Genomic DNA, 126,636 nt, shown 5'->3' on the forward strand with positions numbered 1-126,636 from the left:
ACAGGGACATCACACTGCTCGGCGTGAGCNCTTCACTGTATTATAAACTTTTGTGTCATCGGCATACATCTGTCTCTTATACACATCTAGATGTGTATAAGAGACAGAGTTTAGATTCTATGAACAAGGCACGAAATGGAAAAGAATCGGCGACAGGCCACATCAGGCCTACACTTCAGAGCCGACATCACTATGTTATGTTATGTCAAGTAGACTTGCTGAAAATGAGTTCATCGGCTGAAGATTAATCAGAATCGTCTTTACAGCCATCATCAGGTACGTTTAATCAGTTATAAAAATGTTAAATGTGGACCTTACAACAGCGAGCCAAGCTCCAATTTTCCTCTTAATGTGAGAGTTGTCTACTCATTTTAGCATTATTTTAGCTCAATAATTTTAGTCGCCTAATAGCGATGTGTTTGAAGTATGTTATGCATTATTTTTCTATTGCTCGGCTTATGTTCGTTTCAAATGAACTGAGACTAATTTGTATGATCTTTTGTTAACTATTGCAAATTGTTATTTCTTTGCTATAGTTTTACCTGAATGCACGTAAATGGCGGTGAATTCACCATCGTAGTTGAGGGTAATATTTGCATGTTGAAGACTCCACTTAATGAATATCGCAGACCAAATATCTTTTGTAGTTTACAAATTTAAATAAACTTTATTTTGATTCCGCAGATTCTGGCAAAATTGAAGTAAAAGAGGAAGATGCTTCACAGGCCAATTTACAAGACCCCTCACTGCTTACCGCAGGTTCGTTTGTTAATAGTAAATTAGATTATGAGCGGCTGAGTAGCAATCAAGTATCTGAAGTGAGAAGATGAAATGGGCTGCATCCAAAAGTCCTATGTACGTTCATATTTCTTTGGTATAATTGACATATGGTGAAAAATGATTTACTATATGATTTATTTATTTACAGCGATACATGCGCGCAGCGCAAATGGGTGACGAATGAATTCTTCTTCCGCTCATTATATCAGGATAAAAGTATCATGCGACACGTTACTAACACGGACGATTTCTTCATGCTCTTAACTAAGAGAACATTTACAAGCGAGTGAATCCTAGAGGGCGAGGAACTATAGTAATGCAAATTTTTAACAAAATGGCAAGTGCTCATTTTTTACTCTAAAATTGCACCTCTTTCTAGGCGATATGGGCTTACCCAGTTGCAGCTAACAAATTTACCGTAGATAAATGAAGCCATTCGTATTATTTTAAATCATTTGAAAGCTATTTGTAAGCATTTTAGTACTTCATGGTTCCGCTATATTGCACACTCTGAACATATGCATCCATATTTAAGATGCGCGACAAGTAGAGATGGTAAGAACAAACAAATCTAATTACACGAGGAAGTATTCATGATAACATGGCATGACACACAACATATTCAAATTAACAATGTCTTATTTCAATTATCCTTCAATACTCAATATTTTTTCTATTTTCAAACAAGAGTCAGAAAATTCAGCATGTTCTCAAAAAATGAATTGATTAAGCTCGTGCATGAGACGCCCGATGATCTGTGTCTAAGGAATTGACTAAAAAAATCCGAAAACAAAAGTGAGAGCATCTCGAATGACTAAACTGGGTTTGGCTTCTTACATTGCAAGGAACAAGGCTATTACGTTCGTGCAATCCTTAATTGGAAACGTTCATTGTTGTTGGATTGATGAACAAAAAAAACTGTGTTGACCTCTTCCCTACACCGCAATGTATTTGCAAAGCTCACAAAAATTGCTGCCACATCATAGTCGTAAAAATCGCTCTAAATGACAAAACAATAATTAACGAAAAATGCCCTTCGCAACTCAGTAAAGTACTTAGAAGAAATGAAAAATACAGATTTGGAAGGAAAGGGCCTTCGCCAAAATTAGTTACAGAAATGGAAAATATACTATAAAATTATTCCTTACTACTATAATACTATACGCCAAAATTAGTTGAGAAATGGAAAATATACTAAATTCGTGTTCTCTCAAAAGAAAGAAACGTTCGCCTGATCTCGCCCATGGATCGAAAAACTTCACAAGCGCAGCAGCGTGAGATGGAATAGCAAAAGAAGTGCTTCTTGAGGGAAATGAACAGAGTGATTCTTCTCTCAGTTCGTTGATCCTATCTCCAGACATACTCGAAAATATAGAACAATCAGCCCCTTCAAACACAAAGGAAATGAAGTCTGACCAAAAACTTGAAGAAGAGCAGCAGTACACAGAAAAAGAAAATGTATCTCATCACATAGGCCCATACGTTCCTGACGATCACGATTTCAAGAGTCTGGAAGCCAGGTCGTGGATCAACGATAACATCGTTGATGCTTTCATTTGCTCACGAGTGTCGCTCTGTTAAGAAAGTGCATCTTCAGAACAAGCAAGCATGTTCCATATGGGCACTAAAATTGTAGAAAGCCTGAAGAAACATGGCATCACTGACCGAATCTTAAGTTACGGACTCAGAGAAAAACTTTCAGAAAAAGACGTGATAATATGTCCTGTGAACGTTGATGGAAGCCACTGGATTTTGTTCTTATATAGTTTGCCCAAATCTTACTGTAATAGCATGTCTGGACAGCCTTCATCGAGTAAATAGGCTGATCTTTGATATGAAGTCGCAGTTTTTGGGAGTGCTCACGTGGGTCTAACCAATAACTTCCAAAAAATCCAAAAAATTCGAATGGACCTTCAATGCACCTCTGGACATCGAGCGTCATAAGAACAGGTTTGACTTTGGAGTGTACGTCTGCTTTTGGGCAGAATAAGTCTGTGGGATCATGTAACTCTAAAATCTTCTGATGAAAAAAGAGAATACATTTTGAATGAGTGTAAAAAAGTACAAAGTTGAACAATCATGCGACGTTATTACGAAACAAATTTAGGATATATCGGCAAGGTCTGAAAAAATTCCTATCTCAATCAAAGTTCCACTTGGCTTGTCATCCACTGCTGATTTCTTGGCGGAAATAAGATCCAAAAAATTTGTGGTGAGATTTCAGCGCGGTTTTCTAGGAGTTTCGTGCAAAAAAACAACTGACACAACAATGGTGTTTTGTGAGGGTGAACGGTGTTATGACTGGTACCTCGTAGACTGCATTTCAAACCGTAGGAGGCTACCTAAGGGTAAATACTTGAGTCCCTTGTGCGCGAAATCAGAATAATATGCACATTGTTTAACGTAAAAATGGTAAAGTAATATTAATTTTCTTTCTAGTTGAAAACATTTCACCCAGCAAGGAAATCAAGTGGAACTTATTTTAACGGAAAGGGATCATGAGATTGTAACGAGATCTTTGCTTTTAGTCAGCTATCGTGAAATGCAACTATGAACAAAAATCATGTAGCTTGCAAATTTAAGAACAATGAAATTAATGAAAATTTTGCTGATTCCACATTTTTTAACCATAGAAGCACCCCTATGAGTGGGTGAATTGAAGACGCTAAGATTTGCTGCCTAGTGCAGAGAGGTCATCACTCGATCCGCACTGTTTGGGTTCAATATTTTCCGAGATATAAGCGTTGAACTAGTTAGACCGTAGGTGGTGATAGATGTTTCTACTCTATTGGCGAGTGCTAAATGTTATGGTCGAGTGCAGTGTGGTAATTTGCTTTAAATAAGTGATTCATTCAAGTTATTTCATCACTCCGCACTCTCTGGGATTAATATTTTCCGACATATAAGCGTTGAACTAGTTAAACCGTATGAGGTTTTTGCTTTAAGCACTATAGGCGAATGCTTAATGTTATGGTCGAGTGCGGAGTGGTGATATACATTGAACAAGTGATTGATTCACCTTATTTTACCACTTCGCACTCTATGGGTCTGATATTTTCTGAGATATAGACGTTTAACTAGTTAAACCGTATGAACTCGTCTTGCTTTAAACACTATAAGCGAGTGCTAAATATTATATTTATTTATATTTATTTATATTTATATATATTATATTATAAATATCCAGCTTTGAAGCTGGACTGCTGGAGGACGGGCACAAATACAACATCAACGGATCAACAACGTTGGCACATGGCGAGCAAAATATTACTCGAACGGTGCGGAGAATCTAGAGATTCCGAAATTTGAAAATGACAGGTTTGAATGAATGTTGATGAAAAAATGTGCAGCAGAGCTACGCACTCGGTTCAACATTAAACGGGGATAACCAACATCACGGGGGTAACCAAAACCACTGAGTAACTAGCACCACGGGGGTAACCAGCTCCACGGAGGTAACCAGCACCACGGGTGTAACCAGCACCACGGGTGTAACCAGCACCACGGGGGTAACCAGCACCACGGGGGTAACCAGCTCCACGGGTGTAACCAGCACCACGGGGGTAACCAGCTCCACGGAGGTAACCAGCACCACGGGGGTAACCAGCTCCACGGAGGTAACCAGCACCACGGGGGTGACCAGCACCATGGGGGCGACCAGCACCATGCAGTTGCATTCACTACAGGCGCTTGCAGGTGTTGCGAACAGTTGTGACTCGCTAATTGGTAATTAAAAATTTCCTAATTAGTGTGAAAGACACTTGTGCTATAATTAATTTAAATGAGATGAGACGGCAGTAAGATTTTTATAGACCAGCTCAGAGTTTCAAGTTGAACGACTACAGAAATTTGAACGCAATTACTGTTGTGGATCGCTACCCTCTGCCTCTACTTCACTCTGTATCTCCGAAATTGCACAACCAGAAAATTTTCTCCAAGATTGATTTACTAAGAGCATACCATCAAATCCCCATGAACCCTCCGGACATAGAAAAAACTGCCGTATGCACTCCGTTCGGACTTTTCGAATATTTATACATGCCGTTCGGACTCAAAAACGCTGGCGCCACATTTCAACGCTTCATCGACAACATCTTCAGAGGAACTGATTGCATCTTCGCCTACTTGGACGACATCCTGGTATTTTCAGAAACCGAAGAACAGCACTACAAAGATTTGGATAAAGTAATGCAAATTCTAACGGACAACAATCTCAAAATTTCTCTTTCCAAATGTGAATTCGCCACCACCACTATAGACTTCTTGGGCTANAGATATTGGAGGCTCAGTTCACTGTGAAAAGGATAACCAGCTCAACTACAAAATTTTGCACGGCCTTGACGAAGTTGACTCCAACCCTGCTAGCCAGATTACCAGCTGCAATAATTGACACAAATACCTACGTGGAACTAAGAGCAGCAGTGCTGTGTCAGTACGAAGCCACGAAGTCGGAAATTTTTGAAAAGCTGATTAAGACCACAACTTTCGGGGGCAGGCCATCCATTTAACTCAAGGAAATTCAGTCCCTCGCCGATCAAGTTGGAGTAGGAGAAGAGCTGGTTCGTCATAAGTTTGCCCAATCCCTCCCGCCCAATATTGCACCTATCATCGATTCGCAGAAACAAACTCCACTATGAGAGCTAGGTACGCTGGCAGACCAATTGATGCCTTTTTCTGACCAACAAGTGCAGACACTGGTCAATGCCGTTGCTCAGCCGCAGAGCAAGCCACAAGATTACGCGCCACGACGCCAACGGGAGAACAATTCTTTTCAACCTCTTGGTCTGCAGCCGTTTTCTCCTCGTCAGCGCCCGAAAGTCTGCCGCGCACATTTGTACTTTGCAGAGGCTGCTCGTACGTGCAAACCATGGTGCAAGTGGCCAAACAAAAATAACTGCCGTATCTTAGCAAACTCTCGCCCATCTTCACCTTGTCAGTCTCCATGCCAATCTCCCACACGTCAATCTCCTCGTCGTTCATCTCAGTCGGAAAACTAGTTGCTCGGGTCGACCTCGCTTCTGGAGTCGACCCACCGCTACTTGGATCACTGCAACTTTCGGTACTACGAAACTGGTCTTCCTAGTAGACAGTGGAGCAGCTATCTCACTAATCCCCCATCGGTACGCTTCAGGAATAACCCTCTGTCCTACCGCTGTTTTGTGACCTCGGCAACGGGACAGCCCATTAAGTGCCAGGGGGAAGCATCCATTGAAATAGCATTTCCTAAATTGAGAAGAGCCTTAAGATGGACTTTCGTCATCGCAGACATCTCCCACGCTCTGCTAGGTGCAGACTTCTGGCGACCTTCTGATTTCTTGTCGACTGCAAAAACAGGCTATTGTTGGACTCTTCTACACAGCGCTCAATGCCCGCATTTGCAGTAACTTACTCAAATTTTCCTACGCCCATTGCACCACTGTTGAAAACACACAAATCCTTAACTCTACCATCGGTGTTGTCTCGGAATAATATCTCTAAGCCTAGAGTTCATCACTCTATTGAACTTACTTCGGACAAACCACTAACCAGTATTTGCTAGAGTACGTCATCTGTCAGAAGCCAAATTGAAGATCGCTAAACAGGAATTCAAGACATTGCTCGATGCTGGAGTCGTACAACCTTCCAAATCACCATTTTCATCGCCAATTCACATGGTTCCCGAAAGCAAACGTGGAGAGTTTGTGGCGACTACAGAAATTTTAACGCAATTACTGTTGTGGATCGCTACCCTCTGCCTCTACTATTCTGTATCTCCGAAATTGCACAACCAGAAAATTTTCTCCAAGATTGATTTACTCAGAGCATATCACCAAATCCCCATGAGTCCTCCCGACATAAAAAAAACTGTCGTATGCACTCCGTTCGGACTCTTCGAATATTTATACGTGCCGTTCGGACTCAAAAACGCTGGCGCCACATTTCAACGCTTCATCGACAACATCTTCAGAGGAACCGATTGCATCTTCGCCTACTTGGACGACATCCTGGTATTTTCCGAAACCGAAGAACAGCACTACAAAGATTTGGATAAAGTAATGCAAATTCTAACGGACAACAATCTCAAAATTTCTCTTTCCAAATGTGAATTCGCCACCACCACTATAGACTTCTTATTAAAATCACTTGGCTGCTTAAGTCGCAAATTTACCAGGAATTTAAAAGTAAAGAAAATAGCCAAAAAGTTCACCATTTCTTATAAGCGAAAACGTTTCGGAGTCCAGCTCCATCGTCAGTTCAAAACCTAGAACACAGGTAACCCGCGTCCTTATGTTCCTTCAGCAGCACGACGTTCCATCTTCGAAAGCCTGCATAACATCAGCCATCCCAGCATTAAAGCAACAGTGAAGCTGGTTAAAGAGCGATATTTCTGGCCTGAAATGGATAAAAACATTAGAGAATGGTCACGCAACTGCCTTGCGTGCCAGCAATCAAAGATCCATCGCCACACCAAAGGTCAAATTGTGGATTTCAATTTATCATCGGACAGATTTGAGACAGTGCACCTAGATATTGTAGGTCCGCTGCCGATGGTCAAAGTTGCCGGAGATCCGTATTTCAAACCACAACGATATTTACTCACCTGTATCGACAGATCCACCAGATGGATTGAGGCCACTCCTTTACCTGACATCACCGCCACAACCATTGCTTCCGCCTTCATCGAAACTTGGATTTCCCGTTTTGGAGTACCTCTCCGTGTAGTCACGGACAGGGGTGCCCAGTTCGAAGCAGAACTCTTCGCTGAACTGGCAAAACTTGTAGGTTTCCATCGTCTCAGAACAACAGCTTATCACCCTCAAGCTAATGGGATGATTGAACGGGCGCACCGAACCATCAAAACAGCAATAATGGCCCGTAAAGAAGCTTGGCTTCAAGCACTACCAATCGTCCTACTGGGAATACGCAGCTTGCCAAACGAGTCTGGATTCTCTCCTTTTACCGCAGTTACAGGAGCTAACCTCCTGCTACCACGTCCACTAATAACAGAAACCAACGAGGACTGCTCCAAAGAAACGACAACCAAACTCCAAGAATTGATGAGATCAATCGATTTTCAGAGTTTATCTGAAGGTCGTAGTCACACCTCTACAAAATCATACATCCCCAAAGATCTGCAAACCTGCACACACGTGTGGCTGCGCATAGATCGAGTAAGGAAGCCCCTCGAAGCACCATACACCGGACCTCACCTTGTAGTGAAGAGAACTCCCAAATATTTTATCATTAAAACGGGCTCACTTGAACAAACGGTATCCATAGACCGACTCAAACCAGCGTATTGTCAAGCACCTCAAGATTCAAAGCTGAAACAAAACCCTTCAGTTGACCTGCCGAAGAAAACGGAGCAACCATCAGCCTACCACCCGCCAGTGACCGATACAGCTTCAGAACCAGAAAACAAGGAGCAACCCACTCCAGGGACCACTGCAGCTGACCCACCACAGCGAACAACTCGCTCAGGTCGTCGAGTCAACTTCCGCCCTAAAGCCGATTTTATATATTATTGATCATTATGTCTCCGACATCTGGCGGGGTACTACTGTAGTGTTAAGACATTTTGCGACTTTTATTTTGTAATAAAATTATGATTTACCTTTACCTTGGCAACACCGGTAGGAAGTTAACGTCGCGCACAGAATTTTCTCGTTAGTCATTATTGTTCGGCTGATCCCCGCTGCAGGTTAGTTTAAGCTCTAATAGGTTCCTTTTTATTGTCTGAATAATTGTTATATTGTATTATTTCTCTTCATTCATCTTCAACAACGATCACTTATTAGATTCAATCTTCAACAGATACGCACGTTGCCAAGGGTATTATTCTTTACACTATTTTCTTAATACTTATATTCAAAGCCCACCTTTTGTGAATTTGCCTTGCAGTAAAATCTCAGTTCCAGTCTCTTTCATTTCCATTCTTGTTTTACTGTGTGGGTAATGACTGGCACTTACCCCACATATTCGCACTCACTCCCGCCTTGCATCCCCTCGTGCCAATCTTCCTCAAACACTTGTACATGTCTCCCACTTTGCCTGTCGCACACACTTCCTCCCATTCCCTTATCTTATTCTCCCACCACTCTCGGGAAAACCACCTCAACCGTCTTCGCAAAGCTCTCCTCGCCTGCTTCACCTCCTCTCTCGCTCCAGCCACCTCTCTCTCCATCCGCTCCATCAGTCTGCCATCTCTCCTCTGCCTCAGCCTTCTCCTGTTACCCGCCAGTTGCACCTTTTCATTTCTCAAACGCACCGCCGCACTCACTCTCTCATTCAACGCATTTAGCTCATCTTCATACCCAATTGTCCAGGGATTTTGAACCCTCTTCTCACATACTCCACATACTTCTTTCGCAACCTCAGTCATCACCTCCGCAAGCGCCTTCCATTTATTACCTTCATTTATTCTCTCATTTGCCTCAGTACTCCTCTCATTTGTTTTCACTTTGTATTCTTCCCTCGGCTTCCGTTCTTTCAACATCTCCCACTATGTCCTTGGCGCTCTCCTCGTATTCCCTCCTGGCACTCTCCATCTTCTCCCCTTCACTCTTACAGTCATAACTACTGGCTTGTGATCCGACAACTCGTATTCCCCATCTGTCCTCATCTTTTTTACCATCCACCTCCTATCAATCTTCCGCATCACAAAACCATCCAACTCGTACCATCTGCCATACCTCACATTAAACCACGTCCCTCTCCTTTTATACATCATGTAGCTATTCACATACTCCAACTCATGCTCCCCACACAAATCAATCAGTTCCCTTCCTGCCTCATTTACAGTATATTCCCAATGCCATATCTTCCACACACCCCTTCCCTTTCATTCCCTCTGCCCACATTCGAGTTAAAATCTCCCCCTATAATCAAATTCTCATTTTCACCACAAGCAACTCAACCGCTCTTCTGTACCCCTCCATACCGTCATCATTCGTTCCACACACAGGCTGATACACTGATACCAGGCGCAACCCTCCCAACACCACAATAGTCACTCTCTCCTCAAACTATCTTTTCTGTCCATCTCTCACCCACACCTCTAAAGCCTCACCTCTCAAAATCACAGCTGACTTCTTCCTATGTACCACCACCACTCTTTCCTCTTTCTCTCCCAGCCACAACACACCCTCATCATCCGCACTAATCTTACTCAACAAAACAATCTCCCATCCTTTCCTAACAATCTTCTCTAGCACTCTCCTCAAACGCCTCCTATTAGGCTCTGTCATTGACAATCTCTGCACATTTCACGTCACAATCACTCTCTCACTCCTTTGTCTCCCATCCACACCTCCATTCACAGCCTCAGCCTCTCTCTCTCTCGATCTCTCCTCCTCCTCCGACCCTCGTGGCGCCTTTCCCTCCTCTCTGCTCTTCGTCTCTCTCCTACTCCCCTCCGTCCTCTCCAGTTCCTCGGCCCGGGGTGCGGGTGAATGGGCAGGAGTCCAATCTCTAAGGGCTGCTGCCAGCCTGTCCAAACGGCTCGCCACCGTCCGGCAGGCACCGATGCGGGCACCTTGAGGCACTCGCCTTGAAAGTTATTGAGGGCGAGTCCCCCTTGTGCCACAGGAGGCCAACCACCGAGCAAGGGCTTCACCACCATCATCTATCATTCATCCGCATCATCTTCATCCACTATCGCGCTGGTCTAGCAACCATACAACTCCACATGACCCTTCAAAGCCCCGGTGGGTTTCTAATACCTCGACCCAGAGAAAAACCCATGGACATACCGTCAAACCGAATTTTGCGCTAAGCGCATTTTTGCCTTCTACTATCGTTTCCATTTCCTCTTTTCCTTTCTGGCCACCCTGAGGCCTTCTCCTTTCTGGCCTCTTGATTTTTTCCCACATTTCCCAGTGGCACCTCCACCACCACCACCACCACCGAGAGAAAGAATATCTTAAAAATTTTCTTGAGAGCCACTTTCTAGAGTAACCGGTTAAAACATATTTTCTATCTAGCTTTTACACATCATTCTAAATTTATTGTGATGAACATGACTACAGTGAACAGAAATTGTAAATATTTCCTCTTAACAAAGTATTCTTAGCCCCAAAAGCCCTAGTTCCGTAGAACAACAAATTTTGCTTGAATAGAAGTGAATTCCTCTAAACTCCAATAAAAGTTCCATGCTCGATCATTAATATCACGCCTATCGCCTAATTTCATAGACAGTACATCGAGCCGATCGAGGAAGTCAGGCAAAATAGAGACAACAGATTGTTTAATACATTTTGAGATAAATTATGTTGTACGACTTTCATGTTTTTTTTTCTGGTATGTTTTCACATTCATATAACATCACCGACCTCATCTAGAAATCACATATCCCTCAAAATAGAACAGACCCTCTTCTGAGAGTCTAATAATAGACCCTCTTCTCAGAGTCTAATAGGTAGAAGGACTCCTTAGCAAAAGTGGAGTTGCTAACAACTCACCGTTTGCGAGTAGAAAATATTACGACCCCTACAATCTGACAGGAGCATTAAATCTTCGTTTCTAGAGACGGAGAATTCAACCAATCACGAATAGTTACATAGATATTAAATACCCTTAGGGCTCATGCAATAATAAGTCTTAGCCATTTTTTGGACAATACAAATGCAACCTTAATAAATGTACCGACACAGTTTTCTATTTTCAACGTCACTGATATAAATCGACGTTAAGCTACGTTAAAAATAAATGAGAATGCCATAACTGACAACAGAGCTACACAACAACAAAAAGTAATAATTTTGAACAAAGTTGATCGAGAAGAAATAAGTGTAAATTACCACCTTTCAACTGCTGTAGACGACACAACAAGACGGCAGACTTTTGTAAAAAATGCTCCGCTGCTCAAAATAAATGTTTTATTCAAATTGCGATATCAAATCGCACCCGAGGAGAGATATTTCGCTTTCAAATGACAGTTAAAATTTTCAATCTATTTCTTTTAATCTACGTTATTCCATCGTATTTGTATGAAGACCGAATGAGAAAATGAAAGTATTACCATTACATTATCATCATGTTTGATTACACTGTGCAACAAAATTTTTGCTACTCATATGAAATTACCTGTATCTGATTTTGTATCTGTGTTTTTTACGCTGATTCCATGTATGCCCTTGAAATTTCTCTAGCACGTCAGGTTTTCGAGTTATGTTTGTGAAAGTATTTTATGCATATAAACTTCAGGGTCAGCCTCTAAAAGTGAAAGTACATTCAAAATAAGGATTGCCTGGTAAAAGTGTGTTGTGTATTGTTGGTTTCAAATGCACTTTTATTGTATAATAATGGCTGAGTAAAAATTTAAAAGCAAAGAATAGTCCACAAAAATTCATATCTTTATAGAAAACGTTTCGGAGTCCAGCTCCATCGTCAGTTCGTAGAATCTAGAACATACATAGAAAGTCACAAGTTAATACAATTGAAAACACAGAACACAATTAGAACCTAAATTTACAAGTAATAGGGCATAAAAACCTATCTATTCACAATTTCAAGGGGATAGGAGCTCACAGCTGAANTCTTACACCTGTCTCTTATACACATCTAGATGTGTATAAGAGACAGGTATTAACTTGTGACTTTCTATGTATGTTCTAGATTCTACGAACTGACGATGGAGCTGGACTCCGAAACGTTTTCTATAAAGATATGAATTTTTGTGGACTATTCTTTGCTTTTAATTTTTTAGTCATTTTGCGATTTAAGCAAATAAGTGACATTAATACTATAATGGCTGAGATAATATTTTTAAGTGTTTTTCTATTGCTATTGAATTTTCTGAAACTTTTTCACAATTTAATTCCAGAAAAGTTTGGTCGTGATAAATCTAGGCTATTAATTAATCTGAAGTAAGCACCAATTTGATTTTTTAAATTTTAGTTAAGCAGTAATTGTTTGAAATGAATCGTCGAAATTGAAACAACAACCCTGGCAATTTCTGTTACATTTGTGGCAAATTTACCCCAAAAGATCAGAGAAAAAATCTGGCCTCCAAGGTGAAGATAGCATACAGGCACTATTTTGGCTGTCAAGTTGGGGAACAGGATACAAATTGGCCACCTCATATCTGCTGTTCTAACTGCTATGTCAGTTTAACACAATGGTCAAGCTCAAAAAGAAAGAGTATGCCATTTGCTGTTCCAATGTTCTGGATTTTTCCCTTGCTTTTTCCCACTTGGGAAATGCTTTTTTCCCACTTGGATTTTTTCCCTGAAAACCTTGGGGATATAAGTGATGAGCATGGTGAGCGTTTTCACCAAGATATTGCGCTTTTGGAGAGTCGGTATCAAGGTCGATTTAATTTAAATATGATGGGAGACTATTGTTGATTGCTATCATATCATATATCATAGCAATTAGGTAAGATTTCTTTCCAAACTGTCTTGATTACCATTTTTAGCGCATTTTCCCATTTATGAAAAAAATGCACCATTGTGCTCGCCATGTCCGTCTGTCCGTCTGTCTGTCCGTCCGTGACTTCACGTTTTTGTCGACGAGAAAATGCGCTCTCTGTCACTCACTGCAGTGAGTACTGAGTTATATTTTTTTATATTTTGATTACATAAATACGATGTTTGAAATGTATAATCCAATATTATTTAATCATGTTCAGTTTACCAAATGTTGCATTTTTATGAATTTCATCAAAATTATTTTTTTAATATCTCGAAAACTATACGTGCTAGAGTACTTCTGTTTGCAGATTTGAAATCAGCGACCTCGATTCCTTAAGAGCTATTTTGGTTTGAGCTATGAAAGAAATTTTTTTTCGTTGCACAGTGTTATGTGTATAGATGCGAGCCAAAACAGCTCGCCGAATGCGTTAATATAATTCGCTAAGCGCAGCCAAATGAGTAGTTATGATACAAGTGTTCGACTCACGACGGACAAGCGTCATATTCTCTGCTTGAAAATTGCAGATAAAAACTTTCAAAATTAGATACCGAAAAATCCAAATTATTTAAAAGAAATGCTAAGGAATGTAGCTTATATACCGAAGAAACATAAGATTCGAACGAGCTGTCGCCCATGATTTCAGTCCTGCGCTACGAAGGTTAACGATGACAAAATTCGGCAAGCAGTATTCGACGTTAGCATTAGCAGTACTCCTCTGCTTGATAATTATTCAACAATCAGAACCAAGGAGTCCAAACGGCAAGGTGCGGATTGAGGATGCTTAAGCATAGTCGGCAGAACACCTGAAGAGATGGGCAGCAACTTACGACGGTTAAAGCTTGGCCCGAAATAGCGATTAAGTGTAAAAATCGATCGATCTCTCTCGCGCAAACGATATTCAACTTCAACGTATGGACAATTCTGACCGCCGCAAGAAGCTGATTTCCCGTTTCGACGACGTTGACAACGTGAAAAAACTTATTGATGAAATGAAATTGAAATACCGTTCAACAGTACCGCCAAGCTAGGAATTGGGAAGAAACGAAGACTATTACCACACCAAGGAAGAGTACGATCACTTGTGCAGGATGTTAGACTATAAATAATTCAACTCCTATAAAGATCTTGAAGACTGGTTAAAATGTTTATCAATCATCTTCAGGCCATATGCATCTCTGCGCGTCATTGGGACCACGCATGAAAATCGATCTATTTACGTGATGGTCGTCAACCCACAAGGCCCCACCACGAATGCTATGTGGATCGACGGAGGCATGCATGCAAGAGAATGGCTCTCGACAGCTGTCGCTCTGGTAGTGCTATAAACACTGATTATTAAGTGCACTTAAAATGACGAAAACACCTTGAAAAATAAATGGTTCGTGGCACCTTTAGTTAACCCTGATGGATATGAATTCTCTAGAACTCATGACAGATTGTGGAGGAAGAACCGATCACCAAAAATAAATGACGACCGTAGAGAGATTTGCACTGGAGTTGATTTAAATAGGAATTTTGGATTCCATTGGGGAGAAGTGAGTAAAGGAAAATTGCCATGTACCGAGGATTATCATGGAGAAAAAGCTTTTTCGGAACCGGAAACTCGAGCAATATCTTAGTTTTTGACGGAACATAAAAACTAAATTCGTGCAGTTGTGAGCCTGCACACTTACGGATAGATGATAATCTATCCCTGGGATTACACAGGAGAACGACGAGAAACGTATCGGTGTGTTAACAGTCTTGCATATCAAATGTCTATGTATATGAAGTTGGCTAACCAGCGCGACTATCGATACGGACAAACCCACGAAATTTTGTACCCAGCTTCAGGGACGTTTACTGATTGGGTTGTTGGAAGTTTGGGCATAAATTTGGCTTACGTTATCGAGCTCCCTGGCGAAGGTGGCAGAGGGTTTTTGGCTTCCCCGACCGACATCATGCCTACTGCTAAAGAAGTGCTTTTTGCTTTGAAACCTCTATAGGTGGCAATGTATGTGTCACCCTGTGATCCCTCAAGATTTGATTTTTAAAGAAATAATAGAAGAACGTGGACCTACGACGTATTTAAACCAAAGGAAACGGCCGAAAATTCATGGCATGGCTTGGGTGACACCGAAATGATAATGGAAGATGCAGTTGATGGTTTGATGTCTAGGGACAGAAAATTACGTTTACACGACAAACCAGTGACCATACGAGAGAGCTTTTCAAGAAATAATCCGTCGGTCCATAATATTCAAATTGTTACCGAAACCCCACATGGAAGATACAAAATGAGAAACTTTACTTCTAAACTTGGTAACCATATTTTGATTTGCTTCAACTGCACCAATTTTATTGACAATAGTCACGACGGTGCAACTTATTCACAATAAAGATCGCATGACGTTCCATCTAATGAAAAACCTAATATAAATAAAAAAGGCGTGAAAAAGACGGAAGAAAAGAAAGTTTCGCAGTACAAATTTTAAAAGGAGGAAGTTACTACGAAAGTGACAAAACGCAAGGAGCCAGTCAAAGAAAAATTCTCCAATCACACAAAGGAACCTGTTAAAGGAGCCGGTCATACTGAATTGCACTCAAGTTCGGTTTCGCAGTCAAAGATGCCGAATGAGAAACCGGGCTAAGAAACACCAAAATATCACAACGGTGAAAATCCATTGAAATCTGAAGGATAGAATAAAGAACCTGACAATGACGAACATCGAAGGCTGCAAAATAGTCAAGTCGGTGCGCATGAAACAAGACAAGGAAATGAACCCTCTAACTCCGGACGTAATAAACTTAAAACGTACCATAACACAACGTAGAAATATAGTTACGAAAAGGAAACGAGAGCAACAGAAATTCACGCAAAATCTCCCGGTGGTCATGGCCATCCGTTCAACACAAGTTCGAACGTAGCTGCGAGAAATGGTGGTCACCGACATCGACACCGAAGGAGGCCAGGCCGAAAATGGAAGTGTATGAAATGGAAACGTCGGCACAATCATACAAATGTTGACAAAACTTCTCAGTAGTAAAGTAAAGAGAATGGCGCCGATGACCCATTCATGCAAAATGGCTAATTTTAACCTGAAAAAACGGACCAAACAACCGATATTCCCGATTTAAATTCGCCTGCTCACGAAAAGAGGAAGCAATATCATGCGACGAACTCGAAGAAAAATTCTGCAACAAATTTCGGGACGTAATCCTAAAAGATTAGAAACGAGAAGTAAAAGCATAGATTCAGGAAGCATAAGTTACACAGGAGTTCTAATGAAGAACCTGAAACCATGTCAAAGCAGCACGAAAAAAGCACAAGGCATCACTGGTCAGACAGAAGATCGTTTCATCAGAACTCACTTCGTTGATCGGATTTGAGTTACATCGTTTGTAGTGTCTGATATGCCTTATTTGAGTTAGAAGTTTTTTATAGTAAGCGAAATCTCAACACCCCTTGGATTACATTATGAACAGCCGAGAAATTGCATCACTGAGAAAAGGAACTGTTGATTATGATTTTTCGTTAGCTGTATGAAATTTTTTGAAAGATGGAAAACGTGCCTAGTGTTTGTTGCGTAAATTAGGAATTAACTTTGTTTATAATATAAATACTCTCGTTGAAATTAGCAGCACATAAGGAGGATAATCTTTCAAAAACGGAGATATACATATATTCTGTTAGTTTAACTGTGTTATATTCTGTTAGTTGGTAGTGAAATTATTATTATCTTTCTCAAATGATTACATACTACCATGAGTATGTTTCTGTTTTACTGACCTCTCATTAAAATAATTAACTGTCATCAACGTTTTTCCAGTCCAGTCCCGCAGCGGGTGTGGTTCACAAGCATTGCGATGTTTATATTCATTTTCCGTAGTTCCGATCGAGCCATTTGTCTGTACGAGTTTGGTTCTGAATGCATTCTGAATCAAGCATTGAAAGTCAGAGATAGAGGCCATTCGGTCGTCCAGTGGTCCATTGCAATAGGAATTGACGGAGTGCGACAGCTGATTGGCGCTCTCACGTCTCCGAGCGCGTCGCAACGTCCGTTAGATACGACAGAAATTCGCGCGAACGGAGAGGCCCGAGAAAGAATTTCTGAAAAACTTTTTTTGTAGGAATTTCTCAAGCTTCAGAAACACAATTTTTCAGTGTGACATGTGTTTTTTAGCTTAATTTTTTATACAGTATGTTATGTAAGATTTAAAAGATTGGCCTCTCAACGTACTTCTCGATGATTGCTCTGAAAATGAAGATGCTTTGAAAATAAAGAACAATAATTAGAATGGCCCACTTCGTTAATGAAAAATAATCACTATAATCATGTTAGTTTGAAATTTTTGTTTTGAAAGCAGGAATAGTTTTAATTATACAAATTTTTAGTTTGCACTGGCAGTGCAACTACTCAGAATTAAATAATTCTAAGAAATTTCGTGTCTGCTTATGGTTTAGTGAAGAAATTGTTGAGAATTAGGATCTACGGCCAGATTAATAACTCAAAGCCTACTTATGTTACTTAGGAATCCTTTGCAAAACGAATAGCATATTACAGCAATTCCAGGTAAGCAATGCCACAAACGCTGTAATAAATCTACAGCTAAGAACTCATCTCTATACATTTCGATGCAGACGCTAAAATGCTTAGAGTGCAACATAACCGTCCAACATTTTTCCGCAGACCTTCCTTATGAGAATCTTAAGTGAACTCGATGCCGGCGAGTAAATCGGGGAGCTCTAAGTTTGCTTGGCTTTGGGCTTTGCCTTCAGATTTATAGGAGCATAGAACTTATGGCGAACATACTGTGCGTTTCGCTTAAGCGTTCAAGATGCAACCAAGTGCTTTGGCCGAATCATATTAAACCTTTACATTTACCGCAATGAAGTATGACAATTTATGAATTGGCCCGTTAAATAAGGGGCATGAAAAATATTTGACATGCTCCGTTTAAAATTGGCCATTCCTGAATATTTTGGTCGCTGCAGTTTGCTCCTACTCAATTCTATTGTAATCTAAATTTGGTCTTTTCTGTTATTGCTTTTTAGCTTCTTTTATAAAAACCGAATTCAGTCTGAACCACTATGTATAACTGAAGTACGTAACAGTCAAACTAGAAATAATAACATAAATAAATTATATTGTTCTCAAAATTTTCTGTCGGGTGATTTGAATGAGAAAATAAACTTTATGGATAAGAATTTTTGATATCTTGTCCGATTTTCTCAGTTAGTTACTATATGTTATAAATTCATTCACTAATTTGCACAGGATTCTTTGAATGATTAGTTTAAATTATAACAATCCATCAATGAAACGAGCGTATTGTCCCTCTTAATCGGTATCATGATCTTCATCAAGACACAATTAACGTAGAGTGGGTTTCATTTTACTCGTTCACTAGCTTACTGATTATAACATAAATGATAAATGCATTCTCGTAAACACGCAGAAATCCATTCCAAAAATATCTTTACTTGCGACATTTATAGCTTTGGACGGTAGCACCTGAGCCCGGTCTGCAGACAGGCGGGTTTAGCAACGCCCTTTCAAGGGTCGGCTTTAGGCTCGATCAGGGAAATCCTTCAAAGTCGAGGGAGCGTTCCAATTCGTTTGGTCCACCCGGCGAAACCCTAGTCACGTGATCCCGTTTGAGAGCCATGGCTTCTGTGCTACCAGGAGAATACATAAAAAGAGGAAGGCACTTAAAAGTTGGAAAGAGTAAAGAGGAAAATAATAGAACAAAATGAATAAAAGCGTTAAGTAAATAAATAACTTACTGGTGTTGCTTAGGGATGGGTTAGGTTAGGATCTGTTTCGAAGAGCGAGAGAACCCGCGTGGGCTTTGCATGGGTTGCTCGCCGAGCATGCAGGGGTTGGTTATAGTGTTCATTTTACACAATAAAAGTACGCTGAGTAAATTTATTATTCTACTCTAGCTGTTACATACTCTCATCTTTTTTATGTACTTTTTATATTTTCGATTTTCTTCGACTTTTCCAACTCAATAATCTTAGTTTCAGTTATAATTCTCATTGTTTCAGTTTAAATTTTGTGAAATTTATAGAGGGTATGATAACGATGCTGTAGGGATATGAGTCACGCGAGACTCGGAGGTAAAATTTGGGGTTGGGGGGTGGAATTCACTGGGATTGCCAGTCGTTTTTAATGTACGTCGCTCTCAGTTATTACGTCAGCGTATTTAATGTAAATGCACCTGAACGCGTCTTTGCTGATACCGCCATATACTGTACAGCAGCACCTTCGTGTAGCTCTGTAGGTATAGTGGAGGGTTGTTCACAGTCGTCGACGAAAAAAAAATATTAAATAAAAAAGGTGTTGAAAAAATCCGCTTGTTTGGAATGTTATACGCAGTCAGAGCATTTTTAGCGCATTTTCTCATTTATGGAAAAAGGTGCTATTGTGCTCGTCATGTCCGTCTGTCTGCCTGTCCGTTTGTCCGTGACTTCACGTTTTCGTCGACGAGAAAATGCGCTCTCTGTCACTCACTGCAGTGACTAGTGAGTTATATTTTTTTGTGATGGTGATCGGCCAAAAAGTATTTTGACTGAATAGTTCGGGGCAATTAGATTTCATGGGATGCATGCTAGAGGCCAGCACAGCCTTTGCCTTAATTCAATATCTATTCCTTTCCGAGCGTAATCACGCTAGAGGGCACTGTGGAGTGAGGCAGCTGTGAGTTAAAGTTGGTGTGGTGAGATGACTTGTTAACTACAGCTTCTTAGGTGCGAGGCTGAGTATTAGACTCCTGCGTCTCGAAATAATTTTCTCGAAATGAACCGGGACAGACGAAACGAGACGAGAAAATTCCGGGAAAAAAATAACGGGACAGAGGGTAAAATTTGTCCCGGAATAAACGTATGAACCGAGACAAGACTTCTGTCCCGGACTTTAAAACTTGTGTATAGAGCATGTAGCGGTAGCGGCCGCTACTTTTCAAAGTAACGCTGCCCAGCTCTGTATAAATGTATGATGATAAGCCAAAGTTTACACCACATCAATAATTAATTTGTCTCGTTAAAATAGCTATAAATTCCGGGAAATTTTAAGGTATCTATTTTAACCAGGACGTCTCGTCTCGTCTCGGTATCGTCCCGGAATTCTTACGGAGGGCTGAAAATTGTCCCGGTTTTTATTGCAAACCGGGACAGAGCCTGTCGTCTCGTCTCGTCTCGGATAAAAAAAAATACCAAACGCAGGAGTCTACTGAGTATAGTTATTGCATTATGAGGGTAGGCGTTGGTGCTAGGGCTTGTTTATGAGTTAAATTTTTGGTCCGCGGCTGCGCTCCCGATTTCATCGTGGATTAATTCTTGAACCTGTTGGTTTTGAACTGTGCTGAAGGCAGGAAAGACGCGTTGTGGGGGAACTATTTATCAAAATGTAAATTTAGACCCTGATTTTATTTTGCATTTATTGTATTTCGGTTATAGATTGAATAATAGAGTATGATTAGGCGTTTGGAAGTAGTTGGGGTACATGAAACATCATCTGATAAACATTAAGAACCGTGTGAGTTTAGTTTTGGTTAGGCGGTGAAAACGATTCAGATATTTGCTGTGAATTGACATGGGACTGAATTGTTTCCATTGTTTTGCTGTAAATTGGCAATTTCGCGACTCAAGAGTGACGAAATTCAGACTCAAAACTTCACCAGTCTTCACGGAAGTGAAGAGAGTATTTTCTAAGAATATACCTTATATTTAATGCATGGTTTATGTTAATAATGAGATTATTTAAATTTTGGTAATAAATTTTCACTTGCCATTTGTTTTCTTATGTGTTTATGAGCCAATAACTCAGCGCACCATTGCGTCTAGCGTTCCGCTGTTATTTGGTATGTCATTGGAAAGACAATGCAGTCTGTATTGGATACTCATAGTGGGACGGCAGGGGATGAGGTGAGGCAAATTGAACTGTGTGCATTTAAAGCGGGGGACAAATGATATTGCTCATTCTAATGGACGTCGTTCCGTCTAGAAAGTGATTCAGGAGTGTTCTTGTGGAGGAAAGATGGACGTTGACTTGCATGACTTCACATCCGCTATAAGTTTTTGGATGCTTGTATTACATCGCTGAAGATACAATATGCATCGAACACGTCTAAGGCTGTCTGTGTGTGACTCTAATTTCATATAACCTTTTTGACATTGTGTTGAAGATCATAATAGTGTTTTTGAATGCTTGGAAAAGAGGTTCGATTTTGGATTTTCATGTTATCACAAGAACTTGACGCTTTTTGCTGCGTGCGCTAGTGTCCTCTTATTTCTTCCGTCTTTTTCTGGAGTCTGTTGAGTGGAAACGTTTGTCATTTGTTCCTGCATGGTTTCGATGCATTCCGTGTCAAAATCTTTATTTTCTTCTTCGTTTTGTGTGAAACTTTATTGTCTGCTTGTGTGTTGTCTGCTTGTTGGAGGAGCAGTCAAGGTTTTGCCACGAGAAATCACATAACAAACGCATTTATACTCTATGAATAACTGTCATAAAGTTAACTAGGCGGTTATCCCATCTTTGTATACAAAACTTTTAATTTATTGATTAAAAAATGGCAATAAAACAGCGCGTTGAGTTTATTGGTAAGACATTGACCAAACAATGTGTGATTCCTTCAAATTTTATCATCATCACCCTGCTCTAATTCTTGGAGTCTACAACAATGAGCTAACCCACTCCTGCTTATTAAATTCTAAGTTAAATCAAAGCTGCATATGCCGTCGCTCGTGGTCGTCTTAATGACCATTAACATGATCATGAGACGAACGGCGACAAACAGCTGCTGATGAAAATTTATTTTTTCTATTCGTGACAAGCTGAATTAACACGCTGAAAGGGTTTACTTTTTTTCCTTCTAATAGAAAAATAATATTTTATCAGCATTGACGGTGAAACTTTCAATAGTAGTGAAAACTGATTTAATGTTAAAGTTATTGTCTGGCATTGAAGTGCGCAATAATCGTATCTTATTGTTTGCACTTAGGATTGAAATGCTAGCACAAAGGCAGTCTACTTCACGCTTGTTTTCTCAGTTGATCCTTTGTCTAAGTTTCTTTTTGGGAACTTTCGTATTTCCATATAATTAAAACTTTGGAGATTGGAACGCTATCTCGGACGGCAGAACATTGTGGTCAAGTCTGCAAAACGGAATGCTTTTCTTGGCAAAGCTAATCAAGTTGACGTTGCACAACGTCGCCAACAGAATTAAACTGGGCCGAAGTTTCAAGATTGTAATACTTATCGATTCGAATGTTCAAATAAAGTTCTCAATTGCAGATGGCCCCTTCACTGCATTTGGGATAAACAAATATTCAACAGCAGAGTAGAATCCATGTTGATGCAAAATCCGTATTCACCAAGAAAAAAGTGACCACGACTGAGAAGATTTTACTTGAAAATCGAGCAGAGGTGACACTGAAATTAACAGATTAATAGTAATATGATACTGAACGAGAAGTGATATGGGAAGTTGTATATTTCATTTGAAATACTAATCATAATTACACATTAGTTGATATTAGTTCTCTGTAAGAAATGATATTATTTTCGATGGCATTAAAGATGTACAATGAGTCAAGTGCAATAATTTCACCGTTTTTAACGTAAGGAGTTGTTTATTATGTTTATCGTGAATCTATTGACTTCATTCTGAGTTCTGTGTCAACACAGTCTCCTGCTTAAGCTTCATATGAACGTCAGGAGTCAACAAACCTCATATTGGGAAACTTGTGCCAAGAGATTCGCTCTACGACTAATTTCCATTTTACCGGCGTGACAACGGCAAAACTTTGGCAAAAGGACTATGAGTGAAAACTAAAATAACTCGCAAGGAATAGTTGCCAACGGATAGGACGAGACTCAATAATGAAACTTCACATAGGTATTTTTTCCGGATTATGTCCCGTAATTTCACTATTTTCTTTTCACAGCAGCAGTACTCAGTCAAGTTCAATATTAATAGTTTATAAAATTTACTCTAGCATTGTTACAATACTTGCTTGGATGATTAACCAAATTTTGAAATTTATACCTGATGGCACATCCTCGCATTTAATACTTAGTCTTCATTTTAATGTCCGTGCACGGATATCTCTTCGTCCGCCTATTTAACATCCGTTAAATTCATCCGTCTACGTTATATTTCGATCTAAAGCCAGTTCCCTGCATGAATTGCCATAAATTCTCTCAGGCCTCGATTCTTAACAAACAATCTCGTCTCGCACATTATATGCTCTTTCGATATTTCTCATTCACGCATTTTTCATTTTTCCAGCAAATTCTTTCTCTCATACTCATTTCTCATACTAAAAAAAAATAATTTCTTGCATCATCTCTTCATTTGAGTATTTAAAACTTCTATTCTTCGGATACAATCTCTCATTCTTCTGAAAGGTTCTTTCTCTCTTTACGTATTCATTCCTTGCAACATTTCTTCATTTCAGAGTTTAAAACTTCGATTCTTAGGACGAAATCTCTCTTTCTTCTGAAAGATTCTTTCTTTTTCGTACTCTTTTATTGCATCGTCCCTTTATTTCAGAGTTTAAAACTTCGATTCTTAGAGCACAATGTCTCACTCTTCTGAAAGGTTCTTTCTCTCTTTCGTACTCATTCCTTGCATCATCTCTTCATTTCAAAGTTTAAAACTTCGATTCTTAGGACACAATCTCTCTTTCTTCTGAAAAGTTCTCTCTCTTTCGTACTCATTCCTTGATTATTGCATCATATCTTCATTTCAGAGTTTAAAACTTTGATTCATATGACACAATCTCTCTTATGAAAGGCTCACTCTCTCTTTCACATTCATTCCTTGGAACATTTCGTATTTCAGAGTTTAAAACATCGATTTTTAGGACACAAACTCTCATTCTTCTGAAATGTTCTCTCTCTTTCGTACTCATTCCTAGCACCGTCCCTTTATTTTCCAGATCCATCCCTCTATATTGCTCGCATCCTCTCCATGTTCGATGTGATGTTCACTCCTGGACTGATGCTGGCCGAGGACGACGAGTCTGGCCGTGCGTCTCTCTATGCAAAGGAGCTCATCAGTGCGCCGCGCTGGCCCCACACACTCATGCCACCCAAAAATATTTGCTCGAGGCTCACAGTTTTTGCTTTCGTGACACGCCTCGAGGAAAATCAAGCAAATTTCATTCGCTACTCCGGAGCTTCTTTCCCTGATTTATTTGAACGAAGATTTCAAATTGAGAGTTTAAATGTTTCTCTAATTAGGGAAACTTTCGCAAACATTTGCTGGATTAATGAAAGAAAATATGGTTCTCATTCGAAGCGACGCTCAGAGAGGCGGAGTCTGTTGGGATGTGAAGCGAAATAGTAGAATAAGAATTTGTGAATAGAACTCGTAAATATTGTTTACGATGAGTTATGATTATTTTGTTTTCTTTCATATATGCTAATAAATCTTATCTGTTTTTTTATTCTTTTAGGAAAGCTTCAAGACTTTAGTTTAAGTCTGAATGCCCAGATCGCCAGAGAAGACGAAACTTGACAATTATTGAATGTATGAAGCAATTAGTTTTCAACCAATAGCTCATCAACGCAAGTGTTATTCATTTGTTTACTATACGAAAACACAATAAAGTTTTTAAGGTGTGGTTTATTAGTAAGGCACATGAAAATATTTACGAGGCTTTAAACTCAGTTGAAGCGTTCTTATAATCCCAACGAATTCATAATACGTTCAAAATGTAATTCAGTTAGAATTAGTTCGTTTGGAATATGAATCAAGGAACATTTTTGAGTTATGGGACATTTCAAACTACCCGGGGACAATAATTGTATAAACATCTACTTCTATGTCCTTATCTTAATTTCGTTAAATCATTTAAGCCAAAAATTTGACGATGATGCCCATGTGCGATATAAATGATAATATTGCACAATATTACAAGTCATATAATATGAATAATATTGCATAATACCAGGAGCGAATAAGGTAGACATTGATTTTTATATACGAATGATATTGTTTTCTTAGGTTATGTTAATATATTAGTGTAATTAGATTTGATTTTAAATAATTTAAAAATTAGATAAAATTTTAAATTTAAATTTAAATCAAATGCTCACCGCGATTACAACGATATGATTATTACGTGTGATGTTTATGCTTTCATTTCCCTATTTTCACCTGCACCATATATTTTATTCACACATAGTATGGGCTTGTGTAACATTAAACTCATCACACTATGAGGTACAGTACTGGCTTTAACTGCAGCAATACAATGCACAGATACGGATTCTTGCTCCGGCAGTGTTTGCCTCTCCTGCTTCGACAGCTGACGGCGATTCATTTGCATTAATAGTCTGGTCCAAAGCTTGTTTAAAAACAGCGATAAATCTGACACATTTTTCCATCTGGTACAATAGGCGTCAAATTTTTCGTCGAGGTGTTCAGCAACTTTGCATTGAAATTGGTTAGTTGAATTAATGGAAGGGGAGCGCGGGATCGCGCGTTCGAGAGGCCATCCTTTAGGCTCAGCTAAATGAATAGCACCAGCGGGACGGATCAATTATCAACTCCATGGCTGCATGAATTGCGTTTATTGGATAAAGGAAATTTTTAATTGCGGGTGTAATATCCATCTTCAGGCGTTGAATGGTATCATCAGGACGAGAAATAAAATAAAACCTTGATGCTTTCATCTGACAATTCATTTGAAGCTAAATTGACAACGTTCAAATATTTTGTATCACCGGAAAGTGCTTGCTAATTTGCTTTATTTTTTATGCAATTTTCAGCAAACAAAGTAGTGAAAACAAAATATTGATTAAAACGAATTTATGATGTTCGTGAATTTAATTTTCAATTGTAGTAACAATGATTCGATAAATTTTTGTAAGTGCATTGAAATTTTTGTAAGTGCAATATTGAACGCATTAATTTTTTATTACAGAATATTTGGATGCAATTTTTGCGTTTACGCAAACGCTTCTTGTTATGGTCTCTTATTAACCTCAAATATCCGTGATAAAACCAATGAGCAGCCATCACATGCCGAGCCGCCGGTTCATCGAGTAAACGCGTTATTCAAATTTGTACAGCAAACGAAGCCTGCAAGCTCGGAACAAGGAAAAGATTTTTTAGGGAGCGTGCAAGCAGGCTGAGCTAGACGGTCACAAAATTTTGTAGGGGACGTTATTCATCAGAGTTTGTCGGTCTGCTAAGCAGATTTATTGCTCCCCCTAAGCCGTTCAACTGTTATTTATGGCACCGGATAACAGATAAGAGGACCAAATGCGATTCTTCATATTTCTATTTAGCAAATTCTGGGGCTCTTTTTGAATCGTGGAAAGTCGACACTGAATTATGATCGAATACTTGAGGGTAGTACGTGTATGTTAAATGATGTATATTGTAGAGGTAAAGTGATACGAGTTACTCATAGTAAACTTAGTCAGTAAAACTTTCAGGTAAACATTTTTGGTTAATTATAATGCTAATCCTGCGAGTTTCATGCGAAATCAGCACTCAGTACGTGGACGCATATGATACCATTTAGGTTCATTATAATTTAAACCATAGTTTAATATTAAAGCGTGGAATTAGCACTAATTTCTTAGATTTAATGGAAGGAGGACGCTGAGTTCACGAATTTTTTTACAAAAATGTCGCAAGGAATATAGTTCACGTGTAAGAGGTTTCAGGCAAACTATACGTACGTGAACCATGTGGGTCTCAATGCTTTTTTCTTAGAGGAATGAAAATACGTGAATTCATCAAGGGTGGAAAAATTTAAACTCAACAAAAAACAATTAGGAACTTGGTATTTTCGGTGAATTCAACACAAGGCTGTAACTACACAGTACACAAAGCAAATGTTTGAAATACACGAATTTGAAATCAATACAGAATTATTCACAAATTATCATAGAATTGATGAAAAGACCAACTTGGTTAGTTTAAGATCGAGTCGTTTAAATCAAATACGAGGTAATCTCCGAATCTTCGCAACTTGCAGTAGCATTCCGACAATTAGAGGCAATACTTCACAAACATCATTAATTTTACTTGCAGTCGATATTTCTGGATAACAGATACGCATGATAATAGTTAATAAATGAGCATTTTTGAGTAAATTAAGCACCTAAAGACTTCTTCCTAATGCAGGAACAAACAGTATCGGTAAAATGTATACATAACGATGGCTTCAAAGTATATAGAATAGAATAGAATAGAAGTGTCGGCGTTGAAGAAATAGGCCCATGGCCTGTTGCCGATTCTTGAACTTTTCGTGACTTGATTCACAAGGGATCCGGCCTTTGGAACCCGATACTAATACTAATATCGTAATTTACCGTACCGTTGCTAATACTAATATTTACCTAATTTGATCATGTTATACGATGCTCGATAAATTTCAAGTGTACACATAATGACTTCTTTTAAATGTATGTACATAAGTGATCAGGTGGGAGATAAAAATTATGATGCTTACAAATTCTTGGTCGAGAACAATCGGCTTCATTATACAAGCTTTGATGGCTTTCATATGGAGGTTGTGCGAATATGTACATCGATATTCATGTGATCAGAATTTACGGACTAAAAACATGTCATTAAATGCCTCGGGGGATTCGACACTATCCTAATCGTTTTCCATGTTAAAAAAATTGTCACTTAGGTATTAAAAATAAACTGGAGCATTATTGAAGGTCACCTGAGTGCTGAAGGCAGTAATTACCACAGTAAACTTCAGCGAGAACTTGCCTCACACAGCCGTTAGCACGATCGGTCGACCTACATTGGACGATACCTCAAACTTTAACGACGTTTTAACCCGAGTTTAATTAGAAGTTTGATGAGACTTTAACTCAGTTGTAATTGCCAATCACCTTGACAAAGTTCAATTTTCTTGATTTTATGCATTTTGATAGAGCATGGGGCTGGTAGCGAACTGACTTTCCGACGCTCCGGAATCTGTTCACGTCGTTTCGAGAGCGTCAACAGGCACATTGCAAATTCGATCTTTTGATTTGAAGTTGAATCTTATTTCGAATGGCAGTAAAACTACAACGTCTCGAGAGTCACAAACTTTGCCCCGTTTAAAATGAGTAATGTATCTACCTAGTTACGCTATTCCCAGTCGAGAAGATATGCATCAGTCCGCTAACAAAATGTATAGTTGAGATTAATTCATGGCGTGCGGGGAGAAGATAATTTCGTTGATTTTAATTACCAGAGTCAAGCGTTAAATAAGTATTTTTCTTCAAGGAAGATCATAACAATTATTCATGATTCGCAAAAACTACTGGAAAATAATAAAAATAAATCGCTGAGCAATTATTTTTTAGGCTGGATATCCAGCTTAAAATAACGCCGGTTTACACGTCTGCCATTAGTTGCCTTGACAAATACTCATGAGGCTCATATCACCATTCAAATTTAATTATTTACCCTTACAATGTTTCTCCATCATGCCCTAATGGCCACATTAATAGGATTTTGCAGGATGTAACAAATGCATAACCTGTATGAAGAGTCATTAGGTATGTGACCATGATATCATAATATCGATTTTACCGAAAGAAAATACGCATCAGCTGCATGAAATTGACCGATCAAATTTTATGATAGTCTATGTTGCAAACATTTTCTTCATTCTTCAAACTTTGGCACAAAAAACGTCACACAGCAAAGGTAGACTCATTCAAAGCCATAATCTCTATTACAAAAAAAAAAAAATGCCGATCTTACTAGCCACGAACCGAGGCACGTAAGATTAGAAAGATCTTTATCTTGCGTGTATAAGCACTGCCAAAAAGGCCGCGGTCACATACGTTTATAAAACAAACACCGCAGAACCGCAGTAAGGAACTTCTATTTTCTGCTACTAATTATTGTTACGATAGTATCTGAAAATATGCGATGAGAGTATATTGTTGGATAAGATCATAAGATACGAATCAATAGACTTGATCTTAATGATAAACGAGGAATGGCCTGAGCGTAATCTATGCTAATTTGAAACAAATCAAATCGTCCTTTATTTCCGTGGAAATAAAACAAATGCTCTTCTAATAAATAATATTTATGTAAAGCTACGGTGTTTAACTATTTATTATTTGATTTAGAATATTCGCATGTTTGAGTGAAAATGTGAAAATTAGTTTGATGCCTGGCACTGCGTAGAGAGGAGCTATTTTATTGTGTAAACATAATATATATCGGGTCAATATATTACCTGGATTTAAAATGTCATTTATAAAAATGAAATCATAAGGCATAGCAAAACAGGAAGGAAGGAGCTTTGGTTTTGCACATTTTTCATACCTTCAATACAGTACATTTGAATTTTCTTCAGAAAATATTAATTTGAACTGTCGTACAAATTTCATTAAACAAGAGTTATATATGCTCCGTCGCTTGAAATGGATCTTACTCTATTCAAGGTAAATCAATTTCAACATTATTAAGTTAGTCCGGAGCACAAAATTGTTACAATCGTACGGGACTGTCCATACCAAGCAATCCTGTATTAAGCTGCTAGCTTGTAGACCATATTCAATTCGTTGTCCACATCTGGAACGAAGAGTGTCTAGTATAATACAACTTTATTACAGCCGAAACAATCCATCAAAAAATGTTATTTTAACAATTAATTTTGATTGGAGTAAGCTTCCTTCATTAGATTTCAAGATTACTAGTTTCTCTCAAGCTCTTGGATTCATTCGTGTATTTAATATTCGGCGAAGCACCCATTTAAAGTCTAGCCGAGCGCTGCAATGCTTTTTTTAAATGAATATCGAAATTCATGTATGAGGGAATCAAATTTTTAATCATTCAAGATCTCCGTTGATATCATCAAAACTAGTTAATAGTGACTGAGTGACTGGAAGTAGTGTGTCACTTGATACAATTGAACGTATACGTACGGTGTGACTTGTGCCACTAAGTTTATTGTGTAACTTTGTACCACTAAGTTCACTTTGTAACTTGGTACAACTTAGCGTAAATTGCGTAACTTGGTACCAGTAAGTTCAATGTGTAACTTGGTACAACTAAGCGTAAACTGCGCAACAAGGTGTAGCTAAGCTTACTGTGTAACTAGGTACAACTAAGCGTATACTGCGCAACATGGTGTAGCTAAGCTTACTGTGTAACTAGGTACAACTAAGCGTATACTGCGCAACATGGTGTAGCTAAGCTTACTGTGTAACTTGGTGCAACTAAGACTACTGTGTAAATTTAATGCGTAACTTTAATGTGTAACTTTATGTGTAACTGAATATTGTTTACCCCCAACCCGCAAAAATATATCTCCATGTTTTTTTTTATCTCAGTTACAGTAAAATTGAATCTGAGTGAATGAATGTCACACTAATATACAGTATGCATAACTCATTTTAATAATGCAAGTCGGTTATTCTAATCTAAACGCTGAAACAATGTTTCACTAATTTTTCATATTAAAATTCATTTCAGTGCTGAAATTTATCTTTCAATATATTGAATGCCTATTCTTTATTTTCAGACGACTTCTTGGTGAATCAATTAGTGATCATAGAAAAATCTTTAAAAAGATAGTTTTCGGTCGGATACAATACAGTCATTTTTCATTGTTTGAGGTCTCTTTTGTAGCTGCAAAGAAGCACATACTCCTAGGGTCAAATCTAGCGGCCCATCTAATAGTTGTTTACTTACGACCCGTCATTTTTTTATAAAGAATAAAACATACAACATGTGTTTTTTCCATCCCTCTCAGTTCAACTATTACCTTAAAATTCTTGATGTACCAGAATCTCTTCAGTGGTGTGTCCTTTCCATACAAACACCAAAAATATCATCACATGTACACTCTGACTCTTTATGAAGAAAAACCACCCCGTAGAATTATATTACCGATCAAATAAGCCGGTTCTCGGGGTAAATCCTCCAACTCACCGAACAATCCCATGCACCACACTTACAATTAACATTATCAGAAATTGCCCTTGAATAAATCCGCCATCTTATCACACTGTTTCAGCACCGCGTTTACAATAATCAATCCTTCAAACAAAACACTTGAGATCTTCAGAAACCAAATAAACCTGAACATCACTGAAACACAATGAGAGGCACCCTAGCTACGGCCCAGCAGGCGAGAAACTGCACCACGTGTAACATCAGAGCAGTAACAGCTCTGCTGCTTGCCGGTACATGCATTAATGATATTATTCAAATGTCGAATCAATATATTTTCTTATATCAATTCTCAAGTGCAAATAATATTCCTGTTACTACAAGGTACAGTAACATTGTTAATACGTAGAAAATACTACAAAAAAAAATAAAAAACGCTCCACTAAGATTGGGAGTCTGTTTTAGAGGAAGCACTGGTGGCAACCATTTGCCTGCCTCGCGATGGCGTGACTTATGAGTATTTCGACGCCACTGTTTGAACAGGTAAGCCATGCTCCGGGCGATAAAATTAAATTTTATTAACATGTTTTATATTTAATACTCTGTGAAATTTGTTTATATATTGAGTTAAATAAATATGTTGGGATGTTTATCAAGCTGAAAGTAATTTCCTTGATGAACTCTATACAGCGACACAGTTGGAATTAAAATTTTCATAACTTTCCTTATTATAAACGCCTCAGTAGCCTCATTTTAATACTGCATTTATTGATTTTACTGTTTAATACTGTAATACTGTATTACAGATCAGTTATTTTCGGCGGAAGCATGCGTTCGTACTGAGTTTTTAATTTAACGCCCGATGAGTCTGAACATGTCCCAGTCTACCTCCCAGATAGTGACCGGAAAGGACATGATATAACGCTCATAATATATATATATATATAAATAACGCTCATGTGCATCAATTATATTTATAAAAATATAATTGATGCATTGTAATCCATTCTTGATACCGTCTTTTGATATTTGTTATAATTTCGTGTCTGCATTCTACCGATCAAAGTTGCAGGTTTTGGATCATCCTTAAAGAACAACAATCTTTCACCACGTGTTGGAACAGAATAATTTGCCTAAAATTATAATTATTGAAGTGCCCAAACCTATTTCAGTGAAAAAGTTTTTTTTCGTTTAAGAAAATTAATGGAAGTGTTTTCATTTCACTATGTGCTCGAATAATATGCAGTATAATATCTTATAGAAATTTCGTACTGTGAATTGTGAGTGAATTTTGTGTGAATTTATAAATTCGGTTTATCAGTAAGAAAATACATGAAATTTCATGTCGGAGTACTGATCAGAAATCGCTATTGGGCTTTTGTGTGTGGTGTAAATAAAATATTGTCCCACAATATCTATAAACTCAGTACGAACGCATGCTTCCGCCGAAAATAACTGATCTGTACTGTGCAGAGTTGATTTGTGAGCTAAATTAATAAACAAAACATTAATAGGAATCAAAGTCTTTTAAGTTCTACATCCATGAGAAATATCTTTAATAGATCTCTGTGCTCACCTTATTCTATCGCTTCACGACCGTAAACAGATTAAACAAAACGCATCTAATGGGCCAGATTCAATCTTAACCTCAGGATTCTATATTTGATGACCGATCAGTAACCGATGCTTATCGCGAACCAAGAACGCCCGATGAGTCTGAACGTGTCCCAGTCTACCTTTCAGATAGTGACCGGAAAGGACATGAAATAACGCTCTTAAACTTTTAAAAACAAATACAATATTTTCGAAGAGCTCGTCAGATGCCTTCGAACGATGAAGCTTACCTGTACTTAGCTCTAATATAATGAGCGTAATTAAACCTCATCTGCAACTTGTCAGGTTTAATGAAACCTGTACCGGTGCACATAATTAAGAACATACTATTTGGCTAAGTTGGCCCAAGTTCTCCTATGTCGCCGATCTTATGCAAGTATCGGCCAACCACGAGATGAATTGCATCCATCCTACAGGGTCTGAGTTAACGTTTCTTGCAGTTTGGAGAATCGGTCGTTTGGTGAATCGACGCGTTTGGAGAATCGATCACAGCTGACTGCATCGACGGCACCTGGAGTTAAGAACAAATTTTCGTCTCAATGGGCTCTCGCAATGGAATTTTTGGCAATAACGGCTTCGCAGAGTCCTTCATCCCTCTTGGAATGGTGAGATAACCGAATTTTTCCTTTCGTCAATTTTCTATGTTACATTTGATATAATCTTACCTACACCACAACTATCATAATAAACAACCTGATAAATTACTTTTATTTTTTATTTTCAGATGCAAGAAGCCGAAAATCCAGCATATTACACGGACGATTACGCAGTCTTGCTTCCCGGTATAGAGGAAGAAGCGAGGGTGCATCCAACTATGAAATTAATAAGCGAATTAGTTCCCGCCCTGAGTACCATCGTCCTGAGAGAAAACACAGGGGAACTTATGGTTCATGCGTCTGTCCAGAATTCAAATTTACCACTCATCGTCAGCTGGGTTGTGAATATAGTAAGACTCGTCAGTCTAGCCTACCAAAACAACAGCCTCGTGAACCAAGATAACCTAAACGACATCGAAACACTTTGTGAGTATTTCGAGGCGCTGACGTCAACCCAGGCCTTCAAAGACAATTACCAAAGTGAAGAAATGGCTGTGACAGCCGCGCGTGAACATATGAATGTAATTGAAGCGCTCCAGAGGAAAATATTTATTTCTGCCTTTGGTGAAACGACGCTGCAAGAAGCACTGGGACGTGCCATTTTGGAGAATGATTGTTCAGTTTGTTGGTCCATTGCTGATCAAGATTATGCCGTCCTCACTGCATGCAGCCACACATTCTGCATACCGTGCGCTCACCAATGGCTCACTTCCTAGTAAGAACCGACTTTAGAAACTAAATATTACTTAATTATACTAATTGCTCGATAGTTTATATGCATAAAAACTCAGGGATTTCTTGCCAAATCCAGGCATGATAAATGAAAATCAATCAATGCCTATTTTAAATTGTCAATATTGTCAATCAAGCTAATTTTTTTATCTCTGGAATAGTTAAAATCGGGTAACCGTATTACGGCAAACTTCCTCAATAAATCACCTTTGCTAAACTGCCGCTAATCAATTTGTAATTGATTAGAATTTGATTAGAAATCAATTTCACTAATCAATTTCTTTTTCTTTGTTGCAGCTCTTCATGCCCCTTGTGTCGGGCAATGCCGTGCATGGCGGTGAAAAAATCAAAGGTGGCAAGATTTGTGCATGCATCGGCTGCTGCCAGCAGCAACAGCCTCTAATGAGAATACAAGTAAATTCTTTTGGTGTTTTAATAGAAAAAATCAATTATACAGCAAAAAATATGTGAAAATCTATGAACTCTGAATTTCAAATAATGCCAAATGCGGTGATAAAATCGAAATTCATTGTAATGAATCTGATTTATTATAGTTATCCTGTATATAATTCATAATCCATATATTGTGTGATACGATGTAAGTCATCTGTTGTTCTTTTAGGATGATAGTGATAGTAGTAGCAATGATCCAGACCAGGCTACAGAACAAGCTTGGCGGTGGAAACAGCGCTGAGTCCAAGTGATGTTTGGCCCATGGCTGCCCTGCCATGTTATACGCGTGGCCTTTGTGCGAGCTATTTTGACCACTACAGTGCAAAATGTGTTGTGTTTTAGGTCCAGCATTCCAATAGAAAAAATGTCAAGCTCAAATCTTAGAATAGGATCGACGAACCGTTTAGAATGTTATAGTGTTTCTTTGTTCAAGGAATGATTAACAGCTGAACTTGATAATACAATTATTCATTGAAATATGACTCTTAATTTGTTGACATTGAGGACACGGACTTACAAAGACATGGCCAAAATTGAAATTAATGAATGCGTACTCTATCCCTGCCACGTTCCAAAACCGGGAGCACCTACGACCCAAAACTCCATATTGCTGTAATATCTTATGTCATTAGGAACTAAAATTTTCTCGATTCTCTTTGTTATTATAAAACTAAATTGCATGCCTAAAATAATTCATAATTTAGGTCTAGAAGGTGAGATTTATACATATTAGCTCCTGGAGATTAAATAATAGGATACTTATAGGGCTCCTTCATCTAACCTAAAATTGGTTGGTATTAACCACCGCCAGCGATGAATCATCACCATTGGGTGGTGAAATCCTGACCCTAGGACATACGATATAATGTGCGATTTTTTCTCCAGCACTGCCAGCTTGAGCAAGACACCGTGTCAAACTGCATAATTTTATAACGCTATAATGGTGCCGAATTTAGGTACAGTTGCATCGCTGTGCAATCCAAAAAGAGTTTAATGGCACACCAATTATTTTAGGAATCTATGAATATATATATATTCTTTATGGTTGACATGGACTTCTTCAACCCCAAGTAACAAAAGCTGATATGAGTGCAGAAGTTGGCGTCGATGACATTACTTAAGTGATCTGTGAAAACTTTTGAGGTCATGACAGCCTTTTAGTTACTTATTTTTACCCTGAAAAATAAAGTTTACTTCCTGATGCAAGATTTTCTGTCGACGACTTGCCACAACAGCAGCACGTTGCTCGCCTGTTCGCAACACGTCTGAATATTCTATCAGATCGCGCACTCACTCCTACTATCAGCTCGAGCTTTTCCTCCTTACGCCATCTTGTACTTTATTTTCTAAAGAACTAAAGTATATTTATGTGCTCGTGCTATTTCGGAAAAAATCTTACTTAGAAAAAATTGAATTGAATTTTTTTACATGCAAAATATTAGCTTAAAATCGTTCAATGAACGACCGATATAGAGACCGCTTCTGAAAATTGCGGTGAAATCGATTCATGCAAATTTGTGGCCTATTGAAATAAAATTATCAACAATTTCGCCGGAAGAAAGTTGTAGCTTACAATTTATACAATTTACTCTTGAAATGCATTTTTTGAGTGTTTTATTGTGCTTATATATGTTCTTTTTTTATTGACATTCGAGAATTGATACACCAGAATTATTTGGCACCTGTTACATGATGTTATTGGACGGTACCTATAGCTAGCTGAATCAGGTTTAAAAATAATAAAAGAGTTGTACCTTCTTCTAGCCACTCTATGAGTGGAAAATAGCAAGCAGCCTAGCATAAGTATCCGCATGATGTTTTTGATAATAGTTGGAATATTTTAATATGTGATATAATATGAATTTGTTAAAATATCCTTGTACTTGTTCGTTACTTCCATTCGTCTATATTAGTACAGGCAATAACAATAAGTTCATCCAAAATATTCATTTCAGCCTTAAAACTCGAAAATATTTAACAATTAATGGATACACACGCAATCATATTAGAGGAAGCGGCTATAAATAATCTGTAATATAACACATGACATATTTACAAATTGTAAAAAATAAGCTACCGTCCTACCTCTCAGCCCAGGTGACAATTCTAACAGCCATATTATTCATGAAGCACCTGAACTTTGAAAATGTCACGCAGAATTTTACGTCTCGTTTTTCCACACATCATTGGTTCTTCCATAGAAATTTCTATTTCTATAACGTTTTATTTTAGCTCAAATAGAGAGAAAGTATATGATTTCACAAAATCGAGTTGAGGGAGAGAGACTAGTTTAGCTTTTCTTGCAGTGCTGGAATCCGAGGCGTAACTAATTGATACTAATATTCACCTTATTGATATATTTCTAAATTTATCAACATTTAGTTTATTAGAAGCTTCCGATGCTCATGCATAAACATCCTGAAAATATTGCAATCACTTGGTTTAACTGTTAATTCTTCCCTAATGCAAATTCCATCTTTTATTTTGAAATATCGCAAAAGTATCGTGACAACTGTAAATGTTGGTCATTGAAGAATCGGTACAAAGTCGATGCAAAATCTTTGTTCATCAAGCAGTATCAATTGCATATATTTTTTAAGTTATTGATCATTAGTAACTGTTCATGGTGGGAACGTTCCGACAGGCATACAATGTCATCACACATATGTTTTGCTCTTATCAACTTCAATGAGAAATATCTTTGCAAACTATTTTCGCACTTGCTATATAATGGCTCATATTTTATCTAGGTGATACCGAGCAATTGAACAGTGATCAATCATTATCATCAGCAGTTGACTAACAATTAGTAGTTAGTATACTCTCGGGCATGGCAGTCACAAGAGTTGCGTGTTATGCAATACATGCTGGGTCCAGCCTTAGAACTCCTCTGACCATGAGAATCTGGATAAGGAAGTATTGTTAGGCACCACGCTGAGTTGTTGGAAAAATGAAGTCTTGGTAAAAAATTGTTATTGAATAACTGAAAAAATCAACGTACAATCATTTCATACCTGACAGCATGCAACTAGCTTCCGATCGACCGCTTATTTAATATAAAAACTATTTATATATTATATAAATATATATAAATATTAATTTATAAACTATTTAATATAAAAACTAAATATAAAAACTATTTCAGTCTGGAGGTAACTCTGAAATTTGCAATTGCTACTAAATTTTCATACAAAGAATTTGGCGTGATTTAGAGGATAAATTGTGTAAAAATTTTTGGTTTCCCAAAAGACTCTTTTGGGGAAACCAAAAGGAGTCTTTTTCCCTCCTACCTTTGGCCAAAGTAATAAATAATCAAGGCTCGAACCAGAAAACGTAAAAAGGGTTATAAAAATCAAGAAACATAGTTACAATAGTGATTTAATTCAACGATGATGATTTGATTTATAGCAAGTGCATGGATGGATCAAGAGACATATGTTATTTGCAGCACCGCCGGGCCGATGCATCTCTACGCCAAGGGCACTATAAGCTGCGGTCATATATAGCATGGCATGGCGAGTGCCGTCCTTCCTATATCTGCTGCGGTGGGAATACCTCGTTCAGCAACTTCGGCAAACGCTGATGATCAGTCGCAGTTTATCCGACGCGCGGAGAGGTAGAGTGAAGAGGCGCGCTTGGTCGACGTTAATTACACTATTTTTAAACGGGTACTTAGGTTGCCCATTAATTTAATGCAGTACAACTTGCTCATGACCTGCTAATCGAGAGTGTGCGATGTGGCTTCTGGTGTGACAATCTTTTCCGGATTAATTACTGCGAAACCAAACACGGAAAATATGATGTGCATCCAGAAACGTACTCTCCTTCTTTTTGCTCTCTACTTCCAGTGCTGTAAGTATTTCCTATAGAAAGACTATGAAATCGTTTATGGTTAATTTCAACCCTTGTGCGTAGGACAGTTGAATTGTGTAATTTTAGAAGGGTAGCGTTGATGTACTAATTATTTGACATATGACTGACTTGCCCGAAAAGAATAAATCACTGACCGTGAACATTGAATAGTATGTTTGTAAGAAATAGTATACATATGTTTAAATTGTAGGTTATCTTAAAGAATTTTAGCGGCCTAAAAAGATAATGAATATAAATTTGTTTCCTCTTCGCCTAGCGTGATATGTTGAAGCGCGTTGCCATTGGAGAATGTAAACTGGTTTGAGCAGTGACAACTGGATGTTGTGCAACCAAAGACCTCATTTTATTGCATTCAACTTGTGTTCTTGATTGGCCTTGAATATTGGGTGCTGTTCATTGCCACGATTAGGGAGCGGGTTGCTGAAACTGTAAGAAAATTACGCAAACATAACCGTTTTACTTAGTTTTATAGGGAACCCATCGTACGTTCTCCGAATGCGCAAAAAAATCTTGGAGGCTAAGTTCAAATTCAGCGCTGAAATGAAGAATGATCGGTATTACTGTAAAGAAAAGTTATGAGCTGGTAAATTTTGTAAGTTAACAATTACATTACATATTTCCAATTTGAACGGCAACAGAAACGAACACAGTAATATCCCGAGTCGTATCTCGAAACCTGACACAACAGGAGCTGACAAATATCGAAATAAGACAGGATACAAGCCGGGTAGGCAGCAAGTATATCCATGGCAAGACGCGCACACAGGAAGCGTAATCATACTGAAAGTGATAAGTGCCAGCTGTTCGAATTCATTCCAGAGTGTTAGCTGCATTTAAGATCAATATACCTATTCAATTTAATTTAATGATTTATTGACCAAATACACACCTAAAATATTATTGTATAGTATGTATTTAGAAGTGTCCTAACGGCCTTTAATTAAGTGACGATTTATGAAGTTCAAGTTAATAAACTAAGGTCGGCCAAACCTTGAGCAAATTGTGATTAATAAGAGAGCCAGTTGACGGACTTATTAAAATCTCAAGATAAAACAGTAACCCGAATATTAGAATCTTGACAGATGGAATAGCAGGCTGGTTCGCGTATCAGAGAAGATCCTTACGGCTAAATTAAACACGTCCTCAGGCTATAATGTGTTGGGCGGGAGCAAGAGATGAAATTAAATGCATTAAGTACTCAGAGGTGGGCAGTGGCACGCTACATGTAGCGGTAGCGGTAGCGGCGCTACATTTAAGCAATTATAGCGGTAGCGGTAGTGCCCGCTACATTTAGAGCATGTAGCGGTAGTGGTAGATGCTGATACATTTCAAAGTATCGCTGCCCAGCTCTGTAGGTACTCAGCATGAGCCCTTTGCATGCGAGAATTCAACGGGGTTAGCAGAGACCTATCAGCAACAAGACCCCAACTAATTCGGTGCCTCCCTCTTCGAAGTCTCTGAATCGTGCACCTTGCTCCCTAATTTCAACTACCTTAACCTACACATAATCTCCTAGTCGCTACTACTTTCAAATAGAAAAATTTCTTATACAATTTTCAGAGTGAAAATATGTCATTAGAACTTAAAAAAATAGATGGTCATTAAGTGAAATGAATTTGAATAGATTTCTAGAATGGTTCAAGTTGTTCATTTTAAGGGAAAATGTGAAGAAGCAATGTATAATCCAAAAAGCGCCATAGGCTTTCATGTATCTGTTATGTGATGATATACTATTTCATACTTTACAGATGATATACTATTTCCTATATGACAAAATGCGAAGGCAATCGAGAATTTACTTGTACTAATGCGCAAGAAAATTCGAATCAGGCTGAAGACTTTGGTCAATCTCAGATTTGATTAGTATAAACCGAAAATACGATCAACAATTACTTATGAAACTACAATTTCGCATCATTCTGGTATTCTCACTACTGGTAATTGGAACGAAAATGTGTATTTTTAATCGGTTTGTCGTGCTAATTCATGTCGCGGCATTTGAAAGTGAGACGCTCGTAAGCGCATGTTGGAGAGGTCCTGCGCGCGGTAATTCGGCAGGCTACGAGTATGACGTTATTTTAACATGCTATTTTTACTATAATGCAAATTATATCCAATGATATTTGTGCTGAAAATGCTGCCCAGTTTAGAACATTTTCATCTAAACCATCGAAATATTCTAAATCTGCATGGACGGCCATGCGAGAGAATGAGAAATTGATCTGAGTATGTTCTTGACTTGTTGCCAGGTATGAGAATAATGCCTTCGCCTCCTCTACAGGTATGAGTGCTCAACACAGCGTTTCTACGGGAAGTAGTCCCGTGATATCTTGCTTTATCGAGGGCTGGTCAGTGCTCAGGCCTATTGGTGCTGGCAAGTTCAGTTTGGATGACATCGACCCCAGTCTCTGCACCCACCTGGTCTTCCTCTTTGCTGGTCTCGACGACGACAGATCAACCATTTCTCTTGACCCAACATACGACACTAGAGGTGAGCATGCAACCTTGGAGCAATGATTTGTGTGATGAATATTCTATATATGTGAACATTTGAATATTTAATAAACATTCTATAAGTTGTAATGAAGATTCTATATTCCACGTATATATTTGAAGAAAAATAGAACTTGCACTTGATGAATACTAAAGCAGAGTAACAATTAGCAAATATTGTTTTTTTTTAGAAACAGGAAAAGATAGCAACTTCATTTTGTAACTTCGTCATTAGACTAATGTTTTCTTCTGGGTTAACAAAATAATTGTTGATTATACAAATAGGGAAGAACGTGAAATTGATTATTTCAACCGCGCAACAGCACCTAGCTTTCATTTTCGGAATCATGGAAAATACCGATCATAACATCATAATCGTAAAATATACATGAATAATATTCCACAGGAGCGCTCAGGCAACTCATGGCCATGAAGGCTCGTGTTCCCTCGCTGCACGTGACTGTGGCTGTCGGGGGATGGTCTGAAGGATCCGTAGGATTTTCCAAGATGGCTTCCTGGCAGCCCAATAGGAAAGCCTTCATCGACTCGGCTTTGGAATATTTGAGGTAATCAGTTTAAATATTCGTCGCTAATATTGAATTTGTGCTATTTATCGATTATTTCTTACATTTTAGCGCAGTTGGTCTTTAATTGTCCTCGTTTGATTGTTCTCGTTCGATGTTTCATGCTGAATAGAAGAAGCAATATAATTGTTGGTCAATTTTTAATCTCATAAGAAAAATTAAAATTGTTATATGTCGTTTTCGTGTTAGGCATTTAGTCACGTAATTCGTACGTTTTCCTCAATAATACTTATTTTTTAACCAAAGAGATTAAACAAAACTTAACGTTTATCAGAAGAAATAACTTGAAAATGCACAAATGAATGATTTGTCATGTCGTGTTGTTATCCTGCATTTCATGCATATGCAAATCTAAATCTAGTCTCTTCACAGTCTTGTCCAGTGAGCGCTGACAAAGTTCGGAAAATATTTGTGAAGAAAGTCCTCCTGTTGCTTGATGTGATGGTGAAAATTTTATTGAATGTCTTTGACAAATACTAATGCGTATTTACCGCTAAATATGTTCACTTATAGAATGGGGCCCATGAAGCACAAAGAATTCGAAACTAACCGTGAAACCGTTGAAGATCAGCCCATTGCTATCAGTTTAATGAAGAAACTAGACACTCAGCGGCTATTGTTTACGCATTCATCTCCGCCGCTTTCGATTTAGCAAGGGAAATGTGACTTTGTATTAATTAAGCTATGGCTTAATTACGAGTAAGAAGAAATTACGAGTAAGAAGAAATTTTGTTTATTCATTATTTTAGGGGTTTTTATTGAGAGATCAGATACTATAGTATAATTTTTTATCTTGCATTTACTAGTCGATACTTCCTACCAAGAACAATTTCAACAATGAATTGATAAGATTTTTTTCACCGATCTTGTTGTCAGAGCAGACGGGTTTGCGTCTAAAACTTGTTCCGTACTTAAGATGCAGAGGCATAATTAACGATAAAAGTTAACCCACATTGAAAACTCGCCAAAGCGTTTCATCCTTACTAATAATTCTCACTAAACTTATACAATAGTGTAGAAAATTTTAGAACCTGATCAGTACTAATAATATTCGTTGCTATCGTGGCAGGCGTTACCAATTGGATGGCTTGGATATCTTCTGGCATAACCCAGCTCAACAAATTCAAGGAGGTCACCCGGAAGACAAGCGCAACTATGTTACTTTAGTTAAGGTATCTTCCCCTGGATAAATGTTGACTTTGCGAGCTCTGTACGGCCACCCAGTAACCACAAATAGCATGTGTTTACATGTAATTTATTGAATTTCTGCCAATTGTTGAAATTTCTATTATCTGGAACTTCAAGTCTATAGTTAAAATGATTAGAGTTGGCAAAACTTTATATTGTATCATGTATTTTCTCGGTTTTAAGTACCTCAAAAAATTTTATCCTGGTTTTATGCGCAATAGTTCTGACTTTATGCTAAAAATAAATACATTTCCGCATTTTCGCAATGTGGTGTGAATAAATTTTCGCACCACAGGAACTGAAAGAAGCTCTCAGGCCTGAAGGATTCTCCCTGACCGTGGCGGTGATGTCAGGCAAGAGCGTAATCGACGATGGCTACGACCTACCAGGCCTCGCCGAGCACGTTGGTGAGTCCTCCTAATATATGAAATTTTTCTGTCAAAATTGTGTTCACTATTTCTAAATTTCGTTGGCAATATATGAGCATAATCGTATCCACATGGGCCGGTCTGTGATAGTTTACAAACGTCGCAATGCTGTGAGAATATTGATGAGTGTATTTAGTTTCACTGTTACTTAATGCTGCGCTCATTTCATTTTGTATTTGTTTAGTGCAACATCCATGTTACAGCATCCATGTTGCAGCATCCATGTTCTTCATCGTTCCTTGATAGTGCGTTCGCCACGTTGTTCGCTGTTCACTGTTACTGCGTTCTCTTTATTTGTTACCACTGTAACTGCATTCGGACAATAATTCGCTGTTCATTGTTGTCACGACCTTTTTTTTCTCTGCACTGTTAATGCATACATCTTGTTTACTGTTCAAAGTTGACAATTTTAGTGCTCTTCTATGATTTGGATGCCCATTTTATTTCATTAACTCCTAATTGGAGGTGAATTTCTATTTTCTAGATTTCTTCTACCTGCTGGCCTACGATTATCACGGAAAGTGGGAAGAAATTACTGGCCTCAACGCACCTCTTTACCCTCACTCGGGGGAAACGGATCTCGACCGAACACAAAATGTCGTAAGTTGTTAGTACATTGCTTTATGGTGTATATACTGCGTAACAATGCTTTAGAAATGATAGGAATTGTAAAATTAAAATCTTTGTCGTCAAGTTTCCCTTCAATCGTTGGATAATGATGTCTGCTCTGCAGGATAGATTAACATGAGCTCGACTCCAATAGTTCAATCAACGTTCCCGCTCAGAGTCGAGCGAAAATTCGGTATTCAATGTATGTAGCAGAAATGCTTACCACTTGACTGACACCACAGAATTTCCTTATTGTGCCAGAACTTCACGGTATCGTACGCACTGGAGATGGGGGTGCCCGCCGAAAAGATTGTACTTGGGCTTGCACTTTTCGGTCGAAATTTCGTGCTGGCGGACAGCAAGAATCATGGAGTTGGTGCTGCTGCTCTGGCAGGAGACCCTGCAGCCGGGGACGGACTCCTCACCTATATGCAGGTGAATGCAAACAAGCATTGCGTTATACGTGAATAATGGATGCAAAGCCCATATATTCACAAAATTGTAAACATGTCAAAAGAAAAAGGATACATGAAATTTAATAAAAAATTATTAGATTATGTATGTAAATTAGAAGCATTGAGAATCAAGAATATTCTACTTATGAAACGCCAAACAGCACTCAAACGGTCTAGTAAAGAGTCTGTCATTATTATCACGAGATTACCTCATATAGGAAATCTATAGGATTGGGGTGCAAAAAATGCTAGCTGCGCTCACATTACTGAGACATATTGCGACTCTATTATGCCAGGTAGGTTCTAGGAACACTTGAGAGAAGCAAAACAGTGATCTATGACATTCAAGCCCAACTGTTTCATTCTCAAGTTAATTTAAGATTTGTTGAGTCGTTAATTGTGCGGTTGAAGGCTGCTTTGGTTCGAAAACCATCTATTTTCTCAAAAATATAGGTCTAAGCCAGTGGTTCCCAAAGTGGGCGATATCGCCCCCCTATAGGGGTGATGGAAAGATTTTGGGGGGCGGTAAGGAAGAAAAGGGCGATAGGGGGGCGGTAGGGGGGCGGCAGTCTGAAGTCGAAGTCAGAAGTTCCAACGTTCGTTTGACTATTTGTACACAAGACGTGCAGCACATGACTCCCAGCGATGGTTTTTTCACCCAGATTCGTTTTTTTAACTTCACCTGGTTTTACGTCTCGAACAAATTTACGGTCGGACTCGTGGCCGACCGCCTCACGTCCAATTTCTAAATTCAACGATCATGGAATATCTCTCAAGCTAATTAACTTACCTCAATGAAACTTTGTACACGTATTCATTAGGACCTAACGATAATGTTTAGCTTATTAAATTTTTTAAATTTTTCCCTCATTTGTTTTTGCCATTGTTAAATGGCTATACGGGCCGAAATTCAAAGTGATCAAGGAATTTCTTCCAAACTACTGAACATATTCGAACGAAATTTTGAATTTGCAATCCTAACTACACAGCAGTAATGTTTAGCTGATGAAAATTTTGTTGATTGTGCTTTCGTTCGCGAGTTTTTTTTTTTTTCATTTCACCTTCAGTCGTGATTTAAACAGCAATACGTGCTTAAATTGCTGTTTAAACAGAAATACGTGGAAGAAATTCTTTGATCACTAGCAGCGAAATTCGGCCTGTATCGCAATATAACTTACGAATGAAGGTGAAATTAAAAAAAATTTACGTGCTAAACATCACCGTTAGGTCATGATGAGTACATTTTCCAAGTTTCATTGAGCTGCGTTCATTGGTTTGGGAGATATTACTTGATAATTGAATTTGGTCCTGAGAACGGCCACGAGTCCGGCCGTAAATTTGCCCGAGACGTCTTAGGTTCCTAGTGCTGAAACAGTTAAAACAGCTGAAAAACATTGGTTCACTAAATGGGGTTCTATTTGTGAAATACACTTGTGTTTAACCTTTAGCTTTTAAAATTGCGGCGTACTAAATTTCAAGAAAAAAACGTATGTTTTTATATATGAGTCTGTGGGGGGGCGCTAGAAATTCACTAGGGAGCCAAAGGGGGCGCCAGCCTGAAAAAGTTTGGGAACCACTGGTCTAAGCAATATTAATAATAATTTAAATCATTTACTATGAATACTGTTCGTGCTGGCACCTGTATGGAGTTACATGGTCAACTTTTATATGTATGATAGCTAGAGAAGCTTCATTTCTAATAATGATTATCACGGTCGAAACTTGCTAAATTTGTTTATCCATAGGAATTTATTGCAACACTGTCTCCTCTTGAGGTAACATGATGGTATCGATGATACTACTCTCTAAACAACCATGAAGTGATGCCTCTAACAAATCCAAAATGCTTTCAATTTGACCGTGCGTTTCTGGCGATGCTATGTGTTATAAAAAGCGGATTATTCATGGCTTTGTTCTAGTACAAAGGCTTTAATGAGCGTAAAGCGTTGAAAAATTCTTGACCATGTTATTAACATTCTGAAGCGAATAATCCGAAACAATAATTGGTTATGAACGCGTTCATATTTGGGGCGTTCATTTAAGTGTGTTTTCCAGATCTGCAAGCGAATAGAGTCGGAAGGAATAGCTTGGTCTCTCGCCCGTGAACAGGAGCAGCGAGCACCGTTCATCTACCGCGGCACGGAGTGGATCGGCTATGACGACTCACTGTCTATTACTGAGAAAGTAAGCTATTATATGCACTGGTAAAAATTTGCGATCTAGGTCCAGATTTGGTATAGTTGAGCACAAGTTGTTCTTTTGTGCACATTTCATTTAGGACCAGAGTGCTTTTTTACTTACAATATCTATATATTTTTTCTCTCTCCGATGAATTAAGCTTTTGGTAGGATTTATGAAATTGAATGTCTATAAGAACGTAAACTGTATCATGTTGCCTAATTCGACTAGTTAGTTTCACGTCCATTTCTGCAATCATAATTGCATTAAATTTTATTATAATTATTCAATATAAATTGATAAATGTATTTTTATTTTATTTTACCATATACATGCAAATTCCTGAGTCAATTTCAACCATTTGAAGCCCCCAGTTATTTCGTAGAATCAGTGAAGAGGCTGAAAGTGAAGAGTAGTATTTCATTTGTGAGTTAGCTGACAAAGTTAACTTCCTTTCGTGTCGGGATGAGATGATATTGTTTTGGTAGCCTGTTTGTTAGGATTTCGATAATATATTGTCATCTCACCTATATAAATTTGGCTCATTCTATTTCTCGGTAGGCTATTGGTTCTTCAGCTAATTCTATACCATGTGCAAGGTTAACTATTATGCGTATTCTAGTACTGTACTTCTATTTAATTTGGTTGCAATTGGAATTAGTGAGTTTACTTCAGCTTCAAGGTTATTATTTTTTATATGTTCGTGATCGTTTTCCTTTAAATTGGCATTATAATTTAAAAATTTCCTAAATACGCCATTTTAAAATTTCCAAATACGCCATCTTAAAAATCGACCTCCTCCAATAATTTCCAAGCTATAGCATTAAGAATTATACCATTTGATTCATAAATGAAATTTCTATAGATCATCCGGCCTTTTTTTCGATTTGTATTTTGTCTTGATTATATACTGAAAAGGAGGAGAACGGGGTAAAAATGGAAAAAATCAGAAAAACTAAAAAATGAAAAGATCTTTAGATATGGTCTTCACACATCGAATGATATGTCTCTCGATATTCTAGCTTTGAAAATCCTAGGAGGAGATAGATTTCTACATATCACTTTTTTTGCCGTTTTCTATGAATTTCACGTTTTCTTTCATTTTTTTCGAAAACTTTAGGGCGGATAGCTAGAGGTCAGCATAGCCCAAGTCCACAGTGCGATTCATATACCTTCCCGAGCGTAACGCAGCCGGGCATCTTCACGGCTTTTGACACATAGCGCCCACCACAACAGCGCAGTTCAGTCACAGGCACTGTTTCACGGCACCGGAGCACAACTGGCCGGAGCGCAGCAGGCCCTACTCCTAACCTAACCCAACCTAACCTAACCTGCGCCTGTTGCGGCAGGGCCTGTTGCGCTGCGGCCAGTTGTGCTCCGGCGCTGTGAAGCAGTGGCTGCGTTTTTTAAAGTTGGTGTGGTGATATGAGTCACTTACACACAGCTCATTGATCTGAGGCTATGTGTAGATATTGCATGCTGATGGTTGGCGTTGGGCCCAGGGCCAGTTTACGAGTCAATTTTGTTACCCACGGCTGCGCTCCCAAAATTTACATAAACAAAAAAGTCATTGATTTATATTTTACATTCGTGTACCAAATTTCATAGTGATCCGTCCGTAAATAAAAAAGTTTTTTTGACCGACTTGCTCCCCAAAATGTGATGTCTGGTTTCTACTTTCATAAAATTGAATGCTTCAAGCATGCATATCGGTATCTAAGTAGCAAAAATAATAATCCAAAAATTTCGCAATATCTGCAACCCTCATATTTTTTAATTAATTAAAATTAACCCTTCCCCTGTTTATGCTACAAGTTTAGATTTTTCTTCTATCAGTGAAGTTCTTGCTTTTGCTTGCATCATTCACTTGTGTTATGTTCAGTTTCTATATGATAGGTCTCGTTGATCATTTATTTAATAAATCGATTCATTAACTGTCCATATTTATGGTCACCAATCAATATTGCCAAACCTTTAGCGATGACCAAAATATTAATTATCAATATCAATAAATATATTAATTAATAATCAATATTACCAAACCTTTAGCAAATTTCTAGCGATGTTAGTGCATTCAATGAACACTGATCTGACATGTGAATTTTTTACACTAAATTTCAAGTCCTGGGAGCAAGCAGTCTGTACACCATCTTCTAGAAACTAGCATGTAGCATATTGGGTACAATACTGTTGTACTGTCAAACATCGTGTCCGCAAAAGCTGCTACCTCAAAAGTTGATTAAAATAAATCTATGTTGTTTAGATAGACCTGGCCAAGATGCTGCACCTGCGCGGAGTGAGTGCGTTCGCCATATCCACGGACGACTTCGAAGGCGAATGTAAGGCCGGCAAGTATCCGCTCCTCAGGACGATCAACGCTGAGATGCGAGAAAGTGGCGTCGAACATAATCGTAAGTCCAAAATGATTATTAGTTTCTGTAAAATATGTATGATAGACAGTTTATTTCTATAGCTACTTGACTCTGAATTCGAAGTCATTATTGTTTGCTATAATCGTGGTCCAACTCTACTAATATTTATTGAATTTAGATGTCTTTGTCACTCAATTTTCAAATACAGTCTTTGTCATGTTTTACTGCGTTTTTCTTTAACATTGTTAGAGGTAACATGGTAAGATAGCGTAGCTGGTGCAGCTGTAAAATAAAAAAATCTTATTTTCAGCGTCAAAATGTAGCGTGGTCGCGTCGAGTAATGTGAGCGTGGCTGTTCTATCCTGTGGATCAGCGAATGATAAGTAAGGCAAACGTTTTAGTTAGATCTACTATTAGTATTTTCTCTTACATATATCTACTATTAGTATTTTCTCTTATCTTGACGAAAATTGTATTATTATTTTAATCATGCCCATTACGTTTCGCATAGTTTGTACTGAATTTTTAGTAGGTCATCGCAATTTCCATTAACTCGTCCCATTCTCGTGTCGCATTGATTATGTTGTATCAATTAATTCGTCCCTTTCCCGTGTTGCGTTGATTGTGTTGTATTTATGAATGTGTGTATATAAGTATTTACGTTATAATTACATTTCATTATTGCTTCTTTCTTGTCCGTTCTCAGCCCAGCAGAATGTGATGCTGGCGACACCGTCCCGCCTCAAACCGTCGTGCAAGCCACGTGCTTGGAGACTGCAGACATGACTGCCAGGTCAGGCTTGTATTCATGCACAGGTCAATTCTGTGAACTGGCATTTCGTTCAGATATGATCTGAAACAATAACTTTTAATTGGTATCTGCTGCAACTTACCTTTCTTCGTGAACAACCATCTCTTCAAGGTGGAAAATTCCAGGTAGGTTGGCTTGGTGTTGCTGAATTGTTTATAAACCGGTATTAATAGATTGATGAAAAGTTATCTATAAAAAGAGCTGCATAGGCACCATCCTTGTTACCAGTCACACTCCGGGCTTATTGCTTTTATATATTATATTACGATTTAATATAAACTTTCTGAGGATTTGTTATTTATTAAAGATGTCACGACGACGGATTCTGGAGACCGTTCATACAGGAGGACGGATGGTTTGACAAGAAGACGGCCATTCTATGTCAGCCGTACGACATCAAATCGGAAGGTAAAATTATCAATTATCCCTTAATATCCTGTCCACTATTGAATTAATTATTGATAAATCACAGTCTTGCAATACTAGAATATAGCCAAGGTTTCGATCCTAATTACCTTATTATGAGTTCGGGACTTCTAATCCCCGGTCACGCTGATGCGGCTCCTTCGTCGTCCTCCGTCTCCGAGTCGTCGCTAGGCGGGTCGTCCCGCCTTCGAGTCCCGGATGTAACGTTGGTGGTGTTCCGTCCATTTGCCCTCATTTGGGACAGCTGATGCAAGATACTGTTGCTTGACACTTGCTGAGGGCAGTTTCCCATAACTGGACAATCCGGTATCTTTCTCAATCAATTATCCAGTCGTCTCTTGAATGTTGCAAGGGTGAACTCCCCTCCTCTCAGCACGTGAGGCAAGGCATTAAAGGAACCCGGTCCTGCCACGGACAGTGATCCCTCACAAAGAGTCTGTACGCTGGCCGCGGCTGTTATTAGATGGGGGAATCCTACACAGTTTCCCCTCCTTTCCTTGTGACGTGTCAATATTCTGGAGGTCTCACTCTCAAAGTTTAAAGCCAGTCCGGTTATTATCTTCCAAGTGTACAGTATGATATACCTCTCTCTTTTCCTCTCCACTGAGTACAGTCCCAGGAGTTTCAATCTTTCCCCAGTAGTCCAGCAGCAGCTCCTTCATACCGCTGATCCTAGACGTGAAGGTCCGCTGGACTGACTCCAGTTTCCACGCCGCGCCCGCTTTGAGCGGCGCCCAAAGTTGGTAGCAGTATTCAAGATTGGGCGCACTAGGGCTCTGAAGGGTGTAATTCTTGGTGCTGCTTCTCTTGTTCGAAATGTCCGCCAGATTCATCCCATCCATTGCCACCTTCGCGCGACTATTTCCTTGATCTGGGCATCGAACGTGGCTTCAGTACTGACACAGCTCGTCTGTTACGACTGCAAATTGAGGTAATAGTTCATCGGGTCAGAGTTCATTGAAATGGTCTTTTGGAAAATGGACAGTCAAGGAGACTGAGAGACAGAGTTGACTTTGAGTTAATACTATATTTATATTACGGAACGAGTGACAAAACGGGGTGAAAGTTAGCAAGGCTTTAGCTGCAGCCAGCAAACGTGTTGCACGAGCGGCAAGGTAGTGACTGACTATCGGTGCTGATGGCACGGCAAAGAACCGCAAGTGTGATGCCACTGAAGGCGACATACACAATTAATGAACAGCTGAGGATGTCGTCAGTACCGGACAGTACACTCAGTACTGACATGTGTACTCATGTGTACTCAGACAGTACACATCAACACTCCGAGATCTCGAACTAGTTGATTCTCCTCAATTTCTGCGCCATCTGATACCAAGTTGCGATGTGGCATCCCAGTCTCTGTGTGGACTCTGTATCTCATTACTTCGAACTTGGTGCCGTTGAACTGCATATTGTTCACTAGGGCCCAATCGTAGATTGTCGACAAGTCATCCTGTAACCTCTAGAAGCCTAGGTCATTTGTTATCTTCATCAGCGCTCTTGTATCGTCTGCAAATGACGATGTGAATGCGAAGGTAAGCTCCGCGTCAATATCGGCAATGTGGATGAGGAAGAGGATCGGTCAAAGCACTGAGCTCCTGTGTAACTCCACTTGTCACCCTCGTTTTTCTCGATTTCGAGCTTCCAATTGCGACAGTTTTTACTCTATCTGTAGGGAAGTTGTGGAACCACCTAAGCAGGCTTCCTCCTACCCCCATGGTCAACTTTGTCATAAGCTTTAGCAAAGTCCAGGTACCGTCAAACGGGGTGATAAGGAACGAGCAGGGTAATAAGGGACAATCCTCCGACATTTCGTAGAAATGTTGTAGCAGCTGAACTAATTAAAATATTGCAAAACTAAAAATAGTGGCGTAAAGTTCAACATTTTTCCTATTTATGTAGCATAAAGCAAGGTAAGAAATCATACATTTACTACCTGTAAAAACACCCTGAAAAAAGTGTGAAAAGTGAGAATTTGGAAAAGTACCTCTGCCAAGGTCTGCAGCAAAAAAAATATTCGCCGTATTGAAAAATTTTACTTACATAAAAGTTGCACACAGGTGTTGGCTTAAAAACGTGATTGACAGAATTTGTGTAGCTCATTAGAAAAAATAGCGGCCATTTCCGCACGACGGGGAAATAAGGGACAACCCCCCGGGGTAACAAGGGACACTCCTAAAAATGCATTTACAGTAGAACCTTGGTTAGCAAAGGCTCCAGTTAACAAAAAAATTATTTAACAACAAAGAATTTTGATTACAATTACCTCGCTTAGCGAAAAAAATTCCACTTAACAAAATATTAATGCATCATCGGTCATCACAAAACTGTGCATAGAATGTCATAGATAGAATTGTTCACCAGGCAACATAGAATGAAAAGTAATTAACCTAAACTATGATTTTTTCTCAAAAAAATATGATGGGTGTCACTAAAATATTCCCTTCTGTTTTAGGTATGTTTTTTTACAATCTTTTTTTTTGTTATAGTGAAATCACTTGACCCAATTAAAATGGTGTGAAATTACATCCGCCCTGTAAGCTTACAGATACAGGAGAAATGCTACATGGCTGCTGATATGAAGCTTGCAGGGGACAAGGTTGTTGTCAATCCTCAATGGCATGTCCATAGATAAGGTAATATCATATCAAAAATACGTTAATGTATGGACATGGTAATATCATATCAATAGAGGAAAAACAAGTAAAAATCCCAGAAAATGTCATTTATTCTACATCTACATCATCTAAAAAAGAAGATGGGGACTTCAGAGTACTTTTAGTAATGAATGAGTACACTCTGCATGCTTCAAACGTTTTAAATTAAGTTTTATATCAAGTGTCCCTTATTACCAAATTCTCAGGGATAGTTCAGGAGGCTTTTATTTTGCGTCTTGCGCCGTACGAATAGCATATGGAAGTTTTTTAGAGATGCCATACGATAGCCCTCGCACATACCTTTAAATTGAGCCCAAACTCTATGAAATGTTTCATGTTAAGAAGTTATTAAGGAAAACGCTCAAAACCGTCCCTTATTACCCCGTTTGACGGTAGAGTACGTCCACGCCGGCTCCCTCCTCCAGCTGAGCCACCAAGCGGTGATGGTGCTTCAGTTACTGAGACAACAGGAACGATTACGTCGGAAACCATGTTGTCCATTATTATACAGGTCTGCCTCTCCCATATACTGGACAAGCCTCTTTGCCACTATCTTCTCAAAAATCTTGATCACATGTGAGGTCAAGCTCACAGGTCTGTAACTTTGGGGTCTGTCCCAAAATTTGGAGTAATCGGTCCCACTTTGAGACCCTCAGGGAAAATGCCCTCTGTCATCAAGGCTTTCCAGAGCATTGTGAGCGGAGCCTTCAGTGCTCCATCACACTTCTTCAACAGCACTGCCAGAATGCCATCGGGTCCTGGGGCTGAAAACGTCGCCAGTTCTTTGATACTTATTTCTATGTCCTCTGGTCCAAACTCAATGTTCTACAATCCCCTTCGACCTGGCAGCTCCTGGAGAACTTCAATTTCATTCTCCTGTCTTAAGTAGCGGGAGTTACTGAACACTAATTCAAACTGCGATCACAGTAACTCGCACGTGCCATGGTCATCTCCGACAAGGACTTCAGCGGGCCCACTGGCGTGTTTATTGTAGCCATGGACTGAGCGTATTTAAAAAATTCTTGGGGTTCTCTCTTATGACCTCAACCACTCGCTCTTCAGCAGCTTCTTCTTCCGACCTGTGCGAGTCCAGCAAGTCATGCACAAGGAAACCAGTTCGATTTCCTTGTGCAAATCTACTAGTCTCTATCTTTTCAGTTCACTAGTGGAGTCAGTTATTTGTTTATTCAATCTCTAGCGTTTTCTCATTAGGGTTCATCGGTCTCCCGGAATGCTGCGGACTTTAGGGCATGTTTTTTCTCGGGTTATGACGCACTCATACCTGTGCTAGTTTCTTACATAGTTTTGTGTATATTTCCTCTGCATTCATCTCATGAAACTCTTCTCTCCAATCAATTTCGTCAATTTCATTCCAAATTGCCACCCAATCCGTTCTTCGATGGTGGGAGTCAAGTCCTGCCAGTCTCTCTTGGGGTATAGACATGGGCTGGGTTTCAATTCCAATTGTCGTATCCACCATAACTAAGCAATGGTCAGACAGTGAGGTCTCTTCTACCAGAACGTCAACCACCATGCTTTCATTATTAGTAAAGAAGAGATCGAGGATCTTGTGTTCCCTTGTCGGTAGCCGTACTTGCTGACTGAGCAAGTGTTCCGCAGCAAACTTCACTAATTTAGCTTCTTGACTTCTTCGCGGTCATAGAATTCTAAGCCGCCAGGGCTTGTCTAACGAATACGTGGGAGATTGAAGTCCCCCCAATTATCAGGCTGGGGGCTGGATCACCCAGTTCAGCCACCCTGGTCTCTATTTCTTTATGGGTTTTGTTAAAATTTTCCGGTGGGCAAGCAGGCGGTTTATAGACTGTATATAGTTATTTTATGTGGAGTATCACGTGTTCAACACAGCCATTAGAGTTTGCAGATTTAGATCTTAATTTCACAGTGCTTCTTGCAAGGGAGTTCCTAAGGTAGACAATTACTCCACCTTTCTTTCTCCCTCCTGCCGGTCCGCGCGGTAGTGTTGGAATCCTTCCACTGCAATTTCTGCATCCAGAAAATCTTTTCTTAGGTGCGATTCCGTTAGTGCAATCATAAAAATTCCACCCCCGTCGGCCATCTCTCTCAGCAGGCCAATCTCGTGACGCGCTCTTTGTGGAAAGAATCCCTGCAAGTGGGCCAGCAGAATGCCAGACTCTCGCCATCTTGGTGCGCTAACCTGCAGCGACACCACTCTGCTTTACGCCCCAGGCTCAGCAGCTCCTGCATCTGGAGTTTCATTAGTTCCAGCTGTTGCATCTGGTGTTGTATTTGCTTCCTCATTTATAAAAAAAAGTACTGAGGTAACCTCTTGTCCCCCGCGTGCGTCCCTGTCCCATACGCATGGGCCACTCACTGGTGTAGCTAGGTCATAAGATAACATAACATTGCGATCTCGGCGCTGCAGTGTAGGCCTGATGTGGCCTGTCGCCGATTCTTTTCCTTTTCGTGCCTTGTTCACAGAAGATCTAAAATCGTGTCATTTGACCGGATCTTTTCACGACTGACGAAAGTTTGAAATAGCTACTCGACTTCCACCAGGTTCGATATGGTGCTAGGCATTTCAAATCTGAACATATATTTTCCCATAGCTTTATCTAGTCTGTTCTTGAACGCGTTCATACTTGGAGCGCCAACGATGTCATCGGGGAGGCTGTTCCACATGTCGGTGATTCGAAGCGAGAAGAAATTTTGTCGCGTGGAGAAGTTGCAGCGCAGTTTTTTTAGTTTATAGATGTGGCCCCTGGTTTTGGTTCTTGTTTCAAATTCTAGTAATCCTTCGGGGACCTTGTATCTCGCCTTCTCCAAGAACTACCCTCATCACCGCTCCTTCTGCCACTGTTTCCCGCAACCCTATCACTGCCCTGTCTTCCTTGTGATGGTGGGGCCTGTGAGGGTGAGGGTGGGGGCTGGCGTCCAGCTGGAGCCCTTCGTTGTGGGGTGAATCATTGCTGCCTCCTCTTCTGTCGGCTTCCACCATTCGCTCCCGTAATTTTATGTGAAGGAATGTGCAGTTGTCATTTGTGCAATCCCCTTTCTGCATAACACTCCAGTGCAACTTAGGGTGATAGAACGCGCAGTCCCTTCCTTTTTTGCACCCTCGTGGATGCCCGCTTCCGTAGGAACAAAATTTATAACACATTCTGGGATGTGAAAATCTGCAGCCATCGCCCTATCTCCCGTGTTCACATTTCTTTTGCAGGTACTTCTAGCAAACGCCTTTCATTGCTGGTGGTCTGCTTGAGGGTACATCTTCAACTAGGGTGGATGGTAGGGTTGTAAGGGTTGGGAGAGCTGCGAAAGGACGATGGCAAGCCATCTTCTAAGGCACCATTCTCGGGGGTTTGAGTGGTAGCAGAAGCATTGGTAATTCTAGCGTTAGGGTCTAAATCAGAGGAAGGAATGATGGTGGGATCAGATGCTGGGGCACTGGAAGGGCTGAGTTAGTTAGTTTAGTGGCCGTAGTTGCTAGCGCTTCAGGTCGAGCTATGGAAGGGCTGAGGGCAAGTTTGAGGCAGGGGGTAGATGTAGGGTTTGGAGTGAGGGAAGAGGTGGGTAACGGGGTAGGGGAAGAGGCAAAGGTAAGGTGAATGCATGAAAAGTGGAGGTGGTACGGGGGGAGGTGTGGCCGAAGTCAGTGGTCACGCCAGCCACCAGTTTAGGTCGATCCGTAATGGCTGCGATAAGTTTATTTCCGTTTTCTTTAAATTTTTTTTTGCAAATATTCATTACACAGTTCTTACATTTATAGGTAACTCTGATTTGGTCGAGCCGAACAAGACAATAAATCGGCATTTTGGTGCATTTTAGAAGTATGAATAGCCTGCATTTGCGGCACTGTACTACAAGCGCCGCATTACACTGCTCATTACTAATTATGCTCGAACTTCCCATAGTGGGTTGCATAACAACACATTTAGCCTCTAACCTTGTTTTTTGTTCTCTTTTACAGTAACACTGAATATTTTGTTCAGTTGGGTTCTCTGTATTAATCACTGAGCTATAACACTGACCAAAACATCCTGTACCCAAAGTGCTGGATGCTCGACAGGAAGTCGTAAATAACTTCGTAGGCTTTCGGGCGTTGCGGCCACACTTATTTCACTGATTTCTGTAAAAACTTGACACTCTACTTCACTACTTCACTTTGTGAATGTTACAATTCCACTGTTCAGAACTGTTTACGCTTTTTACCGAGTCCTATTTATTTGTAAAAAGTAATTTCCTGAACACTTTCACAATGAACAATTAATACCTTTTTACTGACTTTCCTGATTTTCCGCCGAAACACTGAATTTCTTCACTTTGGCCCAAGCTGTATACATTAACAACTGGCCGACAAAGAATAATAACAGTCAAAAACTAACAATTAACTTCAGGCAACGATTCTAGACAGAGCTGACACGTGCGTTCTCGACCGCGTCTACGAGGGAAGTCCCATGTGATATCCCCACCCTGTCTCCCAATTGTCTCGTTTACTCTTAGTCCTTTACAGCTTTCTGCCCCTCACCACACTCTGCCTCTCGCCATACTCTGCCCCTCCTCACACTCTGCCTCTCACCACACTCTGTTCCTCCTCACACCCTGCTCCTCACCACATACTCTCTCACCACACTGCCCCTCCCCACACTCTGCCTCTCACCACACTCTGTTCCTCCACTCTGCCCCTCACCACTCTGCCCCTCACCACTCTGCCCCTCACCACTCTGCCCTTCACCACTCGGCCCCTAACCACTTATTCATTTCAGCAATATTTTAATGATTGTTCATTTCTGTAAAAAAAAGTTTGAATTCGAAGTCATTGTTCACGTTAATTATTTTTCAAACATATAGATATTCTAACTGCCCAAATATTTTCACACTATGAGTAAAATCATGCATTGACGATTGTGAATATTTATATACAAATGCATGTTTAGGTAGAAGAGAGGTCAAAAATGACCCTTTTCTGGCGATAAAATTCCAGATGCTATATTGTCTTGGACTGAATTCGAGGCTACCTAAATCTTCTCTTTTCAGCCAAGTAACGTTGAAGCCAAGGACAGTAAGTAAGACATTCTTGATACTCAGTCCAGGTTTACTGCCGGAAAGTTCGACCGTAAAGCTGCACACAATAGAGCATATGTAATACTCGAAACAACAACATTAACTTTTAATCTCACTGAAAGTTAACAAAATACCAAAAAACTCGTTATACATAATCGATGGCAAGGTACTGAACGTTGCGAAAAAATAATAATCGTAAATTAAAGCTGGCAACAATCTAAATATTTCATCTATGTGTAAATAATGCAACAATGACAGAAATAGCGTAGAAAACAAAACAAGCATCACACTTACAAGATGTGGCGCGTCGATCCTATTCATCAGTTCGATTGGTCGCTAAAAATTAACTATTACATTGAAACAACATCAAGTTTACGCACGTCTAGACAGAAAGAAGATGGAGATTCGGTTACACGATAATGACCGACAATAAGTAAAACAAAGAAATGTCCAGAAAACTACTATTGCATTTCACAATGGGCATACCAGGTTCATCATGATCAAATAAACACTAACACAAGACACAGTGGAACAAAGACTTGATATGGACAATGAATGAACTGCATTCCTAGGCCATGAATTAGCTACACATTTCATCTCGTGCTTACGCAGGTGCTTGTCTCCACTAAATGAGACGCCGTATGCTGCACGCTAACAAGCGGAAGTAGAGCTTGGCGGATGGTTCTGAGAGAAGGCAGAGCGCTGTAAACCCTAAACTCCAATAGTTTAACTCGCGCGACGCGACATATATTCTATTGTGTATCGAGTCCTTTATTATTTTTTAATGTAACAAATTATTGAATTAACACATTTATGTTACTTTATCCTTCATTGAAGTCTTGGTTTAGTTTTGATAATTTATTTTCAGGTGTTTTGATATCTTTCATATCTTTGTAATTTTTATACAGTAAATCTGTATGTATATAGAACTCGTGTTCATTACGAATTTATAAATTCCGTTGTTTCTTATTTGTAAGTATGTTATTGCAGGCCAGTGTTTAGACATTTTTGCGGTATGTACAGCTAGTGTGTAATGAATGGTAATTCAGCAGGAGAGTCTGTACACGAAAATATATGATCTGAATTAATGTGTACTGTTCTTTTTACTGTATCCAACTACTGTATTTTACAGTATAATCAATTTTTTTAACGTTCCAGAGAATTTTGATTAACTTTTTCTCAAATGTTAATGTTCATTACTACGTACACTAAATGCTGTATAATATCACAGTCGAAATAGTCAATTAACAGGAGATACTTCAACACCAGCGCTGCAATCACACATTTCGTTCCCGCGGTACTTGCTGCATTTAAGAATGAAATAATATTTTGATGCAGGGTCAAGTCATGGCCATGAGAATAACGTGGTCGCGTGTTTCTACGAGAGTTGGTCGGTCTACAGGCCCGAACTGGGACAATTCAACATCGATGACATCGACGCCAACCTCTGCACCCACATCAGCTTCTGTTACCTGGGCTTGAACGAACACACGTCAACCATCATGGAGATCGATGAATACGCTATTCAACAAGGTGTGGCTTCATTCATTCCTATAGGACAATGAAACGTTATATGTATGCAATGTTTGTTTTCTTTTTCAGTTCATATCTAAAATATCGATTTTATCTATCAATATCAGCACGTTTGCTCCCAACCTTAACTATACGATTCATATATTTGGTCACGCTTGTCATCAGAATGATACGGATAAGCCCTGTTCTTCAGCTTAACTAAATTTGTTCCTGCCTGTCATGTTCCTAAATCAGGAGCCTTGCAGAAGCTGGTGGCGCTGAAGGAAAAGAATCCCTCGCTGAAGGTGACGGCTGCTGTGGGTGGTTGGACGGAGGGCTCGTCTAAGTACTCTGCTATGGTGGCCTCTCCGGGCAAGAGGCAAACTTTCATCACATCCGTGATCGATTATCTTCAGTGAGAATATAGTTTTATTATATTATGTTCTACCATACTGATATTATCTCTGTTTGCTTCCAAGTCACATGTGTCGTATATGGACTATACTTCTTTTTTTGAGAGTTGTATCTCGAAGCGTATTCAAATAATCCATTTACGTATCACTGTGAATTTTGTTTTTGCATCTTGCTGTATACCATTATATGTTTGGCTTCCTTATCTTCTATTTCCTTTTGTTCATCTGACTAGCTTATTTCCGAAATTTCATAATACATGGAAGACATGATATGACCCGATACGTTAAGAACTTCATAACTAAGACAATTAAGGGAGTATCTGCCTTCACTAATTTGATTGTCATTGCTTCATGTAGCAGCATCGATAAAAAATTATTATATATTATATGGCATCATTATATTATATCATTAAATGTTGCTGGACTCGTTCAGACTTCACAAGCTGGATGGCCTGGACATATCATGGCAGGACCCTGGGGTGCGTGGAGGCACCGACCGAGACAAGAAGAACCTGGTGCTGCTGTGCCAGGCAAGAGTCGAGTAACGCGACCTGTACCATTCAAGAAAAATAATTTGTCGCATTAATTTTTAATCTAATCTATCATATTAATTTTTAATCTAATCTGTCACATTAATTTTTAATCTAATCTGTCAGATTAATTTTCGATCTCTATATCAGTAAATCAGTAAAGCCATTATTATCCGATTACGATTCTAGTAGCTGCTCTGGTGTGTTTTCGAGATATTTCGCCGGTATATTTACCGGACCTGATTGTTCCTTTTATCCGAAAGACACCATATAATCCTTGGTTTTTCAGGAGCTGAAGGCAGCGACTTCCTCTCTAGGGTACCAAGTGAGTGTCGTGGTCAGCCCATTCAGCTACATCATCGATGGGGGCTACGATGTCGCCAGGCTCGCCAATACTGTCGGTTAGTTCTTGTATTTTATTATAAATTATTTCTCTGATTCAGGCAGGAAGAGAATTTGTAAATACAATGACAGCTTGCTCAAATAAACGGAAGAATTAGCCGGTGAAAAATTTTCTTCAGCTGTTTTTGCTACGATTTGTATCACTTACTAATAAGGCACCGACTGCATCTTGGTTCATTATACAAGTGAATAAAATTATAGCCTATGCTTCACCACTAAATCAAATAAAATATTTTTAAGTTACCGTAGTAATTCAGCGCATATATTTAGTACAGGTACTTAAGATAGTGCAAGATATAGTATGTCTAATTGTTCAATTACTGAACTAATGAATAACTGCAAGATGTTCACAATACGCAGACCTGATCTACCTGGCGGCGTACGACTATCACGGCAAGTGGGACGGAGTTACGGGGCACCCGGCGCCCCTTTACCCTCGCGCCTCTGAGGGGGCTGAAGACCAGCACCACAACGTCGTGAGTCTCAGCTGCCTCCCCACCCCTCTCCTCGCTTCCACATAGGGGCAGTTATAGCAGAACTCGATTAAAGAACACGTAGCGGCCGGTTTCTCGTTTGTGATTGGTTGGTTCAGCATGAAAAACCCTTAGAGATTGGTTGATAGCTCTATTAACGAACTCCTAACTCTTTTGTTAGTCCAGCCTCAGGTCTTATTGTTGAGTTATAATGGATTTATGCGTGCTTCCTTCTGTCCCTGATCTATAGCATGTTTATCCATCACTGCTCAGAAGATTAATTCGAAGCTTTCTGAAATAATTGCGACGACAACTTCTCTTTTAATCAGCAGATGAAAACGGTAGCATCCGTATAGATAAAAAGTGCTATTTGAAACATTACATAGGCTTTCAAATAATGTTTCAGAGATTATTCTTGCCAGTTATGTAGTTAAATTCTTGCCAGAATTTATGTAATTAGCTAGGGCTGGCAGAAATATATAGTTACGCAGTCATTGCAAAACAGCGTGTGCATTTTTCCCTCCAGCCTGCGCATGTTCTTTACTTTAAAATATCGCTTGGTTGACACTTTGAAATTGATTGTTTTTTCTAGAACGGATCTGTGTCGTACGTGCTGTCGAAGGGTGTCCCGCCTAAGATGTTAGTTCTTGGTCTACCGTTCTTCGGACGAGCCTTCTTCCTGCGCGACGTCGATAAGAACTCCATTGGCTCCCCTAGTCTACAGGATGGCTACCAAGGACCGTACACGCAGGAGGATGGCTTTCTCGGCTACAATGAGGTAGAAAATTGAGCAGAATATTGATTCGGAGAGAAAAAAGTGGTAGCGTTCGTTTTAGAAAAACTGATAGTTGGATTACAATGGTATAAAATCTTTTTGATGTGTAATATAATTCGTCCGATTGGGTTGTCTCCGTTTCGAGAAAGTTTTTGCTCAACGTTCATTCAAGATTCGTATTGAGGTTGAGATCCTGATAATTGAAAAGTGTTTCGTTGTAATGTTTCAATTACTCTATTAACATGCAGCTATAAATTCAGAATAGACAATGAACCAAATTTCTCTCTATTATTTCGAACTTTCGACCGTCGATCAATGGACATGAACTGATTTCAGATAGATGGGTAAGCAGACACAAACCCCGGAAAATGGGACGGTGAGAGCAATAATAGGTTGATATTTTATTTCGGGTGATAATTATTTCATTGGTATTATCAGAGTTGAGTTTCAGCCATTAAGTCAAGTTAATTGAATGGAATTACCCCATCGCAATTCAGATTCTGACTGAACTTCACCGTCTAGCCACGAACAGCCAACCAAATTTATATTTTAGCCTTGTACATGGAACGGTAGAAAATCCATTTCCTCGTACTTCTGTCCACATTAAAACAGGTTATACGAGAGTACCATTTTATTTGAAAACTTCTAATACTAACATGTTACCATTTAATCCACGAATAAAAGTCGTAAATTGCTTGGAAAATTGTCTCTGAATTACAACAGATATGCGAGAAGCTGATAACGGAAGGCATCCTCTGGACCGAGCGTCGACATCCGGAGCACCAGGTTCCGTACGTCTACCGAAACAATGTCTGGATCGGCTATGACGACGTCGTGTCACTCTCTGACAAGGTGATGTCACATAAAAATTTAATTTCACGCATGCACATTCATGGATGCAAAATAGCATCTGCTTTTCATAGTTTTTATTCGTAGTGAGATGATCCATAGAGCTTTGTCCCAATTATCGATTAAAGATCGAGAAAGTTTTCAACTTTCAGTGGATATGTGGAGCGAAATCGAGACAAGCAGAAACGTCCCGGAAAGAATATAAGTGTAGTAATTCACTTGGGTTCTCTACATCAGCTTTGGCACATCACAGGAGATAGATCACGAGTTCCCACATAATCTTTAATACAGCAGCAGCAGCAAACAGTATGTACAAATGAGGTATTGGAGGAGACTTCCGACAAGGATGAGATCGTAAAGTCAACAACCTTAATATCTAAAATAGCTCGTCCCTAGTAAGTCCCGTCCGTAATAAATTTAGGTCCGTAATGTCGGGATAACCGCTATTTTGTAGTATAAATGACTAAATCCTTACAATGAGCTTTGCTATTTCTCGGTAATGCACATCTATTTATGTTTACATCGTTTTATCGTTATTTCGAGTTATACCCGTTAAACCTTACTCGGAAATTTGAAATTTTAATAACTCAATATTTTTTGATCAAATTGTCATTTTTAAGCATTAAGCCGTCACTCGATGCATAATTTTGCTAATTCTCAACATGACCACAAACTAGAAAGACCAGAGAAAGCCGCTGTCAGGTGACACATGGACAATGCTAGTGACTTTACGACAACTTGAGCTCGTGCTGAATGAGAACTAACAATGTTGTGACCGATTATTTAAATTGCATCAAATATGGTGCATTATTAAACGAATACTGAACAGTAACATTATTCTGCCAGCCCCACATCTCCATGTCTACTCTTGATTGTAACAGTCAAGTTGTGTTCTCGCCGAATGCGTCAAACTGCCTAATAATAATTAAAGACTGTCGGTAACTTTTTGATCCTTGAGTCTGGAACGTGTAATTTTGTATCGCATTGTACTTTGATACTTCATATTACCCAGAATCTTTGTTGTATGTCTCGTTTTATTCTCGTCTCAATCTTTCTGGTATGTCTCAAGATTACACAGCCCAATCTGACATCTCTTCTTAGTTCTATCAGTCTCTACTCTTGAGTTTGAAATTATTTCACGAGATTTCAGCGGCTTTTTATTTCTTCTCACCCTCCTGGACCTGATATGAAAGTCTGCAAAAGAACATAGGACTATAGCCTTCCCTATTAGGGACTATGTATCTTCCTAAATTATCTTAACCAGAGACTTCATTTGCCATTAGACTTGGTATGCCGACTAATCAGTCGATATAAATATTAACCAGTCGGTATGAATGGTAAAGTGAACATCGTGGAAATGATAGACGCACCCTATGCCGATGGCTATATGCAGTCTTGACCTCTGTGTTTGTTAGTGACATGTTATTTTATATATTTTTCTTCGGCGTTCTATAATTACAGATAAATAAATCGATTAGCACCAGGAGTTTCAGAATTTAGCTTCACAGAATCAACTCAGTGAAAGAATAGCACAATAAACTGCAGCCAGTGCCGTGGCTCACTTTGGCAATTCGCGGGGAATAGCATGCTGAAGTAAAAGATTAAGATATGATTATTGTTAACATGTGTTGCGAATGAAGAGCAAATCTAAATAACCGTGTTAGGCGACCATCACATAAATAAATGTTCTGTTTCAGATAAAGCTGGCTAAAGATTTTGGCTTGAGAGGAGTGTACGCGTGGGCCGTGGACACGGACGACTTCAGAGGGCGCTGCGGCAACGGAAAGTTCCCTCTTTTGACGCATGTCAATGAGATTATGAAAGACGACAGCAAAAGTGGTGAGTTTTTGTAGTATCTTACTACTCCATATTGACGAAGAATTTTGCTTATGGCTGATTTCCATTCAGAATAATATGAAAATAAATGATTATATCATTGTTGGAATTACAGGACATTCGAATTGGCCGAGGTAGTGTCATGATACTTTTTCGTGCCGGGCCATCAAAAATGTTTTTCTTCGACTTTATCGTGCTCCATCCTCCTGAACTGAAAAACGATGCTTCGAATCTAACAATAACGTGTTTCTAATAATGCGTAGATAAGTTTCATGTTACTCGGCACTATTAAGACATTTGATTTGAATGACAAAAATTCACGGGCTTTACTCACACTCATATACTACAGAAGTTCGGCATTGCTATTTTTTATGTCTTATTAGCAATTCAAGAGACTGGTAACTCTAAGCTAAAAACAGCCCAAAATTAAGAGAAAAAGTAATTGATCAATCGCATTCGTACGTACCATATAACTATCGTGCCTGCGTCATTTCTATACCCCTCACATTATAATGAATAGGATTAACGTGGCTGGAAAAGGATTATTAACGTTGCGGAGAATTCGAAATAAAGAGAATGTTGCCAACAAACCTTGCCCGGAAATAGTGGCGAAAAACTTTAAATTTCAGAAAGCGAATTTTAAAGCAAGAAAGATAAAATAAAATGCAACTTCAGAAGAACAGAAATAGCTGTGAAAATAAGTTTTTTTTCAATTCTGTTATCCATTAATATCTATTTGAGTTTTATTCGGCAAGCATTTTCCAAGTTATTGGAAGATTAGTCGGTTCAATCGATGTTTTTGTCTACAGCTAAAAATATTTCTTTCGTTTGCTGTGCGATCAAAGTGATCAAATTTCTAATCATCTGCATGCAGGGAGTTACGGAAGCTTGGGCGAAGCGTCTTTGTAGCTCCACAATCTACATATACCTATATAGGTTACAAATAGCTGATTAAAAATGGTCAGAAATTGTCACAAATAATTGTAAGACTAACCTCGCAAATGGTATTCAGCGAACAAGTTGCCGAGTAAGCGACCGCCAGTGGTGGCGTGCTTCTTCGCGAGTTGGTCCGTGTACCGCTCTTCCTTGGGCAAGTTCGACATCTCGCTTGTGGACGGCAACCTGTGCACGCACCTTGTCTTTTGCTTCGCTGGACTGGACAAGGAAACTCTAACTATCACTGACCTCGACAAGGATTTTGTTCAGAAAAGAGGTGAATGGTTAAGACACCAGAAGCTCTTATTGAGATTCCTGTTGTTTTGGTTCAAGTTGAATAGCTAATAACTTGGATAATTATTTGCCAATACAATTATATACATACATAAATGTGGGTTTGCAACGGATGTTAGAAACATAAATAGCATCTAGAGCATGTTTAGAATTTTTCGACTGCGTATGAGTTGTCTTTTTAAACGTATTAAGAAATATTAATTTATGCACAGATATGGAATGTTTTAACTGAGTGTTTGTAAAATGTGTGAAAAAACTGCTACTTAACGCATTGTATTCATTCATTGTATTCAAATTCATATATATATGATAGTTAATCATCGTATTGGGTTTGATGAAATCGTTATTGTGTGGTAAATCCTTCTTTCGCAGGTGCCTACGCACAAATGCAGCTCGTGAAGCGCACCAGCCCAGATCTCAAATTGACGGTCGCCATCGGCGGCTGGACTGAGCGGTCCGAAAAATTTTCCAAGATGGCCGCCTCACCATCGTTGAGGAAAACCTTCATCGATTCTGTCCTCGAGTACCTCGAGTGTGTGCTGTTACAGCCTCCTAGTTTGCTAACTATGAAGCTGGAGGAGAGCAACATTTATTGTATTGATTGGAGTGAAATTTGTTGACCAAATTTTTGTGTATTTCTACTTTTTGTTTCTTTTAAATGACACACAAAAGGAAAAGCATTCGTACCTCATTATTTATGGTTATTTGATTTTATTTTGAAGGTAATATAATTATGGCGGTCAAATTAATTGGGTAAGTGACATAACTGCATGATTCTCATATATCTATTTATTTTCAACCGGAGATTCCGGCATCATTCATATCCTGGTAATTCCTGACATTTTTCATGTCAGCTGTTCATTGAGACTAATTCAGAGCACTCACTTATCAATTCAAGCGATAAAGACTCTTCCATAAAATGCCATGATTTCCGCAAAACTTGAAAAACATAGAAAAAAATTAAATCTTCTTGCGAATTCAACGTTCAAGTCTGCAATTAACACAATATTTAAAATAAGACAGAAAACCTTTGCGCGTTCATTTTTATCTCTATCACTCCTGACGAGATAAAATTGCACAGGAGCAACTCGCTGGATGGCGTGGATATGGTATGGCAAGATCCCGTATTGCAAGATCGCGGTGGCCAGACAGGGGACAAAGAAAACTACGTCATTCTCTTGCAGGTCTAATTTCGAGCTCGTGTTAATTGCTGTAAGAAGTATGAACTTTCTCATATTCACTAATTCACTTCGCTCTAACTTGAACATATCTCAGATTTGGCAAAAAGTACTCTAGAACTTCTCAAAGTTTGTCCCTTCATCAAATCCCGCAAATCGTTAACTGAAATGACTCATAAAGTAAGCAGTTATCAATTTAATATTACTATTGACTCGTTAGTTAACGTTAAAATATTTTACCGCTTTCTGTCCCTTACACCTTGCGCACAAAAATTAGTTATCTACTAATCTACTTCAACGAGTCCTTGCCGTGGTTGACTTCTCGTTTATTTGCCCTCAGCGTTACCCCTACCCGTAGTGCCCATTTGATTGATCACGAGATTTTTTATATGACTGAGTATTAATCTTATAGTGTCAGCAGCACCCCTCATGATGAGTAGAGTATTACCTTGCAATATATCACCAGGAGATGGCAGCAGCGTTCGCAGGTCAAGGCTACCATCTGGGCGCTACTGTGAGCGCGAGTGAAGAGGTTCTCGATGCTTCTTATGACCTTTCAGGCATCGCTGCGGCTGTGGGTGAGAATTCGCTAATTATAATTCATTTTGGCACTAAATCAGTTTAACAACACTATAGATCTAACTAACTTATAGAGTTAGCAACTATATTCTAATCTGTGCATTTCATTTCTATTTTTCAGGACACATTATTTAAAAATATAAATAATGCAAAATACGCTTCAAAAATTTTACATATATATTACATTTAGTTTTCACTTCATGTGTTTTTCATGGTGGTGCAACATATTTAGAAGTCCATATTTTTGAACTGTGACATGAATTCTTTAAAGAATATCTTTCGTATATTTTCTGCATTTCGCCTTTATGTGCATCACCAGATATCTCTGAATAGATATTGCTAGTAAATATTGTGTACGATGGCATTCTAAATTTATCATAATATTTAGTCGTCTTCTTGAAGCATTAAGTAATTAGGTTAGCACTTGAAATTACGCGAAAGGAGAAGGTGCGGTCTGCACGTTATAAAAACCCATTACAGCGTTATAATCGTTTAGGTACAATAGCCGACAAGGGTTAATTGAGTGATTTCATTTTTTTCGATGGCGTTGCAATTTTCAGGTCTGTTTTTGTTTTTTTGGTTCAATGCACTGAGGATTACAAATGACGTAACGGGCGTCATAATAGGCGCTACTTAAGTTAAGGGAGCCCAAAGTCAATCCTTCAATGATAGAACACAAGATATCTCTGTTGGATGGTTTAATGCGGCAGATTAATGGTGAACTCCTACTTGAATGAACACATTTTGATTTTGTAGACTTAAAACTACTTCTCCAAGTAGTTAGAACTTTTTGCACCAGAGTATAACAAAATTGTCCTAAAATATGAGCTATGACGTTTGCTATGTCGTTCAGTCCTCTTTTATGTGTGTCTTCAGACATTGTGCACTTGATCGCCTACAATTACCATGGGTCATGGAACCAAAAGACGGGCCATGCTGCCCCGCTCTACCCTCGCAACGATGAGACGGGCGCTGAACGCACCAAGAATGTCGTAAGAGAACTCAAAATTTATTTCATGAAGAGAAATCATTTGCTAACACCTATATCATAGCAATGGCACTTTCCTTGTCTTCCCAGTGGAACGCAATTCCTCTCAGTTTTGTGAATTATAATCATGAACCTCATGTTCTCCACATTGTTACATTAAACAAGTGGACGATACCTACCGTATTTTATTCAATACGGTCTTGCTTCCAGGACTACACAATAAAGCTGCTGCTGAGTAGAGGGGTGCCTCCTGCAAAGCTATCGGTGATGCTGCCGTTCTTTGCCCGCACTTTCTTGCTGAAAGACATTGAACGCAACAACTTCGGTGACCCTGCCTTTTCTGTTGGGTTCAAAGGACCCTACACCGGGGAGAACGGCTGGATGGGCTTCAATGAGGTTATTGTTTGATTTAGGAATTCTAATGTCGTGAAATTAATCATAATAATTTCATCTCTCACATATTATTTCAATCAACCTTTTAAAAAATATACGAATAGAAGCTTGATAAGCAAGACCTAATGTAGTTCTGCTTGATACTGTTTCCAACTCGAAAAATTGCCTATATTGTACTGGAACTGTTGCCTATATTGTACTGTATAGTGGAAACCATTCAGGACATTTTTAATAGAATTCATTATTGATCATTCTCTCGTGTTATAGTTTCCTACCACGCCGCTCCATAAATACTGCTTATTTTATTTTTTAAGATCTGCGAAATGTACAATGATGAGGCACCAATTTGGACTGTGAAGCGGCAGGCCGAACATCGAGTGCCGTACATGTACAACGAAGAACTATGGTTCGGCTACGACAACGTGTCTGAAATTGAGGAGAGGGTACGTCGTCGATGTTGGTCTGCGTTTTCGAAATTTGTTTAAACAAATGATAAATGAAATGAATTATTGCAAAGGATTTGTTTATAAAATTATTCGGTCTTTAATGATATCTCATTATGCTTTAGACGCAATTGAGAATTGGACGCAATTGAGAATTGGAGCATGACAATCTCGGTCAAGTGCATGAATGATTTCTAAGATCAAAGAATTTCCTTTGAAAAGTATACTTTTTGAATTACAAATAAATCTATTTCAATGTAAACGAAGTTACGATGGATGCCCATAGATATGTCATGCGTACCGCTAGCCATTCAATTCACGTTCACATTTGATTAAGACACTCACCACTGCAGGAGTTACTCAGCCTTTCAACTGTCAGGTGCGGCATGCGTTGAGCTATGGTATCGACGCCATCGGCATGTGGACGATCGACACTGACGACTTTACTGGCAACTGCGGTCAGGGAAAATACCCTCTGTTGAATGCCATCAACAGGATCCTCAGGTCTCCGGCTGCTTCGCCTCCTGATGCCACGCCACCACCATTCTCCCCTCCGGCTAATACGACTGGTGAGCAATACACAAAAACCTAGCAGTTATAATTATGTGTTCATTTTGTTCGGTACTAGTATTTCTAATGGTATTAAATTTGGAATGAAATAATTATATTACGGCATACTCGTATTGTTATTGTGTAGTACTCTGTCCGAAAATTTTTTACTACTGTGAGTGATGAGTGTTGGGAAATAGGGGCCGACAATAGTTTTCTATCTACGTAGCTGGATAACAAGTTCTTAATTGTAGTGTCTGGCATTTTGGTCTGCAAACTGGTTATTAATTCTAATTATTGAATGTAATTCGCGCATGGTGGAATATACGTTATTATGAGTTCTGGTTGAGTGTCTATTGTAACTAAAAGCCTATGTCAGGGTGGAAGTTGTCGTGAAGTTTCTGCGTTTGATGGCATTTGTTGCCATTGCAGCACCAGCGTTTAGCTTGCAGTTTTGTCATAGCTGTAAATTTTGTAATTGCATATCTTGCATTGGCAATGTTATGTAAGTTAATTATTATCGTCTTACCAGACTTTGAAGCCGCTAAAAAGTTCAATTGGTATCGTTTCGTCCCTGACAGGTACAGATACAGGTATGTAAACTTTCCGTATAACTTCTTATTTTTCTTCCGTCGTAGTCTTCGTTGTAAGCCACTGTCACCAGTATTGTAGGACCATTCTAATAAAAGTTTCATCTTTTTTCTGCTAAGTTCAGTGAATATCGTCTCACAACGCCGTCAAATTCGGTTCTGAGTACGTGCACAAATAATTCGCAGTACGTGCAAATAAAGCGCGAAATAGTTCGCAGTACGTGCAAAGATAATTAGTCATATTAGGAATAGTTTAAATTTACCATTAAGGCGTAATTTGTACTTGTATGAATTCTTAATCATTCTTCGACATTCACAGGCTTACGTTGCTCTATCTCACCTGAGCGTGACGTCACCATCGGCATTATCGCCTGCGCCGACCGTCAAGATTTGTGAGTTTATTCAGTCGAAATGTTCAACGTTAGCAAATAAGCCTAATGAACTTAATATGATAATATAAGGTCCATTATTTCAGAGTTATTTTGTCTCATGAACTCCCAATCAGTTTTGAATTTGCAATTTTTCATATGCTGCAAACATTGCGATAATATCATACCATATATTGAATCAAATTTCAATTATAATTAAAGCTTACTTGACGGTCTACTAACTAATATATATTATTACAATGAAACTCCCTGATACAATAGCTTTGCTATTGCCCAGTGTTTGAGAATAACAACTTTCAGAGTATTTGTCATCTACCTTGATTTCGCAAACGCATTTCATTGCAACTTATTTTAAGACTAATTTCGAAGCTTATAATACTTTCATTAAACATTAAATTATGAAGTTGAAACATGATTTGTGGTGCTCAAATATTATTTAGGCTCTAAACTTTGCAACCGTTGTATGCCATGATGGTCTTTCATACTTTATAAAGTATTATTATATTATTTTCATGCACTCGATTTTAGACTACGTTTATGAAATTAAAATATTTTCTATGAAAATATTTCTTCGAACTCGAAGGAAGACTTCTACATTAATTTCCATCGAGCAGGGGATGTGCGGAAGGTCACTCAGTACCGCCTGGCACTGTGGTGCTTGCTGTGTGCTGGGAGACTGTGGAGCTGGTGATGAGGTAAGCCAACGACCTCGAGACTGTAGAGCTGGTGCATGATGATGTAGGCCAACGTGCTGGGAGACTATATGAGCTGGTGATGAGGTAAGCCAACGCGATGGGAGACTGTAGAGCTGGTGATGAGGTAAGCAAATGTGTTGGAGACTGTAGAGCTGGTGATGAGGTACGACAACGTACTGGGAGACTGTAGAGCTGGTGATGAAGTAAGCCAACGTGCTGGGAGACTGTATGAGCTGGTGATGAAGTAAGCCAACGTGCTGGGAGACTGTATGAGCTGGTGATGAGATAAGCCAACGTGCTGGGAGACTGTAGAGCTGGTGATGAGGTAAGCCAATGTGTTGGAGACTGTAGAGCTGATGATGAGGTAAGCCAACGTACTGGGAGACTGTAGAGCTGGTGATGATGTAGGCCATCGTGATGGAGACTGTGGAGCAGGTGATGAGGTAAGCCGCCAATGTGCTGGAGAATGTAGAGCTGGTGATGAGGTAAGCCAACGTGCTGGGAGACTGTAGAGCTGATGATGAGGTAAGCCAACGTGCTGGGAGACTGTAGAGCTGTATGAGATGGTGATGAGGTAACCCAACGTGCTGGGAGACTGTAGAGCTGATGATGAGGTAAGCCAACGTGCTGGGAGACTGTAGAGCTTGTGATGAGGTATACCAACGTGCTAGGAGACTGTAGAGCTGGTTCTGAGGTAGGCTAACGTGCTAAGAGACGGTAGAGCTGGTGATGAGGTAAGCCGCCAATGTGCTGGAGCATGTAGAGCTGGTGATGAGGTAAGCCAACGTGCTGGGAGACGGTAAAGCTGGTGATGAGGTAAGCCGCCAATGTGCTGGAGAATGTAGAGCTGGTGATGAGGTAAGCCAACGTTGTGGCAGAACCTGACATCAGTGGATCTATCACCTACTCGTGCTGTTTCTTCCTCAACTCTTCAGATGCCAAAGATGTTTTAGAAGAAGAAAACCAGATGTTACTATGATTATTCCTCTGTTCGAAAGTTTATATATCTTACAAGGAAATAAGACTGAGACCATTAATGTCCCCATACACGGTTGGTAGTTCCGAAGTTTCTGATAATCATGTTTTCTTTGCATTTGTTTTTGAAAGGTTTGGCTTTCATTGTGTATATAAATAATACTGATTTATATGATATTGTTTAACAATTGAACATTTACGGCATCTAATATTTTAAGCGATATTCTGTACTTGACGACTCAGATGTCACGGCGATGGTGTGTGGCGGCAGTACGGAGATGCTGAGGACGCTACAGAACGAAAGATGGCCGTTCTCTGCCAGCCGTACTACCTCAACTCCGAAAGTAAGACTACCACAAAACGATGGATCCTATCCATCCTATTTGATCAAAATGCAAAAAAGAAATAATTTGTTGGCTAATGGTTGTGGGTCCCGATGGTAAAGTATATGTTAGCATACCTAATAAATGATGCTTCATTCGATCAAATTTTAAGGTGGTGATGATCTTATTTAATCAATTCTATTGAGCCCAAAATTTTTAAATCTGCTCACTAACTGATAATTTTTCGTCATAGTTTCGTTTTCTCGTCAAATTTTTCGTCTCTTCTGCTGTATGACCGTTAGCAAAGTATTAACCGACATTCCTCGCTCAAACTCCATTCCACTCTATTACTTCATTTTCGATATATTATTCAAATTTTTCATAATTAAATCAAGTCGCTCCATTCGACAAATTTTCTCTGAACTTCATAATGGCGAGAATCAATATTATTGCCTAATTTCATTACTTTTACTGTAGCCATACTGCCTGCATAGCTCATTTTTTCCATTTGTCATGCATTCAAGGTGCGATTAATAAATAGATGGCATCCTAAGTAGGGCCCGCGCGTGTCACATGCCGCTCTTTGGAATGTATTATTTGGCCCGCACGCATATGTAAGAAACGGGCCTAGCTAGGTAGATTATAATCTTCTCTTTTGATTTTATTTCTTGACAGTTTTAACAAGCTTGGTGTTTTTTTACACTATTTAATTCGAATTGAGAGATAGTAACATGTTTACAGGCCCAATATTCCAAGAACAATCTTGAATATATCACGAAATTAACAACTGTTTTCAGTTCAGATTCAATTGGCAATGTAAATAGTATTTACAATTAAATAATACTTTCTCAAATCACAATTTGTTACTGAAATATAACAATGCATAAACGAGGCCCTTTGATAAAAATATCGTTTGTAATGTAGAAAAAGTTAACCGATATTTTTTCCAAACGGAAAGTCTTGCCCTGACCACACCCAACTTCCGCCAGTTTGTGGACGCCGGCCGCGGTACCAAAGTTCAGGCTCGTTGCTTTACCTGGACCAGTTCTTCACGCTTCAGAACCGATGGCCGTGGGTTGCAGGACTGCTACGAGATAGTATCTACGTATGCAGCGCTACGGTCATTACTCCCGTGTTCCTGCTGACGGCTGCACACTGTGTAACAAGGTGTATTGAGTGCTGCGCACTGTGCCAGTTATCATTAATATAACGCCTAATATAAAGTGTTTATATGTATCTTGTAGAGGACCTAGCTTGTACCGAAGTTTTTTTTTAAATCATTGGCAAAACGCGGCGTTAAAATTCAACTTTGTTTAATGCTATGAACTCAATCATTGTCTCTATGACATCGTCAATAATTTCCCAAAGAGATGCGTATTTTCATTACACCGGCAATGTATTTTATCATCATTTCGTACAAAACTATGAGCATTTACTCTCCCCAATTTCAAGTTATTTTCTACAATATCAGTGTTCTTAGTTCCAACTGCAGCTATGTTGTAAGTTTAGCTGTCTTCCGAAAAAAAAACTAAAAAAATCTGGTCCATTCTCGGTCTAGAACTCAAGAGGGCAACCAAGCTATGGACGTTCGGGACCTCAAGATTCAACTGTCACGCACCCTCGTCAGAAGGGTGAGACTCAGTCATTTACAAGTATTATGTTATTCAGTTAATAAAAGTTTACCATTATTGAAGGATATTTAATTATGTTTTAAATTAATCTAACATGCATGCACGTGAAGCACGGAATCAAATCGATAATTTTAGTTCATTTTTAATTGTTCATTTGTCCAGAATTCTGTTCCGTACTCTGGATACTTGGGCAGTCACTCGAGCAGGACCAAATCTAGGCTGTGATTATTTCAGTCTCATTATCAGAAGTTTCTAATAACTTGAACTTTTATGTGAATATACAAATTAGAAGTGGAAAGTTTCGCATGGAACACGTTTCTGTCGGCGACAGGCCGCATCAGGCCCATTCGTCAGCGCCGACATCACATATGCTATGAATTGAATCATTAAACGTTTTGATAGATCAAAGTACCAGGGTAAAAATGTCTATCTACCAGCGTAACGGGAGGAAAATTCTTCCTATTTCCTCATTGTTTTGTTTTATGACTAAATTATAGTTAGCCGTTTAGTTACCAGTCAGCTAAGCATAAACGCGGCTTTACAAGAAACGGTACCATTAGAATATACAATGTTGTTTTCTTTCCTTTATTATTTATAGAGCTGTTGCTGATTTACATGTGCAGAAATGAGCGCGCACATATGCTTATAGTATACTTTTATGTACGAGTACACTTCATTTCACATACCTCTTTTAGGGGGCCTAAAACCCCCTAAAATGGCCCCAATCACGGCATTTGCAGAAAGATTTCGCGTTGTCGCTGTAACCTGCTCTGTCTTTGTTGTTTCTGCTGTTGACTACTCGGGTCACTGCTCCGGTCACTGCTCTGAATTTCAACTCTATGAACTCTGCTCGTGACAGGTGATCGACATCCGCCTGCACCCCGAGTATCAGGCGGGCAAGAGCCCCGTCAACGACATCGCGCTCATCCAACTCGAGTTTCCTCTCAAGTTCCACTCGAAGTTGTATCCTGCGTGTGTTGGCACCTACGAACAAAATCCTGCAATTGATGCAGTTGTGAGTCAAGAATCTCAATGCGCAACTAATTTAATGCAGTGATGATGCTCTTATATGTAGATGAGGTTTTTATGTGTACCACCTTGGATCAATAGTGCCTTCCTGATTTTTTTTTAATTCAAAGTTGAATAACACAACTTTTGTCGAGATATCGACATAAGTCATCGTTAGACCCTGTGTTAGTGCATATAAGTTTGCGGTCTATGTTTTAATATGATTATATCTTTGATGAAGACTTAATTCGCGAGCCACTAGCTAGTAGCTACTCGTAAACAACAAAATCCTTCTATTATATTTTTTCGACCATGATAGATCGATTAAATACTGAGTCATTAGGGGTTGTGCAATTAACGAAATTTGGAAAATGTTTTTAATTTTGTAATGTGCATCAATTCTATCGATTAATATATATATTTTTTCATTTTATCGCGAAGATTAATCAACCTAAATATATCATATAACTGGTACTATTAGTTTTTTAACTTGTAGAGTTTCCTATATTTCTAATAAATTATCCAAAATTCTTTTACTCATAATGCGATTTGTAATATATATTATTCGATATTATTTACTATATTTGTAATTGTAATGTGCATTAACGTTAATAATTTTGTAATGTGCATTGACTCATCAGACATTCAACCGCTCGCACGGCACCGGCAGCTACAAATACGACCTTCTGCTGCAGCGCATCGTGCCGGACTGCCGGGGGTCGAGCGAGCGTTGCTCCGCAGACTTCATCTTGCGGCCCTCACAGTTCTGCGGCGCCAGCATAGGTCGGGTCCTCATATGCCATCTCACGTCAAAATAACGTTAATTTAATCTTGTTTCAATCGAATTAACTCGCAATGATGGTTTTTCCAACGTCATTTGCCTGTATTTCTTACTGCTTGAAGTGACGAGGTCGAATGGATAAGCTGATACGTTATTGGCGCCATTATCTGGTGAAATTTTCAAAATTTAGAAATTTTTTTAATGAATTTACAGATTTTTGGCAGGGATTATAAATCAATAAAAGACGTAAGTATTTCAGTACTCGCGCGGTTTGAAGAATTCCTTGTCTATTCTAACCTGACCAAGATTCATGAATATATTTTACAGCATGCAGATTCAGTAGAGTGGTTCATAAATATTTTTTCTCCATTCTTTTTGCCTGTTTTAGTACTCATTATCAAACTTTCGTACCTTCATTAACTTTGGTTTCAATGCTATTCACCATGCACGAAGACAGTTTAGGGTGGAGGCTTCAAGTCATTCATCGTTTTAACAGTTCAACTCTTAACATCTGCGTTTTTATCACGCGTGAAGGATTCATTTTCATGCGGGATCATTCGATATTTTAGTTCAATATTGAAGCCATTTAATATTTTTTTAGTTTTATTAAACATTGATCGCATCGGAAACAAGCAGCATGCCCCCCACTCGTGTGCAGTGGTCTTATGATTTCAAGACGTTATTGAATACTGGAATTATCATATGTTTTTTATATTACAAATAGCACGAAAATTTTAATGGAAATTCGTGCTTACGTTTTTTTTTGCCCACAGAGAAAAGCGATGGAGTTCTAAGTGGCGGTTCATCAGGGGGCCCGTTTATTCAGAACCTCGTGAGCAGAGAAGTCATTGAGGCGTGGACAGTGACAGGCGTGACGTCATACATGTCAGAGGTTGCCGGATGCGCGACTCCACGCATGGTTTTTACTGCAGTCAACGTCTTCAGTAGTTGGATAACTGAAACTATCCAAGAACTATTGTTGTTACTAGACGAAATAGCTGAGAATGTTGACGGATAGATACGCTCATTTGCTTTTTACTCTGAATCAATAAAAATCAACATCATGAACGGTGCTTGTTTCCTTCAATGCTCTCTACACATGCTTTTATCTTTCTATTGCGCAATCCATTATTTCTAGTTTTTAATTCTAATTTATCAGCAATTTTCTCACCTAATCGAATTATTGTAATTAAGTAATTCTCAAAAGCTATATATTCAGAGGTGGGCAGTAGCGCGCTACATGTAGCGGCTACCCCTCCAGTGTTTTCTTCCTTGTTACTGAGAGGAGGTGGCACTTCTCGACGTTGAACGCCATCTGCCAAGTGCGCTCCAAGGCTTAATTCCAGCTTGTTGAGATCATCCTGCAGGAGAGCTACGTCATGTGGGCTTCTGATGCGAGAATAAAGCACGGTGTCGTCTGCGAAGAGTCCAGCCTTGGCTTGGATTCCGTGACATAGGTAGTTGATATGGATCAAGAAAAGGGTAGGCCCCAAAACGGAACCCTAAGGCACTCCTGACACGGCTGGCCCGATGCTGGAGCTCTCACCTTCTACAACGACTTGCTGGGTGCGGTCTGAGAGGAAGCTGGAAATCCATCTCCTGGTCATGCCCCTGACACCATAATAGTCCAGCTTGTTGAGTAAGCGCTGATGAGGGACCTTATCAAAAGCCTTGGAAAAATCGAGCAATGTTAGTGTTAATGTTTACAAAATATGACATTCCGATTCGGTATCCGGTTGATCAATATTTTTAAAATAACATTGAGGCTTTAGACCTTATATTTTCACACCTAAATGGAAATCTGGATCTAATGATTAGGGAATCAATGTTAAATGGCCAATTGCGATTGCGCAACATGGAATCATCCCAGGTTTAAACATGACCGATATTTTGTTCATTTTCACGCGAAGGATAATCAACCTATGTATATATATCATATAAGTGGTATTTTCTAGTAGGTTTTTAACTGGTAGAGTTTCCTACATTTCTAGTAGATTAACTAAAATTCTCTTACTCATTATGCGAGTATAAGAGTGAAAAATTAATCTGAAATAAATGTAGATACCATAAATATATTATAGGCATTCTAGGTTTTAATTTTTAAATTCACGCGTCCCTAGTATGAAGTTTCATTTGAAGGTTGCAAGTTATGCAAAATTGGTGTGAAATGCAGATTATAACGAATAAAAAGAGTGAATAATGTAGAGTGATTTAATTTCCAGAGGAGAGACATGCAGAGAAGATTAGCTTGTTCTGTTTACTTAATTGGTTAATAATTGGTTAATAATAATAATAATTGGTTAATAGAAATGGTTAATATTCTGGCTGTTTTCTTTGCTTTTAAATTCCTGTTTACTTCCATCTCGCGGTAGGATCGTGACGGATTTTTAATCTGGTAAAAGCAAATAATATATCTTATTCCCCACAAAATGAATAAATTGTTTTATTCACAATATAGATCCGCCCATATAAGCCAGCCATCCAGATCAGTGTGACGAACCCACCAAGTGCCGTCTTGGGTCACAAAATGATCATTTATACTAGCTTAATTAACTTCAAAGAAGCTGGTTGAAGGCCTGAAGTTTTACGATATGTTGATTATCAGGCATAGTCTAACGTAGGTGTGATGAAATTTAAATTGATTAATATTCTAAACACTTGAATTTTGTTAATTTTTCAAGGTTTAGAAGATACATAAAAATTATGCCACTAACCAAATATCGAAAATCGACGTTGATTCAATATCAAATTAAGCTCATCTCATGTCTCACTGATTAATGGTCACTTATTTACATCGATTAGATACTGATCTGGAGTTCATCGATCAGCATTAGAATTAGATCGACGTATTATATATGCTGATCGATATTATATATACGATCGACGTATTAGATCGACGATATTAAATGCTGATCTGAAGTTCATCGACGTCGTAATTGACGTTGTTTTCATTTTAGACGCCTGTCAGAGCAAGACGCTTAAATTGTAGGACTGCAGTTCCCGAACTTTTGAATATCGTTTGGTACTTGTATAATTTCTATGGATTGATGGAAGAAAATTTTTCATTTTTTGCCCTTTGTAAACATGTTATTTACTTGAGAAACGATTATTCAACAACTATGGTTGGAAAAATGTGACGAGTCTTCATGTTAATAACGTAATTTTGATCTTAATTTCATGATGCAGGCCAAAAAGTCAGATCGTCCGGTAAAAATAATCTGATAATATAAATTATTGTATATGTAGATTATATTATATTTGATAGTACAGTTTATTATGTATGATAATATATAATAAACTCTTTATTCGGCAGCGCTCCGCACGGATGACGATGAAGCTACAAGTTATGAGAAATACTGGGCCTAAAATTTCCGCCTTCAATAATTAAACTTTTCTTTGAATCTGCTTGCATTTGTTGCCAGTACAGAATTGGTTTGTTTAAACTATCACTAATGTCTATGAAGTTTGTCAGAGACAATTTTTTTTCTCCAGTGCTTCGTTAGTTTATGGATATGACTCGCGCCCATTCCTTAGGGGGAAGCGTATCTCCTGCATATAAATATTGTGCAGTGTTTCGTGTGAAGTATTTATGCACGAAGCAATTTTTGCGATCTATAACAATAATTTTCAATCGGTCATGTAACATTTTGTAGCCAGAAATTGTCCCTTAGACTGGGTTTTGACCAATAGTGTCAGTACATTGAAGAACAGTTTAGAATCGCTATCATAATTAGGTAGACTATTAAACTACAAAGATACTACTGAGAGGAGAGGGACTTCACTCTGTCCTGCCGAGACAAATAAATGACACAAATAAATACATGTCGAAATGAACAATACAGAAAGATAATTCAATAATCCAAAATACAATAATTCAAATGCACTTATTGAAGAGCATTAAGGGGAGCGTCTGGGTCAAAAACTAACTTTTTCATTTACGGACGGATTTCTTTGAAACTTGGTACACATATGTAAAACATAAATCTAAGACTTTTTTGTTCGTGTCAATTTTCCAAAAAAATTGATAGAAAACGTGAAATTCATAGAAAACGGCAAAAAAGGGGGTCCTCAAGAAATCTATCTCCTCCTAGGATTTTCAAGCTACAACATTGAGAGACATATCATTCGATGCGTAAAGACCATATCTATAACATTGCGTATACGTTTTTCGAAATTCTAATTTTTGTGGATGTGGGGTCATTTTTCGTAAAATTTTTTATTTTTCCCCCCTTCCCCCCCCCTTTTTGCCAAATATTTCTCAAACTATAACGAAATAACAAAAATTCATACGCAATTCTGTAGATCTCTCCTTTGCAAATCGAATGGTATATCTCTCAATACTGTAGCTTGAAAACTGTAGGAGGAGATAGGTTTTCCGTGACAATAAGTGTGAATGTTGAGGCGAGCGCGACAAAGTCCCGCGCGCACCACAATAAGCGCTCAATGTAGCATAGATTCCAAACTAAACGTTTCTGGAGCTTTATTCCACTCAAGGATGATGGGAGCAACTACATGCGCATCTCTCCCTACAAAGCCCGGAGGCACACTGAGTCAGACAGCAGCTAATTAGTTCCTATCTAATTACTTAAAGAACTCCCCCACCCGCCCCCCTTTCATGAAATGTCGTGAAATCATAAATCAACGTAGAGAGATGGCAGTGGTACCGTTGGATAGGGCAGAATGTCAGCTTTAAGGTGAGACTAAAAACCGGAAAAGACAAAATTGACGATTTTGGACCCAGACGCTCCCCTTAAACCATATTCACTCGTACCTGAGAATAGCGTACTGCAGCCTATAATAGCTCAGTCAGCCTCGCAGGGACACCAGAGACAAAGTACTCTAACTTCACTGTCTATAGGCCTTACAACAGGTACTATTCCGCGCAGTAGTGCGGATAACATTCTCACAAAAAACGTCATATTAGCATTATACCATACAATTTTATCGCACAATGAACTGCTTTTTATGCCATTTACTTGGGGCCGATGAACGTTCAAGGCCTGTTCAGGATGCAAACGTTCCACAGCAACTGATTTTTTTTACTTGAAAAATTCTTTCCATGTACGACAATTTGAAACTTGTGCGTGCAGCGAATGACAGTAACATTACTAGTAGAACAGGTTAGCAATTTTAAGCACTTCTAAACGAGGCTCACGTTTGATCATTAGCATACGCTCACTGCTACAAGCATGTCTTAGACAATTTTATGTCCGGACTCGAGGCCAATCTTTCGGCCGGTCTCCAAAACTTTACGCATACACAACGACCATGAAATATCTCCTAAACTAATGAGCGTAATTTAATTAAACTTTACACGTATGTCTTTTAGGACCTAACAGTGATGTCTAGCCCTTGTGAATTTTGTAGCCTCTACAATTTGTAGCCTATATACCGTTAAACTCTCAAAGATGTCGTCGATAAATATTACACAAATTTAACTGATACGAATTTAAGCATTCATTTCTGTACTTTATTTTATTCAAATCGAACAACACGAGCACTGCATAAATTACAGTCACTCCTATACTATTTTCCGCTATTTGGAGAGCGTCTCTCGTTTAAGATGTAATACTTGAATAACAAATGCCGCTCAATTTTGTTTATATGGATCTTCAACGGCGACAGACTCAGTCTCGGACAAATAAGAATCATAACACATTATTCATAACACAAGAGTTTAGTATATTCTCTTTTGACCAGAGTTGCAGTTTTGACGTCTCGGATAAATTTACGGCCGAACTCGCGCGGCCGGTCTCACGGCCAATCTCCAAATTCAATGACCAAGCAATATCTTCCAAACTAATGAACGCAGCTGATGAAACTTTGTACACGTATTCATTACGACCTATCGGTGATGTTCAGCTCGTAAAAATTTCCCCATTTCACCATCATTCGTGAGTTGTACGGCAATTCAAGCCGAAATTTGCAGTGACCAAGAAATTTCTTTTAAGCTACTGGGCAAATTTGAACGAAACTTTGAATATACTGTTTTAGCTCATGACAATTTTTTCGATTTTGCTTTCATTTTCGAGTTTTTTCCATTTCACCTTCATTCCCGAGTTATACAGCAATACGGGACGAAATTCGCAGTGACCAAGAAATTTCTCCTTAACTACTGAACAAATTTGAACGAAACTTTGAATATACAAACCAAACCTCCTAACGGTGATGTTTAGTTCATGACAATTTTTTTCGATTCCAGTTATACGGATGTACGGAGAAACGATCGGCATTTCTGAGGCCGATTTTTAAATTTGCATCGACAACGAGCCGTATACGTATAGCCGTATAACTCGCAAAAGAAGGCAAAATGAAAAAAAAATTGTCACGAGCTAAACATCAACGTTGGGAGGTTTGGTTTGTATATTCAAAGTTTCGTTCAAATCTGTTCAGTGGTTTAGAAGGAATTTCTTGGTCACTGAAAATTTCGGCACGAAATGCTTCAAGTGTGGGTGAAATGTAAAAATTCTCCATGAGCTAAACATCACCGTTAAGTCCTAATAAAAACATGTATCAAGTTTCATCGAGCTGCGCCCATTACTTTGGGAGATATTCCTTGGACACTGAATTTGGAGATTGGCCGTGAGACGCGGCCGAGAGTCCGGCCGCAAAGTTGTCTGACACCTTTAATATTGAGAGTTTCGTTTTTGCTGATATTTGAAATTAAATTATTAATGATTTTACAATTATATAGCTATTTATTTTCTAATTTACCAGTTTTTCATTACCTTGCCCTCTAAATTTGTCAGATAGACGCCCATCGTGAAAGAACTGTTATTTTTATGCACAATTGTTCTTCACTCTTCGCCTCAGGTGAACAGGACTTAGTATCAGTTCTCTGAACGGATGAGAATCCGGTTTCGTGCCAGGTTTTCCTGGGTAATAATTGTCTAAGCTTGCCTTCTTGGGCTTTTCTCCACACACGAGCTCTCGGCTGGCAAGTCAAGTGTCAGTAATTTCAGTGTTCAGTTGGTTGTGTGATTTCGTCGAGCGTATACGTAAGCAATCCTACTGCAGTAATCGTATAGCACAATCTTCCTCGGCAAACCTAAACTAGCTTTTGTTGTTGGTAATTACCTTATGTAACAATGACGAGGGAGCATCCTATTACCGCGGTTTATCTACAAGCCTGCGTGATAGCAGTCTTAGTGAATGGTGAGTTGTCCCATATTTCATAACAAACTTCTAAATTTACTAAAGATCCACATTAATACGAGTATCCAAACGAATGTTTCTGTTTTTCACGGAATTATTTGATGTCAGCGTTCCATTTCTTGGCGAAAGAATTGTGTCTATGTTCATTCAATTTGCACCTATCGAGGAGGGTAAAGTTCAACTGACGAACGTGGAATTTCAACTGAACAGGTGATCCAATATGTGAACATTTCATCGATACTCTGGCCTGCTAAACTTGAGTTACCTAAACTTGTCTAATGAAATCATTCACTACGCTTGTTTTGTAATTCTGTCTTTCTTCAGTGGATAAATAATTCTCAGAGCAAGCTGCAGAAACATGCATGATGTGACTCGCTGAGCTTACATAATTAAATCTGCAAGGACTTACTGTACGTCAAGGCAACTAAATACTACTTAACTGGCTATCTGTAGATTGTAGCATTCAAGATACCCTTGCAGCTAGTTCTAGCTAATAATTTCAAAGTATTCCGCGACGAACCCATAAATACCTTTCAGATGTTTACAGAGTCGAGCACATAATAGCAAGATATAACGGATCCCTCCAATCAAGCTTCGTATTCTGTCGTGACCGGAAAGCTAAGCGCCGTGTACATCTATACGCGTTGGTGAATGCATGTTCAGCCTGCCGCTGTGCCAATTGTGACTGACTTCATTAAAAAGAACTCTATACAGAATTACCATTAATTTTAATTCTTCTCTAGGACGTATTTGAAGGAATTGTTCGTTAGTTGTTGTGCTCATTCTTCTTTTTGATGCTCATGTGTAGAACAAACTATCGCTTACCAGTAAAAAATATTCAAGCTCTTTGAATTAGGGCTCTGACACTGCAATACAAAATAATTCTAGATTGGCAGACGTTAATATTAAGTGAATTGAGTACAAAAATCTTCTACAAGATCGAAGAGGCATAATTACTGCGGTCTGTTTCGCTAGCTGCGAGTAAACAAAGGAAATTTCCCTACAGTTGGAACCTTGTAATCTCCGTCCGCTCTCGATAGTTGGTATTACCACTGTGGCATATCTACACTGGTATATATGACACTGACTATCATGACTATCTACACTGGTATATGAATGTATATGATATGCATACAGATAATATAATATATATAGATATTATATTTATTATACATCTATATGATGTGCAAATATTATATTATACACATATATATAATGTGTTAATAACAGCTTGCCGGCATAATGCTTGTATCTCTTCATTTTCAGCTGGTGTGAATGAACCTTTAGCACATTTTAAGAGTTTAAGAACAACGAACTGGTTTAATATTGCAATACTCCTCCTCATACATGGAGGGAAACTTTTGTCAGGATATTTTTATGTCAATAATCAGAAAGGATTCAAAGAATTCTTATTATAGGAGGAATCTTGACCAATGCATATTTTATACCAGGATATACGGAGAATAATCGCTATATTGTTGGATAGAAGACAATTCAAAGTACTTGTTGGGAAGGAATCTTGCTGCTAACTAAGCGAGACCTTTCTTCTTTTTGAACGCAAGAACCATGCACAGTGAACGAGTTGGGTCAGAGATACCTTCTCAGATACCGTGTTGCAGGAGAGCTTCCAGCATACAGTAGCTACCCCTGACGGAATAATGACAAATTTAAAAAAAAACTGGTCAAACCCAATAAAAGTGGATAATTCCAGGCTACATGTTATATTGGAGAAGCTGATAACCCATTCCTAGAAAATGTGATCCCCTCTATCAATAAAGACAATAACTTTAGAACTGAATGTACCATGCAACCTCAAAAAATCCGTCAAAAGCTGAATCCTATTAGGTGGAGATTGTTGAAGCATCTGCGTTTCCTTGAAAAATAACGGTAGATGAAATCAGGACTTCGTCCAAAACTAGAACGTATGATAAAGTCTGATAAATCCGCTCTGATTGATCTGCATCAGTTCCTTAGCGTCGAGATTCTGGGTCCTTAATTATAGCCAGTGATCTACAAAAACGTAGGTGTCACTGATTGTTGAGGACAGCCTTCCCCGAAAAATCTCTGCTCCAACAGCATCCTCAAAATGATTCCACGTGGGAAAAAACGGGACAGAAATGAATCTGAAGCGCCCTTTACCTGAAATTACCAAACACAAATACATGAATTCAAATTCCAAATGAATTCAAATTCCAGATACCCATTAGCAACTCCATTCAGGTCACTGTACGCGCTTCAGCGACCACTCCAAACGCTGAGCATTAAAAAAGAACGGGAGCGATTGTTGCGCACTCTGCTTGTCAAAAGCGTCAACCTGGACAACAAAAGCCGAAAGTATAGCGCAGCTACAATGTAATCTTCTGAAAGTTTAGAGGGTTGAGGATAACCGAACAGAACTTGAAAACGAAGGAATTAACAATATCTATAAATTGGATGAGGCTCAGTTCTAGATGTTTTTTAATACTGTTAGGCTTCAGGTGCGCAAGGAATACATCAGCCAGCTGGAGCACAAAATATTTTTATTCGAGTTTTTTTTATTTTCTTCTGACTTCTTTTGAATTTTAATTTCTGAAGCATCATCATCATCCGATGATAGTTGCTTGGAAGAACAGACAAAAGTTTTTATAGTGATGCGAGGGCTGGTTCTTCGAGCATTGCACTTGGAGGAATCGCGGGCTGGGAAATTTTCCAGCATTATAAAATTTATTCAGAATTCGATAATTATTAGGTTACTAATTGATATGCATCTAAATCGATGTCTATTATGGTTTTATTTCTTTCAAAGGAGATGAGAAGAAGCAGGAAATATTGGAGAAAAGCGCCAAGCGTTATGATAAATCTATTTATTTATAATTTTACTGAATTATTTTCTTCAAGATGAATTTATTCTTGACTTGTTGCCACGTATGAGAATAATGCCTTCGCCTCCTCTACAGGTATGAGTGCTCAGCACAGCGTTTCTACTGGAAGTAGTCCCGTGATATCTTGCTTTATCGAGGGCTGGTCAGTGCTCAGGCCTGTTGGTGCTGGCAAGTTCAGTTTGGATGACATCGACCCCAGCCTCTGCACCCACCTGGTCTTCCTCTTTGCTGGTCTCGACGACGACAGATCAACCATTTCTCTAGAAGCTGAATACGACACTGAAGGTGAGCGTGCAACCTTGTAGCAACGGTTTGTGTGATGATCATTTCTATTTTCTGTGAGTAGTTGTTTGGAATATGCACCTGGTGAATATCAAAGGAGAGCAGCAATCAGAAAATATTGTAATTCATCTGAAATCAGAAAATGTATTAATTTTATCTTACTTCGGATGCATTTTAAACTATAAATCATGAAAAATCATTAATTATAAAAATCATTTTCACGATTTTTGGAAAAACATGTCATTAAGTGAAAGTGTCATATGTGAAACCGCGCAGCGAGCAGAACATTTAGCGCGAGCAGCGAGCAGAACACATTGCTCAGTATGTTCTAAGCTCATTTTCGGTCATTTAGACCATATTAAGCAGTTGCCAATCATAAATCTAATGAGTTTTACACAATTAAATTTATCTCCGTATGTCAACAGGAGCGTTCAGACAACTTGTTGCCATAAAAGCACGCGTCCCCTCGCTGCACGTCACCGTGGCCATTGGAGGATGGACGGAAGGCTCTGAAGGATTTTCTAAGATGGCTTCATCTCAACGCACTAGAAAAACCTTCATCGACTCGGTTTTAGAAAATTTGAAGTAATCAGTATAAACATTTTTCGCAAAGTACGCGATGTTCTATATTTTGTTGATCATTATTTACATTTTTTACGGCTAGTCTAGTTGGGCTCGGTTGATTATTCTCGTTCGATTCTTCATGCTGGACTGAAGAAGTATCGGTTGATCAATTTTGAATCTCGCCAGAGAAATGAAAAACGTTGATTGTGGTGTTCGTACGTGGCATTTGGCAAAATAATAACCAAATAAAATAAACTGTGATGTTCTTAATATGTACGAAATTAAAATGGTTGAATCGACGATTTAACATCTCGTATCGTTATTCTTTTTTTCGTGCACTTGTACATTGCTATTTATTATATCCATTTTGAAGAAATATTGGTAATTTTTATTTAGTTAATGCTACACGACAATTCCTCCCGAAAAGAAGGTATCATAATGTAGATATCTACTTCATCAAGTTTTTTGTCGAAGCAGAAGAATTTGGATCTTAATTTGTCCCGCAAGTAACAGTCAGAGGAATAATTTTAGATTCAAGATAGCACTACTATGCGAGTCATCTTGACTCATTAATTTCTCACAGATAACGTACAACAATGCACAAAATCGATAAACCGATGCTAACTGGAAATGCTTTTTTTTTTTGTGGCAGGCGCTACAAATTGGATGGCTTGGATATCTTCTGGCAAAACCCAGCTCAAAAAATTCAAAAAGGTCGCCCGGAAGACAAGCGAAACTATGTTACTTTAGTTAAGGTATATAAAACTGGCTCTTTTTCAACCCTGCACGCTGTTTGCGTCCGCCCCGTAACCTCTGATAGTATGGTTTCCCAATTATTATGCAAATCCTACAGTATTGTTATATTTATATTATTTGATAGTGAAAACCATTCTTTATTCATTATTAGGAGTGATTTTATTTATCTAACTCTAAATTGCACTATTTGCACCAAGTTTTTCTTTTTAATATACCTCGAAAGTGTCTTCTCCCGTTCCATGTTCAAAAATTCTGAATTTATGTTGCACCGTCGCACCGCAGGAACTGAAAGAGGCTCTCAGGCCCGAAGGATTCTCCCTGACCGTGGCGGTGATGTCTCTCAAGAGCGTAATCGACGATGGCTACGATCTCCCAGGTCTCGCCGAGCACGTTGGTGAGATCTCTCGTGTTTAATTTTGCTGTAAAAATCTTGTTCTGTATTACCCCGAATCGGTGTGGCGAGTCACTCGAAGCGCTGATAACTCGCTGATGGCAGTCACTCGAAGAGCTGATAACTCGCTGATGGCAGTCACTCGAAGAGCTGATAACTCGCTGATGGCAGTCACTCGAAGCGCTGCCAACAGCGAGTTGTGTGCTGACAGACATCATCATCTTTCGAGGTGGACGGATGCCTAGACAATAAATTTCTCCATCTCGTTTGGAAAAGTCACTAGCACATTCAAATGGGCCTCTCTTTAATACTTGCCTAGCGAGACGATGCTATGGGAAAATTATATTTCTTTGGGTCAAAAATACGTCGCAGCTCAACATTTTTGCGCGCCTTGTTTCTATGGGTTTTACTCCGTTCATTCAAGCATTGAACGTTAATGGTGTGTATACTTCGTTGTGCTGTTATTTGATGCTTTTCTCAATTCATTTTCTATTTTTTTTAATGCAGCATCTATGTTATTTGCGGTCCCATGACATACAGCGTTCGCCTTGTTGTGCGCAGTTCACTACTGCTGTGTTTATGATGTTTGCTGTTTACTGCTCTGCGTTGACTGCTGTTCAGTGTCACTGTTCGCTGTTTACTACTCTGTTTACATTTTTTGGCAGATCAAAGTTAGTAATTTCATCCTCTTTTTTTGGTTCTGGATGCCCATTTAATTCTATTTGCTCCTGGTTTAAAGTAAATTTGATTTTCCAAGATTTTATGTACCTGCTTACCTACGATTATCACGGGAAGTGGGAAAGAATTACCGGCCTCAATGCTCCACTCTACCCTCGATCGGGGGAAACGGGCCTGGCTCGAACTAATAATGTCGTAAGTTGTTTTTCTTTATCTCTTCATTATGTTGAGTGTCTTTGCAGATAATATACCAAACATGAGTTGTGAGCCGCGGAGGTGCTTTTAAAATATCACAGCACTGTATAGTAATAGTCAAGTTTTCATTTGGCAGTTGATCGTAGAATGAAAATGTCAGTTCTGCAGAGTAGCTTTCCATGAGCTCGACTCCAATAGTTGTTAAAAAATTGACGTTCCCGTTAAGAGTCGTACGAAAATTCGATATTCGTTTTAACAAAAATGCTCACCACTTGATTGAAATTATAAAATTATTTCGACAGAACTTCACGGTATCGTACGCACTGGAGATGGGAGTGCCCGCCGAAAAAATCATACTTGGACTTGCGCTTTTCGGTCGGACTTTCTTCTTGGCGGACAGCAGGAATCATCGAGTTGGTGCTGCTGCTCTGGAAGGAGACCCTTCGTCGGGCGACGGACTCCTCTCATACTTGGAGGTGATCGAATATAGTCACTGCGTTATACATGAATAATACATGCCAAGTCCGTGTGCTAGTTACATCGCGGCGTGCTCGTTAGCTTCTGGGGGGCCTTACTCAGGTTCCCAGCCCTTTCATAGGATCACGACTTCAGCACACTACTGAGGTCACGCGTGATGTATCACGTAATGTTGTCCAAGCTGACTCTGATCTAGTACTTTCCCATCGATCTCTATCGCGACTAGTGAATATTACGTCTCAATTACAGATTATCTAAACTTATATTATATTTATAATGAATGTAATGAGACACCAGATTGACACCGTACCTGTATGTGGTCCAGTGAATAGTGAGTCTATCATGAAAAACGCAGATTCCGTTTTCTATCTTTCCACCAGGTCATGGTTAAGCCACAATTAAATGTTGTGACCAGAATACTGAAACATAAACTGACTCGCCTCGATTTTGTCAGGTTATGTGAATGTTGGCACCAGAGAAAATTATAATCATCTAATATAAAATTAAACTCAAGTACTGCAAAAAGATCTTTTGAGCGAAGTCCAGATGGTCACCTGTGAACTATGCGAAGATCTCATTTGCATCAGCTGTTCGAAGTTGAGCTCTAAGGAGCACACATTTTTCCAGAAATCTAAATTGCTTCATTGGTTTTGCCGTGATGGCGAAAAACCAACTCTTGGTGCTCGAAAAAGAGAGGAGTTGGTGGAAGAGCACTGCAATGAGTCGAAATTGTTGAATGATGTAGTAAACTCCTTGAGTGAGATGGTGCGCTCGCTGAGTGATAAACTGAGCTCGCTATGCAATGAGCTGACTGAAGTGAAGGCTCAGTTGAAAAATACGGAAGAAATGGAAGTAAAGAACAAGACAGCTGATTTATCTGAAGTCGCTAATGAAAGCTCACGTGAATTGCTTGATAGAGAACGTAGGAAGGCCAACCTGGTCTGGTTTGGGATTCCTGAAAGTAACGCATCTGATGCGAAGGACCGAGTGATGGATGACTCTCGGCCTTTGTTGTAGACTGTTGCAGCAAGGTACTCAACTCATCGATTGATGTTATATCTTGCAAGAGGCTACGCTCGAAGGATACTGCTGGCAACACCTTCAGACCTCTGCTGGTGACTGTAAAGGATTCTGCTCAGGTCTGGAGCGTGCTGAAAACAGCGAGAAAGCTTGGAGAATCCGCTGATTACAAGTCAGTTTTTGTAAAGAAAGATTCCACCCCCTTGGAAAGGGCGGTTTTTCGCAAGAAGTGGCAGGAGAGAATCAGGCGGAAAGGCACGGAAAATCAGGTCAATCACTTCCAAGCTGCCAAGACAACACCGGCTGCTCACGGACAGTCAGAGGAGATGGAGGACAAGTAATTAGTAGGAATGATGTCCGTAGATCAAGGCCTGTAAATAATGTAGGAAGTAACAGCATACATCAAAGTGAAAGTGGACAAAAAGTTTTAAAATGTTTTTACACGAACTCGGATTCCGTTTTGAACAAGAAAAGTGAACTGTTAGCTGTGATCGCAAACGAGTGTATAGACATTATTTGTATTACAGAAACACTCCCTAAAAATCACGGGGGGAAAATTGTACCTGTTGAATTTCAGCTGCCAGGTTTTGATTGTTTTCATAACTTAAATGAAGAGCAGTGCAGTAGAAGTGTAGCTCTGTGGGTTAGAACCTCATTTGGGGCCCAGCAAGTTAATTTATCTGCAGAGCATCAATCAGCTAGAGAATCAGTGTGGTGCGAACTTACTCTAAAAGGCAAAGATAGCCTTCTCATGGGGGTAATTTACAGATCACCTAACAGCTTCTCTGATAACAATAAAGTACTAAACAGCCTTTTACCGAGCATGTCATTCAGCAGGTCGCATACGTTGATCGTTGGTGACATTAACCATCCAGAAATAGACTGGGCAAATGAATCTTCCCCAAGAGATGGGAATCACCCAGCATCCTTGTTCTTGGAGTCTGTGCGAGACTCATTTTTAATCCAGAACATCACCAAGCCAACCCATTTTAGGGGTAAACAGACCCCAAATATTCTAGATCTTGTGTTTACTAGTGAAGAATCACTGATAGATGAGCTTCGCCACGAGGCTCCGTTGGGCAAAAGCCACCACCAATCATTGTTGTTCAGTATTAAGTGTTGTGCAGAAAAGACGCTTCGGAAGCGTGAACTTTTGAACTTTGCGAAAGGCGACTATGATACACTCCGTGAAACGGTGAATGCGGCGAATATTTCAGACTGTATTAAGGACATGAATGTGGCTGATTCATGGTCGTTTCTCAGAGACACGGTTATGTCTGCAGTTGATGCTTGTGTACCCAAGATTACGCTTGGAGGAGTCAAAAAGTCCCAGTGGATGAACAGTGCAGTTAAGACTCAGCTAAAGACCAAGAAAGAAGCCTACAAGCGTTATTTACGAACTCGCAGCGAGTCTGATTATAACCTGTATGCCAGAGCTCGAAATCAAGCTAAAAAAGTTTGTCGCGCTGCAGTGAAAAACTTCGAAAAATATATTGCTAAAAATGCAAAAAAGAATCTGAAAGCCTTCTTTTTGTACGCTAGTTCGAAATGTAAGTCAAATGACGGTATTTCTGATTTGAAAGTAGACCAACGAAAGATTTCCTCTGACGAGGGCAAGGCTAACATTCTTAATCAGTTGTTCAGCAGTGTGTTCACAGATGAGGACTTGAACAGTATTCCAGATATTGAGGAGCGCCCAGTCGGCTCGAAGTTAACATGCTTTGAAATACACGAAGAAGAGGTTCTCAAGCGCCTGGTAGCTCTAAATCCCAACAAGTCATGTGGACCAGACGGTTACGGTTTCCATCCCAGATTGCTCAAAGAATTAGCAACCGTTCTGGCCGGCCCATTGACAGTATTCTTTCAAAAAACCTTGAACGAAGGAACTTTGCCGTCCGACTGGAAAGAAGCTCAAGTAACACCATTGTTCAAAAAAGGTATGCCGTTTTCTATTAATTCCATGTTTTCTTTATTTTTTTTTTTTAATTTACTTGAACAAAAAGGTCTTAGATCTCTGTTTTACATATCTGTACCAAGTTTCAAAACGATCCGTCCTTAAACAAAAAAGTTTTGTTGGAGGGTAGCCGGTCCACATAAGTAAAATCTAAAGCTTTATCTATAAATGTAGCGGTAGCGCTGTAGCGGCAAAACCTCGTATCGCTACTTAAATATGTAGCGGGCGCTACCACTACATTACCTTAAATGTAGAGCCCCTAGTAGCGGCCGCTACATGTAGCGCGCTACTGCCCACCTCTGTATATAATGTTCTAAAGTTTGTTTGTTTATCAGTTTGAAACCGTCCTTGGGTACCTTACAACTTTGGTTTCATAAATTCCATCATATTTTAAGGTCATGTATTCCACCCAGGCATAAATGGCGACACTGTTTGCAAAAGTTTTCTAGTGTTTCGCTTTTTGTAAAAAAACTAAAGATTTCTCAAAGAGCTTCGTCTCCCTTTTGCGTCCGTGTGAAATTGAGCGCGGTTATAATAATATAATAATAATAGCGTTTTCAACGTTTATTAGGCCGTAGGCCTGTCGCCGATTCTTAACATCGCAGAACATTCACAGAATTTTGCGGTCTCGAACTCGCAACTCACTGCTACAATTCTGCTTTGCTTAACCGCCCGGCCTCCTTGCCGATTCTGACCAGAAACTGGCGCACAGAGCTGGGATCGAACCCGCGCCTCTCTGCGCCAATCTTGGTACTCTGAACTGTAACCACTGGGCCACCCTGCCATTCAGATTCGGTTGGTTCAGAGTGTGCGATTTTTTCTGTTCCATAAAGAAGATGGCTTCACAGACATTCATTCGGAATTCAGAGAAAGCCTTCGAATCTCGTGTCATAGTGAGTGAATGAGTGGAAAGACCAAGTAGGATCAAATTTATAGGTTTGACTATGAAAGGAGCTGTTTTTCCTTAGCATAACCCCAGAATACATACAATAGCGTAATGATAAGTGGTACATTGACAAAAATACATGTTTAGGCTTGAACAATGACTCGTTCAGATGGGAAAAAATAGCGCGGCCTTTTAAAAGTGTAAATGTTTTTTTTTCAAATGCCCGTTTATTACCTGCTGATGTGATATTGCAACAGGCCTGGTAGGGCCAGGGGGAGGTATACCCTAAAATTTTCGGATTTGGCTTTTCTGGTATTTAGTATCATCTTAAAGCTGACATTCTGCCCTATCCAATGATACCACTGCGATCTCTGTAAGTGAATTTATACGTACATGACGGCTCTTTAAAGGGGGGCGGGTGGAGGAGTTCCTTCACTAATTAGATACGAGGTAATTAGCTGCTGAGCATTTTAAATATAGTGTCTGATTGAGTTGCGCTTTAGTTACTTGTTTAGTCTCATCTTAAAGCTGACAGTCTGAGCTTTCCAACTATACCACTGCGATCCCTGTCTGTGAATTTATACGTACACGGCTGCTCTTTAAAGGGGGGCGGGGGAAGTTCCTTCAGTAATTAGATGGGAGGAAATTCGCTGGCCAACACTAGATATATGGTTGTTTCTGGCATCAAGGCTCAGTCACCCTTCTCGCTTCGTACGGAGAGGTGTACTACAAGTCGCTGCTACCATCCTTGAGTGGAAGGAAGCTACAGAAGCGTGTAGTTGGTATCCATGCTACATTGATTGCCTATTTCGAGGCGCGCGGGACTTTGTCGCGCTCTCCTGAAAAGTTTAACTTATTGTCACGGAAAATCCTACTCCTCCTAGAGTTTTGAAGCTACAGCAATGAGACATATACCATTCTATTTGTAAAGACCATACCTATCGAGTAACGAAGCCCTTTTTTAGATTTGTGCATAGTTTGGACTCAAAATGGGGGGAAGGAGGGGAGGGAAATCTGATGAATAAAAAAAAATTTAAATGCGTGTAAAAAAAACTAAGACTAAAATAAAAAAAACGGGCTTCGTTACTCGATTGGTATGGTCTTTACGAATCAAATGGTATCTGTCTCATCGCTGTAGCTTTAAAACTCTAGGAGGAGTAGGATTTCTACAGTACCCCCTTTTTGGCCGTTTTCTATGAAATTCACGTTTTCTATGCATTTTTTCGAAAAAAATCACACGAACAAAATGTGATTCTTTTGCGGTTTTACATATATGTGTGAAGTTTCAGAAAGATCCGTCCGTAAACAAAAAAGTTTTTCCGAAGGGTATACCATCCCCTTAAGTGGTTGCTAGGGGAACCAATTCGTTGCAACGCTCTGATAGGTTGACTCACTCGTACCTTATTTGGCCGTGATTGCCTTTGATGTTCCCGGACAGCATGTGTGGGTGGCGGTGCTCAATTCAGTGTTTACTATAATTGCCAATTCATGCGAGACATCTTTGAATCGTTCATTATGCGTTTGAATGCTAAGTTAAATCGAGAACAATCTATTCTTGCAAATATTGTCAGTCTGAGCAATATTTAAGACAAATAAAATCATTGTACTAAATGTGTTAAGATAAAAAATCATAAATCATTGCACTTAAACTAGAGGTTGTTGCGTGCTGCTAGCACCCGTTGTGATTAAGGTAAACTTGTCCGTCGCTGCTCGGAAACCGTCATTTCATATTGAAAACCGAGTTTCTTAGTAAATATTTCATAAATTAGCATCGCCCTGCCAATTTATTGCGAGGATATCAGCTCTTGGAGCAGCATGTAACGTAATAGTATCCATGATACCAGTCTTCAAACGACCACGAAGTGTTGCCTGGAACATGTAAAAGAATTCGTGCAGGTTAAGCTTGAGTTATTCGTGACGCTGTGAGATAAAAGCGGATAATTCCGGCTTTAATGAGTGGTATGCAGTGACAAATTCCTGGCATCATAATTATCATTCTAAAGCAAATACCCGGATCCATAATATAATTTTTAATGAACAAACTCATTCCAATCATGACTTGAAATAACTTTTTTGTTTTTTTTAGATCTGCAAGCGAATAGAGTCGGAAGGAATAGTTTGGTCTATCGCCCGTGAACAGGAGCAGCGAGCACCGTACATCTACGGTGGCACGGAGTGGATCGGCTATGACGACTCACTGTCTCTTACTGAGAAAGTAAGCTATTACATGCAGTGGTAAAAACTCTTTATTGAGCAGTGTAGGATGAGATTTAAAAGAACGTATTTCTGATCTGATTTAGGTGGGCCTAATAACTCTAGTTTGTTTCTCAGCCCTATCTTTGATCAAAAATATTCTTACTTATCTTTCATTATTCATTTGCAATATATTTTTAGCTTTTTTCAGCTCTTACGTTTGCGTCATTATCAATAAGTTGAATTGATAATTTTTTCATATCTGAGAAGTAGCTGTAGGTTTCTATTTTCAAGTAAGCATGAACATTTTTTTATTAGTTATTGATTATTATTTAGTTCTTTCCGGGTCGGGATGAGATAATGAAGCTTTGGCAGTCTGTATGTTGAAAGCTTAATTCTTATTTTATTTTATTGAAATCTTCATTGTTTTATTTAAATTTTACTTCACATTATTACTTTGTAGGCTAGTGTTGGTTAATTAGCTAATTCTATATTGTTTGCATGTTATACTAATTTTTACATTCATGTTAAGTGATTGTTGTTGATGTCATCAATTTATATTTGTTTATAATTGAAATTATTCGATTTACTACAGGCTCCAATTTTATTATTCATGCGTTATTCATCTTTTTTCTTCAAACTGCCATATAGATAATCGAAGTTATTAATTTATCATATTACATGCTTATATCAAATAATTCAGTCATTTGATTTCAACTAGTTCAGTTAACCCCCTTAAATGTGATTGCTGGATGCAACTTCCATGATTGAATACTTTCACGTCCTGCTCGTTATCTCCTCAAGTAGTATGATAATCAAATAATGGTTTAGTCCCCAAATAACTTCACTAAATTTCTCAACGAACTTTCAAGCTTTTAAAGCCATTAAAATGACTTCAATTGTATCTTTCAGTTCCTTGACTCCAGTTCCTGTATCCATCAGTTACTTGTTTTGGTATTTCCTTTCCCTGCAGCTTGGTACAACATATAACCCCATGAATATAATCAGTGAAATTAATTGTTTTGAAAAACAGTTTGGTCAAAACTTCACCCCTATACTTGCTTACTACTCCATAGAAAGAAACACAGTTCATTCCACCCGGTTGAGCCGCCCGTCAACAAAATCTGAAACAATTTATCGCGATGCTAGTGCCTTCAACGAACGCTTATATTGAGTATAGTTGCGTAGAGTACTACTGTTGGTAAAACTAATTTCGTACAGCAAGTACCTGTTTAAAGCACGAGAATTTTTTACAATGGCAAATCCTGGAAGCACGCAGTCAGCGCTTCATCCACCGCAAATTGTAAGTAGCACACTTGATACGATAAAATGGGAGTATCAAAGCTCATGCTGTCGGGGCCCATTCAATAAATAAATGATATAGAAATAAAGCCGTCAGTGGCCCCAGACATTTACTTATGATCGTGTTATAATAATCATTGCCATTAAGAAGGATAACTGAATAAAGCTGAATAAATGAACAAAATATAATAATCGAAACAAGCTATCAATGATTACAAAGCAAGAAATAAACAAAACAAGAACTGTGCGCTTTCTGTAGGCCGACTAACTAGTTTCAATAAAGATCTGATCAAATCCTTATTTCGGAGCTCCTCTGCACATGCAAAACGAAAACACAAAATTAAAACTAATGAAATGAATAAACTAATAAACGCAGAAATACACAATAGCACGGAAGACATGATGACAGAAGATACAGGAATGAACATTACTAAAAATATTCACTTAAACGTCACTTAAATACTAGGGCACTATCAACACTGCAAATAAACACGACTAAAAGAACCACGTACCTCTGTGGTGGAATCGCACAAACGAATGACAAGATATAGCAGATTCCTACGTCAGGTCACGTCAGTGGTAACTAAAAACCTAAAAGATAAATTACTAATCTATTATTTACATGACTATTACGTCCCCTTACATCGGGCTACATAACTTATGTCGCCATTGTCGGTTTTCAATTGAATTTGTAGAATTAAATTTAATAAATACATAATATAATTAATTTCTATTGCTTAGATAGACCTGGCCAAGAGGCTGCGCCTGCGCGGAGTGAGTGCGTTCGCCATATCCACGGACGACTTCAAAGGCGAATGCCTGGCGGGCAAGTATCCGCTCCTCAGGACGATCAACGCTGAGATGCGGGATTATAGCATCGAACTTAATCGTGAGTCCAAAATGATTATTAATTTCTGTAACATATTCGTGATTGTTTATTAATGTTACGACTTGATTTTGAATTCGAAGTCGTTATTGTTTGCTTTAAATAATGGTCCCCCTATAAAAATATTATAGCTGAATGAAAATTATTGCAGATTGAGTAAAATCATGCTTTGAGGATTGCGAGTATTTTATGTACAAAATTCATACATAAGTAAAATTGAGGGGGAAAATGCATTCTTTCTGACGAAATGAATTCGGATTTTACTTTCTTAAATGCATCAATCCCTTCAGAATTTTTTAATCAAATATTATATTGAATTTAGAAGTATTTGTAACTCAATGTTCAAATACAGTCTTGGTCATGTTTTACTGCTTTGTTTTTAGCTATTGGGTTCCATTCATTTGCATTAAAGCCGGATTCCATACTATTTTTGGGGAATTATTAATTTACGAATTTCATTTTCTCCTTATTTGTTAATATGATAGCACACTGACTGTACTTGGTCGCTTCGACTGGTATCTGCAAATGTACATTTTGAGTCGTTATATCAAATTTGCTTATAGCTCCTATGCCGCATTATCAAATTAAGGGAGTTTTTCTTCATTGCTTAATTTTGATATGTGTACCTGTTTGCATTCTTCTAATATCTCATCGATGCAATTTCAAATTCTTAACAGCGCATGAACTTTCCACCTCCTATTGTTTTAGAACCACAAAGGCCTGTGGTGGTAGCGTGCTTCTACCAAAGCTGGTCAGTGTACCGGGAATCTCTGGGCAAGTTCCAAATATCCGACATCGACCCCAGCCTCTGCACTCACATTATCTTCAGCTTCGTTGGACTTGACGAGTCCAACCTTACAATCGTCGATCTTGATCCTTACTACGTGCAGCGGGGTAGATGTTCAATTTTAATCAAATTAGACGACTTTCTATTAGATTTTTGTTCCATATTCTGATATGAAATGATGTATTGGTAGAAACTAGTATAAGCAAGGTATAATTTAGGTCCTTTATTGTCGAATATGAGTTGCAAACAATATTGATTTCTCTATTCCGCTTAGAATTCTCGTTTCACATCAAATTGTTTACATTCAATCATCTATTGTATTCTTTTCAAGCTACAGCAATTTTCAATTCTTATAATTGAATTAAGTGAGGTGAATCATGGAGGTGAATCTTGTCTCTATATAAGTTGCAATGCAAACATGCCAATCGGCCTCTCTATACTGCGTTTAAGCAGGAGCCTACGACGAATTGCGTCAGCTTAGAACCCTGAATCCCAACATCGTAATTACGGTGGCCGTGGGGGGTTACGACGAAGGTTCTAAAAAGTTCTCCAGGATGGTGGCGACAGCGGAAAACAGAAAAAAATTCATTTCATCAGTACTAGATTTTTTGCGGTGAGTTGCGCTGTCGTTGTAATTTTTCCAGTATTATTTTTGACTTAGTCGTGCGTAGTAATTTGTCCATTTTATAACACTAAATTTTGAACGTAGCTTTGAAAAGTCACTGGTTGAATTAAATACAGGCTCAAAAAAAACGATTCATGCGTTAGTTGAACGTTCCTTATCAGGCAAGCCACTTCAGCAAGTAAAAATGTTCTCCTCACGACGGCGTTTATCTCTTGTGGTTCATGCCCAAAACTGCACTATAAAACAATTAGGAGAATTTCTTGCGCCTGAATCAATACAGATCAAACTTTAACCGAATAAATTCAATGTCATTTAAAAAGATACGTACAACGGCATTGCTACTACTTTAAAATATTATATCTCGAATGACAACATACTCGTTCGCTGTGGTGATGCAGACCGAATGATATACAAGAATATTTATATATGAATTGCCACTATTCCGGACTTCAGGTTAGATTTGGCAACATCCGTTGAACGTGTAATTCAGTATGGTTAAAAGACATATATTATTTCGCGCCCCTACCATAGTATTTTTCTATCTCCATTAATATGCTAAAAAATTTCGTAACCGTTGGTTATCGACCCGACAGACGAACTTTGCTGGACGGCATTGATCTGGCATGGATGGACCCCACCTTCCGTGAGGGCAAGCCTGAGGACAGAGAAAACTTCGCCCTCCTCGTGCAGGTCAGTGTTTTATAAACGCAGGAATCTCTCCGCATACCTTTTGGGTCTTCATTTGAATGGTACGAAATGGTTAGCGGGAACTGTTTTGAAACACACATAGTTTATCGTGCCTATAAGGCTCCACATCAATGCTTACAAACTGAGTTCATTTTGAGGTCTATAAATACCAGAGCTTGAATAAAGTTCCATAGTATTGTAGGATTAAGTTGCATACCCTTCAAATTCTCCAAATAAATACAATTCACCCAAAAATATGTTCACAACAAAAATTTCCACACGATTTTTTTCTGTCTGTGACTAACTTGTTTTATACGATGCAATTTCTTCGCTGTAATATAATTTTTGAGTTCCATGGTAGAGGAACTCTAGCGAAATAAGCATCAAACCCTGGAAGCATGAACCACATAATTTTCTTTAAACTCAATGCCGGTTATTTGATATATAACAATAAAATTAGAAAAAAATTATTGCAATTCCAGGAACTTTCAGAGGCTTTTGCACCCCCTGGTTACCACCTAGGCGTTACTGTCAGTGGAAGAAGCTCCACTTTAAGGCAGGGATACGACCTTTCTGTCATAGGAAAGGCTGCAGGTGATGTTTTTTCAGGTCCTTATGACTTTTTGGTCTTTACATAGATTACTGTGCATGCATGTATTAGGTGAGATTCTTTGAATAGGCAAGTCAAATTTAATAAATGGAATTTCGCGACGGAAAATTACAGCCTTTCGATGTTGCGGTTAGCGTTATGATATACGATATTTTTAAGTTCATTTCTTACAAGCCATATTGTTTCATAGCAACAACACTTCCACAGACGTGGTGCATATCCTTGTCTACAACTTCCACGGCAGCTGGGAAGACCAGACCGGGCACACATCTCCTCTCTTCCCCAGTGATGAGGAGAGAGTGCAATCTAACGATGCCGCCACGTTTAACATGGTCGGTATTTAGAAATTGAAATTACCATATGTAGTGAATTTATTTTGTATCATCTATTTCTAGTTGAATGCGTATATATTTATTAATAACTTGATTACTCGTACGTGAAATTTTTCGCCCGTAAAGTTTTATCGCCACATTATTAAATGTTAATGCCAGCATTATTTGAAATTATTTTCTATGTGCCTTAACATAGCCAGAGAATGTTTCTCTTAATTCGAGAAAAATTTAATCTCATTGTGTGAATGTCCATGAAGTTTCTTCCACTAAGATATACCAATCTAGAATATTTCTGCCAAGGACTCGGCCTTGCGCGCAGTGTTGGCAGGCGGAGTGCCAACTCACAAGATAGCAGTGAGCCTCCCCTTATTCTCCAACACCTTCATACTGCGAGACAACACACAGAACTACTACGGAGCCCCTACCTTAAAAACGGGCTTCCAAGGACCCTACACCAAGGTTATCGGCTACGTTGGATACAATGAGGTAAGAATGGGTTACACTACTTTATTACATTGATGGCTGAGATTAACTAAGTCAACCTCAGACGAGCTGCTCGCGGGCCGTGATCGAGGACGCACGTACGTGTTTGCGGGTCCCAAATTTCTCACTTTTTACTATGCAAGTTTGACATACCTCTCGAATTTTGTACCGAAATTATTTCAGTAAAAGGCTCAATTTCAGTGGAGTTCAGTAGAAATGGTGCGAATAGTGAGAAGAAGCGGCTAGTGCAAGTGTTTTATTCCCGACAAATGCCAATGCAAGGAGTGAGGGCAAACGTGTAGCTTGCTGGCAACCCTCGGCTAACGCCTATCGCACCGGAGAACAACGGAGCATTGAGCACGCGCAGGCCTCGTCTTCTTATATACCCTCCCAACCCTCATGGCCAGCGCTAGTTCTTATCACCGCCTCCCAAATCTGCGAGTCGCGTAACTGCGACGGAATCTGAACTCTACTTAGCCCGACTCAGTATTTAACTCGCATCTTTCTCTCCAATTACCTGGTTTTTACTTTAACTCAAGTTTTTCTCCGTTTTATTGTCTTATACAGCCCCACCTCTGTATCTCCCTCCATTGGATACAGCTGTTGGGCCTGATTCAGAGTATTGACGGAACTTTATCTCTACTCAACTAAGTTCAAATTTACACCTGTTTTTTTCCGAGCATTGCACGATGACTGGACAGAGAAGAAAAAAGGTAGGCGAAAAGTCCCCTTGATCCGCTAGAAAAAAAGGCAAAATCAAATCACCAGTGAATTTTTCAAAAGCTCATTTGTATTAGCTGTTCAAAGTTGAGCTCAGAAGAGTACCTTTTTCTCCAGAAAACTAAATTACTTCATTGGTTTTCTCGTGACTGCAAAAAATCAACTCTTGGTGCTCGAAAAAGCGGGAAACCAGTGGAAGAGCACACCAATGAGTCGAAATCATTGAATGATGTAATAAACTCCTCGAGTGAAATGGTGCGCTCGCTGAGTGAAAAATTGAGCTCACTACGCAATGAGCTGCCTGAAGGGAATGCTAAGCTGAAAAACGTTGCTAACGAAAGCTCCCGCGAGTTACTTGACAGAAAACGTTGGAAGTCCAACCTTGTGTGGTTTGGTTTTCCCGAAAGTACCGCATCTGATCCGATGGACCAAGTGATGGCTGACACTGCATTTATTGCAGATTTTCGTAGCAAGTCACTCAGCAAATAGGTTGATATTACATCGTGCAGGAGGCTACGATCGAAGGATGCTGCTGCCAACACATACAGACCTCTGTTGGTGACTGCAAAGGATCATGCTCAGGTTTGGAGCGGGCTGAAGACAGCGAGAAAGCTTGGAGAATCCTCTGATTACATGTCCGTTTTTGCAAAGAAAGATTTCACCCCTCTAGAGAGGACGGATTTTCGCAAGAAATGGCAGGAAAGAATCAGGCGGAAAGGTACGGAAAATCAGGTCAATCACTCTCAAACTGTCAAGACAAATCCGGCCGCTCACGGTCAGTCAGAGGAGATGGAGGACAAGTAATTAGTAGGAATGATGTCCATAGATCCAGGCCAATAAATAATGTAGGAAATAACCGCATACATCAAAGTGAAAGTGTACAAAAAGTTTAAAAATGTTTTTATACGAACTTGGATTCAGTTTTGAAGAAAAAAGTGAGACAACTGTTAACTGTTTTTGAACAAAAAAGGTAACAAAACTGTTAACTGTGATCGCAAACGAGGGTATAGACATTATTTGTATTCCAGAAACACTCCCTAAATATCACGGGGGGGAAATTGTACCTGTTGAATTTCAATTGCCAGGTTTTGATTGATTTCATAACTTGAATGAAGAGTAGTGCAGTAGAGGCCGAGCTCTGTGGGCAAGAACCTCTTATGGGGCACAGCAAGTTAAGTTGTCTGCAGAGCATCAATCGGCTAGAGAATCAGTGTAGTGTTAACTTTATCTAAAAGGCAAGGATTGCCTTCATACATCACCTAACAGTTCCTCTGGTAATGATAAAGTACTAAATATTCTTTTACCGAGCATGACTTTCAGCGGGTCTCATACGTTGATCGTTGGTGACTTAAACCATCCAGAAATAGACTGGGCAGATGAATCCTCTCCAAAAGATGGAAATCACCCAGCAACCCTTTTCTTGAAGTCTGCGCGAGACTCATTGTAATTCAGAACATCACCAAGCTTTTTAGGGGTGAACAGACCCCAAACCTTCTAGATCTAGTGATTACTAATTTACTAGCGAAGAATCAATGTTAGATGAGCTTTGCCAGGAGGCTCCTTTGAGTAAAAGCGACCACCAGTCAATTTTTTTCAGTATTAAGTGCTATGCAGAAAAGACGCTTCGGAAGCGTGAACGTTCTAACGTTGCGAAAGGCGACTATGTTAGACACTGTGATGCATTGAATGCGGCGAATATTTCGAACTGTATTAAGGACATGAATGTGCCTGATTATGGTCATATCTCAAAGACACGGTTATGTCTACAGTTGATGCCTGTGTACCTAAGATTACGCTTGGAGGAGTCAAAAAGCCAAAGTAGATGAAAAGTACAGTTATAGCTCAGCTAACGACCAAGAAGAGAGCCTCCAAACTTTATTTTCTAAATCGCAGGGATGCTGATTATAACCTGTATGCAAGAGCTTTAAATCAAGCTAAAAAAAAGTCTGTCGCACCGCAGTGAAAAACTTTGAAAAAAATATTGCCCAAAATGCAAAAAATAACCCGAAAGCCTCTTTTGTGCGCTAGTTTGAAGTGCAAGACAAACGACGGTATTTCAGATTAGAAGGTAAAACACTAAAAGATATCCTCTGATGAGGGCAAGGCTAACGTTCTTAATCAGTTCTTTAAGTTTGTTCATAGATGAGGACTTGAACAGTATTCCAAATATTGAGGAGCGCCCAGTCGGCTCGATGTTAACAGGTTTTGAAATACACGAAGAAGAGGTTCTCAAGCGCCTGGTCGCTCTAAATCCCAACAAGCTTTGTAGACCAGACGGCTTCCAACCTAGATTGCTCAAAGAATTAGTAACCGTCCTGGCCAGCCCTTTGACAGTATGCATTCAAAAAACCATGAACGAAGGAACTTTACCGAAAGAAGCTCATGTAACACCATTGTTCAAAAAGGGTGACAAAAATAGCCCCGGTAACTATCGCCCTGTCACTCTGACAAGTGTTGTTTGCAAGGTAATGGAATCTGTTGTGAGTGATAGGATTATCGACCACTTGACTATTCACCACCTCCCATCAGACTGTCAACATAGCTTTACTGCCGGGAGATCCTGCACCACTAAACTCTTGTTTACTTTAAACGAATGGACCCGCCTGCTGGACGAAAGGGAGCCAGTAGATGCAGTGTACATCGATTTTGCCAAGGCATTTGACAGTGCCCCCACATGAGCGACTGTTGCGTAAATTGAAGTCTTTGGGAATTGAGAGTAATTTACTCAAATGGATCAGAGATTTTTTAGTAGAAAGAATTTGAAACAAGAACCAGCACCAGGAGCCACGGCTATAAACTTAAAAAACTGCGTTGCAACTCATCCACGCGACAACATTTCTTCTCGCTTCGAATCACCGACATGTGGAACAGCCTCCCCGGTTACATTGTTGACGCTCCGAGTATAAATGCGTTCAAGAACAGACTAGATAAAGCTATTGAAAAATATATATTCAGATTTTAAAATGCCTAGCACCATATCGAACCCGGTGGAAGTCTAGTAGCTATTTCTAACTATTGTCAGTTCGGATAAGATCCGGTCGAATGACCTGTTTTTAGATCTCACGAAAAGTACAAGAATCGGCGACACGCCACATCAGGCTTACTCTTCAGCGCCGGCAGCACTATTTTATGTTATGTTTAGCTTAGTGTTATAATGTACCACAATATGGCAAGTTAATTTTTGTTGTCAATTTTACTTGCGAATAATAGCTTCTCTTGAAAATAGTTATGTCAAGCTTTCGAACAAATAAGTTCACCCGTTCCAATGAAATTCAAAGGAAAAGTTATGATCGTTTGCGTCGTATTGGAAATGAAAGCCCCAAACTTATTAACCAGGATCGTTCGTTCTATTTGACGTTATTAGTAACTCGATTGAACATAAGCTAATGTCTTAACAGAAAGTTTCTTTTTTTAATTCGTCGCAATTTCTTGTTTCACTATAAATCATATTTGATTCTCGGTGTCACAAAATATTGTGAATATAAATGATGTGACAGCAAAGTAAGTACAGTTGTAAAGGAAGATGTGCGCATGAAGCTCTAAGCTCCTATTGAATGTTGGAATCTCATGAATATGTGGCTCTTTTAATCCTTCGATTTAGTGCTGAGATCTCACTTATCGGCGTCATTGAACTTATCTCACTTTCACGTCATCGAACGCTGAAATCTAAACCGAGTTCATGTGCGAGGAATGTCTAACCCTTTAAACGCATTAAGACTTAAAGCAGACAATAATTGTTTATTGACTGACTCGTACTAATCAGAATCTTTTTAATGTGGACATGCATTGGACAGGTTATTTGGTTATACGCGGTAAAAAATTCTACTATGTAACATAAATTTCTGTCTCTAATATGCTGGTGAATATATTCCGTGTTTTTTTTTCTCATTGGTTAACTTGTATTTTGCTGCAAGATATGCGAGATGCAGCTTGAACAAGACAGACGCCAACAACAGAACCAATACGTTGTTAGAGGCTGGACGATTGACTGGCATGAGCAGCATCGAGTGCCGTACATGTACAAAGACGATAAGTGGGCCGGCTTTGACAACGTCACAACTATTGAGGAAAGGGTATGTTTAAAAGAGTCTATGGCTAAATCTTAATTGGTGATGGTGAATGTTTATAATGTCAATAATTACGGAGCCTGACCGCATGTTTTCTATTAGAGCAAGCGTCTGGTTTGAATTATGGATCTTTATACATGAAGGCTTAAAGTGAGGGCTTGGTCATGATACATTAGAAAAACATGGCCTCATTGTTATAAATTAACTTCTACGAATTTATTATCATGTATACATTTATTTAATGTCGTAAAATAATTCAATTCCTTGTAATAAAAATACTGTGCGTTTGGCAGACGTTCATGCACGGCGAGAAGGACTACTGAACGCTCGAAGTATGAAAAATTCCTGTGTGAATTTATTTTGCCGTTTCGGATGACGATGAAATTTCATAGGAATATTTGTTCAGGTTCGACTTGCGCTCAGCCACGGCGTGACCGGTATTAGCGTGTGGTCGGTGGACACGGACGACTTCAGAGGCGTGTGTGGCACCGGCAAATACCCGCTTCTCAGCGCCATCAACCGCGTGCTGAAGGAGAACAAGATACCTGATAAACAAAGGCCCGACATGGTGCCTTCATCGACCACAGAGAGGAATGTACCGACGATGCCGAGGCCTGGTAAAACTAGTCGTCATTACTAGAAAATACTTAATTATGAATATTTAGTGTGACTAGCGTTTTATCATAGACAAATTTATGATGGCTTGAAAATATTATAATGTTAAGATAGCGTTGCTGATGAAGCTGTAAAATAAAAAATTATTATTTTCAGTCTCTGGATGTAGCGTCGCCGCCACGAGTAATGTGAGCGTGGCTGTTCTATCCTGCGGATCACTGAATGATGAGTGAGGCAAACGTATTGGCTAGATCTGTTATTATTATTTTCTCTTACTTTCGCGAAAATGTTGTTAATTTAATCATGACCATTTCGGTTGGCATCGTTTCTTTCTGGATTTTAAGTAGGTTATAGCAATTTAAATTAACTCGACCCTTTCTCGTGTCGCACTGATTGTGCTGTATCCATGTATATTTGTGTATAATTGTATTTCATTGATTCATTTAAGTTATAATTTCATTTTAGTATTGCTTGTTTCTTGTCCGTTCTCAGCCCAGCACAATGTGATGCTGGCGACACCGTCCCGCCTCAAACCGTCGTGCTGGCCACGTGCTGGGAGACTGCAGACATGACTGTCAGGTCAGGCTTGTATTCATGCACAGGTCATTTCTGTGAGTGGCATTTCGTTCACATATGATCTGAAACTATAATTTTTAATTAGTATCTGCTGCAATTTACCTTCCTTCGTGATCAACCATCTGTTATATGTAAAAATTTCAGGTATGTCGGCCTGGTTTTGCTGAATTTTTTATAAAACGATATTCGTGGACTGATGGAACGTTCTCCATAGAAACTCCGTTGGCACCATCCTTGTTACGATTCACACTCCGGGTTTATTTCTATTATATAATAAATTGCACGCTTTAATATAAACTTTCTTAAGATTTGCTCTTTTTAAAGATGTCACGATGACGGATTCTGGAAGCCCTTCATACAGGAGGATGGATGGCTTGAAAAGAAGATGGCCATTCTATGTCAGCCATACTACCTCAATTCTGAAGGTAAAATAATCAAGTTCCGCTTTCTTACCCTTGATATCCGGCCTACTATTGAATTTGTTATTGATAAGTCACAGTCTTGCAATACTGTATAGCCGAGGCTTCCATCCCATGTGATATCCTCAGCCTCTGCCTCCTATAATTGCCTTGTTTACTCTTTGTCCTTTACCACTTTAATGCCCCTCACCGCATTCTGCTCCTCACTTGACTCTGCCCCTCACAACACTATGCCCCTCACCACACTGACCTCCATCACATTCTCCCCTCACCACTATCGGCTCCTCACACTTTGTCCATCCTTGTGACCTTATGACCTTATGATGAGTTTAAGACTTCGAAGTCCACGGTCACGTTTATGCGCCGCCTTCGTCGTCGTCCTCCGTTTCCAAGTCGTCGATAGGCAAGCCCTCGGGTCCCGGATAAAACGTTGAACGTGGTTCGTCTAGTTGCCTCCATTGGGCCAGCTGATGCAAGATGCTGTTGCTTGTCACTTTCTGATGGTAGTTTCCCATAACTGGATAATCATGGATCTTTCTCGACCACTTGTCCACTCCTCTCATGAATGTCGCAAGGGTAAACTCCTCTCTTCTCAGCACTTTCGGTAAGGCATTAAACAGTCTCGGTCCTACCACGGACAGTGATCACTCCCGAAAAGTCTGTACTCAGGCCGCGGCACGGTTATTAAATAGGGGGATCCTGCACAGTATCCCCCTACTTCGTTGAAATATGTCACTATTTTGGAGGTCTCACTTTCAAAGTTGAGAGCCAGTCCGGTTATCATCTTCCAAATGTACAATATGATGTACCTCTCTCTTCTCTTCTCCAGTGAGAACGGTCCAAGGTGTTTCATCCTGTCCCAGTAATTCAGCACCAGTTCCCTCATGCCGCTGATCCTGGACGTGAAGGTCCGCTGGACTGACTCCAGTTTCTGCATTGCACCCGCCTGGAGCGGCGCCCAGAACTGGCAGCAGTACTCAAGATTGGGGGAGCGCGATGACTCTGAAGAGTGTAATCATTGGTGCTGCTTCTCTCGTTCGAAATGTCCTCCAGATCCTACCCATCTATTGTCTGCTTCGCGCGACTATTTCCATCAGTACACACCAACACTCCGAGATCTCGAACAAGTTGCTTCTCAACTTTTTGTGCCATTCGATGCCAAGTAGGGATGTGGCATCCCTGTCTCTGTGTCGACTCTTTATTTCATAGCTTCGAACTTAGAACCGTTGAATTGCATATTATTCACAAGGGCCCAATCGTAGATTGTCAACAAGTCATCCTGCAACTTCTCGCACTCTAGGTTCTCTGAGATCCTCATCAGCACTCTTGTATCGTCTGCAAATGAAGATGTAGATGCGTGAGTAAGCTCCGAATCAAAATCGGCGATGTGAATGAGGAAAAGGATCGGTCCTATTCCTCATCCGAAGAGGGAGAGGATCGGTCCTCTTCCTCTGAGTACGGAGCCCTGTGGTACTCAGCTTTTCACCCTCGCTTCTCTCGATTTTGAGTTTCAAATTGCAACAGCTTGTTGTAGTCTATTTGAAAGGAAATTGTGGATCCACCCTAACAGGCTTCCTCCTAACCCCAACATCCAGAACTTTCTGAGGAGCTTCTCATGGTCAACTTTATTAAAAACTTTAGCAAAGTACAGGTATACCACGTCCACGCCAGCTCCCTCCTCCAGTAAGGCCACAAGGTGGTGATGATGATCCAATAACTGTGACAAACAGGAACGATTTCGCAGGAAACCATGTTGTCCGTTATTCTAAAGTTCAACCTTTTCCATATACTGGACAAGCCTCCTGGCCCCTACCTTCTCAAAAACCTTGATCACCTTTGAGGTCAAGGTCACCGGTCAGTAATCTTGAGGTCTGTCCCTCGGGCCTCCTTTATGGATTGGAGTTATCAGTTCCACTTTGAGGCGCTCAGGAATAATTCTCTCCATCGTCGAGTGTTTCCAGAGCATTGTGAGCGGATCATTCAGTGCCCCAACACACTTCTTCAACATCACCGCCGGAATTCCATCCAGTCCTGTTGCTGAGAACGTCGCCAGTTCTTTGATGCCTATTTCTATATCTTTTGGTCCAAGCTCGATGTTCTCTAACCTCCTTCCGCCTGGCAACTCCTGGAGAACTTCGATTTCGTTCTCCTATCTTGAGTAGCGTGGGTTACTGGACACTAATTCCAGTGTAACTAACACTAATTCCAGTGTAACTAGTTACACACCTGCACTGGTCATCTCCGACTATGACATCCCTATCCTTCAGCGGGCCGACTGGCGTCTTTATTTCAGCCTTTGGCTGGGCGTATTTTAAAAAATAATTAGGGTTTTCTCTGATAACCTCAATTACTCGTTCCCCGGCAGCTTGTTCTTCCATCTTGTGCGAGTCCTGCAACCTGTTTCAGTCCCCTTGTGGAGCTCTACTAGTCTCTGTAATATCAGGTCACTAGCGGATTCAACTAATTGTTTGTTTAATCGTTTGCGCTTTCTCATGAGGATTCGACGGTCTTCCGGAATGCTGCGGACTTTGAGGCCCATTTTTCTCGGGGTATGACGTACACACACCTGTGCTAATTTCTCACATAGTATGTGTAAATGTCTTCTGCATTCATCTCGTGAAACTCTTCTCTTCAATCACTTACGTCATGTTCATTCCAAATTGCCTCCGAATCCGTTCTTCGATGGTGGAAATTAAGTCCTACCAGTCCCATCTGTGGAATAATCCTGGGCTGGGTATCAGTTCCGATTGTCGGATCCACCATCAACAGGCGGTGGTCGGACAGTGAGGTTTCTTCAACCCGAACGTCAAGCACCATTCTTTCATTATTAGTTGAAAAGAGATCGAGGATATTGTGTTCCCTTGTCGGCAGCTGAACTTTCTAACTGAGCAAGTGTTCCACTGCAAACTTCACTAGTTAGGCTCCTTGACTTTTGTCTCGGTCATCAACCTCCGAGCCGCTAGGGCTTGTCTAACGAATACGTGGCATATTGAAGTCCCCCATGGGGCTGGGTCACCCAGTCTTGCCACCCTGGTCTCATTTTCCTTAAGGATTTTCTTGAAATTTTCTGCTGGACGAGCAGGCGGCCTATGGCTACGCAGAGGTCGAGTTCTTTTATGTGGAGGTGTAGCACGTATCCAACAAAGCCATCAGAGTTACCATATTCCGACCTCAACTCCACCGTGCTTCTTGCTAAGAAGTTGCAGAGGTGAAAAAATTGCTCGGATTCTTCCTCCCTTCTTTCCGGTCTGCACGGTAGTGTTGGAATCCTTCCATTGCTTTTGCATTTTTGAATCCAGGATATCTTTTCTTACATGCGACTCCGTTAGTGCAATCATAAAGATCCCACCCTCGTCATCCATCTCTCTCAGCATACCAATCTTGTGACGCGCTCTTTCTGGGAAGAGCCTTTCGATGTTGGCCAGCAGAATGCCAGACTCTCCCCTTCTTGGTGCGCTTACCTGCAGCGACACCGCTCAGTCATGTGTCCCTGGGTCAGTAGCTCCTTCATCTGGAGTTGCATTAGTTCCAGTTGCTGCATCTGTTGTTGTATTGGCTTCCTCATCTGTAAAAAAAGCCCTGACGGTAACCTCGTGGCCCCCCTCCCGCGCGTCCGTGTCCCGTACGCATGGGCCACTCACTTTAGTAGCTAGGTCGTCACTCCTTTCCTTCTCCAAAAACTACCGTCTTCATCACTCCTTCTAACAGTGTTTTCCGCCACATTATCGCTGCCCAGTCTTTCATGTGATGGTGGGGCTTGTGAGTGTGCAGTCCTGCACCCTCGTGTAATCCTTTCCTTTTTCGCACCCTCGGGAATGCCCGCTTCCGTAGGTACAGAATTTATAGCACAGTCAGGGACGTGAAAATCTGCAGCCATCGCCCTGTCTCCCGGGGTTCACATTTTTTTGCAGTTACTTCCAGCTAAACCTTTCCTTGCTAATGGCCTGCTTGAGGGCACTTCTGCAACTTGGGTAGATGGTATCGATGGTAGGGTTGGAAGAGTTGGAAGGGACGGTGTCTAACTATCTTCGGAGTCGCACTTCTCGGGGGTTTGTGCGGTGGCCGTAGCTTACGTGATTTGAGCGTTTGAGCCTAGATTAGAGGGGGGAAAGGCAGCAGGATGAGATGGGGTACTGAAAGGGCTGAAGGCAAGGGTAAGGCTGGCGATAGAGGTATCGTTAGAAGTTAAGGAAAGGGTGGGGGAAGGGTAGGGGATGAGACAAGGGTACCGTTAGCCGCAAGAGAAGGGGAGGTGGCACGGGTGGAGGTGAAGCCAGCATTACCGGGTTTGCAACCCACTAGTTTAGGTTTTTCTTTCATGGCTGCGATCAGCTTAGTTTAGCTTTCTACTAAATTTTTTCAAATGCTCATCATGCAATTCTTACATTCATAGGGGACTCTGGTCAGGTCGAGCCGAATAAGGAAATAAATAGGTAATTCTGAACAGGTTAGATGAATGAACAACCGGCATTCGCTACATTGTAGTACAGTACCGTTTTACAAAGTTCCTTGAAAGTATACATGAACTACCCATAGGGGTTTGCATCATATCCTATTTAGTAATCTCACCTTGTTTTTCTTATTATACGATTACACCGGATATTTTACACTATTACACTGGATATCACTGGATTAAACTGAGCTCAGTCACAAACCACAAAACCTAGAGCTCGAACCGCAGGGCTCACATACCACGCTGTGGGCTCGTCAAGAAATCATAAATACTTTCGGATTCGAGCACACTTGCAATTTCACTCGCTTACTACAGCTCAACTCTCATTTGTTTCTATGATTTAATGTAAACACTCGGCATTTAATGAAAACACTTCACTGCTTCACGTATTGAATGATTTAATTTCATTCTACAGATTGTTTTTGTCGCCAAGTACTTTTTATGTAAAAAGGAGTAATTTTATGAACACTTTGAGTCACTCTCACACTGAACTATTTATAATCATTTTTTTACTGACTTCCCTCATTTTACGCCGAAACACTGAATTATATACATCACTTGGGCCCAGGCTATAGAATAAACAACTGGCGAACAAAGAAAAATAATCCTCAACGATTTACTTCAGCGAGAGCCAACCGCGACACGTCCTATCCCGACGGCATCTATAAGGAAAGTCCAAAACCACTCTGCTCCTCACCACTCTGCCCTTCACCACTCTGCCCTTCACCACTCTGCCCCTCACCACTCTTCCTCACCACTCTGCCCCTCACCAATCTGCCCCTCCCCACTCTGCCCCTCACCACTCTCCCCTCACCACTCTCCCCTCACCACTCTGCCCCTCAACACTCGCCCCTGGCCACTCTGCGCCCATCACTACACCCCTCTCTCTCCTCAGTCTGCGGTCGCCGTACGCGCTACGCCAGCACAGGCGCGGTGCTCAACACCCAAGACTTCGATAGACCGCGCAACCGCTGGCCGTGGGTGGCGAGTCTGCTACGTGACGACGCCCACGCCTGCACGGCCACTGTCATCACCCCCGTGTACCTGCTGACGGCCGCCCACTGTGTCACCAGGTGGGTTGACGGCCGCTCATTATGTCACCAGGTGGGTTGACGGCAGCTAACTGTGTCACCAGCCACACTTACAAGTGCCTACGTACGCTTGTACGCTGCAGGAATATGTACAGATGAAAGTACAGTTGTACACATCCGTACGTTAGGATGCAGTGCAGGGTATGCTTGGGTGATGATCTACGGCTCGTAAAAAGGCCTATTTTATAAATATTTATAATATTCATTTGTGTAATCACGCGTTGTTGCTCATTCCATCGAAGTTGAAAGATATTTACTCCCTCACAATATTTAATGAAACTCAATAAATAATAACTCAATGATATAATTATTTCAGGACCCCGGAAACCAGCACTGAAGCCATAGAGACGACGCGTCTCAAGGTTGAGGTTGGAGCCGCTCACTCCAGGCTAAAGGTGCGTAATTCGTACACTCACATGAATGTGGAAGTAACAATGTCCTAATAATAATGATCTTTCGGATTTACGCACTCATGAATGGGCATACTAAATTAGGAGTAACAAAATATATATATATATATTTGCTTTTGTTTTCATACCTAAACCAAACACAGTTTAAAATTAATAATAATTTAACAAAATAATAAAATTAAAAGCAATTTTTGCGAATAAAATGACGGAACAAATTCAGATGAGTTGATTACCTGACCTATGCTGAATACCTCAAGGATTTAATGGATGAGCTAAATTGGAAGAGGCGAGACTCGGTCAGGGCACGGGAAATTAACTACATTTTGCCAGAAATTTGGACAAATGCTGCTTCAGTAAACTGAGTGTCATCTGGCACTGTTTAGTGGCTTGCACACTTGCTGTACAAAAGTTACATTGCTTGATGAAATGAGATGACATTGCTTGATGACATGAGATGACATTGCTTGATGCCATGAGATTGACATTGCTCATTGATGACATGAGATTGACATTGGGCATTGATGACATGTGATGACATTGCTCATTGATGACATGAGATGACATTGCTTGATGACATGAGATGACATTGCTCATTGATGACATGAGATGACATTGCTCATTGATGACATAATTGATGACATTAGATGACATTGCTCATTGATGACATGAGATGACATTGCTCATTGATGACATGAGATGACATTGCTCATTGATGACATGAGATGACATTGCTCATTGATGACATTAGATGACATTGCTCATTGATGACATGAGATAACATTGCTCATTGATGACAAGACATACGCTCGTTTTAACAAAAGATATTTCATCCAATCCTTGATGCCTATTTGGTTATAGTAGTCGGAGTATTTCTTTATTAATTTATTGTTTTTTGTGCCGCTTCCTTGTTCCACTTTCTGGCTTCCTGCAGTGAGGGAACTTATGCAGCGCAATTATATTTTATGATAACTGGCTGATTTGATTCACTAATTGATTTCAATTTGGTCTCGTAGCAATGTATTCATTAAAATCTCACAAAATTTTTAAAAATTTGTTGTGTTGCATAATCTGTGCTAAGACAATATTGTACTCATGTTCAGAGTTTTCGCGTGTTGCAGGCGCAGGTATGTTCCACCTTGTTATAACTTAACGATAGTGCGGGTTTTGAATCCGTCTTGAATATAATATTATTAATCTTAGCTGAAAATAACTCGCCTGCATTCCATGTATTTACCAATATTCTCTGCATTCAATCCATCTTAAATATAATACTATTAATCTTAGGTGAAAGAAATTCGCCTGCATCCCTCGTACCAGACCGGCCGCAGCCCCCGCAACGACATCGCGCTCGTGGAGCTCCAGACGCCTCTGGTGTACAGCGCGGAGCTCTATCCCGCCTGCGTGGCGGACGCCCAGCTCAACGCCCGCGTCGATGCCGTCGTAAGAACGGCTCGGATTAAGCATATTTCGATAGTTGTAATATAATGATACTTAATAGGAAATAGATACTGCAGTGTAACTTCGTTATTCCCAAATAATTTTACAATTTAGAAACGGTTTTTACTAAAATTATTAGATAATAATTGTAATTTTACATTGTCTTTCCCTTTTTCACACTCGGACATGTTTACTGATTCTTGTAGCACCGTAGTGGCAAGATTATCAATTATTCATCTCCACGAGACAAACAAATTTGAAAATCATTTTTCTCCGATGGTTTATATTCAAATAACTTGAATCGTAATTTTGCTGGAGTTGGGCTCAGTTTCTTTTGCAGGCAAACGCTGTTGACATGCGCAATCATTTACAGACGAGCTACTTAACAAGTCAGGACGACATTTCTCGGCGACCCTATAGCCAACGAAAAAATCAATGTGATTACTCATTGTTATTCCTCGTGCCTCATTGCATATATCTATTTACTACGCTAATAAATTTACACAGCAATTTTAGTCCATTTTAAAGTCATTTGCGATATTACCATTAGCTACCACTAACGTAAAGCATTACTAATGTGAATACTGATGACTAATTTCGTCGTAGCCAGGGACATTATTCCTGAACAACACCTAACAATGCTCTCGGTCTCTGACCAAGTGTCTCAGTTGGTGTTGAAAGTAATCGTTTAAATATATATGATTCCTTCCAATTGCTTGTACCGCGTTGGCTTGAGCGGGTGTTCGACTTACCGTGCATGTGTATGCTTGTTATGCCTCATTGGTTTCTGCTTTTGTTCACCTATCATTTCTTGATTACCAGTCTTTGTGAAATTGAGTGCAGTTTCTTTCTTGCTGACTTGAGTATTAAATTGTTTAAGTAATCATTTAAAGATAAGATATTCAAGTATTGTTTGGAGTGCAAAATCTGTAGCAACATCAGTCACTCTGCTCAAGCGATCATCTTCCGGTAGTTCTCTGTTCGTGTAGTTCCCTGCGTCAGAAGAAAGGGAGATACATCCGTAACCTTGTTTTGTGCTAGCTCTTATAATTGTTACGCGACTGTCCTCCGCCTGACGCTACCCTCCACTTGACGCTGCCCTTCGCCTGACGCTGCCTCCACCTGACGCTGCCCACCGCCTGACGCTGCCCTCCGCCTGACGCTGCCCTCCGCCTGACGCTGCCTTCCGCCTGACGCTGCCCTCCATCTGATGCTGCCCTCCACCTGACGCTGCCCACCGCCTGACGCTGCCCTCCGCCTGACGCTGCCCTCCGCCTGACGCTGCCCTCCGCCTGACGCTGCCCTCAGACGCCGCCCACCGCCTGACGCTACCCTCCGCCTGACACTGCCCACCGCCTGACGCTCCCTTCCGCCTGACGCAGCTCACCGCCTTATTGCTGCCTTCCGCCTGACGCTGCCCACCGCATGACGCTACCCTCCGCCTGACGCTACCCTCCGCCTGACGCTACCCTCCGCCTGACGCTACCCTCCGCCTGACGCTGCCCTCCGCCTGACACTGCCCACCGCCCTGACGCTCCCTTCCGCCAGACGCTGCTCACCGCCTTATGCTGCCTTCCGCCTGACGCTGCCTTCCGCCTGACGCTGCCCACCGCATGACGCTGCCCTCCGCCTGACGCTTCCTTCCGCCTGACGCTGCTCACCGCCTTATGCTGCCTTCCGCCTGACACTGCCCTCCGCCTGACGCTACCCTCCGCCTGACGCTGCCCTCCGCCTGACACTGCTCACCGCCTGACGCTCCCTTCCGCCTGACGCTGCTCACCGCATGATGCTGCCCACCGCCTGACGACGCCCAATGCCTAACGCGGATTTGGCGCGGATTTGGGCCGACAGAGGACTTGGGATGGGCCCGTGGCCGTGGCTTCCGCAGCTCGGCACGCTCGCGTCACAGCTCAGTGACTCTCGGAGTCGGTGTAGGCCACCATCAGAGGCGTTAAGGTCGGGGCCCTGATCATTGACATGAAACCATTCCCTGTTTTTAATTAATAAAATTAATTCCTTTTTGTTGGAATGGTGAGTGTGGGAGGCCTTATTAAAAAAAAATGCCTAACTCTGCCCACCGCCTGACTCTGCCTTCCGCCTGACTCTGCCTTCCGCCTGACGCTGCCCTCCGTCTGACGCACGCTGCCCACCTCACCCTATCGAAATTTTTATTCCTGTAAGCCGCTGGCACAAGGACGCCCAACGCTCACCTAGCGTGTAAAATAGCGGTTCTATGTCTGCTTTAGGTTCCGGTTGCCGGATCGAAATAAGCGCCGAAACGGAATCTTGTGAAATACCTGTCGAGCTTGGGGCGATCGTGAATATACGATAGTTATGGAAATCCTCAAATCAAATGTTTGCTCACAGAGGGGCTCTTTGTAAGCGATAGTTCATCAGCTTTCTTCTGCTTGAGCAATAAGCTCAAGCATGCTGACATATGCCATTGGCTGAACAGTTCTTTTGTTGAAGAAACCATTCGTCTAGCAAAAAATTTTACCGGGGTCTGAAAATGCTGCTTGCAACTGCTGCAAAATGAAGAATAAAAGCATTTCTAACTTCTAATACCATTCCAATATTGCTGAGCTCGATAAAAATTTCCTGAATCTATCCTCGTATAATTTGTAGTTATTCAGAAATAACCAAATTCATCTTTATACTTAAATGTAACTCCAGATTGAAACCTGGTGATACAACGAAATTGCGTAGATAGAACAGAACAAAAGCAACTACTTACTTGCGAATAATCGTAATACGCTTTGCAAATCTGTTCTATCGTCTATCAGCTGGCCCGCCCAGTAGTGTGAGACTAGCCACATCCTGACCACGCACAGACTGTAGGTTAAGTAGCATCGTAGGCAATGCTGAACTTTCAATTACACAATTGATCCAGTTGACGTGATGATTTTGAAACTCGAACCTTAAGCATATGAACAGGAGCAGCTTAAATCTTGTCGGCATGCCCAAAGTTGAAAATTTCTACCATTGCAAAAATCTTGGTAGTCATGATAAATGTCGCCTGCCGACGAAAAGTACCTATTACAACGAACTTCACTTTAGAAAGCACTGAACAGCAAAAAGTAACAAATTTGTATATCTAAAAGTGTCAAAAACAGTAATATTCAGTTTATAACACTGAGTTGTTTGCATGACGTAGACTCCACTATACACGATAAGATTACACAATTCGAATGAGATGCGTGTATCAACCGACGTCCGAATGGGACGAACACCAGTAAACCCCTGCTCAATTTAGGCTCAGCGCGGTGCCTCCGCGTCCGAAATCCGAACTACCTCTCAATGCTTGTCTCAAGCCGGGTAGTTGTAAACCAACCTCCCACTCCTTATCAGGGAGTATAAAGGGGATTGTTTTGGTACACCTGCCTCTAAAACTTTGGTTCTTTGGTGAACACACGCAATACACGCATCTTGACGTACAAGTAATAAACGCTTGTTCATGTACACATATCGCAAGGGAGTTCGCACAAGCTTAAGGCAAGCTTTTCAATGAAATGTAACGCAAGCGTCTTGACACGAACGCGGTGCATGCGGGTCGAAGACAACGCAACGCACGCGTGTTAGTTAATCACGCGTAAAGGTCTCGTGCCAATGGACAATCATTGCACGCGTAATGAAGCTCGCGTAAACGCTGGCGCGACCGTGAAATTTCATTTCAAAATATGGTCCCAAAAGTTTCGAAGCGATTTGCGTGAGAAAAAAAAACATTCAAATCAAGAAAACGTAACGCCCACACGTTGACGTACACGCAATGCTTGAGTGGTGAAACGCACGCGTGGAAACTCCTGCGCCTACTCTTGCATCGTATATGGGTTTTTGAATAAGAGGCTTGTCACGCTCGCGCTAAGAACTCATGCCAGCTACTGAGCAAAGCAAGCCAATGGTGGCTTGACCAGCCACTGATTTCGTGTGTCATTTGACCCTTATATTTTTTACCATGGAACTACCCAAAATAGCACCTGTTGGGCGGCTGATTAGGGGAGGCGGCCTTCCACATCTGATTCATCTCTATTCCGAGAGTGGCAACCGAAACCCGACCGACAGCTGCTTCTAAATTTTTATAGGGTATAGCTTCTAAGATGTTCGCTGGAGAACCTAGCTACTAACATGCACCTCGCTATACCGTACTTATATGCACCTCGCTAAATCGCACTTACATGCAATTTGCTATATCGTATCTACATGTACCTTACTATATCGTACTTACATGCACATCGCTATATCGTACTCACATGCACCTCGCTATATCTTAATCATACAATTTTTCCAAGGCTTTTCAGCTATCTCGAACAGCCTTCCAGACGGCATCGTATGAACGCGTTTAAGAACAGACTAGACAAAGCTATGCAGGAGCATATGTTCAGTCATGAAATGGCTAGCACCTTACGGACCTTGCAACAAGTCCAGCAGCTATCTCAAACAATCGTCAGTTATGAAAAGATCTAGTTCAAAAGGCCGGATCCTTTGTAAATTAGGTCTCGAAAAGTACAGGGATCGACATCAGGCCACGGGCCTATTTCTTCAGTGCCGACGCATCCATTCTATTCAATTCTATCAACAATTTTATCGACATGCCACTGGGAATCTTGAAATGACACAAATTACGCATGTTTTACCCTCTTTAATATCTTTTTCCTTGAGAAATTAATTGCTCGTGACGCGACACATAATTTTTGTAGCGAGCTTTACTGAAAATTTCTCGACAGGCATTCAATCGCAGCTTCGGAAAGCCTACTTTCGAGTTCGAGGTCGTGGGGATGAAAGTGTCGCCCGAGTGTCGGGCGCAGGTCAACGAGTGTCCTACACTGCAGCTCTCCGAGTCGCAGTTCTGCGCCGAGGGCAGAGGTCAATCATGGATTAGTATTTAATTATGAATATTTCACTCTGGGAGCTGAAAAATATTAGTAGCATAACTAATTACGAAGTTGTCTTCATTTCAAGTGACAAGAATTACGGCTGGACAGAGTTATTAGCTGAGAACTGGACAAGAGTGTTTAGAGGTGAAACGGGATGAGAAGAAGTCCAGGACCGGGGTGTATTCTTGGGCGGGGGTCAAGTCTTGGGTAGAGGGTGAAGTCTGGGGCGGAAGGTGAGGTCAAGGTAGGGGTGAAGCTTCGCTCGGAAGTGAAGTCCACGGCAGGGCTGAAGTCCAGAGCGGGGGTGAAGTACAGGACGAGGTCGTGGTCCACAAAAGTTGACTTGCTATCCAGAGGCAGATACGTTCGGTTCCTCAATAGACCGGAAATAGGTATGGGATTAATGATAATTATCAGCTTAATAATTATATTTAAAATTTACTTAATGTTTTAATTTCATTACCTGTTTCTGCAGGCGGTGGCTCAGTTCTGCTTGTGGGAGGCTCGTCAGGAGGACCGTTCTTGCAGAACCTCGTCAACGAAAGCGTCACAGAAGCGTGGACGGTGTCGGGCGTGACGTCCTCGTCGTCCCGGACCGTGGACTGCTCCGTCCCTGTCTTCACAAACGTCCATTTGTTCTCTGACTGGCTCAAGGATTCAGTCCTCGAGTTTATGTCCAAGCTCACACTTCCGTGAACGAAGATTTGTTCGAAGAGGGCTGGAGTTAATTAAGAGGAATTTATTCTCCTATTAATTTGAAATATTAGTACTTATGCTACATTTTTTTCGTAGATATTGTTCCCTCTTACTACTAAGTACTACCTCTAGTAGTTTTAATTCTGATAGTATTAACGCTCCTGTACTTCTTATATAGGATGATATTCAATCAGCGCTAGAGCGTGTAAGGGTGATGTTGGAATGTGTGATAAGATACGTAAATGATTGATGATTGGCCCAGGGATGATGACGGGACCAAATACGGGGCATTTATCAGCAATAAATTTAAGGTTATATCTTTTCCTGATATGATAAGAAAATAATTTTAAGGTGATATGTTATAGTTGCTGATTAACTGTTGTCTCGCAATAAATTTACCACTGACGATCATCTCTACTATAAGTAATATGATCTGCTTTTCAACGGTTTTGAAATCGATCATGTTGCGCGAAATTTAATTTATAAGCCAAAGTTTGTCATCACGGATTATAGATTACCGAGTGACGCACCAGCACGCGGTATAGTAACCTAATAAGCACCAGGACTAAATATCAATTTCAAATATTATAGCCACCTCTTGTTTAGCTACGATGTGAAATATCTCTTTCATTTGCTCCTTAAATATTATAGAAGCTTTTAATGAAATCTGTGGCAACAGGTCTTGCCAAGGTCATTCGGTCTTGTCAAGACCCATAGGTCTGGCCAAGATCCAGGTTATTTACCGCACAACATCTAAAATTATTTCTGGTAAAATAACAATCCTAGTTCGGGGCACTTCTACAAGTGCGAAAAAATTTTCGGAAATCATATATTAGTTATATTTTTAGAGGGATATTGAGGCTAACATTTCTTCTTACTTTATAGTTACTATCAGTCTAATATTCGACGTCAGAATCGAGTAGAAATCCTGAGCTAGAAAATTATTTTGATTAGCCAAAACGTTTATGCGATTTATATCAAAGTAAATAAAGCATGTGCTTTTGTTTATTGTTTAATTGTTTAGTGCTTTTAGTTGTTTAGTGCTTTAGTTGTTTTTAGTTTAGTTTAGTTTAATTTAGTCCTTCATCAAATAAAATTGCTCCTTTCAGAATGTTAATTTTGCTCAACCTTCTTCACAATCGATTGCGTTACCATACACGAATTTTCGTACTGGTAGAAGACCATCGTACTCTTGAGATTTATAATATGTTTATGATCAAATCTATATATGCCATATTTTGCGCGAAGCTCTCGTGCTTGCGTTACTATATTATGATGCGAGATGAGAGCAAATCTTTGCCCAGAACCAAACGTACAATGTTATAAAGACTTTATACAAATTCAAAAAGCTTGTATAGGATGGGACACCCAAGTGACCAGTTTCGTTTCGTACAGTTTGTTTTTATATAAAAGTCCGAGAGAGTTTAGCTCCCAATTGCTGATTTCCATCGAAAATTTTAATGACTCTTGTATCATGTTGACTTTTTCTAATAAACTTTTGAGATCCTCACATGCTTCACTCAAGATGAAAATGTCATCTCAGTATCTCCGAATGATCTCAAAAGTATCTTAGAAAAAGTTTACGGACACCAAAACTTATTTCAAAGCAACAGAAACGTTCCAGTATATTGAGGCCTTGAGTGCTCAACGCTCATCCCTCATTTTGCCTGAAAGTTTTGTGAAGGGCGAAATACTAAGGCACAAATGATAAAGTGTGAAAAAATCACAAGGGCCTGATGAATAATGAAATGGCGTCATCGCCCTTGAAGATCTGAATACAGTAAAAAACAACAATAACAAGAAAATGAGTTATGATGTTACTCAAGAAACAAAACAAAACTATCATGCAGAAACAGACAATGTTTGTGCTTTATGGTATCTGCAATTGAAATGCATCTGAATAACAAACAAAAAAAAGGAAAAATATAAAACACATGTGCGTAATATCCAACCTTATACTTGACGAGGAATTTTCTAAAAACAACAAGTGGGGGCGAAAGGCAGCTTTAAGTTGGTCTCATGGGTGTTCCATCCTTTGCAAACTTCCGCCCTGTTGGAATCGTCCCTCGTTTAAGATGTAATACTTGAATGAATAACAAATGCCGCTCATTTTTGTTTGTATATTTTTAGCTGGGGCCAGTCTCGCACAAATAAGAATCTTAACACATTATTCCGACGGTTTAGTACATTCTCTACTGACCAGAGTTGCAGTTGAAATTTAGCTTTTCGTCTTTGCTAATATTTGACATTAAATCATTAATGATTTAAGAATTTATAAAATGATTTATTTATCTAATATGCCAGTTTTTCATTACCTTGCCCTCTCAATTTGTCAGATAGACGCTCAATGTTATAGAAGTGCTTGTATGCAGCATTGCCCCTCATTCTCTGCTTCACGTGAACGAGACTTAGTATCAGTTCGCTGAACGGATGAGAATCCGGTTTCCTGCGGGTAATAATAGTCAAGACTTTCCTTCTTGAGCAGGCATGGCAAGTGTCAATAATTTCTGGGTTCAGTTGGTTGTGTGATTTCGTTGAGCGTGTACGTAAGCAATCCTACTGCAGCAATCTTTTAGCACAATCTTCCCTAGCAAACCTAAACTAGCTATTGTTGTTATTAATTACCTTATGTAGCAATGACGAGGGCGCATTCTATTACCGCGGTTTTTCTACAAGCCTGCGTGATAGCAGTCCTAGTGGATGGTGAGTTATCCCATATTTCAGAGCTAACAACTCAATGTGACCATATTAATTATTGAGTTGTTTATTGTGTGACCATATTAATGTGACTATCCCAAAGAATGTTTATGCTTTTCACGGAATTATTTGATGTGAGCGTTCTATTTATTGATGAAAGAATTTTGTCTCGGTCTTCAATGAATATGTACCTATCGAGGTTGATAAATTTCTACTGATGAACGTGGAATTTCAACTGAACAGGTGATCCAAAATTTGAACATTTCATTGATAACGCTGACCTGCTAAACTTGAGTTAGTTAAATTTATCTAATGAAATTATCACACTGTGTCTGTCACATCATCTGTCATTTTTTCTGTCTTCAACGAATAAATAATCCTCAGATTAATCCGCAAAAATCTGATGCGACTCGCTTAGCTTGCATTAATAAATCTACAAGAACTTACTTCAAGGCAGCTACATACTACTTACCTGGCTAACTCTAGATAGTAGCATTCAAGGTACCCTTGCAGCTCGTACTGGCTAATAATTTCAAAGTATTCAGCGACGAACCCATAAATACCTTTCAGATGTTTACAGAGTCGAGCACATAATAACAAGATATAACGGATACCTCCACTCAAGCTCCGTATTCTGTCGTGACCGGAAAGCTAAGCGCCGTGTACATCAATCCGCGATGGTGCATGTATTTCAGCCTGCCGCTGTGCCAATTATATGGCTGTCTACACGTTGAGTACGGCACGACCTACCAGCGCTGTCAGATGGCCTGAAAAACGCCAAGTCCGCGGATAAAAATGCCTCTAATTCAAAATATACTAGTCAATTGTTAAGTTTCGGGGCAAAAATTAAAATTTCTCTTTTCCGTACATTATAAACTGTAATGAGGGAATACTGCCATCATAAATTTTTGTCGACAAACGCAATTGAAAAAAACTAAATCGCGGAATTTGTTAGGAAAAATACCCTGCAACCTAACGGTGGGTCCTACCACATTCAATATGTTAAAAGAACTCAATACAGAATAACCATTAAGTTCCATTCTTCTCTGGGACGTGTTTGAAGGAATTTTTCTTCAGTTGTTGTGCTCAGTCTTCTTTTTGATGCTCATGATAAATTATCGTTCACCAATAAAAAATATTCCTCAAGCTTTAAGAATTGAAACTCAGACACAAAAATATAAAATAATTCTCGATTGGCGGACGTCAATATTAAGTAAACTGAGAACAAAAATCTTCTATAAGATCGAAAAGACTTAATTACTGCACTCTATTTCGCTAGCTGCGGGTATACAAGGGAAATTTCCCTATACTGTTGGAACACTGAAATTTCCGTCCGCTCTCGATAGTTGCAAGGTATTACCACTGTGGCATATCTATAGCTGTATTTATATATCTATATATATGCAAGTTTATTTGAAGACCAGAGCATGCTTTTTATTGATAAACTTCTTATTCGTTTTTTTTTTTCAATGACTGGAACAAAATTTCTAGCTGGCGCCGGGAGATCAAAAAGTAGGTAACCAAATGATATTTTAATGGAATGCGACGTTTCGAAAATACAATTTTCATTATCAAGCAGGTGAAGGTTTTGCAACACTTGAAATTGAACATTGGAAATGACAGAGTACAAATCAGTGGCATAGTGGAAAAAATTTAAAATATAAGCCCAAAATTACTCTGTAACTTCAGCGTCCGGATGAATCCTTTAGTTTGGAGGTCGATAGCTGGAGACTCGTTCTTGATAATGACCCTAACAAAACTCAAGGTATGATAGAGACTAACACGTACAGCCTCACTATAGATGGGGTAAGGTTATTCTAGTTCTTCTCGGCCACTCGACCGCAATCAGCGACTAGTCAGAGTCGCTTTGCCGACTTCATAGTCTCCTCCTGAGAGTATGGCAAGAGTGGGCTTGGCCGAACCTATCCTGCCTATAAACTGCCCAGAAGCTACCCTTCAAGCCCACTGCGGAAGGTAGTGGGCAGAAGCCTTCCGGAGTTGCATGGGCGAGTTAATGGTTGAACTATTGCAAGGTTGACCCACGACGATGACGATTTTTTCGCCGTTCTGCGCATGTCTCGAGTGACGTCACCGTGGGCCCAAAACGTAACAGTAGAGATCAACACTTTGTTTTTGTGTCATCTTTTGAAGTATTTAAGAAAAAGTTGATGTCAAAATGGCCCAAAAAACTTTATTTGCTGCAACTAGTGTTATTTTAAGCAAAGCCGATGTTACAAATCCGTTTTGTCGATTGGAAAATTAAATAAATGTGAAACATAATGGGCCGACAGACAAGGACAGAAAGGAGTAATGGCTGCCAATCAGCCAACGGTCGATGAAAGGCAGCGCAATTCTAACGAATTTATATTTTTGTAAGCTGACCAAGAATATCCTTGCATCTTTGCTATAAATTTGTTTAATGCTGTAATTTGGTTCATGGCTTACTTGTCATTTGTAAAGAACTGGACGCTATAATTAAACCATTTATCCCTAAGAAATGCTCTCTGAAATCTAGAAATGACTTCTTGGAAATTTCTCGTGCCTCGCACCCTTCTGGTCTACTAGCTTCACTGGATGCCGCTAGTTTGTTCACTAATGTTAACCGACGAAACATTAGATATTTTCACGAAGCATGTATATTCACACGAGACCCTGCCAGCCCCACCTATTGCAAAAAAAAAAGATCCTAATTGACCTTCTTCGCCTGTGTACTTCAGAATCTCCCTTCCTGAATCCTGATAACAAATCGGACCGACATATTACCTGCGTCGCCATGGGATGCCTTCTAGATCCAACTTTTGCAGAATTTTACATGTGTGAACTGGAAAATCGAGTGTTGATCAATGAACAGATCAAGCCTGAGGTTTACTGCAAAGACGTAGATCCTTTATTCTTTCTTTATTCACACAGGAGCATACAAAAAAATTCATAACAAGAAAATGGCAAAAATTTGGAGAAAAAAAATACAAAATGCTTCGATGCGAATGCCCATATAAGCTAAAAAGCTTCACAGGCGACATTAGCGATATTACAATCGAAAAACAATAACATATAATGACGATGGGATAAAAAGAGAGGCGAATGCAGAATTAAAAAGACGTTCATCGTGGAAGAGTGCCCTATTCATGAATTTTAAAAGCTGAAATTTGTACATGTCATCAAGTTTTAAAATTTTCGACTGCCTATATAATACAGTAGTACGAGTCAAAGGGATATTGTTTTCATCATACCTAACCCGAAAAATAGTTACCTAACCACATTGAGAGAGGGCAGAAGAATATTTTATGAACCCGGAAAGGAATTACACCGCATTAAATGTGCGACATATCTTAAAATGTCGGTAAGGTTTGAAACGTACCTGACTG

The 126,636-nt window shown here is 39.8% G+C and overlaps 3 protein-coding genes across 3 annotated transcripts; all 3 read left to right on the forward strand.

Annotated features, from left to right (window-relative positions):
• Window positions 1–14,279: 14,279 nt before the first annotated feature.
• Window positions 14,280–16,847, forward strand: LOC108681359 (carboxypeptidase B-like; the record flags this gene model as incomplete). The annotated part of the gene is given in 1 exon segment (XM_047880963.1): window positions 14,280–16,847. A coding segment is annotated over 1 exon segment (879 nt), but the record flags the coding sequence as incomplete, so codon positions are not given.
• A 21,165-nt stretch (window positions 16,848–38,012) lies between these two features.
• LOC108681357 (probable chitinase 10) lies at window positions 38,013–77,163 on the forward strand. Its single transcript, XM_018170375.2, has 36 exons — window positions 38,013–38,288; window positions 40,591–40,800; window positions 41,209–41,368; window positions 42,456–42,558; window positions 42,870–42,981; window positions 43,487–43,602; window positions 43,873–44,046; window positions 46,122–46,250; window positions 48,508–48,655; window positions 48,927–48,999; window positions 49,323–49,409; window positions 49,735–49,835; window positions 58,892–59,086; window positions 59,321–59,480; window positions 59,912–60,008; window positions 60,298–60,409; window positions 60,771–60,886; window positions 61,476–61,661; window positions 62,382–62,510; window positions 64,205–64,346; window positions 65,356–65,556; window positions 65,946–66,105; window positions 66,655–66,757; window positions 67,218–67,329; window positions 68,207–68,322; window positions 68,529–68,714; window positions 69,026–69,154; window positions 69,534–69,723; window positions 70,613–70,685; window positions 71,297–71,377; window positions 72,596–72,696; window positions 73,665–73,842; window positions 74,234–74,306; window positions 75,166–75,321; window positions 75,956–76,097; window positions 76,869–77,163. The coding sequence occupies exons 1-36, from the start codon at window positions 38,234–38,236 to the stop codon at window positions 77,111–77,113; spliced, it is 4,851 nt and encodes a 1,616-aa protein (XP_018025864.1). The 5' UTR covers window positions 38,013–38,233; the 3' UTR covers window positions 77,114–77,163.
• A 5,852-nt stretch (window positions 77,164–83,015) lies between these two features.
• Window positions 83,016–121,612, forward strand: LOC108681358. Its single transcript, XM_018170376.2, has 25 exons — window positions 83,016–83,250; window positions 86,187–86,396; window positions 86,819–86,978; window positions 87,610–87,712; window positions 87,996–88,107; window positions 88,862–88,977; window positions 89,280–89,453; window positions 95,401–95,529; window positions 97,551–97,698; window positions 98,404–98,589; window positions 98,936–99,095; window positions 99,701–99,797; window positions 100,277–100,388; window positions 100,612–100,736; window positions 101,037–101,222; window positions 105,854–106,012; window positions 106,413–106,623; window positions 106,778–106,850; window positions 107,114–107,200; window positions 107,522–107,622; window positions 112,965–113,142; window positions 113,477–113,555; window positions 114,855–115,010; window positions 119,729–119,867; window positions 120,354–121,612. Exons 1-25 carry the CDS (start codon window positions 83,184–83,186, stop codon window positions 120,572–120,574), a joined length of 3,489 nt encoding a protein of 1,162 aa, XP_018025865.1. The 5' UTR covers window positions 83,016–83,183; the 3' UTR covers window positions 120,575–121,612.
• Window positions 121,613–126,636: the final 5,024 nt, after the last annotated feature.

This window comes from Hyalella azteca, unplaced genomic scaffold (genome assembly GCF_000764305.2).
Source record: "Hyalella azteca isolate HAZT.00-mixed unplaced genomic scaffold, Hazt_2.0.2 contig90, whole genome shotgun sequence".
Classification (NCBI taxonomy): domain Eukaryota; kingdom Metazoa; phylum Arthropoda; class Malacostraca; order Amphipoda; family Hyalellidae; genus Hyalella; species Hyalella azteca.

Excerpts from the sequence above, each read along its gene's own strand:
- LOC108681357 (XM_018170375.2), top strand. The coding sequence starts at position 38,234 with ATGATGTGCATCCAGAAACGTACTCTCCTTCTTTTTGCTCTCTACTTC. Across the intron at positions 46,251-48,507 it reads CACTGTCTATTACTGAGAAA|ATAGACCTGGCCAAGATGCT; the intron begins GTAAGCTATTAT and ends TATGTTGTTTAG. Across the intron at positions 76,098-76,868 it reads GTTCTGCGGCGCCAGCATAG|AGAAAAGCGATGGAGTTCTA; the intron begins GTCGGGTCCTCA and ends TTTTGCCCACAG.
- LOC108681358 (XM_018170376.2), top strand. The coding sequence starts at position 83,184 with ATGACGAGGGAGCATCCTATTACCGCGGTTTATCTACAAGCCTGCGTG. Across the intron at positions 113,143-113,476 it reads GCCGCCCACTGTGTCACCAG|GACCCCGGAAACCAGCACTG; the intron begins GTGGGTTGACGG and ends TAATTATTTCAG. Across the intron at positions 119,868-120,353 it reads GTTCTGCGCCGAGGGCAGAG|GCGGTGGCTCAGTTCTGCTT; the intron begins GTCAATCATGGA and ends CTGTTTCTGCAG.